Here is a 117,326-nt window from a genome sequence, read left to right on the forward strand (position 1 = left end):
TAATTTGTTAACTAATGCTCATGCAGGAACCATCTTGTAGCTATTTTTAATGCTTTAGAGGAACATCAACATTATGTTGATGATATTCCAAAGTATATTCTCAAGTGTTATTTTGAAGATTCGTTTGGTTCCAAACTTTCCTAACCCACTGAGGGGGTGGGCAAGGTGGTGTAAGTATCTCATGATAACCTTATTCTCAAGGAGTGTACCATCTGACTTATGAGACAGAAAATCATTGACAAATAAAATAAGAATATGGAAGAGTATGCTAATTACATGGTTCTTTGAAAGCTACCTGAACTTGCCTCATAAATGCAGGAAGAATTCTCATAGGAAGCTCACCATGTGTCAAGTGAGACTAGGATGGCTTTGTAGAGAAAGAAGAGAGGGTAAAATATGCTTTAGAGCAAAGGGCTTTTTTTTGGAGAGGGGAGCATTTCATGCTTTGATTGACTTTAGTATAAAATGAATTGGGATAATTAATTAATTCTGAGGGGATTATGCAGTGTTCCTTTAAGATCACTGAAACCAAACAAGGATCTCACAAAAACAATGCTAAAAATGTTCACTGTTTACTGTAATCCTAGTTCTCCTGAGAAATGTTGCCAAGCAGCTATCTGCACATCTCATCAAATATGAATTTTCTTAGATTAGAAAAAACCACAAAATCACAAGTGCGCAAAGACCTGCAACTTCTGATTGGAAGAGTTGCCAAGGAGAATTCCTACATCAATGGCATCTACAAACCCATACCTGTCACAAGTGACGGAATTCACTTTCACCTTCATTCTTCATTGTCACTAGATATGTTTTAGTTATTCTGGTAGGGGTCATGTATTTCAGTCATATACTTATTTTTATAGAGAACAATTTGTATACTTTGTTCCCATGCATGTCTCTGTGGTTTCAATTTTTTAAATATATTATACACAGGATTCCATATAGTGTAGTTATTTTATAAGCCCAGTTTGTGATCACAGTATAATTTTCTTTAGTATAATAGTAAGATGCCCATGTATGGATGTGAGAGTTGGACTGTGAAGAAGGCTGAGCACCGAAGAATTGATGCTTTTGAACTGTGGTGCTGGAGAAGACTCTTGAGAGTCCCTTGGACTGCAAGGAGATCCAACCAGTCCATTCTGAAGGAGATCAGCCCTGGGATTTCTTTGGAAGGAATGATGCTAAAGCTGAAACTCCAGTACTTTGGCCACCTCATGGAAAGAGTTGACTCATTGGAAAAGACTCTGATGCTGGGAGGGATTGGGGGCAGGAGGAGAAGGGGACGACAGAGGATGAGATGGCTGGATGCCATCACTGACTCGATGGACATGAGTCTGAGTGAACTCGGGGAGTTGGTAATGGACAGGGAAGCCTGGCGTGCTGCAATTCATGGGGTCGCAAAGAGTCGGACACAACTGAGCGACTGAACTGAACTGAACTGAACTGAAGATGTCCATAATGAAATAAAAGTGAAAACTTCTTTCCAGCATGGTTGTTAACATAATTTTTTTCAAGTTTTTAAAAATTTTAAAGCAATTTTATTTTATTTTTGTGAGAACACTAAACATGAGATTTACCTTCCTAGAAAATGTTTAAATGTGTAATATGTTACTGTCGACTACAGGTGCAATCTTATTCAACAGGTCTCTAGAACTTATAGGCCTTGTTTAACCGAAACTTTATGCCAATTGATTAGTAATTTCCCATGTCCTCCTCCTCTAAACCCCTGGGAGCCATCATTCCACGGTTTGATTGTATGAACTTGACTTTTTTAGATACTTCATATAAGTGGAATCATGCAGCATTTGTCTTTCTGTGACTAGCTTATTTCACTTAGTAAAATGTCTTCATTATGGGAATACCAGACCACCTTACCTGCCTCCTGAGAAACCTGTATGCAGGTTGAGAAGCAACAGTTAGAACCAGACATGGAATACAGACTGGTTCAAAATTAGGAAAGGAGTACATCAAAGCTGTATATTGTCACCCTGCTTATTTAACTTCTATGCAGTGTACATCATGTGAAATGCTGGGCTGGATGAAACACAAGCTGGAATCAAGATTGCCAGGAGAAATATCAATAACCTCAGACATGTAGATGACACCACGCTTATGACAGAAAGCAAAGAGGAACTACAGAGCCTCTTGATGAAAGTGAAAGAGGAGAGTGAAAAAGCTGGCTGAAAACTGAACATTCAAAAAACGAAGATCATGGCATCTCGTCCCATCACTTCATGGCAAATAGATGGGGAAACAATGGAAACATTGACAAAGACTTTATTTTCTTGGGCTTCAAAATCACTGTAGATGGTGACTGCAGTCATGAAATTAAAAGATGCTTACTCCTTGGAAGAAAAGCTATAACCTACCTAGACAGCATATTAAAAAGCACAGACCTTTGAAGGTCTGTATAGTCAAAGCTATGGTTTTTCTAGTAGTCATGTATGGATGTGAGAGTTGAACCTTAAAGAAGGCTGAGCACTGAAGAATTGCTGCTTTTAAACTGTGGTGTTGGAGAAGACTCTTGAGAGTCCCTTGGACTGCAAAGAGATCAAACCAGTCAACCTAAAGGAAATCAATCCTGATTATTCATTGGAAAGACTGATGCCAAAGCTTAAGCTCCAATACTTTGGCTACCCCATGCAAACAGTTGACTCATTGGAAAAGACCCTGATGCTGGGAAAGATTGAGATCAGGAGGAGAAGGGGACAACAGAGGACAAGATGGTTGAATGGCATCACTGAGTCAAGTGATGAGACATGAGTTTAAACAAACTCGGGGAGATAGTGAAGGACACAGGAGCCTCGTGTGCGGCAGTCCATGGGGTCGCAAAGAGTGGGACACAACTTAGTGACTGAACAACAACATCTTCAAGGTTCATCAGTGTTATCATATATTGCAGAAACTCCTTTATTTTTTACAACTTTCCTTATTTATTCTTTTTTTTTTTTTACTTTTTATTTTTATTGGAGTATAGTGGCTTTACACTTCTGTGTCAGTTTCTAATGTACAACAAAGTGAATCAGCCATACATATACATATATTCCCTCTTTTTAGGATTTTCTTCCCATTTAGGTCACCACAGAGCACCAAGCAGAGTTCCCTGTAGGTTCTCATTAGTTATCTATTTTATATACAGTAGTGTATTTTCTATGATGAGTATCAGTTCAGTTCAGTCGCTCAGTCATGTCCGACTCTTTGTGACCCCATGAAGTGCAACACGCCAGGCCTCCCTGTCCGTCACCAACTCCCAGAGTTTACCCAAACTCATGTCCATTGAGTCGGTGATGCCATCCAGCCATCTCATCCTCTGTCGTCTCCTTCTCCTCCTGCCCCCAATCCCTCCCAGCATCAGGGTCTTTTCCAATGAGTCAACTCTTCTCATGAGGTGGCCAAAGTATTGGAGTTTCAGCTTCAGCATCAAGGAGAGATAAGAAAGCCTTCCTCAGAGATCAATGCCATCAATGATGAGTATACGCTACCTTTAAAATCATAAAAATATTAAGGTAAACCCATAGAAAAAGAATATCACACAGTAAAAACTAAAGTTTATTGAGTCTAAAATACAAAATATTTTGCATATTTTATAGATTTTAATTTCATTTGTTATAAAATAAGTGTTAATTTATCTTTTCTGGATGATGACTCTATGGCTTTTTAAGTAATTTAAATTAATTTTAGTGTGATTTATTTCAGTGTAAACTAGTAAAGTTTTGGGTTGATTTTCAGTTTTTTAATATTGTCCCATTTGTTTTTTCCTTGTGTTTAGCATAGTCACTTTTCAACAGTGTCACCAGTATCAAAATAATATATAGACCAGAAAATCAAAAGTGCATACAGAATAATTGTTTAGTGGCAAGGTGTTCCTGCATAGAAATATTTTAGTTTTATTTTATGTGCCTACTCTACATTGAAAAAATATGCTTACATTGTCAAATTTTTTTCTTTAATCTAACTATTACAAAAATCTCTGGAAGAAATAGCTAAATTTTTACTTAATCTTTTTACAGATAATAATCTCATTATGTTAAGTGACATAAGTTGGACAGAGAAAGACAATACTCTATGTTATCACTTATATATGGAATCTAAAAAATAAAAAACATGACTATAACTGTCAGTGGAAAAAATTTATCAATAGTCTATCTAATAAAGAAATGGAAAATTTTGTCCAAGCCAACCCTAGGATTATAACCCAGGAGACAGTCTTTCAGAAAGCTCTAAGGTCAAAGCACAGTTATGTAACTTTGGGAGACAAAGGGTTATGCATCAAAAGGTTTTACCTCAAAGTAGCATCTTGACAGTGTAAACTGTCCAGTGGGTGGGTAGTGGGTCATCATGACCCCTTACAGGAAATGTTATCTCCCAAGGAATTAGTTTGCCTTTTTCTTTCCTGGTGAGCAGGTCTTCCAGTGTCTTCAGTGAGGATCTAATTAACGTATAATACAGATTTGCTGTTGTTTAGTCGCTAAGTCTTGTCCAACTCTTTTGTGACCCCATAGATTGTAGACCGCCAGGCTCCTCTGTCCATGGGATTTTCCGGGCAAGAATACTGGAGTGGATTGCCATTTCCTTCTCTAGGAGATCTTCCTGACCCAGGGATCTAACCCACATCACCTGCATTGCAGGCAGATTCTTTACCACTGAGCCACCTGGGAAGCCAAAGAGGAAGGAGTAGTGGCCCAAATGGACAGAGAGATAATTTTATGTTTAAAATTTTTCTTGTCTTAAAAATAATTTTATTTCCTCATAACAGAAATAGACTCAGATATACAGAGAAAAATCTAGTGGTTACCAGTGGGGAGAAGGAAGGGAGGAGGAGCAAGATAAGGGTAGGGGATTAACTACTATGTATGAAATAAATAAAAGATAAGGATACATTGTACAGCACAGGTAAATATAGCCACTATTTTATAATAACTTTAAAAAATATAAAAAATATTGACTCCTCATATTGTACACCTGAAACTAACATAGTATTAAGTTCGGTTCAGTTCAGTCACTCAGTCATGTCTGACTCTTTGCGACTCCATAGACTATAGCCCGCCAGGCTCCTCTGTCCATGGGATTCTCCAGGCAAGAATACTGGAGTGGGTTGCCATGCCCTCCTCCAGGGGATCTTCCCAACCCAGGAATCGAACCCAGGTCACTTATACCTCCTGCATTAGCAGGCAGATTCTTTACCACTAGCACCACCTGGGAAGGCCTCTGAAAGGATAACTGAGACTAAAGTCCAACTCTATAGATTACCAACTCCATCCACTAGCTCAAACTCTACTTCCAAGAAACAGTAGAATGTCTGGACAGTGTGATGGAGATTTGAATGGAAACTGAAGGAGGCATTCACTAAATAGTAAAACAGGGCCTCATAGCCTGTACATTCTAGCATGGTTTCCCTTGAGGACTTTTTGCTCATATAAGAGATTAAATGAGTTGCTTCAAGGTATTGCTTTAGGGTTTATCTGGGTGATACAGAGGGTACCTAGTGCTCAGTTGCAGAAGAGGAGGGTAGGATGTGTGTATGAAGATATTTTGTGGGGGGAAAGCCTGATAGGTACAAACAGAGAGGATAGATCCATTGCCTCAAGTGACTTTTATTAACTTGGCTTTATTCCAACAAAATTCAATGTGAGATTTATGAATAATTGGAAAAAACAAATGGAATAAATGGATGTATTCTTTGCAAATATTTCAGGATACCATTCAATCAATATTTTAATTCTTCCATTTTACCTTCCCCTTTTTTCCAACGTGTGCACATTTGCAAAGGCTCATTATAGTCATGAATATCAATGAGAGCATTCAGAAGGGAGAAGAACCTCCTAGAAATAGTTTTGTAAGTATTAATGCAGAAAATTACAGACTCAGGATACAACCAAAGAAATGTACAAATAACATCTGACATTCTGCCTTGTGGAGTATGGTCAATGAAAATATCCCCTGTAGTCTGAGTACTTTTCTTCTTGGACTAGATTAGTTAGTTTAGTAAACTAAATATTAAGAGTTTTATGGTATGATGTATAACCTTGGCTCAGTCACTTCACATTTCAAAGCTTCCACCTCTTTGTCTTATAAAGTTGGGAAAATATAAGTCCCGACCTCTTAGTGTTGTTTTGTGGATTGAATACAATGATGCACTCAAGTACTTAGCATAATTCCTGGCATGTAGGAAATGGTCAAAAAGTATTAGCTGTTATTGTCTAAGGTAAAACAAATGCCATTACAGTGGAAAGTACATGCTGTTCCAGAAAGAGTACTGAACTGGATGGCAAGAGTCCTGGATTCTAGTTCTGATTCTGCCACTAAATTGCTATAATGGCCTTGGGAAAATGACAAAAATCTCTCTGGACCTTAGTTGGTTCACTTGTGAAAAATAAAGACATTGGACTAGATAATTTCTAAGGGCCTGTCCAATTGTAAATGTCTAAGGGCCCACGATAATTCCATAACTCCCCTATAACAAAAAGTCCACTCTCTCTGTCTCCTACTAGCCCCAAAGTAAGGAGAACTAACAGGTGTAAATTACTGGATTCAAAAAAGTATTCACGAGATGATCAGAGGAGAATCTGCACAGGCTTCTCAGCTGTACTGCAGCACTTTTCTGCCCATGGCTGTAGTCTGTCATGATGGGATGACAGCGCAAGCCGTGCAGAAACCTACAGGAGAAGGTTGGCACAGGCTAGGAGTGTGTCATGAGCCTGCCAAAAGAGGCTGTGGAGCCCACGCCTGATCACTGACATTTATGTGCCTCTACTTTTTACATTTGGAACAAATGGGGGTGCTTCAGAGGCACCCATACAGTAGTTCTTTGATGACTGTGTCTGGAACAATGAAAACATCGCACTGAACATGCCTTTGGCTTTGTGTGGATGAATCATTACAGCAAATTTGTTCCTAAAAAAAAAAAAAAAAAAAGCTCTCTCCAGAGTCTGGAAGCATGTAGATTTCTCATGGTTATCATCTGGGATTGAAAGGCTATGTGGGAAATTGGTCCTAACAGATTTTTTTAGTGGGGGGGATATTAAAAGCACACCCAGTCCTGAAATTGTGTTGTAGAAAAGACTAAGCAATATTTTATAGAAGCTCACTGGTAGACTTCCCTTTCTCTGGGGGCAAAACATAAAAAGAAAACAATAAAAAGATAAAGAAATTTAGAAGGAAATATCTCGATGAATGTGCTGTTTCCAGAGAAAGAAACTAGTAAAATATTAATACTTTCAATCTGAGTGCTGGTCAGTTCCATTGGTTGAGGGTGTTGTCAGGGTACCCAAGGGACACCTATAAGGGATGTCAAGTGTCCAGAGAACCCAGGGGGCACCCAGGTGGCCAAAGGACAAGTTCTACTGACAGTGAGGAACAGCATTGTGTTTCCATATGAACTGGGCAAACCATTCCACAGCATAAATATGGGGAAATCTGGGCCACCACTCCCCTCACAGAAATCTAACAAGTGGAAGGTAGTCAATGCATAATTCACTCCTTATCATGTACAAGGAAGGCACAAAGACAAGCCCACGTGTTATTTCATGCACAGCTTTGTGGGGTATGTGCCCTTTGGTGTGGTCAACACATGCTTAGGGTCGGTCCTTCACTTTTAGGAGTGAAAAGTTAGATTGTATCCCTACCTCTTCCTCCAGGGTGATGAGGTTCTGAGGAAAGGATTCTCAGTAAGCAAGTTCATAATAGAGGAATTTCCAAAAATATTTCCCAAATAATTTGGGGGAATGACTTAATAATGACTCACACTCATTTGGTACTTATGTGTGACAGGGACTCTGAACATTTCTTTGGATGATTGATCTCATTTAAACTTCACAATCATCCTCGGGAAATTAGGCCTCAGACAGAGGAAGTCTTCATAGGTGGTAAATGACGGGTCTCTGTGACTCCAAAGCCATCATGACATTTGTGATAATGATAATAGAAGACACAGCCCCTTCCTCGGATAATGAGGGAGAATATAGGGAGGGGGTAAGGAGAAGGCTTATCATCAGAAAACACAGTCTCTCTCCTGCCTATGACTCAGCTGCAGCTGTGACTCATAGAAGACTGAAGGTCACTCAGAAACTTGGAAATGGCCCTGGACTTTAGTATTGGAGCCAACACATGAGTGCTGTGATGCTGGCTGTTATCCCAAACTGACCTGCCTTTCCACCACTCCCTTGGACTTAATTCTTCCGCTTCCCACACCGACCTTCTCTCAGACAAATGTGATCAAAGACACAAATAAGGTGCCTGGGTGTGCCGTTTGGGGGATGGGGCGGGTAGAGGTGGGTTCTGAGACACAAGAGAAGCTGACAAAGAATCAATTTCCAGGGTCCAGGAACTGAGCAGTGCCACCCACCCACCCAGATTCACCTCTCAGCATTTACGTGGTAGGTGAGGCCCCGGCCCCTCTGGTTGATCAGGTGACAGACATTCCTCCCACGGGATGCTGAGAAAATAGAATGTATCTCTCTTTCTCCTTCTTTGTCTGACCCAGACTGGAAACAAATTTCTCTAAGCTAAACCCCATTCTCATCCTCAGGTGCAAAAATAAAATAGCTGCCTTATATAAGTCTCTGCAGTTCCCCCACATTAAATGACAGTGGGTTGATCTGGTTTGCAGAGGTGTCCCTGAGATCAAAGCCACTAATGGTGGGTATTCACTGCCAGCAGTCTCTGTATTAATCATCAATTTTCTACCTGACACGAGCAAGTATAAATGGAAATTTCCAGTTGTCATAGATCATGGGATGGGGAGAATGAGGGCTGCAGGGAACATGTCTATTGGGCAGCTTAGCCCTTTTACCTTGGAAAACTCTCAGGTTCCCAAGGCTAGGTCTTTTATTGTTGTTGTTGTTTCTTGGGTTTTTTTGGTACCTACCATCCTGGTCTTCCTGTGTTTTCTTGCCCACACATCACTTTACGGGCAAGTATTGGGCTGGCCAAAAAGTTCGTTCGGGTATGTCTGCCCAAACCCCACTGAATTTTTTGGCCAACTCAATACATCTGCCTTGTAGTCATCTCTACCCCCACCCCACACCTGCCAAAAAAAAAAAAAAAGGGCGGCCTGCCCGTTCTTGCCACGGAACCAGACCAGCAGGGATTACCTAGTTTGAGTAGCACCAGGCTTTTCAGAATTAAGCTTTAGGCCTTCTGCTTTTTTTTTTTCTTTGTCTTCCCACTCTTTAAGGCACTCTCCCCAACCCCACCTCATCCTGAAGACATGTACACAATATATATACTCCTAAACTCCACTCCCCACTCGGAATTGAAGGCCTTCCTGACAATAGGGCCATATGACACAGCCTCAGACATTTGTAAATACCTACTTGTCTCCTCCTTGCTGAGTGGGCTGTAACCTTCACTTATCCAGTTATATAACCATTGGTCAGCCAATTCCCATAAGGCCCTTCTCTGACCTAGTTGCACCTCATAATTTAATGACTTCATAGGTTACAAGAGGTGCGGCTGCCAGGTTGCTATAGAAACTTTTGCTCCACTGACCTTTTCTCCCCCTAATAAAATGTTAAAACAAAGTTACATCAACTATCCAATGAGGGATTGTGTATATTTTAAGCATAGTGTGTTCTTTCACACTGGTGAATGCTCGAAAGCCTTCTACCTGAGACAAATTCAACTTGTCTCTTGGGTTTTGGGTTTTGTTTTGTATTTTTACATTTTCAATCAAATAATCCTATTGAGTTCCCCCAAGGGAGCAATAACAAGCTGAAAATTACCCCTAACTGTGCATGTTCTTGCCAAAGGACTGACTTTACTGTCATGTCCAGACTCCACAGGCTGGAGTGGAAGAGGAAAAGCCAGAGAATTGATAAGATATGGAAAAGAGAGTTGGAGGTATGGAAGCCTGGCAAGCCTGAGGTCACACTGAAAAATGATCAGCTGAAAGTATGTTCTAGGCCCAAGGCATTAGGCCATGAAACCCCTGAATCCTGTGCCTGGGAGACCAATGAGCAGAGGTAGGGGGCCAGACAACCATAAGTCACGTCCCAGGCAGGTGGCTGAGGAATAGCATAAGTCCTTAGAGCAAAAATTGAACTTGGGGCTGAATAACGGCCCTCTGACATAAGGTTGAGGGCCATAGGTGCCTCCTGTCCAGCAGTGGGGCCACCAATGAGTAGCTTGGGAGAGCTATATTGACCCCCTTAAATCCATCTGTCTTTCAAAGTTACTCTCAAACAAAAATATGAAAAGCCTTCTTTGATAAGGACAACCTGTATTTTTAAATATTAGGTAAAGTATTAAAAGGGCTTCCCTGGTGGTTCAGTGGTAAAGAATCCGCCTGCCAAATGCAGGAGACATAAGAAACAGGAGTTCGATCCCTGGGGCAAAAGGGTCCCCTGGAGGAGGGCGTGGCAACCCACTCCAGTATTCTTGACTGGAGAATTCGATGGACAGAGGAGCCTGGCAGGCTACAGTCTATGGGGTCGAACAGAGTCAGACACAACTGAAGAAACTTAGCACGTACACACAAAGTATGACTAAGACCATATTTGGAGGCTTTTGGTATTTTTCCTCCACTGCCATATACCACCTTAAGAGAAACCATGTGTTTTCTGTATAAACTTAGCAAACTTAGGGCCACACAGAGTGCCCCTCTGTCTTGGCCCACCTCACCACCTCCCACTAGTAACTATTTGTGGCCTTAATGTGTGTTAGTCATTCAGTTGTATCTGACCCCAGGGACTGTAGCCCACCAGGTTCCTCTGTTCATGGTATTTCCCAGGCAAAAATACTGGAGTGGGTTGACATTCCCTTCTCTAGGGGAATCTTCCCAACCCAGGGATCAAACCTGCATCTCCTGCATTTCAGGCAGACTCTTTACTGTCTGAGCCACCAGGGAAGCCAGATATTCTTCCTTTATACAGATTCTAGAGCTGCCATGCTGTCTCAGGCTAATGATTGGTTCCAAAGTAATAGAAAATCAAAGTTTACACAGAAATAATGTCGTATTATCCTTATTTACTAATCTTCATGGCTGAGTCCAAGCAGGGCTGAGATGGGGCGGAAGGGGATGCATTCTAAGGCAACTTTCACTCCCAAGACAGCCCAGATTGAGCAGGGCTCACAGCTTCCTTACTCCCAAGGGCCCTAGGGCTGAACAATGTCTGTGGAGTCTAGTGACCTAGCCAAAGCATTGGGCTAAGGATGAGTAGTAATACAAACAAGGACCAAAGGAAGTAGGAAAGAGAAAAGAGGAAAGTGGTCCTCTTACAAGCGTCTCTGATGGTTGGCCTCAGTCCTGGGGTACTTCCCTGGCAGTCCAGTGGCTCAGACTCTGAGCTTCCACTGTAGGGTACATGGGTTTGACTTCTGGTCAGGGAACTAGGATCCTGCATGTGAAGCAATGCAACCAAAAAAAAAAGAAATTGCCTCAATCCTGGGAACACTGAGGCCATCACCCATCCAACTTTGAATGTCCCTGACACCTAGGAACACCTGCAGTTGATTTACTCACAGGATATAGATGTAGACCTGAATCGTAGTGGTCAGTGGTCTTAATTATAAGCCACGGAAACCACCCCTGATTAAAGGGAGAAAATGTATTCAGTAATTATTTATAGGTTCTTGGTAGCTCACAGAATCCCTGGGGGTGAGCTAGCCAGCCCAGGACATTCCTACAGTCGTCTTCCATGCGTGCTAGACACAGCAGCCTGGCCCCTTAATGCTCTCAATACTGAACTCCAACTATCGCTGCTGCTAGAGAGGCTCTGCCTCCCCCAGTACTCATCAGTGAGTGAAAGTGAAAGTCACTCAGTCGAGTCTGACTCTTTGCGACCCCATGGACTGTAGCCCGCCTAGCTCTTCTGTCCATGGAATTCTCCAGGCCAGAATACTGGAGTGGGTAGCCTATCCCTTCTCCAGGGGATCTTCCCAACCCAGGAATCGAACTGGGGTCTCCTGCATTGCAGGTAGACCAGCTGAGCTACCAGGGAAGCCCTCATCAATGCGGACTTCCCCAAAATATTAGAAGGAGCTTTAGAGTCTAGAAAGTTAATAGAAAAGGGGGGAGTTGTATTCATTCGCTAGGGCTATCAGAACAAAATAACACATATGGGTGGCTGAAACAACAGAAATTTATTCTCTCACTGTTCTGGAGGCTCAGAGTCCAAGATCAAGGTGTCAGCACCTTGGCTGGCTCTCCTGAGGCTTCTCTCCTTAGCTTTTTCAGATGACTGCCTTCTCACTGTGTCCTTGTGTGTCTCTTCCTTTTCTTATAGGAACACTGGTCAGATGGGATTGGGGTCTACCCTAGTGGCCTCATTTTTACTTTATTACTTCTTTAAAGGCACTCTCCCCAAATACAGTCGCATTCTGAGGTACGGGGTGGTGGGTTAGGGCTTCTTCAGGGACAGATACTTGTTCTGTTTTTAGATCTTTTTTTTTTTTTTTAATTTGATTGGGTCATGCAACTTATGGGATCTTAGTTCCCTGACCAGAGATCGAATCTGTGACCCCAGCAGTGGAGGCATGGAGTCCTAACCACTGGACTGCCAGGGAAATCATCTGGAACAAATGCTTATTATTTAAGAAATTGCCTTTAAGTAGGTAATTAAGTGCTTCCCTGGTGGCTCAGATGGTAAAGAATCTGCTTGTAATGTGAAAAACCCGGGTTCGATCCCTGGTTGGAAAGATCCCCTGGAGGAGGGAACAGCTACCCCACTCCAGTATTCTAGCCTGGAGAATTCTAAGGACAGAGGAGCCTGGCGGGCTATAGTCCATGGAATCGCATAGAGTCAGATACAGTAAAAATGAGGCCATTAGTGTGAAACTCAATCCCCAATAAACAAATGCTTATTTCCCTGAATTTGCCACCCTGCCTTGGGCACTATTAGTTTGGAATGGCTCGTTACTCCATCCCCTTGACCCTTCTAGGGGCAAACCAGGTTGTCTTCCCCTCCCACAATCTTGTTTAATGCCAGCTACGTATCTTTCTCTACTAGTCTTCTATTGAGGTCCCCACAAGCTTTGTGGGGCACTTACTCCGAATAAAAGATCTGGAGTTCTTAAATCTCCTGATATGGTATTCTTTTAGATAAACTATTGAACCTTAAATTCCATTCCCTAATGGCAGCCAGTTCTTCTGTGAATATCAGTGCGTGTCCCAAGGACCAGAGGGGTGGAGATATCTAGGAAGACTTGCCTATCATGCTCCTCAACATAAGTTCTAAAGAACATGATTTAGAGTGTGGTCTTGCTGCCTTGAAGGGATCACAGTGTATACGCACCACGTGTGCTCACTCAGTCGTGGCCGACTCTGTGACTCCATGGACTGTAGCCCACCAGGGTCCTCTGTCTATGGGATTCACCAGGGAAGAACACTGGAGTGGGTTGCCATGTCCTACTCCAGGGGATCTTCCAGACTCAGGGATTGAACCCACATCTGCATTGGCAGGTGATTCTGGGAAGCCCCATGTATGTACCACTATGAACCTAAAAAAGCTTAGGTAAAGAGGGCATGTTTTCATTATCCAAGATAAATTAGTACACGTAATCAAAATAAAATAATTCAATGATTCGTATTGATCAAAGACTTTTTAGAGAATGCATCAGATGTAGTAGCAGATGTACAAGCAATCTATATTATCAAAGTCCATTTGCATTTCTAGCAAAATGACTAAGATCAAACATGTTAAGAATACTTGTTAGTTAGGCTACAACCATGCTTGCAAATCCTGTTTTGTAAATTGATAGTCATTAATTTCCCCATGGATGGTTATTAATATAAGTAATCTAGCTAAAATTATATTTCAAGAGAGTAAATGGGTCATTTTACTTGTGAATCCCACATATACATCTGTGGCTCAATCTTAGGGCCTCTTTTCTTTAGCCAAATAGACAGAATGGTCCAGGCTTTAACCCACAGCTAAGGGATGGAAGACAAGTGGAAAGTGTAAAGCTACTCCTGGCAAAGGCGGGTTTTAATAGGAGGTGACCATAAACATATTCTCTTGATATGTAAAACAAACGTCATCATCTTAATTTTTGCAGGATATCAGAACAGAGCCCATCTAGTCCAACCTCCTCATTTTACAGGTGAGAATACTGAGGCTGAGAGAGAGAAAGGAAGCTTCCCATGGCATTGCTAGTGCACACAGCAAAGATCCTCACTTCTAAATGAGCTCTACAGCTTATGGCCATTGTTATGAGCCTTGGATGGGATGATAATTCACTGTCTAACATCTTCATTTTCTAGATGGGGTAGTAGATGCAGATAGGAAGAGATACCTGTCAAAGTCATTTGAAACTTCTAAATTCTAATCCAGGTCTCTTTCCCTGTACAAAGTAGCCTCTCCCTGACTAACCACCTGAAAGTGCAAGTGTTAGTTGCTCAGGCAGGTCTGACTGTTTGCCGCCCTGTGAACTGTATTCCATCCTCTGTCCGTGGGATTCTCCAGGCCAGAATACTGGAGTAGGTAGCCATTCCCTTCTCCAGGGGATCTTCCCAACCCAGGGACTGAACCTGGGTCTCCCAAATTATGGGCAGATTCTTTACCGTCTGAGCCACCAGAAAAGCCCACTAACCACTCGATACCAAGACACACCTTACCCACTTCTAAATTCCTAGTGCCTAGCACACTGCCTGGCTCATAGAGGAATAAATGCACAAATGAATCTTAAGACAGTGTATAAAAGCTCACTTTGCAATGAAATCATTAAAATTCTTAGTCTTCCAGTTGATAAGAAATCTGGTAATAATTTGAAATAAGATGTTTCTTCTTTAGCCTCCTAGGACAAATAAGTACATCACTGGCTGTATTATACAGGCTCTAAAGTCAGGCTGACTTGTTTTCCAATTCTGTCCCAGTCATGAGCTATGTGATCTTGGACTCCCAACTGAATCACATTATGCCTTGCTTTCTTCATCTGTAACATGAAGATAATAGCACAATTTATCTCCTAGGACTCATATGGGGATTTAGTGAAATAGCACATGTAACTTGGCAGACAGTAGCTACTGGGTAACTATTAATTTTTTTCTTTTTATATAATGGTCTACCTAATAGATGTTGAAAACTAGCAGTGAAATATTTTCCTGTTGCTAATGGCAAACCAAGTGTGACCTAGAAAAGACAGCTAAATGCCAAAGAACCTTCAGGAAGAAATCATGTTGGGGATTGATATAAAAGTACATCCAAATATCAGCAAAATTCCTCCCTCACTTGAAGTAGAAGCATGCCAAGATTTTGCTACAGTACTTACAAAAAATGTTACTGCTTGATCTAGTCATTAGGGTTTACAAGAAAATAGAGTCTCTGAAATAAGTGTTTTGTTGTTGTTGTTCAGTTGCTAAGTCATATCCAACTCTTTGTGACCCCATGGACTGCAGCACACCAGGCTCCCCTGTTCTTCACTGTCTCCTGGAGTTTGCTCAAATTTGTGTTCATCGAGTTGGTGTTGCTGTCTAACCATCTCACCCTCTGCCACCCCTTTCTCCTTTTGCCTTCAATCTTTCCCAGCATTAGGGTCTTTTCCAATGACCCAGCTCTTTGCATCAGGTGGCCAAAGTATTACTTTCTTCTAAAACTATTAATATTCTTGTAGCATGAAACACTACTCATGTGAGCACAAAGTTGTGCTTGTAAAAGAGCAGGACTGCATGGAAATGACAAAATAGTAAATTATCCTGGAAAGCAAATGGGCTTAGATCATTCTGGCTCCTCTGCCCCTGAGATGAGGTGAACATATTTGTAGCTACAAGAATTTGTTTTCTATAGCTCTCACACAGATACATAATCTCAAGGGTCCCCAGTTAAATGTTTTCTGTCCTAATAGTGTTGATGTGTTGAGAATCAAAAGGCAGTTTCTTAATCAAAATTATACTTACCTGGAGATGGATTTCCAGAATATTCCTGCATCATTTTAAATAATTACAGAAGTAACCTGACCCAGACCAGCACCTCCTATCCATACCCTAGGGCTTGGATCCTGGAAAGTTGCAGGGTAAATGACAAATGTCAGGTTAATGACCTACTCCTAGAACATAATACAAATGAGAAACTCTCCATGACATTCAAACCATTTTGCTGTAGTTACAGAAAACATGGAAATATATTACTACCTCTTAAAAGGGAAACTTTTGTAAATGGATTTTCTTAGTCTCAAATATAACTTGCTTATGTGATTCATTCATAACTAGAGGTCCCTCATCATGTATATACCATGACAGTCTCCTGAGGTACACTACGCTCTGTGCTGTGCTTAGTTAGTCATGTCTGATGCTTTGTGACCCTATCTATGGACTATAACCTGCCAGGCTCCCTTGTCCATGAGGATTCTCCAGGCAAGAATACTAGAGTGCGTTGCCGTGCCTTCCTCCAGGGTATCTTCCCAACCCAGGAATCGAACCCAGGTCTCCCACATTGCAGGCAGATTCTTTAATGTTTGAGCCACCAGGGAGGCCTAAGAATACCGGAGTGGGTAGCCTATCCATTCTCCAGGGGAACTTCCTGACACAGGAATCGAACCAGGGTCTCCTGCATTGTAGGCAGATTCTTTACTAGCTGAGCTACCAGGGAAGTCCACACTGCACTCTATTGGAAGCTTAAAATCAGAAAGGACTAGTTCCCCATTTCCCTTGTTAGAACCATGATTTATCAAACACTTATGTCCCTTCAGGTACTGTTTGCAAAGGCTGTGCTAATATTAAACTACATGCACACCTTTATCAGAAAACCCAGGCATGCCAAGAACAGCAGAGAAGCTCATGATAAATGGTTGTAAGATAAATTAGCGCTCTTGGAATTTTTTCCCAACTTACATTCTTTTAACTCCAATTTTTTCTGCCACCTACTCCTCATAACACTTTCTTCGAAATAAGACAAAAGGAAAACATTTGGGTGACATACCAAAAAAACAATATTTATTTTACTTAAGCTTTTCTGCAAGAAATTAAAATGATCCCCAGTTGAAGGCATTACCAAAAATGTTAACATAGTTTCATGTATCCCTTCTGCGCCAGATGAGGAAAAGACTTATCTGAATGAAAGAATAAGAATGACCATTCTTACAGTGGGTTTACTTAGCTATGTGGAGAAAAAAAAAAACATATAGGTTAGACATCAAATAGTACATAAACCTTCTAGTTTCCTATAGGTAGTGGGAATTAAGCTGATGCTCTCAATTAAGCAATTGCTCTCAAGACCTGGGGATCACTTTTCAGGAATTATAAAACAGCCATAGGCATTTCCATAATTCACCACCCCATTTTTTCCCCCAACTATTTTGCTACTAAAAGAGCAAGATGGAAACAAAACATAATTTTCCCACTCTCAGGCTGCAGGACTGTCTGGGATCAGTAGTTCCTTAGATCATCAGAATATTAGAGCATCCCCCACCACTGCTATCTAAGTAGGATGACAGGAAAAATGGCTTTGGGTGAGGCATTTAGGTGTTGTGTTTTCTGGAAGTATAAGATCTGGCTAGGAAATAATAATCTCCTCCCTACACAGGAAAACCAAATATTCTTTCTAGAGAACAGTAGGGCAGAATGGAACATCCATGCCTGTCTTCCAGCCTCAACCTGACCTCAAATATAGAAGTGCAGGGAGGAAACATCTTGACATCTGCCATTGCCATGATCCCCAATTTTCTCCTCCACTGTGGTGCAAGGACATTGCCACTTTTGCCCAAACCTGTAAAGAGTAGGGATGTCTTATCTCCCTTCCCACTAAGAGCAGGAATTGGAACTAGCACTATCTTATTAATATGAATGAATGAATGTTTGAAGAACTTGTGACATGGAGTTCTCAAGTTCCTACCAGTAATCTGAGTCTATGTGAGGAGGGGAGCTTCTCATTTCCATACTCTTAATATAGAGGAAGCAGAAATAGAGGGATATTATATACATATATGAATATGTTGTGGGGATGGGTGAGGATGGAGCCCTAACATAGGCAGAAAACAAACAAACAAAAAAAACCCACAAAGGACTAACGTTGGAGCCTGGGATGGCTGGCTATCAGTATTAGAAACGAAGCCTGCTAATAACCATTTGGGCGAGTAAGGGAAAAGAGAAAGATGTAACTATTCTTTTTTTTTTCTCAAGCAAATATCAAAGTTCTAAGTGAAGAGAATACTTCTTTTCTGTGTAGAAAATGCATAAACAGTAAATGCTGAAAACCTTCAAATAAATGCAGACTCACATAGAAGTTACAAAATATGAAAGAATTAGTCATTGTTTCTCAATCTACTCATACTTTTCCTGAGATGCAAATTACTCCCTGCTCCTCTAGGTGCTGTGAGCAGATTTATATTCTAATTGCTAATGAGAGGTGAAAGAATACACAGAGGGAGATGAAGGAGAATGCAAAAGGGGAAATCGGGGTGGGGAGTGAGGAGCTGAAACGTCTGGAAAATGACTGGTGGGGAGAAAAAACTTATTGAGCCCCAACTAGACTGAATTCTTTGAGGGAGTCAGCACTTCACAGTTGGAGGCACAATACAATCTGGACGTGTGCTAAATACTTGATCTGAATAGCAGTGGTGAAGAAGAAATTCATCATTAGAGACTGGGTCCTTCAAACTCTAATATCCAATAAGTTGTTCTGCCTCCACTGCCATTAAAAGCCTGCAATGGCCTCAAAAGTTCTCAGTAAAAAAGCTGCCTCTGCTTTTTCTGTAGTCACAGCTGGCTGACATGGATGCCTGGGCCTTTCAAAGCAGAGGAAAATGCTGCTGGAGGGGATGAAGATTCCAGACTATTAAATATTAAAGAGTTTTAATAGCCGTAGCCCCAACTCAATGGGATCCCAAACAATAGATAACAGATTCTATCAATTCTGTTTTGTTAGATGTTCTCTATGACTCAAGTTTGACTTCAGCATTTGCACCCAAAATGAGTTCTCCTACAAATAATATGTGTTGGTATTATCTGAGAAAAAGAATTCAAAGCAGGCATAGATCCCTCAGGAAGTTGTCACAACTCTTGATAAGATTAACTCGACTGCCATCATCGCTTTCTAGCTTTTGCCCCCTAGTGTGAAGCCTTCGCAAAAGATGTCTGCTTTTATAATTCAGCAAGAATGACTCTGTTCTTTTCTCCAAAGGGCCTATTATTTTTAGTTTTTCGGTGCATGACTCAACAGAAAAACCTGTGGCTCTTATGAGCTGCCTGTTTTGAAATGGTCCAGTAGTTTCAGTTTCCCTTTAACAAGTTCCCAGATAATAAATGGAGAACAGTATGAATCTTCACAAGGTCACATTGAAGGTTAAAATAAATTATCTCCATCACTGAGAGGCTCTCTTCAGGCTTTCTATCAGCACTACAGAGTCAGTTTCTTCTTTGGTTTGCTTCTCATAGATGTCATACTTCTTCCAGTGCTGGAAGGGAGAGAAAAAAACACATGATGACTTTTCTAAACAGTGTTCTTTTCCTGAGTACCTGCAGTAACTGCTTATTTTTAGGTTTGTGTGCATGGAGTGTATGTTTTCCTGTTTGTTTTGTTTTTTTTTTTTTGTTTGTTTGTTTTGACCCAAGAATTGTCATCTGTTTGGACAATTAAAAGAATTGATCAAGAAAAAAAACATGGGATTGTTATATGATGTTTAATAGCTATCTCAAAAGGTAAACTTATGCAGACATACATCTCCAAAACTGGAAACAAAGTCTTTTGTAGAAGAATGAAACAGTGACATGTTTTTCTTACTTCAATTGTTTCTATCTTTATTTTTTTACTGCTCAAATTTGACCATTGCTTCAGAGCTGTCAGAGGCTCAGAAAAGCATCAGGGTTTATGGCAATGTACAAAATATCCTAGAAGACAGTGCAGCTAAAAGTTTTGAAAGACCTTGCATTAACAACTTCATGCAAGAACAGGGAATTGTGCATACAAAATAAGCACATCTTGAACTCAAGTTAAGTGTGTCTCTTATGGTGAAAGCCAATATTGTAGTCCTTGCCTTCCTTCCTTCCAGGTCAGAGGAAAGGATGAAATGTGAGCTCAGTCCCCTCATCTGTAAAACACAGCTGTTAGACTAAACCAGGGGACAGCAAACTATGTTCTAAGGGCCAAATCTAGCAGGCTGCTTGTTTTTGTAAATGAAGTTTTATTAGAACACAGTCCCATCCATTTGTTTCTGTATCACCTATGGCTGTTTTCACGCTACAACAGCAGAGCTGAGTTTCTGTAATAGACTCAATGGCTTGTGAAACCAAAAATATTTACTATCTTGTTCTTTACAGAAAAAGTTTGTCAATCCCTGCATTAGATTATTTCTAAGCTCCTTTCTGCTCTGCTGTTTTCTGGTTCTGTAAGACTAGAGAAGTAAATGGAAAGAAGAAAAACTAAAAACAAATGCAACTAGAGATGGACCCAGTAAGTCAGGAGCATCCAGTCTTAGAGCACATATAGAGGAATGAGTTGGGAAACACTGTTTAAAATTTCCAAATTATTCTAAATATTTAACCGTGATACTCCTAGTAGAAAGGCTACAATAAAAAATACTGACAATTCCGAGTGCTGATAAGGATGCAGAGTACCTGGACTTCTTATATATTGCTGGTGGCAATGTAAAATAGCACAATCACTATAGAAAACAGTCTGACAGTTTCTTATAAAACAAAATATACACTTACTGAATGACCCAGAAATCTCACTCCCAGGTACTGACCGAAGAGAAATGAAAATATGTCCACACAAAGACCTCTACATGAATGTTTATAGGAGCTTTATTCATAAAAGCCAAAAGTCAGGAATAGTCATGATGTCCTTGAACACGTAAATGGTTAAATAAAAATAAAAACAATGGCACACAACAACACAGCAACATCATGCTAAGTCAAAGAAGCCAGACTCAAAAATCTGTGGGTTGCATGATTATTTTGGGCTTCCCTAGTGGCTCAAATGGTAAAGAATCTGCCTGCCAATGCAGGAGACCTAGGTTTGATTCCTGGGTTGGGAAGATCCCCTGGAGAAGGAAATGGCAACCCTCTCCAGTTTTCTTGCCTGGAAAACCCCATGGACAGAGGAGCCTGGCAGGCTACATTCTATGCAGCCACAAACAGTAAGACACAACTGAGTGACTAACACTTTCACCATTCACTTTAATCATGATTCCATTTATATAATATTCAGGAAAAGGCAAAATCTTATGGATAGAAAACAGATCAGAGGTTGCAAGGGTACAGGATCAGGGAAGGGGGTGTACTGTAAAAGAGTATGAGGGAACTTGGAGGGATGATGGAAGTTTTCTACATCTTGATTGGAGTGGTGGCTATAAAATTGCATACATTCGCTAAAACTCTTCTAACTGTACACTTAAAAGTAAAATGTATGGTATGTAAATCTTAACATACCTAAATTTAAAAAAAATGCACAGATATCTGATAAAAAATCTAAAAACATTATACAACCTTAAAGTAATGGTTTATCCAATAAATGACACTAAGACAACTGGCTAAACATTTGAAAAATAAAGTTAAACCCTACCTCACAGCCTATATGGATAAACCCTCTATGGATTAAAGACCTGCATGTGAAAAACAAAAATCAAGTAAGTCCTGGAAAAATGTATTAAGGAGCAATTATATAAATCTGTAGTAGCAAAGAGCTTTCTACACATAAAAAATAAAGGAAGAGGAAGAATAAGATGGTGGAGGAGTAGGTGGACATGGAATACAATTCTTTCCATGGATACATCAGGAATACATCATCAGACACAGAAGTGCATGCAGAACACCAGCTGAGAGCAGACAGGAGTACCTGACCAGAGGAAAAGAATACATAGAACCATGTGAAACTCGGTAGGACGAAGGAACTTGGGGGAAAAGCAGGAGTGTTGCCAGGACTAGACCTGCCCTCAGTGGGTGCTGGAACTGAAGCAGGGGTGCAGTCCCCACATCAGGGCAATCATCTGAGTCAGAGGAGAAACATTTAAGGCTGAGAGTGAAACAGCTGATCTGTGGCAGCCTAAACGGAATGAGAATCAGACAGTCCTTGCCACAGCCATACATACCCTGGACAGGGAAGCAGGTCTCCTAGAAGGTGCAGTGGCTGGGAGCTGAAGTTTAGGAATTGTGGAGCAATCCCAGGGTGAGAGCTTCTGTTGACTGGGGCGAGACCAACTGAGGGGACTTGAGGGAGGAGATTGTGGTGGGAAATGCCTGTGGAGGAAAGCCAGGCAGCCATGGAAGCAAGGCGATACTGCTGAGTCATGCATAGGGGGTGGAGCCATCACCATAGCCTCTCTCTCCCCACATACCAGCATCCGGAGCTGAACAATAGAGAGGCTGGCCCATCAAATCCCTGACTGTACTGAACTACAGAGCGGGACCCCACCCAGGGTGATTTTAAGTGCCTGATGCGCTGATCTACAGAATAAGACCCCAGCCATGGCCCCTCTATGTACCTGACACACCGAACAACAGAAGAACCCCAGGCAAGGCAGCCCTCTAAGTGCCTGAACGGGCGGAGTTATGGAGAAAGACTGGCCAAAGAGGCCTTCTGATCACCAGCTAAAAGGGGCTTGAAAAAAGACTGTGATAGGGCCATAACTTCTGTGGCAGAGGCAGTCCGTGTCCCTGCATATTTGGTGCCACCAGGGTCCCCGCAGGCCAAGCAGCTGTACCACCTTCATGCTCAGCTCTCACTGGGGCAGAGCTGCCACAGGCAAAAAAATTCTTCCATCTATGCATGCAGGGTCACTTCAGTAGTGTCTGAGTCTTTGCAACCCTATAGACTGTGGCCTGCCAGGCTTCTCTGTCAGGGAGGGGGGTTCTCCAGGCAAGAATGCTGGAGCGGATTGGCCAATAGTGGTTGCCATACCTTTCTAGAGCACTATATTTCCTGCTGCCCAAGCTGCCAACTTCCCTGAGTACCTGGTACTGCCAGAACCCCTGCAACCCAAGCAGGTGCACCACCTCCACACCTGGCCCTCACAGGACCAAACCCAAATCCTCCAGGGCAGCCTCAGGAGCAAATCCCAATGGAAGACTCACATGCAGAGGTGGAAATAAAACCACAACTGAAACCCAGGGGCAGTGTGGCTAAGGAAGAAGACCCAAAACCTTTCCACCAGCTGTATAAGCTGCAGATTAAATCCACACAGTCAACTAGGCAGACTCTGTCTATAGAATATATAAAAGGTCATGAGAGCTCCCACAAAAAAAATGCACTAGTTCTGATAGCTGAGGACATTGAAGGCAAGAACATATAGGAGTTGGATCAGATTGGAATATGAGCTGCCCCAAAGCAGGTCCAGATATCAGCACAGTGTTGGATGGCATCCTAGGGAGGTGAGGTGGACTTTGGCTCCCAGAGAGGGAAAGGACTCTGACAGCAGTGACCCAAGAAAAACATTTATTATTCTTAGGTTTCGACTTGTTCTGTAGATTCTTTTGGACTTTTTCTTTCTTTTTTTCCCCTTTTTTCCACCCTCGGTTGTAGCTGCAGATTTTATTGGCACTATGAAATCTAATTAAGCTTTTGAGTTTTTTCTTTTTTCCCTCAGTCACATTTTTTATTGTTGTTATAAACCTCTGCCTGTACGTTGGGCTTTTGCAATTCTGTGGAGTTTTCCCTTTTCTCTTTTTTAATTTTAATTTTTTAAAACTATTATTATTTTTCTACATTTACTCTTTTGTTTGCCTTTCCTACTGTTCTTTTCCCCTTGCAATTAATCTTTAATGTATATGAATCTTCTTCATCTACCTCTATTTAACTTTGCATGTTTATTCTTTCTTTCTTTTCTTTCTTTCCTTTCCTCTCAACATATTTGTTAGCTTTGTTTTCATTGCTTTATTCCCCACTTGGCACCTTGAATTAGTTTTGTTTTCCAGTTTGTGCTTTAGTTAGTTTTTTTCTTAACTGGTAAATATAACTTTTGATTTCCATTGTTCTCTGGGTCAATCTACTGTATTTTATTTTTGTTGGACTTATTTTGATTTTGCTCATGGGTGTATATGTATATGTGTATATTCCATTATTTTAATTATTATTTGCCTGATTTTGTAACTGCCATTTGTCTGGGGTTCATTTTTGGTTTCTTGTTTTTGGATATTTGTTTTAATCTCACTTAATGCTATAACAAACCACTTGTGGAATCTTCACTCCTGACCAGAGATCAAGCCCTGAGCCTTTGGGAGCACTGACTCCAAGACCCTAGACTACCAGAGAACTAACCCTAGGCAGTATCAGATAGTGAGAACTCACACAAAGGAAACCACTTGAATTCAAGACCTGGCATTACCCAACCACCAGTAGCACCCTGTGAAAGACGCCTCATCTAAATAACAAACAAAACAAAAATACAAACCCAATCATCAGCAGACAGGATCACCACTTCACTCAGCCTTGCCCATCAGAGGAAAAAAACAAACAAAAACTCAGCACAAAACTCACTTTATACGAAGCTCACACAAACCACTGGACCAAACTTAGGAGGGCAGAAACCAAAAGGAAGAAAGAATTCAATGTCACAGCCTGGGAAAAGGAAACTTTAAACACAATAACTTACAAAAAACATAATGAAAAGGCAGAGAAATACCACACAAATGAAGGAACAAACAAGAAACACAGAAGTCCAAATAAATTAAGAGGAAATAGGCAAACCACCTAAAGAATTCAGAATAATTATAGTAAAGATGATCAAAAACCTTGAAAACAAAATGGAGAAAATGCAAGAATCAATTAACAAAGACCTAGAAGAATTAAACAATAAATGTACAGAGACAAACAACACAATTACTGAAATTAAAAATACTCCAGAAGGAATCAATAGCAGAATATCTGAAACAGAAAAATGAATCAGTGATCTGGAAGATAAAGTGGTGGAAGTAACTACTGAAGAGCAGAATAAAGTAACAAGAATTGAGGATAGTCTCAGAGTCCTCTGGGACAATATCAAATGCACCAACATTCAAATTATAGGGGTCCCAGAAGAAGAGAAAAAGAAAGGGTATGAGAACAGTTTTGAAGAGATTATAGTTGAAAATTTCCTCAACATGAAAAAGGAAATAGTCAATCAAGTCCAAGAGGCATAAAGAGACCCATACAAGACAAACCCAAGGAGAAACATGCCAAGACATATACTAATCAAACTAATAAAGATTGAACACAAAGAAAGAATATTAAAGGCAGCAAGGGAGAAGCAACAAGTAACACACAAGGGAAACCCCATACATTTAATAGCTGATCTTTCAGCAGAAACTCTGCAGGCCAGAAGGGAATGACAGGATATATTTAAAGTACTGAAATGGAAAAATCTACAACCAAGATTACTGTACCTGGCAAGGGTCTCTTCCAAAACTGATGGAGAAATCAAAAACTTTTCAAACAAGCAAAAGTTAAGAGAATTCAGTACCACCAAATCAGCTTTACAAGAAATGTTAAAGGGACTTACATAGTTAGGAAATACAAGAGAAGAAAAAGATCTACAAAAACAAACCCCAAACAATTAAGGCAATGGCATTAGGGAACATACATATCAATAATTACTTTAAGTGGGAACAGATTAAATGCTCCAACCAAAAGACACAGAATGGCTGAATGGATACAAAAACAAGATCCATGTATATACTGTCTACAAGAAACCCACTTCAGACCTAAAGACACATATAGACTGAAAGTGAGAGGATGGAAAAATATATTCCATGCAAATGGAAAGCAAAAGAAAGCTGGGGTAGCAATCCTCATATCAGACAAAGTAGACTTACAAATAAAGAAGGACACTACATAATGATCAAGGGATCAATCCAAGAGGAAGACATAACAATTGTAAATATCTATGCACCCAACATAGGAGCACCTCAATACATAAGACAAGCGCTAACAGATATAAAAGGAGAAATTGACAGTAACACAATAAGTAGGAGACTTTAACACCCCATTCACACCAATGGACAGATCATCAAAACAGAAAATTAATAAAGAAACACAAGTCTTAAATGATTCATTAGATGAGATGGATCTCATTGATATCTTCAGGACATTCCAGCCAAATACAGAAGAGTACAGCTTCTTCTCAAGTGCACATAGAACATTCTCCAGTATAGACCACGTCTTGGGTCACAAATGAAACCTCAGTAAATTTAAGAAAATTGAAATTGTATCAAGCTTCTTTTCTGACCACAACGCTATGAGATGAGATGAGATGAAGTTTTTTTACAAGAAAGAAACTGTAAGAAACACAAACACATGAAGATTAAACAACACGTTTCTAAATAACCAACAGGTTACTGAAGAAATCAAAAGGGAAATCAAAAAATTTCTAGAAACAAATGACAATGAAAACACAACTCAAAACCTATGGGATGCGGCAAAAGCAGTTCTAAGAGGGAAGTTTATAGCAATATAATGCTACCTCAAGAAACAGAAGAAACATCGAATAGACAACCTAACTTTACACCTAAAACAACTAGAAAAAGAAGAACAAAAACAACCAAAATTAGTAGAAGGAAAGAAATCATAAAGATATGAGCAGAAATAAATGAAAAAGAAATGAAAGAAACAATAGTAAAGATTAATAAAATGAAAAGCTGGTTCTTTAAGAAGATAAAATTAACAAGCCTTTAGCCAGACTCATCAAGAAAAAAAGAGAAAAAAAGAAAAAAAAAGAAAAAAAAGAGAAAAGCATCAAATCAACAAAATCAGAAACGAAAAAGGAGAGGTTACAACAAACAATGCAGAAATACAAAGAATTATGAGACTATTATGAACAACTATATGGCAATAAAATGGATAGCCTGGCAGAAATGAACTGATTCTTAGAAAAGTTCAATCTTCCAATACTAAACCAGGAAGAAATAGAAATTATGAACAACCCAATTATGAGCACTGAAATAGAAAGTGTGATAAAAAAAATCTCCCCAAAAACAAAAGCCCAAGACCTGATGGCTTCACAGGAGAACTCTATCAAACATTTAGAGAAGAGCTAATGCCTATCCTTTTAAAACTCTTTCAAAAATTCGCAGAGGAAGTAACACTTCCAAACTCATTCTATGAGGCCACCATCACCCTGATACCAAAACCAGACAAAGACAACACCAAAAACCGAAACTACAGGCCAATAACACTGATAAACATAGATGCAAAAATTCTCAACAAAATTTTAGCAAACAGAATTCAGCAACACATCAAAAAGCTCATACACCATGATCAAGTTGGGTTTATTCCAGGAACTCAAGGATTCTTCAATATTTGCAAATCAATGTGATACACCATATTAATAAACTGAAAGATAAAAACCATATGATCATCTCAATAGACGCAGAAAAAGCCTTTGACAAAATTCAGCACCCATTTGTGATTAAAACTCTTCAAAAAATGGGCATAGAGGGAACCTACCTCAACAGATTAAAGGCCATATATGATAAGCCTACAGCAAACATTATTCTCAATGGTGGAAAACTGAAAGCATTCCCCCTATGATCAGGAACAAGACAAGAGTGTCCACTTTCACCATTATTATTCAACATAGTTCTGGAAGTCCTAGCTATAGCAATTAGAGAAGAAAAAGAAATAAAAGGAATCCAGATCATGAAAGCAGTAAAGTTCTCATTGTTTGCAGTTGACATGATACTGTACATAGAACCCTAAAGATAGTACCAGGAAATTACAAGAGCTAATCAGTGAATTTTGCAAAGTTTCAGGATACAAAATCAATACACAGAAATCACTTGCATTTCTATATACTAACAATGAATAATCCGAAAGAGAAATTAAGGAATCAATCCCATTCACCATTGCAACAAAAAGAATTAAATATTTAGGAATAAACTTACCTAAGGAGACAAAAGAATTGTATACAAAAATATATATATGACAATAATGAAAGATATCAAAGATGAAAAAAACAGATGGAGATGACAAAAACAGATAGAGACGACAAAAACATAATCCATGTTCCTGGGTAGGAAGAATCAATATTGTGAAAATGACTATACTACCAAGTGCAATCTACAAATTCAATGCAATCCCTATCAAGTTACCAATGACATTTTTCACAGAACTAGAACAAAAAATTTCACAATTCTTATGGAAACACAAAAGACCCCGAATAGCCAAAGCAGTCTTGAGAAAGAGGAATGGAGCTGGATTCCAACTTCAGATTATACTACAAAGCTACAGTCATCAAGACAGTATGGTACTGGCACAAATACAGAAATATAGACCAATGGAACAAGATAGAAAGCCCAAAAATAAACCCATGCAACTATGGCTACCTTATTTTTGACAAAGGAGGCAAGAATATACAATAGGGCAAAGAGAGCCTCTTAAATAAATGGTCCTGGGAAATCTGGACAGCTACATGTAAAAGAATGAAATTAGAACACTTCCTAACACCACACACAAAGATAAACTCAAAATGGATTAAAGAGCTAAATGTAAGACCAGAAACTATAAAACTCTTAGAGGAAAATATAGGCAGAACACTCAATGACATAAATCAAAGCAAGATCCTCTATGACCCACCTCCTAGAGTAACGGAAATAAAAACGAAAGTAAACAACAGAATTCTGATTAAACGTAAAAGCTTTTGCACAGCAAAGGAAACTATAAGCAACTATAAGCAAGGTAAAAAGACAACATTCAGAATGGGAGAAAATAATAGCAAATGAAACAACTGACAAAGGATTAATTTCTAAAATATACAAGTAGCTCATACAACTCAATGTCAGAAAAACAAACAACCCAATTAAACAGCAGGGAAAAGACCTAAACAGACATTTCTCCAAAGAAGACATACAGAGGTTAACAAACACATGAAAAGACGCTCAACATTGCTCATTATTAGAGAAATGCAAATCAAAACTACAACGAGATATCACCTCACACTAGTCAGAATGGCCACCATCAAAAAGTCTACAAATAATAAATGCTGGAGAGTGTGTGGAGAAAAGGGAACGCTCTTGCACTGTTGGTAGGAATGTAAATTGATATAGCCACTATGCAAGACAGTATGGCAATTCCTTTAAAAAGTAGGAATAAAACCACCATATGACCCAGTAGTCCCACTCCTAGGCATATACCCTGAGGAAAACAAAATTGAAAAAGACACATGTATCCCATTGTTCATTGCAGCACTATTTACAACATGGAAGCAACCTAGATGTCCATCGACAGATGAATGGAAAAAGAAGTTGTGGTGCATAAAGTTAGTCAGCCATAAAAAGGAACACATTTGAGTCAGTTCCAATGTGGTGGATGAACCTAGTACCTATTATACAGAGTGAAGTGAGTCAGAAAGAGAAAAATAAGTATCATATTCTAAGGCATATATACGGAATCTAGAAAAATGGTACTGAAGAATTTATTTATAGGACAGCAATGGAGAAACAGAGAATAGACTTACAGACATGGGGAGAGGAGAGGAGGGGGTGAGATGTATGGAAAGAGTAACATGGAAACTTACATATGTAAAATAGATAACCAATGGGAATTTTCTGTATGGCTCAGGAAATTCAAACAGGGGCTGTGTATCAATCTAGAGGGATGGGATGGGGCAGGAGATGTGAGGGAGTTTCAAAAGGGAGAGGATATATGTATACCTATGGCTCATTCATGTTGAGCTTTGACAGAAAACAACAAAGTTTTGTAAATTATCCTTCAACTAAACAAATAAATTTAAAAAATAATAAAGGAAGATTTGACTGCAAAAAGAAAAACCTTTTGTACATCGTTAATCACCCTAAATACAATACAAAGGCAAACAGTGATGACAAACCAAAGGATTACTAATTGATATATTAACAGCTTTACAAACCATCAGGGAAAAGAATATTGCCAGGCAAAAACAAGCAATGAACAAGAATCTCACAGAAGAATTAATTCAAGTCAATGAACACGTGAAAAATATAAAATTTGATTTGTAAATTTAAAACAGGATGCCCTTTCCTCATCTATCACATTGAGAAGAATTTTTAATTACATACATTCCTGTGGGCAAAAGCATGGCCAAACAACCAGTGAGTCAAACTACTGGTTGCTATGTAAGTCAGTACAACCTAGCTGTAATCAATGCCTCTTGTGAAAAATTTAAGTATGTGTATTCTAATGCCACCATTTCCTTAATATGGAGGAATCATACCCTAGATATTGAACCAGAGTGTTTAATGAGACAGCGTATATTATATATTTTTATATATCAGTAAAATAGACCTACCTTTCTTGAACCTCTGTATAATATTTCATTGTATGACTACACTATAATTTATTTAACCAGTATCCTTAATATTAATAGATATTTAACTTGTATATCCTTTCTGGATGACAATTTGTCAATGGCAATTCAAGAGTTTAAAATGAATATAATCTCCTTTCATCTGGCAATCTTAACTGTAACAATTTATCCCAAGAAAGTAATGAAATATATATGCTAATATTAGCTGTGAAATGATACCTATAATAATAAAATTTAGATTAATCTAAATGGCTAATAATAGGGAACTGATCAAGTGCATCATGATACTGACACTTTGCTGCTGTAGCATGAAAGCAGCCATAGACAATATACAGATGAATAGGCATGGCTGTGTTCCAACTGACCTTTATGGACACTCAAATTTGAATTTCATATAATTTTCTTCTTTAGATTTTTTCAACTACTTAAAAGTATACACAACATTTGCAGCTTGCAGCCTGTATGCAAACTGGCAGACAGGAGTTGGCCCATGGTTTGTAGTTTACAGAGAAATCCTATGAGGAAGGTCATGGATGGCAGCATAATATTTTTTCTAATGAAGGATAATTGCTTTACAATATTGTGCTGGTTTTTGCCATTATGACAGCATGAATCAGCTATAAGTATACAGATATCCCCTCTCTCTTGAGTCTCTCTCCTCCCACCCCACCCTTCCATTCTGTCCACCCTTCTACCCTCTAGGTCCTCACAGAGCACCAGGCTGAGCTTCCTGTGTTATCTAGCAACTTTCCACTAGCTATCTGTTTTACACATGGTAATGTATATATTTCAAGGCAGCATAGTTCTTCTATTTTCCCAAATGCCACAATAAAAAGCACAAGCAGGAAACGTGAGTCTGCAGGCTAAGTAGGAAGGCAAAGCTAAAATCCACAGACATAGTCTGCAACAAGACCAGATCAAAGTGATGCTCCAATGAACCCTGAAATATGACTGGGTGGCCAAATTAGAGATGCTAGAAGAGCAGGATGGTATTAGTTACAGGAGAGTCTAGAGACAGAATCAGCAGGGCCTCTGGTAGATGTGAGGACTCTAAGACAACTCACTGAAATGTCAGCAAGCTGATGTATGAAGTGAGTGAGTCTGGTAGGAGTCTGCATTGTCCAAGAGTGACCAAATGCAAGGAGACCATGGGACAGCCTGGGAGCCACCTGGGCCCTTTGAGCTCTCAAAACCACCCAAAGCTCTCTTCCCGGGCCAAGTCTACCCTGAAGAGAAACTGATGGAAACAGACTCCACACTGGCTAAGATAGAGCCACGAGACATAAACTAGAGAGTCCAGATAAAAGTAGAGGAGGTGAACAGGCAGAATCATATTTCAGAAAGGAATTTACTATAATTAAATTGGCAAAAATAATAGAAGATGGAACTCTATAGCTGTGAAATTAGAAAAAAAAGAAAACTATCCTAAATCAAGCCTCCTTCTAAAACTTCAGGGAAACTACTTTCATGTAAATATAAGCAACAGAATTAATAGTTACAGAATTAAAGCAGGCCAGAAAGATGTCTACCAAAAAATAGATGAAAATTATAATCTAATGTTTTAATACTAGTGAAAAGATATTAAGAAAAAGTTATATGATATGGAAAAATGTACATGATATAGAAGAATATAAGAATTCAAAATAAGAGCAACTCAGAAAGTATATGGTAAAACCCAAGAAACAGTTAGAAGTAAAAGAAAATAATCATTTCAGAAATGAAGACTAGCTAGAGGAAACATGGGCAAATAAACACAAGAGATAATACTTTAAGAGCAACAGAAGATGAAAAGGAGGATTATTTTTAAATCAAAAAGAAATGAGATTAAAATAATAAAAAAGAAAGTTATCAAAGGATGTGACAAACAGAAGACAGGCAAAGAAAATAAGGGGACAGAATAACAAAGTCTATAAGCAAATAAATTTTTACTGAAATTTAAAAAAAATGATTTGAAACTACATACTGAAAAGGCACACTATATACCTTGGAAAATCAACCCAGAATGACTAACACCAAGACATATGCTAATAAAATTATTAGACTTGAAGGAAAAAAGTCTTTTGACAACCAGGCAAAAAAGACCAAGTGTTTCAATACAGAGAAAATTGTCAGTAGACTTTGACAACATTTATGCCAGAAGAAAATGGATGACATATTTAAGACACCCAAGGCAAGAACATGTAAGCCAAGGATTTTATATCTAGCTAAAATGACTTTAAATTATTAATGAAGGAAACTCCATCAATGTGTAAATAATTCAGGAAATGTTGGTCTCATGAATCCTGAGAAAACTTTTGGTGCTTCATAAAACCAAAATTAATGGAACGACATCAACAGAAAGACTGGAAGTTAGCATCCAATACATACCATACAGAATTAAGACTAAAAAGGGCTACAAGGGAGAAAATATAGTACATAATGACCTTGCATTGGACATGTAGATACTGGACAACTTCAAGAATGGGGAGAGAATGGGAAGAACATATGGAAAATTTGCTATATTTGATAATCATTAAAAATTATTTTATAGCTTTGTCAAAAGTTTAGAAATTCCTTCAGTTCCACCTGTTTCTTTCTCCTCTGTTAAACTCAAATAAAGATGTGAGCATTTTATTAAAACATGTTATATAATATGATTGGTTAAAAGCGTGGACTGGGTGGTCCTAAGATGGCGGGGGAATAGGACAGGGAGACCACTTTCTCCCCAACAAATTCATCAAAAGAACATTTGAACACTGAGAAAATTCCACAAAACAACTTCTGAATGCCAGCAGAGGACATCAGGCACCCAGAAAAGCAGCCCATTGTCTTCGAAAGGAGGTAGGAAAAAATATAAAAGATAAAAAGAGAGACAAAAGAGGTAGGGATGGAGCTCCATCCCAGGAAAGAAGTCATAAAAAAGAGAGAAGTTTCCAAACACCAGGAAACACTCTCACTGCCGAGTCTGTGGCGAGCCTTGGAACCACAGGGGGCAACATAATTGGGAGGAAAAATAAATAAATAATTAAAACCCAAAGATTAGGTGCCCAACAGTAACTGCCCCAGCGGAGAAGCAGCGCAGACACCTGCATTCACCACGAGCAAGCGGGGGCTGGGCAGGGAGGCTCGGGCTACATTGCTTAGAGTAAAGACTGGGCCTGAATGCCCCAAGGACAATCTGAGGGAACTACCTTGGGATAGCAAACCAGACTGTGGGATAACTACCACGTGAAAAGCCCTAACCTGAGACACTGCCAGGCCTGCTCACAGAACAAAGGACTGAGCGGAGCTAGCCGGCTGCAGACCAGCCTACCCCCTCTGGTGACAGGCAGACGAAGGTACCCAGAGCCGGAAGGGGGCAAATGTGGCCCCAGAGAGGCATTATCTACCAAATTGCAAGCAGGCTTCATTGCTAACCAAGACTTCTTGGAATACTGGATGATCAATATCCACCTGAGAAGGTGTGCCAGTTGTACACCCAGAAAACCAAGAGGCAGGGACGGGGAAGGCAATAAGTCACAGCTACTGCGCTCACCAAACACCTGGTCACCTGAGCTGCTCAGACCTGGGAAGGGCACAAAACGCAGGCCCGACCGAGTCTGCGCCTCTGAGGACTACCCAAGTACCTGAACCTGTGCAGCTTAGACCTGGGAAGTACATACAACCCAGGGCTGGCCTCAGACAGTTCCTGGCAGAGCAACCTAGAGCCTAAGCAGTGTAGACAGGGAAAGCACACATCGTGAGTGGGGGCAAACCCAGTGTGGCTGAGACACTGCAAGCACACGCCAGTGTTATTTGTTTGCAGCGTCCTTCCCTCCCCACAGCATGACTGAAAAAGTGAGCCTAAAAAAGTGTCCACCACCGCCCCTTTGTGCCAGGGTGGAAATTAGACACTGAAGAGACCAGCAAACAGAAGAAGCTAAAACAGAGGGAACCTCCTTGGAAGTGACAGGTGCAATAGATTAAAACCTTGTAGTTAGTACCGACTACATAGGAAGGGGCCTATAGATCTTGAGAAATACATGCCAGATCAAGGAACTATCCAAAAATGAACTGACCCCACACTGCCCACAACAACACCAGAGAAAGTCCTAGATATATTTTTACTATTTTTACTATCATTCTTTAAAAAAAATTTATATTTTTAAGTCCTCTATTACCCCTTTAATTTTCATTTGTATAGGCTACTATTACTTTGCAAAACAAAAGAGAGACCCTATTTTTTAAAGCAAACTTCTTATGTATATATTTTATAATTTTGTGACTTTTTTCTTTTTCTTCAATACTGTATTTTTGAAAATCCAACCTCTACTCTAGATTTTTAATCTTTGCTTTTTGGTATTTATTATCAATTTTGTACCTTTAAGAACCCAATCTTCAGTACCCATTTTTACTTGGGAGAGAAATTACTGGCTTGACTGTTCTCTCCCCTGCTTTGGACTCTTCTTTTTCTCCACCAGATTGCCTCTATATCCTCCCTCCCCCTCCTCTTCTCTACCCAACTCTGTGAATCTCTTTGTGTGTTCCAGGCTGTGGAGAACACTTAGGGAACTGCTTACTGGCTGGATCTGTCTCTCTCCTTTTGATTCCCCCCTTTATCCTCCTGGCCACCTCTGTCTCCTTCCTCCCTCTTCTCTTCTCTGTAACTCCGTGAACATCTCTGAGTGGTCCAGACTGTGGAGCGCACATAAGAAAGTGATTACTGGCTAGCTTGCTCTCTCCTCTTTTGATTCCACCTCATCTCATCCTGGTCACCTCTATCTCCCTCCTCCCTCTTCTCTTCTCCATGTAACTATGCGAACCTCTCTGGGTATCCCTCACTGTGGAGAAACTTTTCATCATTAACCTAGATGTTTTATCAATGGTGCTGTATAGAAAGAGAAGTCTTGAGACTACTGTAAAAATAAGACTGAAAACCAGAAGCAGGAGGCTTAAGTCCAAATCCTGAGAACACCAGAGAACTCCTGACTCCAGGGAACATTAATTGATAGGAGCTCATCAAACGTCTCCATACCTACACTGAAACCAAGCACCACCCAAGGGCCAACAAGCTCCAGAGCAAGACATACCACGAAATTCTCCAGCAAGACAGGAACATAGCCCTGAGCTTCAATATACAGGCTGCCCAAAGTCACTCCAAACCCACTGACATCTCAAAACTCATTACTAGAAACTTCAGTACACTCCAGAGAGAAGAAATCCAGCTCTACCCACTAGAACACCAACACAAGCTTCCCTAACCAGGAAACCTTGATAAGCCACCTGTATAACTCCACCCACAGTGAAGAAACTCCACAATAAAGCAAACTCCACAAACTGCCAGAAAACAGAAAGGCGGCTCTAAACACAGAAATATCAACAAGATGAAGAGACAGAGGAATACCCAGCAGGTAAAGGAACAGGATAAATGCCCACCAAACCAAACAAAAGAGGAAGAGATAGGAAATCTACCTGATAAAGAATTCCGAAAAATGATAGTGAAAATGATCCAAAATATTGAAAACAAAATGGAATCACAGATAAATAGCCTGGAGACAAGGATTGAGAAGATGCAAGAAAGGTTTAACAAGGACCAGAAGAAATAAAAAAAGAGTCAGTATATAATGAATAATGCAATAAATGATATCAAAAACACTCTGGAGGGAACAAATAGTAGAATAACAGAGGCAGAAGATAGGATTACTGAGGTAGAAGATAGAATGGTAGAAATAAATGAGTCAGAGGAAAAAAGAAAAACGAATTAAAAGAAATAAGGACAATCTCAGAGACCTCTGGGACAACGTTAAATGCCCCAACATTCGAATCATAGGAGTCCCTGAAGAAGAAGACAAAAAGAAAGACCATAAGAAAATACTTGAGAAGATAATAGTTGAAAACGTCCCTAAAATGGGGAAGGAACTAATCACCGAAGTCCAAGAAACCCAGGGAGTTCCAAACAGGACAAACCCAAGGAAAGCACCCCAAGACACATGTTAATCAAATTAACAAAGATCAAACACAAAGAACAAATATTAAAAGCAGCAAGGGAAAAACAACAAATAACACACAAGGGGATTCTCATAAGGATAACAGCTGGTCTTTCAATAGAAACTCTTCAGGCCAGGAGGGAATGGCAGGACATACTTAAAGTGATGAAAGAAAATAACCTACAGCCCAGATTACTGTACCCAGCAAGGATCTCAGTCAAACACGAAGGAGAAATCAAAAGCTTTACAGACAAGCAAAAGCCGAGAGAATTCAGCACCACCAAACCAGCTCTCCAATAAATGCTAAAGGATCTTCTCTAGACAGGAAACACAAAAAGGGTATATAAACTCGAACCCAAAACAATAAAGTAAATGGCAATGGGATCATACTTATCAGCAATTACCTTAAACGTAAATGGGTTGAATGCCCCAACCAAAAGACAAAGACTGGCTGAATGGATACAAAAACAAGACCCCTGTATATATTGTCTACAAGAGACTCACCTCAAAACAAGGGACACATACAGACTGAAAGTGAAGGGCTGGGAAAAGATATTCCATGCAAACAGAGACCAAAAGAAAGCAGGAGTAGCAATACTCATATCAGATAAAAGAGACTTTAAAACAAAGGCTGTGAAAAGAGACAAAGAAGGACACTACATAATGATCAAAGGATCAATCCAAGAAGAAGATATAACAATTATAAATATATATGCACCCAACATAGGAGCACTACAATATGTAAGACAAATGCTAACAAGTATGAAAGGGGAAATTAACAATAACACAATAATAGTGGGAGACTTTAATACCCCATTCACACCTATGGATAGATCGACTAAATAGAAAATTAACAAGGAAACACAAACTTTAAATGATACACTAGACCAGTTAGACCTAATTGATATCTATAGGACATTTCACCACAAAACAATGAATTTCACCTTTTTTCTCAAGTGCACACGGAACCTTCTCCAGGATAGATCACATCCTGGGCCATAAATATAGGCTTGGTAAATTTAAAAAAAACTGAAATCATTCCAAGCATCTTTTCTGACCACAATGCAGTAAGATTAGATGTCAATTACAGTAGAACTATTAAAATTCCAACATATGGAGGCTGAACAACATGCTGCTGAATAACCAACAAATCACATAAGAAATCAAAAAAGAAATCAAAATATGCATAGAAATGAATGAAAATGAAAACACAACAACCCAAAACCTGTGGGACACTGTAAAAGCAGTGCTAAGGGGAAGGTTCATAGCAATACAGGCATACCTCAAGAAACAAGAAAAAAGTCAAATAAATAACCTAACTCTACACCTAAAGCAACTAGAAAAGGAAGAAATGAAGAACCCCAGAGTTAGTACAAGGAAAGAAATCTTAAAAATTAGGGCAGAAATAAATGCAAAAGAAACAAAAGAGACCATAGCAAAAATCAACAAAGCCAAAAGTTGGTTCTTTGAGAAGATAAATAAAATTGACAAACCATTAGCCAGACTCATCAAGAAACAAAGGGAGAAAAATCAAATCAGTAAAATTAGAAATGCAAATGGAGCGATCACAAGAGACAACACAGAAATACAAAGGATCATAAGAGACTACTATCAGCAATTATATGCCAATAAAATGGACAACATGGAAGAAATGGACAAATTCTTAGAAAAGTAGAACTTTCCAAAAGTGAACCAGGAAGAAATGGAAAATCTTAACAGACCCATCACAAGCATGGAAATTGAAACTGTAATCAGAAATCTTCCAGCAGAAAAAAGCCCAGGACCAGACGGCTTCACAGCTGAATTCTACCAAAAATTTAGAGAAGAGCTAACACCTATCCTACTCAAACTCTTCCAGAAAATTGCAGAGGAAGGTAAACTTCCAAACTCATTCCATGAGGCCACCATCACCCTAATACCAAAACCTGAAAAAGATGCCACAAAAAAAGAAAACTACAGGCCAATATCACTGATGAACATAGACGCAAAAATCCTCAACAAAATTCTAGCAATCAGAATCCAACAACACATTAAAGAGATCATACATCATGACCAGTGGCTTTATCTCAGGGATGCAAGGATTCTTCAATATCTGCAAATCAATCAATGTAATATACCATATTAACAAATTGAAAAATAAAAGTCATGATTATCTCAATAGATGCAGAGAAAGCCTTTGACAATATTCAATATCCATTTATGATAAAAACTCTCCAGAAAGCAGGAACAGAAGGAACATACTTCAACATAATAAAAGCTATATATGACAAACCCACAGCAAACATTATCCTCAATGGTGAAAAACTGAAAGCATTTCCCTTAAAGTCAGGAACAAGACTAGGGTGCCCACTTTCATCACTATTATTCAACATAATTTTGGAAGTTTTGGCCACAGCAATAAGAGCAGAAAAAGAAATAAAAGGAATCCAAGTTGGAAAAGAAGAAGTAAAACTCTCACTGTTTGCAGATGACATGATCCTCTGCATAGAAAACCCTAAAGACTCTACCAGAAACTTACTAGAGCTAATCAATGAATATAGTAAAGTTGCAGGATGTAAAATCAACACACAGAAATCCCTTGCATTCCTATACACTAGTAATGAGAAAACAGAAAGAGAAATTAAGGAAATAATTCCATTCACCATTGCAATGAAAAGAATAAAATACTTAGGAATATATCTACCTAAAGAAACAAAAGACCTATATATAGAAAACTATAAAACACTAGTGAAAGAAATCAAAGAGGACACAAATAGATGGAGAAATATACCATGTTCATGGATCAGAAGAATCAATATAGTGAAAATGAGTATACTACCCAAAGCAATCTATAGATTCAATGCAATCCCTATCAAGCTACCAACGGTATTTTTCACAGAGCTAGAACAAATAATTTCACAATTTGTATGGAAATACAAAAAACCCAGAATAGCCAAAGCAATCTTGAGAAAGAAGAATGGAACTGGAGGAATCAACCTGCCTGACTTCAGGCTCCACTACAAAGCCACAGTCATCAAGACAGTATGGTACCAGCTCAAAGACAGAAATATAGATCAATGGAACAAAATAGAAAGCCCAGAGATAAATCCACGCACCTATGGACACCTTTTCTTTGACAAAGGAGGCAAGAATATACAATGAAGAAAAGACAATCTCTTTAACAAGTGGTGCTAGGGAAACTGGTCAACCACTTGTAAAAGAATGAAACTAGAACACTTTCTAACACCATACACAAAAATGAAATGGATTAAAGATCTAAATGTAAGACCAGAAACTATAAAACTCCTAGAGGTGAACATAGGCAAGACACTCTCTGAAATAAATCACAGCAGGATCCTCTATGGCCCACCTCCCAGAATATTGGAAATAAAAGCAAAAATAAACAAATGGGACATAATTAAAATTAAAAGCTTCTGCACAACCAAGGAAACTATAAGCAAGGTGAAAAGACAGCCTTCAGAATGGGAGAAAATAATAGCAAATGAAGCGACTGACAAAGAATTAATCTCAAAAATATACAGGCAACTGCTGCAGCTCAATTCCAGAAAAATAAACGACTCAATCAAAAAATGGGCCAAAGAACTAAACAGACATTTTTCCAAAGACAGATAGATGGCTAACAAACACATGAAAAGATGCTCAACATCACTCATTATCAGGACTTCCCTGGTGGCTCAGACGGTAAAAGCATCTGCCTACAATGCGGGAGACCCGAGAAGTGCAAATCAAAACCACAGTGAGGTACCATTTCACGCCAGTCAGAATGGCTGCTATCCAAAAGTCTACAAGCAAAAAATGCTGGAAAGGGTGTGGAGAAAAGGGAACCCTCTTACACAATTGGTGGGAATGCAAACTAGTACAGCCACTATGGAGAACAGTGTGGAGATTCCTTTAAAAACTGGAAATAGAACTGCTATACAACCCAGCAATCCCACTGCTGGGCATACACACCGAGGAAACCAGAACTGAAAGAGACACGTGTACCCCAATGTTCATCACAACACTGTTTATAATAGCCAGGACATGGAAGCAACCTAGATGTCCATCAGCAGATGAATGGATAAGAAAAGCTGTGGTACATATACACAATGGAGTATTACTCAGCCATTAAAAAGAATACATTTGAGTCAGTTGTAATGAGGTGGGTGAAACTGGAGCCTATTATACAGAGTGAAATAAGTCATAAAGAAAAACACCAATACATTATACTAATGCATATATATGGAATTTAGAAAGATGGTAACGATAACCCTGTATATGAGACAACAAAAGAGACACAGATGTAAAGAACAGTCTTTTGGACTCTGTGAGAGAGGGCGAGGGTGGGATGATTTGGGAAAATGGCATTGAAACATATGTAATATCATATGTGAAACGAATCACCAGTCCAGGTTCGATGAATGATACAGGATGCTTGGGGCTGGTGCACTGGGATGACCCAGAGGGATGGTATGGGGAGGGAGGTGGGAGGGGGGTTCAGGATGGGGAACACGTGTACACCTGTGGTGGATTCATGTTGATGTATGGCAAAACCAATACAATATTGTAAAGTAATTAGCCTCCAATTAAAATAAATAAATTTATATTAAAAAAATTAAAGCGTGGACTGGAGGGGACTTCCTTGGTGGTCCATTGGCTAAGACTCCCCCGTCTCAATGCCGGGGGCCTGGGTTTGATCCCTGATCATGGAACTAGATCCCACATGCCACAACTAAGAGTTCACATGCTGCAACTAATATCAAAGATCCCACATGCTGCAACTAAGACCCAGTACAGTTAAAAAATAAAGAAATATATTTTTTGAAAACTGTGGACCAGAGGATAAGAATGCCTGAGTTCAGATCCCAGCTCTAACACTTGTTAGTTGAGATCCTAGCTCTGCTAGGTAGCAGCTGTGTAACCTCAAATGAGTTACACATAATCCCTCTGGTGCTTCATTTTCTTCATCTGTAGAGTGGAGATAAAACCTACTGCAGAAGGGAGAAAAATTAATGAAGGAAAGACTTGGACAAGTGTCTGACACATAGCAAAAGTTCAATAAATATGAACTGTTATTACTATTTTTGTTACTATTTTTCCATTTACTGGAAAAGTGCAGTCAGTCCTCCAGAGGATATTCATAGGTTATGTGCAAATACTATACCATTTTATACGAGGGACTTGAACATCCATGAATTTTTGGTATTTGAGGGGGTCCTGAAGCCAATCTCTACAGATACCAAGGGATGACTGTAAAAATGATTTTAATTTTTAAAAAGTAACCTGAATATTACATTTTCATTGGTTTCTGCTCATTAGACTCAATGCTTAAACTGTGTTGGACAGGAAAAAGGCAATCTGCACACTGCAGCAGAAATGGCTTCTAAAAATACATTAATTTTTTAATTGCCTTTTTTTTATTCCTGAAACTTTGATTACTCTCATTTTTACCCACCATCAGCATCAGGGCCTTTGAGCACTATGTCTGTGAATATGTTCACATAAGGTTAAAGGGACAAAAGCAAAAGCTCTGACCTATTACCCAATTATATGTCAGTCTAATTTTGAAATTACTTGTAGAAAAAACCTAAATTCATAAAATTACAGTCCACAACTCAATTCTTACCCGATTGATTTTTTAAATAAGATCATCGACAACAGAATAATGGCCAAAGATGAAAAACATCCTAGATGAAAAAATAACAGGTGTTTGAGTGGTGAGCACTAGTTTTTAGTTCTTAGTCATCCTAGAAAAATACATGTATGTAACAATATTTTTTTTAAAGAAAGAAACAAAAGTCGTAGAATAATGGAACATCAAGTCTCAATTGAAGAGTACTTTCAAGATTTAGTTATTTCCTGCAGTGAACTACCCACAGGGGTGAAGTGGGCTTCATGTACCTTAGCATCACACAAAACACTGGACTTGTATGTGCAAGTCGACAGATTACCTGCCTCTGTCTTCTTCAGAGCAACATTCACAATAGAAAATTGTACAATATGAATCATAAATCCCCATGCCTTCAAATCACTGTAGCTTAAAAAGAAATAGCTGAATGTGGTGTGGAGGGGACTAATTTGATATCAGTTGAGGTGGTTATCAATTCAAACCCTCACTTTAAAAATTGATAATTAAAGGGAAAGAATTAAATACGTTTCCTGCCTTTCTAGCAGAAACTGAATTCCAGAACAATTAAAAGGAGCCTAGCTGATAATTGAGAGCAGTGCTTATAGGAAAGTGTCAGCTTAGAAATGTAGATTAAATGATAGATGAGAAAAATCATCATCATTTCACAACCACCAATGAGATTATTGAATCAAGCAAGGATACTAACTGGCCAATAAAAAGTATCAGCTGAAGAGTTGACAGGGTACTAACACAACACCACGCAGATTATCTTCCAGTGGCAAGGGGAGGCAACGTGTAGATGGCAAGAGGGGACGTGTTATTATCATCTTAAATACAGTGGTCGATCTTAGCCTCACTATGGGTGGACAACTGGATATTATGTGTCTCCTGACACCTGGGACAGCTGGAAAGATTGAAATATGGGCTGAGCATTAGATGATGTGCATGCATGCTAAGTCGCTTCAGTTGTGTCCGACTCTTTGCAACACTATGGACTGTAGCCCACTCCTCTGTCCATGGGATTCTCTAGGCAAGAATACTGGCTAAGTTGCTTCAGTCATGTATGACTCTGTGCAACCCCACAGACGGCAGCCCACCAGGCTCCCCCGTCCCTGGGACTCTCCAGGCAAGAACACTGGAGTGGGTTGCCATTTCCTTCTCCAATGCTGAATACTGGACTGAGTGAAAGTGAAAGTGAAGTTGCTCAGTCGTGTCCGACTCTTTGCGACCCCGTGGACTGTAGCCTACCAGGCTCCTCCATCCATGGGATTCTCCAGGCAAGAGTACTGGAGTGGGTTGCCATTTCCTTCTCCAGGGGATCTTCCCTACCCAGGGATTGAACCCAGGTCTCCCGCATTGTGGGCAGACGCTTTAACCTCTGAGCCACCAGGGAAGCAGCTATTTCCTTCTTCAAGGGATCTTCTCAACCCAGGGATCGAACCTGCATCTCTTATGTCTCCTGCATTGACAGGCGGATTCTTTACCACTAGTGCTACCTGGTAAGTCCGTATTAGATGATATTAAGGAAATAATCATTTTTAAAGTGAGGCCATGCTATTTTGGCTATGTAAGAAGTGATCTTAGCTTTGAAAGATACACACTGAAGTTTAAAAAAATTCAGCAGTATTTGGAAGTCAACTTCAAGTTAAAAAGGCTATTTTCTAATCAGGAATTCAAAACTGGCACAGGACTGAAAATAAAATTGGTTTCCAAGAAGCAGGGGAAGAAAAGATAATATTTTAGGGATGAAAAAGAAATGCAGATGCAGAAGAAAAGCAATTCCCTCTGCAAAGTCCCCACCCCCAAATATGGCCAGCAGCCCAATTAGTCACAAAGAAGGGAAAACAGCAAAGCAACCGGAAAAATGCTGTTGGCCAAAATGTTACTACAGTGATAAACAAAACATTGTCAAAACACTAGAAACCGTAAGGAAAACTATACAGAAGATTTAATTTATTGGTATCCACACCGAAATACATTTTAAGTACCACTACTGATGGTACAGCATGGAAGAAGAAAGTGTTTAGAAAGGGCATGGATTATTTCTTGGGATTAGAAGCTGGTCACTTTGGGCTAGAGTGACTTTTAGTGCAGGTTCTGGAATTATCTGTCTATGTGATAGTCCTTGAGAAATTTCTCCACAGCCCCCAGTGTCTCCATCTTAAAAGTGAGGGGCTGGACTAGAATCTAGAGTTTTGAAAATTTATAATTAAAGGCAACTAAACATGTACACATATACCTCATTAGATGACCTCTCGGGCAATGTTCATGCTGTAATTATTCATTTCATAATTCAATGGTTCTAGAAGTAAAATGACAGTCTTTCTGCTAGTATATGCAGTTTAGTTTGTGAGGATTGTTGTCATGTACAGAAAGTAGATTAGTCATCTGGTTAAAAAGCAAACATGGAGATTTGTTCTATTACCCTTTCCCCTGTCTGGCATTTTTATTATACTTTTAGTTTTAAACACTGACTTTATTTAATGGTCTGCAGCCACCACAAACAAAAACATCTTATGCTTTTAGTGGTCCATTTTGTCAGTGTATCCGCCTCACTAAATTATAGAATTATCTGACTCATCGGAACAACATATTATCCTCTAGACAGCAAATTGAAAAAAAGCAATTTTCCCATCTCTGAGAAAGATAATTGATTTGATTTTGCTGTCAATGTTATCATCATTCACTCTATTACCCAGACTTGAAACCCTGAAATTATTTTTTACTCTCCCACCTTTTATCACCCACACAGAGTCACTGAGTCATAATGAGTTTCCTTTCATTTAATAATGCATCAGTCGCCTCTGCTACCACCTAAGTTCAAATCCCTATTATCTCACAGGCTTGGATGACCATATATTCTCTTTTCCCTTAATGACTTGTATGGAGTTTCTTTTTATTATAAAAGTGATACATGCTCATTATAGGCAATTTGGAAATTTCAGAAACATAGAGGGAGAGACAAAATAATATCAATTATCCACAATCTTTCTGCCCAGAGATGATTATTTTGACCTATTTCCTTCCACTCATTGTTCTATGTATATAGATGAATTTTTATAAAAATTAGGATTGTAATACACTACCCATTTATGATATGTTCTTTATACTTATGTCCTAAGTATTTTGTTAGGACACTAAATGCTTTGAAAACCTAACTTGTTAAAAAACTTATTCTTGACTGTTGATGTTTCCTTGGCTTCTAATTTTTTGTGTTAGAAACGAATTCTGCATTGGCCATCCTTATGTCATTGTTGGATTATTTTCCTAAAATAAATTCCTAAAGAAATAATTATAAGATCAAAAATGATTCTGGTTACATTTTATTGGGTTGCCCTCTGGAAAGAAGGGCATTTTACAGGCCCACCAGTGGTGTGTGAAGAGTACCAGTCTCCCACCCATTTGTTAACACTGGATATTATCAAATAAGCTAGAAATTCATATATCTTTTGTTGTATGTCTCGTATATATCAGTGAGTCCAAACACGTTTTCACAGACATTGGGCATTTGTGTCATGGCACTTTGACTATCTTCATTCTGCTAAGAGTGGTAGCAAACTCAAATGCCTTTCAGGGGTCTAGCATGCTAGGTCAATGTGTGAAACCACAGTGGGAATTGGGAATGATAGGGCCTGAGATGAATTGGTAGTCCATGCCCTGCTTAAGATCCCAAATTGAAAAATTTCAAATACACTACACTGGCCAAACAAAACATCTGTGGGACAAATTCAGGACTAGATTATCAGTGTGCAACTGTGCTAGCACTTCCTCTCTCTCATTCATTCCCTTCAGGTTGTTGTCAGAATGATAGGTGTGGAGACAAGGGAACCCTCCTACACCATTGGTGGGAATGTAAACTGGTACTGCCACTATGGAGAACAGTACGGATATTACTTAAGAAGTTAAAAATAGAGCTACCATGTGATCCAGCAATTCCACTGCTGGGCATATATCTGGAGAAAACCATGGTCCAAAAGGATATATGCACTCCAGTGTTCACTGAAGCACTGTTTACAGTAGCCAAGACATGGAAGCAACCTAAATGTCCATTGACAAGGGAATGGATAAAAAAGATGTGGTATATTTATACAACAGAGTACTGCTGCTGCTGCTAAGTCGCTTCAGTCGTGTCTGACTCTGTGCAACTCCAGAGACAGCAGCCCACCAGGCTCCCCCATCCCTGGGATTCTCCAGGCAAGAACACTGGAGTGGGTTGCCATTTCCTTCTCCAATGCATGAAAGTGAAAAGTGAAAGTGAAGTTGCTCAGTTGTGTCCGACTCCTAGCGATCCCATGAACTGCAGCCCACCAGGCCCCTCCGTCCATGGGATTTTCCAGGCAAGAGTACTGGAGTGGGTTGCCATTGCCTTCTCTGCAATGGAATACTACTTGGCCATTAAAAAGAATGCCATTTGCAACTTAGACAGACCTAGAGATTGTCTGAGAGTAAGTCAGACAAATATTGCATGATATTGCTTATATGCAGAATCTAAAAAAATGATACATATAAGCTTATTTATAGAACAGAAATAGACCACCAACTTATAGAATAGATTTATGGCTACCAGGGGCAGGGGGGGTGGGGGAGAGGGATAGATTGGGGAGTTTGGGATTGACATGTACACACTGCTATTGATATATTTAAAATGGATAACCAACAAGGACCTACCATATAGCACAGGTAATTCTGCTCAATATTACCTAACAACCTAAATGGGAAAAGAATTTGAAAAAGAACAGATACATGCATATGTATAACTGAATCACTGTGCTGTACACCTGAAACTAACACAACATTGTAATCAACTCTACTCCAATTTTAACTATTAGGTTGGCCAAAAAGTTCATTAGGGTTTTCCATCCCATCTTACAGAAAAACCTGCACAAACTTTTTGGCCAGGCCAATCAGTCAGTTCAGTCACTCAGTCGTGTCTGACTCTTTGTGACCCCATGGACTGCAGCATGTCAGGTTTCCCTGTCCATCACCAACTCCCAGAGCTTGCTCAAACTCATGTCCATCAAGTCAGTGATGCCATCCAACCATCTCATCCTCTGTCATCCCCTTCTCCTGCCTTCAATCTTTCCCAGCATCAGCATCATTGGCCATGCCAATGAAAAGTTAAAAAAACAAAGAATGATATTCCTACTACCTTTTCATAGAGACCAATCAAAATGTGCCTCCAAATCTATTTCTGGGAACTCCTCTATCCCAACCCAGTATTTCTACCATGCAGAACTCTAAGGAGACTGTGAGGCTCTTGAGGACAAACATCCTGTCTTACAAAAGGCCCTGCAGAATGGTGGAAAGAGAGAACTCTAGAATCAGACACTTCTTGGTCAAATCCCACCTTATTATTTCCTTGCTGTGTGACTACAGTAAAGTTATCTAACCTCACTGAGGGTCCAATTCCTCATCTGCAAAATGCTACTAAGAGCACTGACACCACAGGGTGGGTGTGAAGATGGAGCACTGAACACACTGTGTACACATGGGAGACTGCCAGTCACTGGATACAGGTGTTGTTAGAATACTTGCACAATTCTTAGCCTCCAGCATCTATCACAGTAGCTGGCAAAATGAAGATACAGGGGTAATCCTAAGGAAAATATTGGTAACAGTGATATTCAAAGTGTGGTCGGTGAATGATCTTGCCAGGAGAGGCATCATTTTTGGATTCCTGTTAAGTATGCAGATTCCTGGGAACCATCCCAGACCCAGTGAGTTCGAAATTCTTGAGACAGGGCCCAGGATTCTATATTCTTACAAGCATTCCAGTCAACTGTGACTCAAAGGTGAAGAACCACTGGTTGCCACAGCCACCTCGGTCACAATATATGAGCCCTTCATCAGGCACCTGATTTCTGGATCTCCCTGCCTGGTGGTGCCCTATATAGCAGAGTTACCCACTGTCTATGACCCTGATTTGGTGAAAAAGATCTAGATGACTTCTCCTCTGACAGCATGTGAGCCTCTGTGCCTTCCTTCCCTAGCCACGTAGCATCACTGCCACTGTGAACCACCCGTTATTACAAGAACTGTTTGGGCATTAAAGAGAAACAGAAAGTATTATCAATAGTAATACTAAGCACTAACATTTGTTGTGGTTGTTTAGTTGTTAACTAAAAAGTTAATAAGAGAGTCATGTCTGACTCTTGGCGACCCCATGAACTGTAGCCTACCAGGCTCCTCTGTCCATGGGATTTTCCTGGCAAGAATTATGGAGAGGGTTGCCATGCCCTCCTCTAGGGGATCTTCCCAACCCAGGGATCGAAGCCAGGTCTCCTGCATTGCAGGCAGATTCTTTTACCACTGAGCCACCTGGGAAGCCCCAAGCACTAATATTTACTAAGCACCTATAAAGTAACTGCCAGGCACACTAAGGAGTTTCTATGTATTAATTTAATCCACATAACAACATTATGCATGATAAATTGCTTCAGTCATGTCCAATTCTTTGCAACTCCATGGACTGTAACCTGACAGGCTCCTCTGTCCATGGACTTCTCCATGCAAGAATACTGGAGTGGATAGCCATGCCCTCCTCCAGGGGATCTTCCTGACCCAGGGATGGAACCCACATCTCTTATGTCTCCTGCACCGGCAGGCAGGTTCTTTACTGCTAGTGCCACCTAGTATTACCTTCACTTTACAAGTGGGAAAACTGAGACACAGGGAAGTTAAGGAAATGACCTAAGGTCAAATAGACAGTGCATGACACAGCAGAGATCCGAATCCAGACAATCTGACTCCAGAGCACAGGCTATTATCTACTGTGCTCTACTATTTCCCTGAATTAAGTGTCTTATGCCTGAAATGATTACTTTAAGATACATACAATAATATTGATATTTATTTTATTTAGTGTCTTTATTATCTCATTTGGGTGAATGTATTCATCAGAGAAACCACAAACTCTTGTTCCCACAAGGTCTTAGCTCTCCCAGCCATAAATTCCAGCAGGAATATCTGCAGCCACCTAACTAACAGTTTGGGGGTGAGAGGTTGCTCTAGTTCCATGTCTTCCGAGGTCAGCTTTCCAGGCAATAGCATGAATAAAATCTATTTCAACTGTTTGCATGCATGTGTACTCAGTAGCTCAGTCATGTGTGACTCTTTGCAACCCCAAGTACTATAGCTCACCAGGCTCCTCTGTCCATGGGATTCTCCAGGCAAGAATAATGGAGTGGGGTGCCATTTCCTCCTCCAGGGGATTGTCCTGACCTAGGGAGCAAACTCGCATCTCCTGTGTCTCCTTCATTGCAGGGAGATTCTTTATCATGGAGCCATGAGGGAAGCCCTTTGACTGTTTATCTTATGTTTATATTTCCCCAAATCAAATTTGAAAGATTATCCAAGAGTCAGAAGACCTACCTATCAGTTTAGTTTCGTTAAGGAGGCTCTTCCCCCTGCATGTTTAGATCAAATACATTTTCTTTCCCAGAGAGAGAATGAAGCCCAGCAATACAAGCTGGGTGAAGTATTCTGAGGATTTCTTAAATGTTATGTTTGGCCTGAGATACAACATTTTAAATCAGCTCTTTAATCTTTTAGACAAAATGTACTTTAAAATAACCAATTTTGAAATGAAATTCTGACCCATGCTACAACATGGATGAACCTTGAAAACGTTATGCTAAGTGAAATAAGTCAGACACAAAAGGCCAAATATTGTAGGATTCCATTTATATGAGGTACCTAGACTGCTGCTGCTGCTAAGTCGCTTCAGTCATGTCCGACTCTGTGTGACCCCATAGACGGCAGTCCACCAGGCTCCCCCGTCCCTGGGATTCTCCAGGCAAGAACACTGGAGTGGGTTGCCATTTCCTTCTCCAATGCATGAAAGTGAAAAGTGAAAGGGAAGTCGCTCAGTCGTGTCTGACTCTTTGCGACCCCATGGACCGCACCCTACCAGGCTTCTCTGTCCATGGGATTTTCCAGGCAAGAGTACTGGAGTGGGGTGCCATCGCCTTCTCCAGGTACCTAGACTAGGCAACTTCATAGAGACAGAAAGCAGAATAGAGGTTACCAGGTGTTGAGGGGAATGGAGAATTATTGTTTAATGGGTACAGTTTCTGTTTAGGATGATGATAACATTTTGGAAATAGTGAGGATGGTTGAGGATGGTCCAACAACATTGTAAATGTACTTAATGTCATTGACCTGTATATTTAAAACTGGTTAAAATGGTAAATTTTATGTTATGTATATTTTACCAAAAAATTTTTTTTAATCCTATGAAGTGAATTGAAGTCGCTCAGTCGTGTCCGACTCTTTGCGACCCCATGGGCTGTAGACTACCAGGCTTCTCTGTCCATGGGATTTTCCAGGCAACAGTCCCAGAGAGGATCGCCATTTCCTTCTCCAGGGGATCTTCCCAACCCAGGATCGAACCTGGATCTCCCGCATTGTAGACAGACGCTTTACTATAGCCTCCCCTCAAAAAATCAGTTTCATACCCCACAGAGTCAGTACTTACCAGGGTATCATCATTCTGGTCTCCAAACATTTCTTTAAAAATCTTGCCAGGATCAGGAATTGGAGGGAATATAATGATCTTGAGCCTTTAAGAAAAAAGGGACATTTCTGATCAAATCTTCCAGTCCATAGAAATGTTCCTCTTAAATACAGCCATATTAAAAGAGAGCTTAGACAAAAGACACGGTACACAAGTCATCTTTAGTGATAATGCAATTGTGAAGAAATTTCTAAAGCAGGCTGAGAAATCAATATCTCAAGAGTATCAAGTGTGGGTAAAGCAAAGGACCCATCAGTAGCAGACCACTTATAATCTATCATTTAAATTTTTTTCCAGCTTTATTGAGGTATACTTGACAAACAAAAATTGTATAAATCTGAGGTGTACAAAGTGAGTTTTATGTAGGTGTACATTATAAAAAGATCATCACAATCAAGGTAATTAACATATCCATCACCTCACATAGTTATAATTGTGTGTGGGGGCCTGTGTGTGTTATACCCTATCATTTAAGTAATAATGGTGTTTTACTTATCACAGATCACATAGGAGCCTGCTGTTTATAATTTTTTTAAAAAATTCTGAGAACAGGGGACATTCCTCTTTAATTTTTCTTTTCTTTTTCTAATTTGTCTATTTTCAATTTTTCAATTTTTCTAATTGAAGTATAGTTGATTTACAATGTTGTGTTAATTAGTTCTGTACAGCAAAGTGACTTAGTTATACATATAAACGTATATTCTTTTCCACTATGGTTTACCACAGGATATTGAATATAGTTCCCTATGCTATACAGTAGGACCTTATTATTTGTCCATTCTATACATAATTGTTTGCATCTGCTAATTCCAAATTCCCAATCCATCCCTCCCCCACACCCCTCCCCCTTGCAACCATCAGCCTATTCTCTATATCTGTGATTCTGTTTCTGTTATACAAATACATTCATTTGTGTCACAGTTTAGAGTCCACATATAAGTGATATCATATGACATTTGTCTTTCTCTTTCTGACTTACTTAGTATGATAATCTCCCACTGCATCAATGCTGCTGCAAATGGCATTATTTCATTGTTTAATAGCTGAGTAATATTCCACTGTATAAATATACTACATCTTCTTTATCCACTTCTCTGTCAGTGGACATTTAGGTTGTCTCCATGTCTTGGCTACTGTAAATAGTGCTGTTATGAACATGGCAGTGCATGTATCTTTTTGAATTACCGTTTTGTCTGAATTCTGTTTTTGCATCCCAAAAGTTCATTCAGGTTTCTCTGTAAGATGGTGTGGAAAAACCCGAACGACCTTTTTGGCCAATCCAATAGTACTCTCTGGTGGACCTACCTCATCTCCTAGGTCTATAAATATTGATGTGTCCTAGGGTTCAGTGTTTTGTCCTCTTTATCTCCCTCACTTTATGGGCACTCTCTTCCAGTCTTAGAGCTTTAAATCTATTTATATGCTGAGGACTCCCAAATTTCTAATTCTGGCCCAAACCTCTTTAAATTCCAGATTCATGTATACAGGTATGTATTCAGCATCTCTACCTGAATATTTAATAGGCATCTCAAACTTATCATGTTCAAAACTGAAGTCCTCACCTTTTCCCTAAAGCCAGATCTCCCAATCTTCCCCATCTCAGTAAAAGGCTGCAATATTCACTCAGTTGCTGAAGCCAAAAATCTAAGAGTTATCCCTTGAATCCTCAATTACTCCTACAACGTCCAAAAACTAGCAGCCATCAGCAAGTGCTATTATTAATTTCATCTTCAAAATACATCCTACATCAGAATATTTCTTACTACCTTCACTGCAAACCTCCTGGCCTACACTATTCTCATCTTTCCACCCAAACACTACAATGTTTCTTAACTGGTCTACCTGCTTTTACTCTTGTCCAAGTCAAGTCTTCCCTCAACAATACAACGATGCTTTATGACACTCAATCCAATCACATTCCTCTCCTGCTTAAAATTCTCTAATATTTTCCCATCATGCTTAGGATAACATCTCAATTCCATGCCACAGCCTACATGATCTGGTTTTGCCAGCCTCTTCTGCCTCATATCCTCTTGTTCTTTCCCCTTGTATGCTCTCCTCTAACAAGACACACTAAGCTCATTCCAGCCTTAGGACCTTTGCACTTGCTGTTCTTTTGGCCTAGAATGTTCTTTCTTTGATTATCTGACTGGCTTACTCCTTTAAGTCTATCTTCAAATGTCACTTTCTCAGAGAGGCCTTCCCTGGCATTCCATGTAAGATTAGCCTCATATCACTTCCTAGCCTTTCTCCCCAGCCCAACTCCATAACTTTACTACTCACTATGTGAACCCATAGGTAGGGATTTTGTCCTGTTCAGCACCACAACTCTAGCAATTAGAACAGTGCCTGTCACATAATGCCGACAAAGGTCCATCTAGTCAAAGTTATGGTATTTCCAGTAGTTGTGTGAGAATTGGACTGTAAAGAAAGCTGAGCACCGAAGAATTGATGCTTTTGAACTGTGCTGCTGGAGAAGACTCTTGAGTCCCTTGAACTGTAAGGAGATCCAACCAGTCAATCCTAAAGGAAATCAGTCCTGAATATTTATTGGAAGGACTGATGCTGAACCTGAAACTCTAATAATTTGGCCACCTGATGTGAAGAACTGACTCATTGGAAAAGACCCTGATGCTGGGAAATATTGAAGGCAGGAGGAGAAGGGGATGACAGAGGATGAGATGGTTGGATGGCATCACCAACTCAATGGACATGAGTTTGAGCAAGCTCTGGGAGTTGGTGATGGATAGGGAAGCCTGGCATGCTGCAGTCCATGGGGTTGCAAAGAGTCAGACATGACTGAGTGACTGAACTGATCTGAGCTGGCACATAAATAGGCACTCAACACAAGCATGTTTAAAGAATACTGAAATAATGATAAAATACTGATTCTAGAACCAGCTTAGTAAACTTATTCCAACTTTAGGTATTTTCCTGAAAGAGCAAATAATAGCACCAGACTAGTCCCTATGATGAAATCAAGAAAGTAAAAAATTCTCCAAGAATGAGTATCATGTCTTAGAACTTGAAGTACTTTATCCTATAGCAGCATTAAGTAGCAACTCATTTTTCTTCCCAATCCAGGGATCAAACTCACATCTCCCGCACTGGCAGGTGGATTCTTTACTGCTGAGCCACTAGGGAAGTTTTACAGATAGATAATATTATTTCCCATTTATACAGATGAGAAATATAAGGCTGAGAAAGGTTTAATGGCTTGTCCAGAGGGTTTAATAAGTCATTTAATTGGTAATGATCTCCACTTCTAAAACTTAGGAGCTAGCAACTAACGGTTGACAAATTAGGTGTTTTGGGGAGCTGAGTGAATGTAAGTCTTATCAACATTCTAAAAATGTACAAAACAGAGCACTGCCTGAGCAGCACCTTGGAAGACTAACACTTTCCTCACTAGAAAATGGGCACAGTAATACTTGCCACGCCATCCTACCAAAAGCCAGGTATAGCCAAAATGCTGCCAATACACTGGGCAGACATCAAACACACCCACAAAGAATAGCAGCCAGGCTAGCACAAAGTGTCAGGCCTGCCTGATCAGCTGCCTTACCTTTTCAGATACAGCAGAAGGACAATGACTGCGGCTGCAACGATGACCGGAATGATGAGTAATGTGGTTATGTAAAATGTCGGATTGGCCTTCTGACCTGGAAAATGGAAAGCAAACAGAAAGACATGAGAAATAAAACCCTTTGAGAAATAAACTAAGCAATCTTGTTATATTAGACTAACAAGATTACAGCTATTTCTGCCCTCTACACCAACATATTCCCCTAAATTCTTCAATTATCTTATCTATTGTTATGTTACTAGTGCAGGGGGAGGGGAGTCCTGCTCTGGTGCCTAAAATTCCATGGATGAATAAGCACCTTAGGGATTATCTGAAACCAGGATATCTTAATTGGTTTTAGACATTATTTTTTTCTCCTTTATTTTATTTACTATTTATTTTTTTTTAATTTTTATTTTAAGAAGTTATATTTTTAAAATATGTCATCTCATTAATACCAACTACCTTGTTTTATTGGTTACTTAGCATTATTGTTGTCCTTGTTTTAGTTGCTAAGTCATATCCAACAATTCTGCGACCCCATGGACTGCAGCCCACCAGGCTCCTCTGTCCCAAGGAATTCTCCAGGCAAGAATACTGGACTGGGTTGCCATTTCTTCCTCCAGGGGATCTTCCCAATCCAGGGATCAAACTCACATCTCCTGCACTGGCAGGTGGATTCTTTACTGCTGAGCCACTAGGGAAGTTCTAGAGATAGATAATATTATTTCCCATTTATACAGATGAGAAATATAAGGCTGAGAAAGGTTTAATGGCTTGTCCAGAGGGTTTAATAAGCAATGGAGTCAAGCCTAAAACCCAGCACTGTCCAATTCCAAATCCTTTCATTAACTGCCTTGCTAAACCTAACACTTAGAATGGCATATGTCTATTTACATGCTTATCTTTTCCATGAGGGCATGAACATCTAGAAAGGATCATCAGGGCCTAGCATTGTGTTAGGCAGCCTCTAAGATGACTCTAAATGATCCTTGCCTCCTGATATTCACACCCTTGTGTAATTCTCTCCCCTTTAGGGTGGGCTAGACTAAATGTGTCAGAGAAGGCAATGGCACCCCACTCCAGTACTCTTGCCTGGAAAATCCCATGGACGGAGGAGCCTCATAGGCTGCAGTCCATGGGGTCGCTAAGAGTCGAACATGACTGAGCGACTCACTTTCACTTTTCACTTTCATGCACTGGAAAAGGAAATGGCAACCCACTCCAGTGTTCTTGCCTGGAGAATCCCAGGGACGGGGGAGCCTGGCGGGCTGCCATCTATGGGGTCGCACAGAGTCAGACATGACTGAAGCAACTTAGCAGCAGCAGCAGCAGGAGACTAAATGTGTGAACCACAACAGTGATGGAATGTCCCTTCTGAGATGAGGTTATAAAGGGCTGCGGTTCTCATATTTGGTGTTCTCTCATATGCTCTTTCTTGCTTGGACCACTCACTTGGGGAAGCCAGCTGCCATGTCATAAGGTAGCCCTGTGGGGAGGTTCAAATGGCAAGGGACTGAGAGAGACCTCCGTATTGGTTTCCTAGAGCTGCTGTAAAGAAGCACCATACACTGGTAACTCAAAACAATACAAATATATTCTCTCATAGCTCTGGTGGCCAGAAGGCCAAAACCCTAGTTTCTGGTGGCTCTCAAGAAGCTTTGACACTCCTTGGCTTATAGCTGCACCACTCCAATCTCTGCTTTCATCTGCACATGGCCTTCTCTGTTTCTGTGTGTTCTCTCTTCTTCTGTCATTGGATTTAGGACCTGCTCTCAGCCCTTAAGGGCTTCCCTGATGGCTCAGATAGTGAAGAATCTGCTTGCAAGGCAGGAGACCTGGGTTTGATCCCTGGGTCAGGCAGATCCTCTGAAGAAGGGAATGGCAATTCAATCCAGTATTCTTGCCTGGAGAATTCCATGGACTGAGAAGCCTGGCGGGCTACAGTCCATGGGGTCACAAAGAGTCAGACACAACTGAGCAACTAACACTTTCACTTTTCACTCTTCACTTAGCCCTTATGGCCTCCTCTTAACTTGATTACATCTGTAAAAATTCTATTTCCAAATAAGGTCATATTCATAGGTACAAGGAATTGCAACTTGAACATATCTTTTTGGAGCCACAAAATGAAACCTTCTAAAGCCTCCATCCAGCAGCCAGTGTGAAAATGAGGATTTCCAATGACCATATAAGTGATCTTGAAAGTGGATTCTCCAGCCCCAGTCAAGCCTTCAGATGGAACCACATCTGAAGTCAACAGCTTGACTGGAACCTTATGAGAGAACTTGAGTCAGAGGTACCTAGCTAAGTTGTGCCCAGATTCCTGAGCCATGGAAATTGTGAGATAGTGAATATCTGTTTTTTAAGACACTAATTTCTTATGCAATAATATAATGTAGCCTGGCATATAGCTTGTTCAATCTCTCAATTAATAGGGCTTGATTACTTCAATAGCCTGTTTCTCTTATTGTTAGGTAGCTGTTAGGAAGTTCTTAAGTTGGTCCTGTTTTGCCCCATAGAGCCACACACACACACAAAAAGACAGCCTATTCTCTCTTCTACTTGACACTACCTCAAATATTAGAATTCAGCAAACATGACTCCCTAGGCTTACTTCATTAACTGTGCCTCCTTGAATTTTAACATTCTTCAACATCCTGATTACACTTTCAGGGGAAAATTCCAGTCTCCTAATGTACCTCTTACAATGTGGTGCCCAGGATGGGATACTGCACACTTCTGATGTGGCCAGGACATTGCGCCACATGCTGCAGCATTCCCTTATTCTGGATGCTGTACTATCACTGATGCCTATGATTATACATGCCTTTGGGAGACATTTAAGGGTCTGATGTTGAGTCACTTTGAGTTTACCATCTAATAAAACCCTAGCCCCCACCCCACAATACAAGTATCCATAAGGCACATGTCTTTCCAATCCTATACTTGATTCTAGCAATTAATAAGTGAAACTGTTTTTTTTTTCAAACCTGAAATTGTGAAAGTCACTCAGTCATGTCCAATTCTTTGCAACCCCAAGGACTATACAGTCCATGGAATTCTGTAGGCCAGAATACTGGAGTGGGTAGCCTTTCCTTTTTCCAGGGGATCTTCCCAACCCAGGGATCGAACCCAGGTGTCCCACATTGCAGGCAGATTCTTTACCAGCTGAGCCACAAGGGAAGCCCAAGAATACTGGAGTGGGTAACCTATCCCTTTTCCAGTGGATCTTCCCAACCCAGGAATCAAATTAGGGTCTCCTGCATTGTAGGTGGATTCTTTACCAACTGAGCTATCAGGGAATCCCAGATACAGGTTTATTTTGATAAAATGTCATCAAGGTCATTGTCATACTCTTGATTCTGTTACAAGCACATAGGATAGTCCTCTAGCACTGCACAATCTGTAGATTTAATCATGCCTGCCTTCTATAGTTTTGTTCAGGTTGTTTGCAAAGATGGAAACAGGACAGAAGAGAGAATAACATCATTTGGATGGCAAATTTTCAAAGAGCTGCATAATGTAAATTAACTCTGAGTGATTTGATAATAATTAAACAGAAAGTACATTTCAATTGTGAGTGTTCTCTGGCTGATGTCAAGAATGAAGAACAGTCCTTTCCCATAATGTTTTCTGCCTCAATTTAGTTTCCATGCATCAATGGTTTAAATTTTAATGAAATCCCATTCTCTTACCTATACTCATCGCTTGACTCCAATTGCTCCAGAGTTTGTCATCCTCATAGCATAACTTATTGGTTTTGACTCTTATTCTGACTGTGTTCAAAGTATCAGGAAGAACACCGGGAACCATGAAACAAATTGTACCCTTAGATACAAGATAAAAACACAAGGAATATTACTAGTTTATTCTCTTTCTCTGCTTCTGAATCCTAAATATAATTATCTGCCAAGTTCTGTATATGACAAAGACTTTGTATTGCAATGTAAATTGACTGACTTTAACTCCCGAAAAAGAAAATTGGCAATAATCCACAGAACAAAGTAGTTTGTTTTCCTCAAAGCAGTTCAAATTTAGGATATGCCTCATCACCAATTACCATATGAGTTTAAGTCCAAATAGCTCAAGTTGAATTTACTGACCTCTAGGTTTCCTTCAAATTCTGTATTCTGACATTTGGCCTCTTCAACCTCAAAAATATAAAAAAATACATAAATTCAAAAGAAATTAAAGACCACATTTTATATCATTTAACCATTTTAACAAGTTTTCTTTTATACCATTAACAGAAGACCAGGTATAGTGGGAAAAAGGGAGGTTTTTTAAAAAATAAATGGTGCTAGGATTGTCATACTGAGTGAAGTAAGTCAGACAGAGGAAGGAAATATCATAGGATACCCCTTTTGTGTGGAATCCAAAAAGAAATGAGGGGATATACATACACTTATAGCCGATTCACTTTTTGTATGGCAGAAACCAACACAACATTGTAAAGTAATAATACCTCAATCAAAAATAAAATTAAAAAAAGAAATGATACAAATGAATTTATTTATGAAACAGAAACAGACTCACAGACTTAGAGGATGAACTTATGGTTAGCAGGGGGAAGGGTTGGGGGAAGGGATAGTTAGGAAGTTTGGGATGTATGAGTATACAGTGTTATATTTAAGAAGGATAACCAACAAGGACCTACTGCACAGCACAGGGAACTGTGCTTAATGTTATGTGCCAGCCTGGATGGGAGGGGAGTTTGGCTGAGTCATTCTGCTGTGCACCTAAAACTATCACAACATTGTTAATCGGCTATATCCCAATACAGGGCTTCTCAGGTGGCACTAGTGGGATTAGAAGTCCAGATAATAATTGCTCTTTGGGAAAGTAGTGACCAAAAGAGGTCACGATTGAGCTTATGGGGAGCTGGTTTTGTAAGTGACAAATCATTTGTGAAGAATCACTGAGCTGTCCATGACTTCTGCAATTTTTCTATAGTATACTACATAGCAATACATAGTTAAAAAATATTATGCTCCCTTGTTGAGAATATGTGCTCAGACACTCAGTCATGTCTGACTCTTTGCGACCCCATGGGCTGTAGCCAACCAGGCTCCTCTGTCCATGGGATTCTCCAGAAAAGAATACTGGAGTGTGTTGTCATTTCTTTCTCCAGGGGATCTTCCTGACCCAGGGATCGAAACTGTCTCTCCTGCATTGGGAGGCAGATTCTTTACCACTAGCACTACCTGGGAAGCCCAATAATATATCAAAAAGTGACTGAGTTAGGACTTGCCTGGTGGTTCAGTGGTAAAGAATCCGCCTGTCATGCAGGAGACACAGGTTCGATCCCTGGTGCAAGAAGATCCCACATGCTAGGGTACAACTAAGCCCATGAGCCACAACTATTGGGCCTGTGCTCTAGAGCCCGGGGACTGCAACTACTGAGCCTATGTGCCACAGCTATTGAAGCCCGTGTGCCCTAAAGCCCATGCTCTGCAACAAGAGAAGCCACAATAATGAGAAGCCTGCACACCACAAGAAAGAGTAGCCTCTGTTTGCTGCAACTAGAGGAAAGCCCATGCAGCAACAAAGACCCAGCGCAGCCAAAAATAAAAAGTTAAACAAAATTATTGTGAGTTAGAGAAAAGAAAAGAAAATGCAAATTTCTCCTCTACACAATTTAAGTCACTTGCTGTATGATGTAAAGAGAATAACCAGTGCCTAAAATGCAGATATTTCAAAATCAACACATGAAAGTCTCTTGCTTCATTTCAATAGTCTACTTTTGGCAACAGGTCCATGAAAGACATTCAACATCACTAATATACACTATTATATACTAATATCACTAATATACACTACTGTATAAAATATACACTAATCATTAGCAAAATATACATCAAAACCACAATCATCTTACACTGTCGATGACAGAATGGCTGTTGTCAAAAAGATAAGAGATAACAAGTGTTGGAGAGGGTGTAGAGAAAAGGAAACCCTCATGCACTGTTGGTAGGACTATAAACCGTTGCAGTCACTTTGGAACAGTATGGAGGTTTCTCAAAAAATTAAAAATAGAACTATCATATGATTCAGCAATCCCAAGGAAATCAATCCTATCATTTGTGACAACATGGAAGAAACGTCAGGGCACTATGCTAAGTGAAATAAGTTAGACAGAGAAAGACAAATACTATATGATCTCACTTGTATGTGCAATTCAAATAAGTCAAATTTACTGAGGCGCAGTGCAGCATGGTAATTGCCAGAGGCTGGGGAGTGGGGAAAATGGAAAGATGTTTGTCAGGGATACAAATTTTCAGTTATGAATTCTGAGGATTTAATGGGGCTTCTCTGATAGTTCAGTTGGTAAAGAATCTGCCTGCAATGCAGGAGATCCTGGTTCGATTCCTGGGTCAGGAAGATGCCCTGGAGGAGGGATAGGCTACCCACTCCAGTATTCTTTGGCTTTCCTTCTGGCTCAGCTGGTGAAGAGTCCACCTGCAATGCAGGAGACCTGGGTTCAATCCCTGGGTTGGGAAGTTCCCCTGGAAAAGGGAAAGGCTACCAGTCCAGTATTCTGACCTGGAGAATTCCATGGACTATACAGTCCATGGGGTCTCAAAGAGTTGGACATGAATGAGCAACATTCACATGATGATTACAGTTAATAATACTGTACTGTATACCTCAAATTTGCTGAGAGATCTTGTTTTCTCACCACAGAAAAAGCTAAGTCTGTGAGGTGATAAATGTGTTAATTTGATTGTGATAATCATCTCACAATGTATATGATTATTATAACCTTGTATACCTTAAAATAATACTGTACAACCTAAATACATATAATTTTTACTTGCCAATCATACCTCAGTACAGATGGAAAAAATAGTCAACTTCTATCAGAGATATTTAAACATGGGACAAAGACCAGAACACATGCTATGATTTGGGGCATTCAATGTCATTCACTGAATGGTTCCTACCAGCATTTGTGAAGAGTGAAAGGCCAACTGAATGATGATGAGTCATCCTGTCAATACTTCATATAAGGTCAGAGAAAAAGCTACTAGGGTGTTACTGTACCCCATTGCTGGCCATATGGAGTCAGAGGCCTGCTGTGTAAAGTGATGGCTCTGGGCTCTTGTTCAAATGTAAATCTCCTTGTGTAGTTTATCAGCTGCTCAGATACTTCCGTGAGAAAAGGGAAACAAGGACACAGATGACCAAGTGGATAGCTGGCGGGAATGGGCATGCCCAAAGACAAGTCACTCCATGCTTTATGATCCTGTCATAAGCGACCCCTGACTCAGAGCCATGGATGGCACCAGCTCATGCTCCAGCCTACTTCCCCCTCTTAACTAGAACACCAGGCCAAATAGCTCCTCAAAAAGTCTTGCAAGAACCAAGAAAGGGTCTAACCAGCTGAGCTCAAAATCAGTGAGCACACAAAAAGCTGATGACAGGATGGAGCAGCTGGTGAACATCTGCTAAGATAGAGAACATTAAACCCAAGTGTATAAACAGAGTTAATTCCAAATTGACTACAGTTTTGGTTTTGATGGATAAATTCCACAGTATATGTGCTCTCTTCAGTTCAGAAGTTCTTTTTTTTTAAAGGTAACAATCCAATAAGAATTTATTAAGTGACAACTGTACACATGATCTTATACCCAGTGTTCTTGGTTAAAATGTAATACATGGAGACCAACCTCTGAAGTCATACTTACTAGCTGTGTGGCCTGTAGCAAGTTACTTAACCTCTTTGAGCCTTAGTTTCTCACTAAAACATAGGTTAAAAAGGAACCAATTTCATGGATTGCTATGAGCAACTCTATAAGAAGTACATAGAAGACTGTATTTATAATACATCATGAGCAGTAAATGATGGCTATTACTAGCAAGAGGAAGTTTTGAGGTGGTCCCCAGGGGGTTAAGAATTAAAGCTTTGGAGTTAGACTTTTGCTGAAATCTTGGATTCTAACCCTTACTAGGAATAACCTTTGAGACTGAAGTTTTCTCATCTGTAACAGGCCTAGATCCTTGGGGTTATTGTGAGGACTAAATGAGACAACTCAGATAAAGTACTTATTAAAATAGCTGCTGTTGCTGCTGCTGCTGCTGCTAAGCCGCTTCAGTCGTGTCCGACTCTGTGCATCCCCACAGACGGCAGCCCACCAGGCTCCTCCATCCCTGGGATTCTCCAGGCAAGAATACTGGAGTGGATTGCCATTTCCTTCTCCAATTAAAATAGCTAATACACAGCAATTGCTTAATACATATTAGCTGGTTTTAGTAGCCAGAACAGTACAAAGTAAACACCACCTAACTCCTCCCCCTTACAGGAGCTTATATTTTTAGTCAAGATCACGGGTAACTAGCAGGACATCATTTAGTGCCAAGTGAGTAATGCAAGCGGCATGTGTCTCTGGATTTCAGACAGAAGAGAGCAGTCAAGGCTGGAATAGTAATTCACTTAGTTGTAAATTCAAGCCTCACCCCCTCCCCGCTTGGAAGCCCTTTGCTTTTTCCTTTTGTGGCATTATTTGGGGACCCTGGTTTCTGGGATGAAGAATGATTATTCTTCAGCAAACGCTTTCATTTGCAAATGCCCAGAAGAGCTCTGCTCAGCTGTGGACCTGGTCGCTCTCTCCAGAGTTACAGCCTATCAACAGAGGCTTATTTTAGTAAATAAAATACTTCAGTTTTCGAAATTCCCATGATGAGCTAAAACAAGTGAACCAAGGGATCTTCCCACATGTGAGATGCAGGACTCCTGTAAAAGCCCATGGTTTCTAACCTCTCAAACTCAAATGGACACAGGGCCCAGGCAGGTAACACAAGTGAGTGGCACAGTTCCTGTGGTCCTAAGGCGCCACCTTATGGCAACTATACCTTCAGGTACCGCAGTTTTTAATCTGGGCAGAAAATTCAAATGTAATATACAAGCAAACAAAACCCCACTTTGTTTTGTGGTCCAAACAAAAATGTTTGAGGCCTGAGTTTGAGATCTCTGTTCTAAAGCATAACAATGCAACTGGGCCCTGAGGTTATGCCACACCCTGTTAGGCCCAGTGCTCCAATGCGTGCGTATATGCTCAGTTGCTCAGTGGGGTCCAGCTCCTTGCGACCCCATGGACTGTAGCCCGCCAGGCTCCTCTGTCCATGGAATTCCCCAGGCAAGATTATTGGAGTGGGTTGCCATTTCCTACTCCACAGGGACCTCTAATCTGCGTGTTTTATATTAGATTCCAAAGAGCATATATGTACATGATGCAAAAAATACTAACTACTCAGTATTGACGACTCTAGTTGCTACAAACGCCAAAAAAACTGAACGGCCATACCGGAGCCTCTAAGTAGCTACATAATCTGATCTCGGCTCTAGGCTCAGACACCTCTTCCTACTATGTTTCGGTCATGCCAGTCTCCTGCCAAGCTCATTCCTGCCTAAGTCTTTGATCATGCTGTCCCCTCCACCTCCAGATCATCAAATGGCTAGCTCCCGCTCACTGTTCTGGTCTCATCTCAAATCTCATCACTGTGGATCCCTACCCTACCTAATATTCCCTCAGGCCTTGCCATCACCCCACTTAAATTTCTGGATAGCATTCATTCTCTAAAATTAGTTTGCTCATTTATGCACTTATTTTCTAGTAGGTAAGCTTCATCGGCAAAAATTTTTTTTTAATCAGGTGTTACATACACATAAAATAGTGCCTGGTAGTACATGATAGACATGTAATAAAAAAACTCTTCAGCAAATGAATTAATGAATGCCTGAACTCTTGGAGGCAATACTACCATAAACTGTCAAACCTTTGACCACACGCTGCTTCAGAGAAACCATCATCAGGTGACAAATCTATGAGCTACTTTTCATTGATATTTCAACTTATTACACTGTAAGAAATGCAAGAAAAATTTCTAAATAACAACTACTATCTAAAAAAAAACTTACATAGAAAATATCATGTGTCTCAGCGTGGCTGTTATTGACTTCTACTTCATAAGACAAGCATTTGCTTTGAAAATTCTGTGGATTTGTCCACTGCACATATAAGTCACCATTTTGGAAGGAGAGATTTTTAATATGTGGAGGATCAGGTTTCACTGAAAGACAGAAACAGAAGAATACAAATTAATTTCCAGAGTTAATTTTGATGAGATACACATATGGGCTTTCCGAATAGCTCAGCTAGTCAAGAATCCGCCTGCAATGCAGGACAGCCCGGTTCGATTTCTGGGTCAGGAAGTTCCCCTGGAGAAGGGATAGGCTACCCACTCCAGTATTCTTAGGCTTCCCTGTGGTGCAGATGGTAAAGAATCCACCTGCAATGTGGGTGACCTGGGTTCAATCTCTGGGTTGGGAAAATCCCCTGGAGGAGGGCATGGCAACCCACTCCAGTATTCTTGCCTGAAGAATACCATGCACAGAGGAGCCTGGCAGGCTACAGACCATGGGGTCACACAGAACTGGACAGGACTGAGTGACTAAACACAGCACAGCACTTATGCGTAGAGACAATGAAGGTCATAAAGGTAAATCAAAATAGGTCTGATGCTTTTAATGGCCTTACATGATCAGACATACAGTTCTAGAATTTCTGATTAATCACAATTAATGTAGGAAGCTTATGTTTTTTTCTTTTTCTTTTTTTTTTTCTTGTTTTTGGCCACACCACACAGTATGCAGGATCTTATTTCCCCGATCAGGGATTGAACCTGGGTCCTCTGCAATGGAAGCTCAGAGTCCTGATCATTGGACCAGAAGGGAAGTCCCCTGTAGGAAGCTTAAACTGACTAGTAAAATAGATCTAAGGAACATCTTTCGGGCTGGCAGATGATGTGGATTCTGACCTGCATCTGGTTAGGGCATGGCTGGGGTATAATCCAGACATCTAGCTACAACAAGGGGGTGGGGTAAAGAAGTGCTTGGGTCCAGATGTGACTCTTCCTGATGGTACTGAGGGGCATCAGGTACAAGGGGTTCCCCCAGCCAGCACTCATTTATGCCAATCAAAGACCACAATGAAAACATCAGCATAGTTTTATCATAGATTACAACAGGGATGAAGGGCTTCTCATGTGGTGCAGTGGTAAAGAACCCACCTGCCAATGCAGGAGATGTAGGAGATGTGGGTTCAATCCCTGGGCTGGGAAGATCCCCTGGAGGAGGGCATGGCAACCCACTCAAGTATTCTTGCCTAGAAAATCCCATGGACAGAGGAGCTTGGCAGGCTATAGTCCATAGGGTCACAAAGAGTCGGACACAACTGAGCTACTAAACAACAGGGATGAACTTTGAGGACATGATACTAATGAAATAAGTCCATTACAGAAGGACCAATACTGTATGATTCCACTTATAAGAGGTATCTAAAGGAGTCCAAGTCATAGAAACAGAAAGTAGGAAGATGGTTACCAGGGGCCGGGGGAGGGGGTAGGGGTAGGGGAGGGAGAATTAGTATTTCATGGGCATGAAGTCTCAGTTTTATAAAATGAGAGAGTTCTAGAGATCTACTGCACAATACTGTGAATATATTTAACACTACTGAACTGTACACTTGAAAATGGTTAAGATGGCATATTTAATGTTATATAATCATAATTTAAAAGAAAGTAAAAAAAGAAATTAGCCTGGTCAATTTAGTTTTTGAGGAGTCAACTATGCTTAAGACCAAGCAACAAAAGAGAGTGGACAATTAATAGAAAACAACTTCACAACATCCTCTTCTGGCTAACAAGAATCTCCCACTCATCTCTTATATCACCACTCATCTCTAGGTAGAAGAGCAGCAAAATGAGCTTTAAAAGGTCCATCGAGGACAAGCTTCCAAGCAAGGGGGAGGAGAGAGAAGGGCTTTGCTTCAAATGATTCCATTTGGCAAGTTGCCTCAACCTCACTCCCCTGGCCTACAAACTAAGCTGCCTTGGGTGCACTATTAGAGTTGACTTCCACGACTGTCTGAAAGGGCAGTAAATAGTGTTCTGCTCACAGACTTGGGAACCTTTGTCAATTCATGATTATTTGCTTGTAAATTTTCTGTGTACCACTTTAGCTAGAATCAGAGCTCCCTGTTGTGATGCTATAGCAAATAAGTAAATATAATGTGGCTTCCCTGGTGACTCAGGAGGTAAAGAATCTGCCTGCAATGCAGGAGATCTGGGTTCGATTCCTGGGTTGGGAAGATCCCCTGGTGGAGGGCATGGCAACCCACTCCAGTATTCTTGCCTGCAGAATCCCCATGGACAGAGGAGCCTGGCGGGCTATGGTCCTTGGGGTTGAAAAGAGTCAGACACGACTGAGTGACTAAGCACATATGACTCTGCTTTAGAGATATACAAAATGCTTTTACACATGTCACATCATTTGGACCTTACAACAATCCTCTGAGTTCAAGAGGGACTATGTACCCCCTTTTATAGATGAAGAGGAAATTAGAGTGTATATGCCATATCCAAAGTGACCTTAAGCAGGTATTTTGTTTTCAAGTTGAGGGCTCTTTGTAATGGGCTGAAACTCAGCTGCACTGTTTGTTCTCATTGATCCGTGCCTGGGTTACTCAAAATGTTAGACAGTTTGAATATCACTCCTGATCACTCCATCTCCAGTCTAAGCTTTTTGTTGTTGTTGTTAGACAAAGAGACAGATTATTCAGGAACTATATTAAATCACATTTATTCTGCAGCATCATCCTCTGGAGTGTAAGTAAAAGAAAATAGATCTTAAGAGTCAGAGAGGGACATCCCTGGTGCTCCAGTGGTTAAGACTCTGTGCTCCCAATGCAGGGGGCCTGGGTTTGATCCCTGGTCAGGGAACTAGATCCCACATGCTGTAACTAAAGATCCTGTCTGCCACAATGAACATCAAAGATTCCGAATGCCTCAACAAAGACCCAGTGAAGTCAAATAAATAACTAAACATTTAAAACTGCTAAAAAAAGTCAGAGAGCCTGAGTTCCAATCTCAATTCTACAACTAACTGCTTGCTCTAAGGCTCAGCATATGCATAAGTAAACATGGATAAAGCATGTGGCGTATGTGCACAATAAATATGAGAATTTGAAAGCTTGCTACTTTAACAAGGAACAAAGAAAAATATATATAAATATAGTCCCTTTTTTCTGGGAAGATCTTCAAACCAAAATCATAATTTTTTTTTTTATCATTCATATTGATGACATAACACTTTCATCCACACTGTCATGGAGTACTTCTAAAACTTACCATGAGAAGTTAAAGGCACTATATTGAAGGATGGTCTGATTTTTCCTGCATTATCCTTAACCATTACTTGGACGCTGTGCTGTTCAAAACTGGAATCCTTCACCTTAGTCAGATTAAAGGAACAAGCAATGTGCTGGCCTTCTCTGTAGATGTTTTCACACTGAAGAATTTTTCCCAGGCTGTTGTGCCTGCAAATGAGATAACCTTCTGCATTATTTTTAAACCACATATGCAAGAAACAAATACAGATGTCTGTTTGTTTTTAAATGATTAAAGATATCCATGAAAAGCCATATTTGCAATCTGGCAGGGTAGCTTTTTTTTTAAGCCCTATTTTATAACATGGCTCCATTTCACACTTGAGGAAGAAATGAATGTTCCTTTTTCATGAATATGGTATTTTCAATAGCTATGGAAACCATAGGAGTCTTGACTCTTTTTCCTCTTCTGTATGGGAAATGGTACGAGGCCAGGATGAGAAATTTTATGCTTCCTGAAAATGCCATATCTGCTCAATTCCAAATTTCCCTAGTCCCTCTGTCTGCTCCTTCCTTGTTCTCTTGGCTTGTTCCTTTCCTTTCTTCTATTCTCACAGAATTCACATCCAGTCTTCATCCCTCTGTGAATTCCTCTCTATTTCTTACTCCCTCATCCACTCACCCATTTATCACTTCCACTCCTCAACTAGAATTTCTGCACTGAGGATTCCTAATCCTGACCTACTGCCTTGGAGCCAGTCCCAGATTTCTAACTGCTCTACTTTAGAGTTCCACTCTTGCCTCAAATTCAACAGCCAAGACAGATGCCCCCTCTTCCTGGACAAACTGCCTTTTCTTCTAACTATCCCAATTGCCATCAGCCAGAGCTCATTTTCTCTGGGCTCCTTGATTAGATCAGAGCCTCTGAAATCATCTCTCCCCCCATTTTTATATCCTATCACCAAATCCTATCACCTTCTTTCTTTGCAAACCCTCTGGGATTCTCTATGATATTCCTCTCACCCTATTTCATGCCCTAATCACTTGAGGCTTCATGTCTTCTCCAGATTGACCTCTCTGACGTTATTAGTGTCCTTTAACCACAATCCTTACTTATCAGGGGGCAGACAGAATGAAAACCACAATCACAGAAAACTAACCAAACTGATCACATGGATCACAGCCTTGTCTAACTCAGTGAAACTATGAGCCATGCCGTGTAGGGCCACCCAAGACGGACAGATCATGGTGGAGAGTTCTGACAAAATGTGGTCCACTGGCGAAGGGAATGGCAAACCACTTCAGTATTCTTGCCTTGAGAACCCCATGAAAAGTATGAAAAGGCAAAAAGATATGATACTGAAAGATGAATTTCCCAGGTCGGTAGATGCCCAATATGGCAAAGAGTGGAGAAATAGCTTCAGAAATAATGAAGACATGGAGCCAAAGCGAAAACAAAGCCCAGTTGTGGATGTGACAGGTGAAAGAAGTAAAGTTCAATGCTGTAAAGAACAACATTGCATAGGAACCTGGAATGTTAGATCCATGAATCAAGGTAAATTGGAAGTAGTCAAACAACAAGAGTAAACATCAACATACTAGGAATCAGTGAACTAAAATGGACCCAAATAGGCAAATTTAATTCAGATGACCATTATATCTACTATTGTGGGCAAGAATCCTTTAGAAGAAATGGAGTAGCCCTCATAGTCAACTAAAGATTCTGAAAGGCAGTACTTAGATGCAATCCCCAAAAAGCAAAATGATTTCTGTTCATTTCCAAGGCAAACCACTCAATATCACAGTAATCCAAGTCTATACCCCAACCACTAATGACAAAGAAGCTGATGTTGAATGGTTCTATGATGACCTACAAGACCTTCTAGAACTAACACCCAAAAAAGATGTCCTTTTCATCATAGCAGACTGGAATACAAAAGTAGGAAGATAAGAGATACCTGGAGTAACAGGCAAGTTTGGCCTTGGACTACAAAATGAAGCAAGGCAAAGGTTAACAGAGTTTTGTCAACAGAATCCACTGGTCATAGCAAACACTGTCTTCCAACAACACAAGAGACGATTCTGCACATGGACATCACCTTATGGTCCCTACCAAAATCAGACATTATATTCTTTGCAGCCAAAGATGGAGAAGCTCTATACAGTCAGTAGAAACAAGACCGGGAGCTGACTGTGGCTCAGATCATGACTCCTTATTGCAAAATTAAGACTTAAATTGAAGAAAGTAGGGAAAAACCACTAGACCATTCAGGTATGAGCTAAATCAAATCACTTACAATTATACAGCAGAAGTGACAAATAGATTCAAGGGATTAGATCTGATAGACAGAGGGCCAGAAGAACTATGGGCAGAGGTTCATGACATTGTACAGGAGGCAGTGATCAAGAATATCCTGAAGAAAATAAAAGGCAAAATGGCTGTCTGAGGAAGCCGTACAAATAGCTGAGAAAAGAAGAGAAGCTAAAGGCAAAGGAGAAGAGGAAAGATATACCCATTTGAATGAAGAGTTCCAAAGAATAGCAAGGAGAGATAAGAAAGCCTTCTTCAGTGATCAATGCCAAGAAATAGAGGAAAACAATAGAATGGGGAAGACTAGAGATCTCTTCAAGAAAATGAGAGATACCAAGGGAACATTTCATGCAAAGATGGTCACAATAAAGGGCAAAAATGATATGGACCTAACAGAAGCAGAAGATATTAAGAAGAGGTGGCAAGAATACACAGAAGAACTGTACAAAAATGATCTTCATGACCCAGATAACCACAATGGTGTGATCATTCACCTAGAGCCAGACATCCTAGAATGTGAAGTCAAGTGGGCCTTAGAAAACATCACTATGAACAGAGCTAGTGGAGGTGATGGAATTCCAGTTGAGCTATTTCAAATCCTAAATGATAATGCTGTGAAAGTGCTGCACTCAATATGCCAGCAAATTTGGAAAACACAGCAGTGGTCACAGGACTGTAAAAGGTCCATTTTCATTCCAATCTCCAAAAAAGGCAATGCCCAAGAATGTTCAAACTACTGCACAATTGCACTCATTTCACACGCTAGCAAAGTAATGTTCAAAATTACTCAAGCCAGGCTTCAACAGAACATGAATCAAGAACTTCCAGATGTTCAAGCTGGATTTAGAAAAGGCAGAGGAACCAGAGATCAAATTGCAAACATCCCTTGGATCACTGAAAAAGCAAGAGAGTTCCAGAAAAATCTACTTCTGGAACTATGCCAAAGCCTTTGACTGTGTGGATCAAAACAAACCCTGAAAAATTCTTAAAGAGATGGGAATACCAGACCACCTGACTTGCCTCCTAAGAAATCTGTATGCAGGTCAAGAAGCAATGTTAGAACCAGACATGGAACAATGGACTGGTTCCAAATTGGAAAAGAAACACCTCAAGGCTGTATATTGTCAGCCTGTTTATTTAACTTATATGCAGAGTACATCATGTGAAATGGTGGGCTAGATGAAGCATAAGCTGGAGTCAAGATTGCTGGGAGAAATATCAATAACCTCAGATATGCAAATGACACCATCCTTATGGCAGAAAGTGAAGAGGAACTAAAGAGCCTCTTGATGAAAGTGAAAGAGGAGACTGAAAAAGCTAGCTTAAAACTCAACATTCAAAATACAAAGATCATGCCATCTGGTCCCATCACTTCATGGCAAACAGATGGGGAAACAGTGGAAACAGTGAGAGACTTCTTGGGCTCCAAAATCACTGCAGATGGTGACTGCAGCCATGCAATTAAAATACGCTTGCTCCTTGGAAGAAAAGCTATGACCAACCTATACAGCATATTAAAAAGCAGACACATTACTTTGCCAACAAAGGTCCATCTAGTTAAAGCTATGGTTTTTCCAGTAGTCACGTATGGATGTGAGAGTTGGACCCTAAGGAAAGCTGAACACCAAAGAATTGAAGCTTTTGAACTGTGGTGTTGGAGAAGACTCTTGAAAGTCCATTGGACTGCAAGGAGATCAAACCAGTCTATCCTAAAGGAAATCAATCATGAATATTCATTGAAAGGACTGATGCTGATGCTGAAGCTGAAGCTCCAATACTTTGGCCGCCTGAAGTGAAGAACTGATTCACTGGAAAAGACCCTGATGCTGGGAAAGATTGAAGGCAGGAGGAAAAGAAGATGATAGAGGATGAGATGGTTGGATGGCATCACCAACTTGATGGACATGAGTTTGAGCAAACTCTGGGAGATGGTGAAGGACAGGGAAGCCTGATGTGCTAGATTCCATGGGGTTGCATAGAGCTGGACACAACTGAGTGGCTGAACTGAACTGAACCACTGCCAGATCAATGTTCCATAGCATGAGGTCTTTCTAAGTGTCTTACTCTACTGTGTGGCTCTAAATGCTGATATCTTCTTTCTCATTTCCAAAAACCTCTACATAGACCTTTCCCCAGTGATCATCTAGCACAGTACAGGCAGACAGAATGTGCTCATTACACTTTTTGTCTAGGTTATCAAAGGATTCTCTTTTATAGTAACTAGGAGAATACACAGAGTCAAGCCTTACATCATCAGTCACAAGGGAGATGTGCAAACGTTCCGCAGAAAAGGAAGACAATTTAGAAAATGAACTAAGAGGAAAGAGTCCCAAACCCTTGATTTGTTTACTTTAGAATCATCTGTGGTCATTTGAAAAATGCAGGTCACTCAACCCCTCTCCCAGAGAATCCTACTTAGAAGGTTTTGCCCAGGGACTAAGATAAGCATTTTGACAGCAATTCTCCAGGGGACTGTGCTACAAATCCAGTCTTATAAAAAGCAGATCTTTCCCATAAATACAGTCAATTGATCTTTGACAAAGGAGCAAAGGCAATACATTGGAGCCCAAATAGTCTCTTCAACAAATGGTGCTGGAACAACTGTATATCCACATGTAAAAAAAAAAAATCTAGTCACAGACCTTATATTCTTCACAAAGCTAAACTCACAATGGATCACAGACCTAAATGTAAAGTGCAAAACTATAAACCTCCTAGGAGATAACATAGGAGAAAACCTAGACAATCTTGGGTATGGTGATGACTTTTTAGATATAACATCCAAGGCATGATCTTTAAAAGAAATAATTGATAAGCTGAATTTCATTAAAATTAAATACTTCTGCAAAAGATAATATCAAGAGAATAAGAAAAGAAGCCAAACACTGGAGGGGCGGGAGAGCAAATGTATGCAAAAGACACATGTGATAAAGGGCTGTTAGTCAAAAATACAAAGAACTCATAAAACTGAACAATAAAGCAAAATACTCAACTAAAAACTGAGCCAAAGATCTTCACAGACACTCCACCAAAGACATACAGATGACAAATAAGCACATATCATCAGAGAAATGCAAATGAAAGCAATAAGATACCACTACACACCGGTCAGAATGCCCATAATCCAGATATCGGCAGTATCAAATGCTGATGAGGATGTGGAGCAACAGGAACTCTTGCTCATTGCTGGTGGGAATACAGAATGGTACAGCCACTTTGGAAGACAGTTTCTTACAAAACCAAACATGTTCCTACCATATGATTAGCAATTGTGCTCTCTGGTATTTATCAAAAGAAATTGAGACCTTATATCTACACAAAAACCAGCATACAAAAGTTTAAAGCAGCTTTATTCATCACTGCCAAAGCTTGGAAGCAATCAAGATGTCCTTTAGTCACTAAATGGATACATAAGCTGTGATACATCCAGACAGTGAAATGTTATTCAGCACCAAAAAGAAATGAACTATCAAGCCATGAAAAGATATGGAGGACTGTTACATGTGTATTATTAAGTGAAAGAAGTCCATCTGAAAATGCTACATACTGTCTGATTCCAACCAGATGAAATCCTGGAAAAGACAAAACTAGGAGAATAAACAAATCAATGGTTGCCAGGGGTTGGGGTAGGGGAGAGATGAATTAGTGGAACACAGAGAATTTTTAGGGCAATGAAAGTACTCTGTATGATAATTCTAACAATGGATATATGTCATACATTTGTCCAAACCCATAAAATGTAGAAGACCAAGAGTGTGCCCTAATATAGACTATACAGAATTCCGGTGGTGATGATATATATCAATGTAGCTTCATCAGTTGTAACAAATGTACTGTTGGTGAGGGGTGTTGATAATGGTGGAAGCTATTAATTGTAGGGGCAGTGGGTATACGGAAAATCTCTGTACCTTCCTCTCAATTTTGTTGTAAACCTAGAACTGCTTTAAATAATGTCTTTTTTAAAAAACAAAAACAAAAAAAAATTTTTAATTCAGATCTAATGTATTTACTTCTTCAAAGGCTGTTCAAAGAAATGCTTCAATATAGAAAGTGACCTTGTCCTTTAAGAGATAGTATATAAATTTTTTCTCCTAGTTGTTGGCCCCTGTGGTTCATGAATGAAGACAGTTTTTTTAAAACTAAGTTACAGCCATGACTAGTTTTTAGATCAGACAGGCCTGAAATGTTTTGCACCCATACAGAAATAGAAACTGAAGAAACTTACAACATTATTGTTACATAACTAAAGAGAACTATGTAGAAAGTTAATTTTTTTCAATAATGAAAGGAACTCCTCTAATGAGTAACCTTTGAGATTCCTTTTTCATTGTACCCTGAGTATTTCACATATTCTCATGGAATCCAGATAAAAAATTTGTAAAAAAATCTTTTGTTGTACTTTAGAAAAAATAACAAAAGGGAAAATACTGATTTTGAAGAGAAAATTTTTGAAATCTTGTGAAAGATTAGATGATAACCTAAGATAGGAGGCATTTGAGTGCTTCCTGTTAAAAACCACGCACTGAAATCCACAAAATCACGCTGCGGGACAGAAGGAGGAAATGGACAAATTAAAGACTACTTCCTGCACTCTAAAGATGATTAGTTTGTTAAGAAATTCCCTAAAATTCATTGGCTTGGCTAGTCTGTAGCTATTAAGGTCAGGCTCCCTTCAATGCCAGACTATCCCTGAAGGACTGGAAGTCATCACCCTGGGGCTTCAAAATGACTCCACGTTTTTCTGACTGGAGATTAGGGAAACAGTCTCTGGCAGTTTGTTTGACGTGATTTTAAACTGGTGCTTAAACCAATTCTGACTGTTTGATAATGAATGAGCCATTATCTTTCTTCTGTGGTTTTGATTGGAAAGGATCTCTCTAGGGGACAGCGGGGAGGAAGAGGTGTGGGCTAGGTGCCAATTCTGTGAGGTGGTGGAAGAGGTCAGCTCTGTGTACTGGCTGCATCCTCAAGGGAGTGGGGATGAATAATTTAAAAACCATATAGCTAGCACGTATTACATGCTATATGGGCTTCCCTGGTGGCTCAGATGGTAAAGCGTCTGCCTGCAGTGCGGGAGACCGGGGTTGGATCCCTGGGTTCGGAAGATCCCCTGGAGAAGGAAATGGTAACCCACTCCAGTATTCTTGCCTGGAAAATTCCATGGACTGAGGAGCCTGGTGGGCTACAGTTCATGGGGTTGCAAAGAGTCGGACACGACTGAGTGACTTCACTTTCACTTTCATTGCATGCTTACTCTACAGATGTTAGCAATTAGGCCAACTCCAAATACTCTTCATATAACAGCCCTCAAAACATCCTTAAGAGGCAGCACTATTGTTACTACCCCCATTTTACAGATTACAAAACGGAGGCTGAGAGATTTGCCCCAAATCACACTGCTAGTAAGAAAGAGAGTCAGGATTTGAACCCAAGCAGTATGGCTCCAGAAAAGAGAATAAGGTGGTAAGGGCAAAAGATACAGAATTTATACCAGCCTGCCCAATAAAATTTTCTGGGATTATGGAAATTTGTGCTGTCTGGTACAGGAGCCACTAGCCATATGTGAAATTGGCTAGTAAAGCTGAGCAACTTAAGTTTTAATTTGATTTAATTTTAATTAATTTAAATTAAAATGTAAACACAGTCATGTGTGACTAATGGCTCTTGTATCGGACAGTACAGGTCTATGTTATAGGAAGAGTCCATGCTGATGACCAACTCTGGGAATGTGTATGACAAGAAGTGGTGTCCCTGCTGCATTCCCCCCACCACTGGGTGTCAGCGAACCCCCACTACCTTGGGATGGATGCCATCCCATGGCTGTAGCTTATCCCTGCACCACAGCATGAACTAAGGGCTGAAAGCCAGCCAACCAGCCCAAGCACCGTCTGCGGTCAGCTTTGGTAAGATGCTGCATCAGCCCTGAAGTTGAACACTTCAGTCCAGAGGAAGAAGAATGCCTTCTTATTTGGTTGGGCCAGTTTTTGATAATTTATTCATCCAGAGGGGATGCTGGTTTTGTAATCTGCACTAAGATTCATTTTGTGCTGGTATATGCCCCAAGGTGGGGCTTTCCAGGTGGCTCAATGGTAAAGAATCCACCTACCAATGGAGGAAATGCAGGTTTGATCCTTGGCTCAGGAAGATCCCCTGGAGGAGGAAATGGCAACCTACTCCAGTATTCTTGCCTGGAAAATTCCATGTACAGAGGAGCCTGGCAGGCTACAGTCAGTGGGGCCACAGGGAGTCAAACACAACTGATTGAGCACGACACACTACTATATATAAAACAGATAACTAATGAGGACTCGCAGGAGATGTGGGTTTGATTTCTGGGTCTGGAAGTTCTCCTGGAGGAGGAAATAGCAACCCATTCCAGTATTCTTGCCTAGGATAACCCCATGGGCAGAGAAGCCTGGTGGGCTACAGTCCATGGGGTTGCAAAAGAGTCAGACACAACTGAGCGACTAAATAACAACACATGCTCCAAGGCACTTCCCTAAATTTGTCTAATAAGAACTCCAAGGGCTAGGCTATCTTCTCTCTCAGAGCTACCCTAATTTCTATATTTGGGTTACTTTCCTACACAGTCTGCCATGGACTGAGATAAAGTTTTAAGACTTCTTCCCTTCCTTTCCCTGCCCCAGCTAAAGACAGACTCTTTGAAGGTTTTCCGTGTGATTTTACCAATAATAACTCTAGGAAAATCAAGAGGAATTAATAGCATAATAAACTCAGGGATCCTAAGCCTATAGTAACGGCTCTCTCCAGACTTCACCAAAACATCACCAGGGCCAGGCTGCTTCTTTTAAGGCTTAGTTCTTGGGGAGGCAGATCTACTCCATCCTTCTCTCTTTTTATTCCTGAATTATAATGCTCCTGTGGAGAAGGCAATGGCACTCCACTCCAGTACTCTTGCCTGGAAAATCCCACGGGCAGAGGAGCCTGGAAGGCTGCAGTCCATGGGGTCGCTGAGGGTCGGACACAACTGAGCGACTTCACTTTCACTTTTCACTTGCATGCACTGGAGAAGGAAATGGCAACCCACTCCAGTGTTCTTGCCTGGAGAATCCCAGGGACGGGGAGCCTGGTGGGCTGCCGTCTATGGGGTCACACAGAGTCAGACACGACTGAAGTGATATGACTTATGATAATGCTCCTGAGTTGCTTATCCTTGCCCCCTAAGTCCTCACCCCAATCCTGAATGTTGTCATCCAAACGTTCAAAAAACCTATTCAGAGCACCTCCCGTGTGTCAGGCATGGGGTGTGGGGGAATAAGACACAGCCCCTGCTCTCAAGGGAGACGGTAGCCTGGAGAGGATGACCACTAAGTAAACAGGAAATGACAACGCAATGTGCTGAGTATTATGACACAGGAAAGTACAAGGTACTATGGTACATGACAACCGGGCACGTACCTAGGCTAGAGAGGTCAAGGAAGGCTTTCCGGAAGGGAAGAGATGCCTGAGCTGAGATAAGGACAAGTTAGAAACGTCCAGGTGAACAGGCAAGGCCTGGGCCACAAGGGCATGCAGAGTGCTTCCACTATTCTGCCTGAATGTTGGGTCTGTATGCCACTCTTCTGTTTGAGTGTCTGAAGAGTGAGTTTGAGGAACTGAAAGAAGTTCAGTGTGGGTTGGGTGGTGGGTGCAGGATGACACTGAGGCGACAGAGCCAGTTAGGAGGGCGAGCATAAAAGGCTTTGTTGCTCCTGCTGATGAGTTTGGACTTTAGCCCATAGGTGCCAGGAACCACTGAAGGGCTTAAAGTAAAGGAGAAGCAACAGGTACCACCAGCAGGCAAGTGAAACTGCAAACCTCACATGAAAATGATCTGTACTAGGGAGTCAGGGGGACTCCAGACTAAACCACGTGAATTCAATGCTGTCTGCCTTCACCTGCAGTGCCCCTCAACTTGCCTGGGAGCACCTCTGGGGACAGGGGAAGAGAGGGAATGACAACCTCCAGGCCACCTGGGAGGTTTCCATTAAAAAATTCATGTGATTTTTTGGTGTCCTATTCCATCATATAGCCACGAGGGTTGTCACGTACCAAAAGTATTCCTACTTTTCATCCAGTCATTGGGCAAAATGGACATTCCAGGATAAAGGCCCTGTTCATCCTATAACTTCGGAAGTTCTGGATGTGGCCCTCCATACCCCACTCTCTCAGAAACAGTGTGAATGAATGACAGATGGGGGGACAAAGCCACGTGCAGGGCACTCTGCCAACATCAGACTTCCTGCTTCCCTACCTGGAATCACATAAACTAAATACTCCCGGTCCTGAGACCATTCTGCCTCAGCGCCAGCCTCCAGCCTCAGAGACACTTCCCTATCTGGCAGTCCACCCCTTCAGCAATGCCTCTCACCTCGCTCCACCACCATGCCAAGCTCCACCCTCACTTCTCACAGAGCCTGTCTACACTTCTGCAAGCCTCCAGCATGTACTCTTCTTTCTACATGAACTACTGTGTCCAGCGCTGTCACCTCTACAATGAAGCTTCAGGAGTAAAGAGACAGGTTTCTTATCTCTGCTCACCATTCAGAGCTTTACCCACTATGTATGCTCAGGTTTTACTAAATTCAGTTGATTAACCTGGTTCTTTCTTACCTATTCTGTTGTTAATAAGCAATTCTAGGCTCCAAAGGAAAGGAAATAATGAAAGATTAATTTAGAAATTTAACAAATTTTGTAGATACAGTCACACATAGGAAATATAAGTCATTCTCTGGGGCACTAAACTACTTTTTAACTCTGGGAATGATATAATTTTCCTTTTGAAAGATAAAAACCAATCATTCATATATTGCTTGTGAGAATGTAAAACAATACAGTTACTCTAGAAAATAATTTGGCGGTTTTTTAATAAAACTAAATATGCAATTACCATATGATCCAGCAATTATACCCTAAGGCATTTGTTCCAGAGAACTGAAAAGTGATATTCACAAAAAAACCTGAACATGAATATTTATAACCGCTTTCTTCATACTTGCAAAAAAACTGAAAATAACCAAGATATCCTTTAGTGAATAAAAGGTTAAACAAACTGATACATCCATATCATAGAACACCACTCAGCAAGAAAAATAAATGGACTATTGATATATACAACAGCTTGGATGGATCTCCAGAGTATTAGGCAGAGACTGAAAAATACAGTCAGCCTCTGACAGTTATTAATATATTTTGTATGATTCTGTTCCTGTTACATTCTTAAAATGACAAAATTATAGATGGAGAACAGATGAGTGGTTGCCAGACAGAGGTTAGAGACTTGGGGGAGAGGAGTGTGGGGAGAGGGGGTACAGGAAGGAGGTGGGTGTAGCTATAAAAGGGCAACTTGGGACTTCCCTGGTGGTCCAGTGGCTAAGATTTCTCACTCTCAATGCAGGGGGCCTGGGTTTGATCCCTGGTCAGGGAACTAGATCCCACATAACACAACTAAAGATCTCTCATGTAGCCACTAACATCAGGTGCAGCCAAACAGATTAACTGATTTTTAAAAATAAATAAAAGGGCAACTAGAGGGCTCCCTGTGGTAATGGAACTGTTCTGCATCTTTGCATATGATAAAACTGCATAGAACTACATACACATCCAAATGCCTGGACGGAACACTGGTTAAATTGGAATAAAGTCAGTGGACTACACCAATGTCAATTTTCTGGTTTTAATACTGCACCCTATATATGAGATGTTACCATTGAAAGCAACTGAGTGAAGGGTAAATGGGATCTCTTTGGATATTTTTTGCAACATACCAGTGGATCTATAATTATTTTTTAAGGTTGTTTTTTTTTTTAATGAGACACCAAAAGCAGATGCATTTTTCATTAGAGCAAACTATAGAAAGGAATAGGGTATTCTGTTTACGTTTTAACTAGGTTAGTTTCAAAGGTTCCCAATGCAATCACAGTCAGTCCCTCTGCAGTAAGTAAGTGTACTGTCCATACTCACCAGTAGTATAGAGTGTAGTTAGTGTCAGGACTTGTATTCCTTCCAGGGAGCCAAGTGCACTTCATGTACCTCAGGTTGTGCCAAATGCATTGGAGCTCAGTAACAGCAGACTCAGGATCACCTAGAACATCCAGCCGAGAGTTTACGACTGTCCTCTCCTTGTAGTGCCAGCTAGCCAATCACTCTGAGGGCTCGGGGTGATGAGGGTGCTTCAGGCTGCTTCTCCAGAAAGCTGACCCCTAACCTCTCAGTCCCATTTGACCCAGAAGGCACCCAGGAGGGAGAAAACTCAAATCTAATTTGCTCACAACTTTCTCTCTCATCTCCTCAGATTAAGAAGACATCTTTACTATCGAGGGACCTTAACTCTTGTACTCCTAACTGGAGAGAGAGTTTAAAGGGCAAACAACATTTCAATCGTAGGAAATGACTATGAAGTTTCCTAAATGAATGTGAAAACATAAAAAACCGTTATATCTACTCGTTGTTTAAAAAAATACATTTACTGAGTTATAATTTACCTTCCTGTCATTTGAGCAATACTGACATATCTTGTTTTAAAAATTAAACAAACATTCCTCTTGAAGCATTCTGGGGAAAGGTAAACAAAATATAACACTTAGTCACTGCCTATTGCGTGTTATGGTCTCAGGAGCCAGAAAATCTTACTGACCTGAAATCTCTACCTTTAGAAAGCCTTTTAAGTTATGATATAATATCTCTAAATTAAATGCCTTTGTTTAAAATTCAAACCTGCTATCTCTCGTGATCCTTAAAAGGCTACTTTTTGTCATAATATAATTTTTTGTATCACCAACCACCTTTTGGTCATAATACAGTTTAGGCTTTATTCAGATTATTAAACTCCTTGGGAAATGAGAATAGGGGAGGTTAAGTTGTTATAAACCATGCTCCCAGCCTCTTATCCATACTGAATAATATTTTTGTTATTTTTTTAAGGCACTGGATCTAGGATCTGAAGATCTACAGCAACTCACTCAGTTTCCTTCTTCCTCATAAAATGAATCAGGATAATAACACACACCTTTGTCATTTCACAGAATAAACTTAAGAAGCTCGATTCGGGGGAAAGGCATGTGTGCACGTGCGTGTGTGCATGTGAGGGTGTGCCAGTGTGTATTACTTTCCAAATTATTCAGTACTCTATAACTACCAGGCATGGTCATTCAAGTTGTCTGTGAGCATCTCACAGTTATCAGTGTGTTGTCAGCATCTAGTACAAGTGCCTGACACTTATTAGACTCAAGTGTTTGAAAATGGAATGAATTAATGAACATAAGCAGGTAGATAATTTGGATGTATTCTCTAAATGCCAAGAGATAGTGCTTTCGGTTGTTACCTTCAGGGGGCGAGATGCACTTTTCCACCAAAATGCTGGGCTTTTCACTTTCATTGGTGCTGCACTGGGACCCCACCTGCAGACAGATCCTCTCATTCAGGGGCACTTCTTTTGAACGATGAGTTTCTGGAGCAATTTTCTAAGGTAAAGAAATTTAAAAGGTATTGCTGTAGCCAATACACAGAAATACATTTATGTAATAAAACATTTGCATGCTGAAGTGTGTAAAGAAAATGAAAAGTTAGCAAATGCTATGCAGTTCAGTGATTCTCAACTGGGGGTGGTTCTGTTCTCCCACCCGTTGATGACATTTGTTGATGTCTAGAAACATGTTTAGTTGTCATAACTGGCGGGGGGAGGGCAGGGGGCAGAGTGAACTGCTACTGGCATCTAGTGGGCGGAGGCCAAGGATGCTGCTAAACCCTCTACAAGGCATAGGACAGCCTTCCCTCCCCCCACAACAAAGAATTATCCTACATTAAATGGCAGTAGTGCCACCATTGAGAAACCCTGATAGAAATAAGAGACAGTTCCACACATTTTCATGTATAAACATCATGACATTTTCTATAAACCTACCATGCTAACATGTCAACTATCTAAGAGCAATCTCAAAGGAAACACAGTGAGATTATCAAAATTCACTTCCAAGTAGACATAGTATAACATCAAGATTAAGGTCAAATGAACTGGTCTAAGAATCTGGCAACTCTGGTCACCTCTGAGGAGAGGAAGTAAAGAAGGGGAGCCTGAGGGCTGAGGAACGACTTTTCACCAAACATCTTTCTGCACTGACCGTTTTGATGATCTCACATAAACATAGGAGTGATAAGGGCAGACATGCACTGAGTGCAGCACACTCTTATTCTGAAAGGTAGATAAGCTTTGTGGAACCACAGAAAGCCAATTTATAGACAGCCTACAGATAAAAATCACAAATGTTGTTATTATGATTTAGAATAACGAGATTAAAGGACTCTTCAGGAAATTCACATTTTCCAAGGTGGCAGAGTTGGAATTATTAAGAATGGAGCTGCTTTTAATCAGAGTTTCAAGGCGCTTCCTGTTTTGTAATATTTTCTGACTCAAGTTGGAGACAGCATTTCCTTTTATATACGTGCTGAGAGCCATGAAGGGGAAATTTTGTCAGCATTACCCCTATTTACCACTCTAAAGGGGCTACTCTGCCATTTCAGATGCCTGCCAGCAGCTGAGCATGAAGGTGACTGTGAGAGACTCTCAAAATGAGGACCCAAGGATGTCCTCTGAGAGGTAGCCAGCCAAGCATCAAGCAACAAACCATAGCAAAAACACAGGGGAAAAAACAACACTTTTTGAGACACTGAATAGCTCTAAGGACTAGGCAAGACAGCACTCTAAAAGAGGAGTTCGTTGGTCAGCCCTGGAAGAAAAGAAAAAGAAATGTCTGCAAACAAAATTGTGATGGGGAGAAAAGGTGATTCGGTCCATGAACATTGAGTAGGTTTGTCCCAGCAGCAAAGCCATGCCTACCCTCAGTGGTGCCTCCAGCTATTCTGAGCCAAGTACATTTTCACAACAAATTCCTGACTCCTTGCCAAGGAACCTACTTATCATTTTGCTTTCCATACAGTTGCTGCCTACAGGGATGGAACATACCAGCTGTGCCAACAGAAGCCTCTTGAGACTGTTTCACCATTATTGTTCTAATGGTGAAGTAAGGAACTGGTCCTGGATTGATGAATGCATGCTGAGGAAATGAGGTTTCTCGAAAGACTCTTGAGAGTGTTTTGACATTCTTGTTCCCATGATGAAGTAAGGAACTGGCCCTGGATTGATGAATGTGTGCTGAGGAAATGAGGTTTCTCAACCTGTGAAACTGACGACCAGTCCCAGGATTTTTGCTGATGATGGCAGGGAAGCTCTAAATGCACATTTCACCAACCACATTATTTTACTGAGCAAAAGTCCTATATACCCCTGAAGGAGCCGCCCTGACCAAGAATCCTTGATAATTCTTGTGTGGAAGCTGTGTTTGCCATTTGAGGACACCCAGGGGAAAATGCATGGTCAAATGCCATCAGTGAGAATCATCAATGAAAAATCTCAGTTATCTTATTATACTAGATATTGTTCCAGTGAGTGGGCTGAATTTTATTACACAAATATTTTTAATAAATAGAATTTCATAAATTAAAAACATACTTTAGTACCTAAATCTGAACCTTTTGTTTTGAGCAAATGAATAATAAAATAACTTAGAAAAGACATGGTTGGAGAAAAGATGAAATACTTAAAATAAATTCTCTTCTGAAGCTCAAGGCAAATAATATTAAACTGGCATGAATAAAGTAGGAATCCCAGTTGTCAATAACTGCCAAGTCAAGTGTGCCTCTCTCTATCAGACCAGGAACCAGATCCCTCCCAGCAGATCTTGATGAAGTATGTCTGATGGCTTCCACGTGACTTTCGGCTGTGGTGACTCATTCAACTGGTAGCTGCTGTATGACATTATGCTCCACCCCGCAGAGAGTCTGGGCTCCTTTGAAAATTTATCAAAAATCAAGGCCAGAGTCCTGAGGTGATCCCTCCCTCTCAAGACCAACGTTCATTTGGCTAGGCTGCAGCTTTCCCAATTCCTAATCCTTTCTCAGAAGGAAAGGGGTGTCAGCTTGACCTTTAGCTTCTTTGGATGCCTAGACAGAACAAGAGCCTTTTAATTTATTCACCAAGTGAGACTCACCTGTCTCTTGATGATGAAAGAAATCTAAAATCTGAGGCCAGATCCTTCTAATTGCCAGATTAGATATCGCTAAAACACTGGTGGAGGGCAGCCACTTGAACTAGTCTTCTGTTTTTTTTTTTTTAATTATCTACGATTCTCTATGTCTCATCTTAATGTTTCTCCAACCTGAAGACTGAAAATGACCTCAATGATTTACCTCATTTAGCAATTTGGGACCATTAGATGGTCACAAAAACACCATAACACATACAAACTATTATAATGCCACTGCATCAATATGCTTCAAAGCCTGGGCCTTCCCTGGTGTCTCAGTGGAAAAGAATCCACCTGCCAAGCAGGAGATGTGGGTTCAGTCCCTGAGTCAGGAAGATCCCCTGGAGAAGAAAATGGCAATCCACACCAGTGTCCTTGCCTGAGAAATCCCATGGAGAGAGGAGCCTGGCAGGCTACAGTCCATGGGGTTGCAAAGAGTCAGACACGACTTAGTGACTAAACAATAACAATATATACATCCCAGTGTGGTCTCAAGACATTAATGCTATATTCAAAGGACAGAGTGAGGGGAAGAAAATCTCTCCTGCCACTGATTCTCAGACTCAGGATTGTAAACTTCAAAAGGACCAGACAGAAAATCCCCCATCACTGATTGGAAGGGATAATCTGTGTTTATCACAGTCCTGACATTGGCAGCCTTCAATGATGCAAATGCCTGCAATAAATGAGTAGGCCTTAGGCAGAGGCCATGCTTTATAGGTCTCTTTGGGAGCAAAAGGGAGGGACCAAGATTAAACAATAATACTAGTCGAACCATACATATGACCTATAAAAGAAACAATTTTACATGATTCGATCTAACAGTAATCATAATAAAAGCTAACAGTTACTGAACACAAACTCTGTACCAGGTATATCACAAACATTATCTCCTTTCATAAATGTACATCGTTTATATGAAGTAAGTATTTTTACTAGCCTTCCCCCACCCCACCCCAGCATTTTACAAACAAGAAAATGGAGGCTCAGGCTCAGAGAAGTTAAATGATTTGCCTGCCTAAGGCCACAAGACTTGAAAGCGGAAGAGACAAAATTTCCAACCCAATTCTGATTCGACTGCCTCCTAAAGTTACTTTTATGTCTAAGTTTCTGTAACTATACTGAGGAGTCAGCCCCATTTCTAGGCTGGCACGTCAGCATATCTAGTTGACTGATCCTTGAGTATGGCTGACAGGCTAATGAACAAGGCCCTGTTAGAAAGATGGTGACCTCTCCTGGGGGTTTCAGTTAGATTATTTAGGTGACACACTAACAAGGGTCTTTCCTGTAATTTCTCAAGGCTGAACTACCAGAAGCTGTCACTAAGACTCCAACTGTCTAAGGCCCATCCTTAGGAACAAGAGGAAGCCAACAATGTGAAAAGGGGAACTGGTCTACCAGAGTTTCACTGGCTTCCGCATTTGGAGGACCTCTCTTAAAAGGCAAATACTTGGAACTGACCAGCCTCTTATCAATCAACATCTAAACTACAATTAGTACCTCTGTGGGAAGGCAGATTAGCAAGTTCCCCTCAGGAGGGAGAGCCCATTTCATCCTTTCTTCATTAAGCTTTCCCATACATTAGTTTTGGTGTCCCAGCAAGCCAGAGAAGTGTAAAGCCACAGTTTACACACAAGGAAATGAAGGCTCAGAGAGGTTAAGGACTTTACCCCAGGCCACTGAGCTAGCAGCATGGTGCACTAACTAGTTCTCCGGACTCTTCCTGCCACCAAACTGCCTGGACATGATGATTCCACAGTTCACTGAGCCGAAGTACTGTCATTAATAACAACTTCTCCTTGGCCTCCTCAAAATCCTGGGCAAATTCAATCCCAAACATCCTCCATCTTCCCCACCCACACACTGAAAGAAGAATCACCCCTCTTACATGGGAGGGGCATTGGTTCCAGGGCCTCCTGTAGACACCAAAATGTGTGGATGCTCAAGTCCTTTATTTAAAATGGCCTAGTGTTTGGATCTTCCCTGGTGGCTCAGACGGTAAAGCGTCTGCCTACAATGCGGGAGACCTGGGTTCAATCCCTGGGTCGGGAAGATCTCCTGGAGAAAGAAATGGCAACCCACTCCAGTATTCTTGCCTGGAAAATCCCATGGATGGAGGAACCTGGTAGGCTACAGTCCATGGGGTCCCAAAGAGTTGGACACGACTGAGCGACTTTCTTACTCACTTCACTCAGTGTTTGCATATGACCTCTGCCCATCCTCTCCTATACTTAAATCATCTCTGGATGACTTATAATACCTAGTACAATGCAAATGATATGGAAATAGTTGACAGTTTGAAAAATTCAAGTTTTGCTTTGGAACTTTCTGGGATTTTTTTTTTCCTGAATATTTTCCACCTGCAGTTGGTTGAGTCTGCAGATGCAGAAACCAGAGTGTATACAGGTATAAAACAGTTCTGAACAGACAATATGGTGCTTTGAGGAACCTGTCAATTATAAGGGGCTACAAACCAATAAGGCTCTTAAGAGAAATTTAAGTTAAATACGATTATCATAAAGAATCCGAAATCTTGTTAACAAAAATTCACTGAAATTGGTTGTACATCTGACTGGGAAAAGCTGAAAGTTTCTCTCATTTTTCCTCAAATATCAGGGAATCTTCTAGTCAATCCCACCTATCACGGACATCTTATTTTTTTCACTTTCCATATGGCCATTTTCTTTGGCATCACATAGATCTTGCATATCTACCTGTGCATGTGATTAATGAGATGGTAAATGAGAAAATTCCCTGAGAAACTGAGAGTCTTATATAAATACAATGCTTCAGGCAACAATACAGAAACCAATTTTAACATAATTAATTATTCATGGAGTGCCTATAGGAACCAATTTTAACATAATTAATTATTTATGGAGTGCCTACTAGACAATGATACCTAATATTTCCTAAGAGAGTAATAACCTCAATTATATTTGATTAGCAAATATTTTCTGATGTTCAGTTTTGGACATAGTTGTTTCCATAATTTTCCCAGTTAAAAAATTTGGACACGACTCAAACTAAAAACCTCACTTTGAAGTGAGATTAGAATGTAGCTCATTCTTAGCTCCAACTCACAGTTGTTCACAGTGTGATCTGTTCCAGAAAACTTACCTTATCCTGTTTGTTGCCAAAATGACTGAAATACTTTAGACTACAATTCGGACTGGCTCCCTCAGGAGGATTCCATGTCCATATGATGGTGCAGAGGTTTTCAACAGAAACACTCAAATTCGTCACAGGTGGCTGAGATTCTGTTCAAATCAAGCACAGGAAACACATTTATCAACAGCAGCCAGTGTTTTCAGTGGTTCATTTCATTTTTCCTCCAAGTCCTAGAGGCCAGGAATCATTAAACTGAGTTAATGAGAGTTAACATTTACTGACCCAGGTAGTATCCTAAGTACTCTCCACAAATGAATCTGCTCAGTCCTCACAACCTTAGAACACAGGGACTATCAGCTTGTAAAGATGAGGCGACCAAGACAAGGGCTTTGAGTCACTTGCCCAATATCCCATGGCTGGTAAATGACAGAGGTGAGATGCAAACCCAGGAAGTGTGGCTCCCATGCCGCATCACCTGCTATAGGGTGAACCCAGAGGACAGTACATTCTTAAACATCCAACTTTTCCTCCTGTGGGTATTTGGGGTCCCCTACACTTGCTCACCAAAGGGCACTCAATATAGACACTTCCCTCTCAGCAGTTCTGTGAATGTGTTGAAGTGGCTCATCTTTAACTGTGCTTGCTAACATGACCTGGTAATTGTTTTTTTTATGCCTATTCCAAAGAAGTACTGAGAGAGACATTTAACAGCCCTGGTTGCTCCCTTGAGGTCTGACACTGAACAGCTGGAACTGTAGCTCTGGCAAATCTGAAGAGGGAAGAGAAGAGGAGAAACAGTGAACCAATGTCTTGAAAAATGTGTTTCATTTAGAGAAAACCCACCACTGTCTCCACCAAGTATTTACTGACTCTATTATTTTGGATTCAGCTTTAGGACCAGGGAAAGGAGTTTTCATGCTTCTGCCAAACGCAGGGAAGGAAACAGAGAGGGAAAGGAAATATCATTTCAAACTTTCCTGAGAACTTCTCCTGAGGCCAAGACTACCACAATCACCACTGCCCCCCCCCACCACAGAGACTGGATAAGGGCTTCTCTGTACTATCTTTGCAATTTTTCTATAAGTCGAAAATTACTGCAAAACTCAGTTATTTAATGGAAACTTAAATCATTATTAATTACTTAAGAACTACAGCTATATTAACTTATCAATAGGTAGTTATATTTTATACTCTATGCCAACACTTTGGAGTGCTCTGGTCCTCTTACATGATATGCAATATTTATAGCATTACCTTCCTTTTTAACTGAACAAAAAAATGCCATTTGTCCCAAAACATCAATCTGACAGGCACTATGTAGTTGTGATTCCCCCCAAAATCAGTTTTCTACACGGCAGCCTGCACCGGCCATGAATTCTCAATATTCAGCCCACCATTTCTGACTTAACTACCATTAGCATTTCTGAAAGGTAGACCAAAGGCCCACCTGTGGGGAGGAGCAGCCCACAGCAAGCCAAGTCCTTGTAGAAGCAGGGAGTTCCTATTGCACTGCATTTAAACCCAGCTTGTGCCAGGGGGCACCAATGGCTCAGGGGACAATGATTTTAAGTTAAGATTTTAAGTGATTAAAAGTTAGGATTTAAGTTAGGACTTAATATACAGTTATTCCATTTTGGCCTTTCTGACATCTCGTCAATGACATTTTTGAAGACAAATCGTTTATCACATATACAGCCTTTAATGAAAACATTGTTCCTATTAGAGACCACACTGTACTTTAGGATTAACTCCCTTACTGTTTGGTTTCCAGAAACGCACTGCACCAAAAGTCCAGGATAGCTGGTTTAGTCCTTCATGACATACTGCCTTCTCACCCACCTCCCACTCCCACACAGAAATTAAAGCCTTCACAATAAAAATATTAAGAGCACGGACTATGGAGCCAGGCTGCCTGAACTCAGATGCCAGAACCTATTTATGGTTCGCTTTAAATCATAGCCCAATTTTCAAGGTAGTTTAAGACTTTTTAAAATCTTTTAACCTTGTTATTTTAATGGAGCATTAGCCTCCCCTATTTCCCATCTCTCAAATGGACTTCTTTTTTGCCCATTTGTTCCGAAGTAGATCCCTGGCTCAGGAAGATCCCCTGGGGAAGGAAATAGCAACTGACTCCAATATTCTTGTCTGAAGAATTCCATGGACAGAGAGCTTGGCGGGCTACAGTCCATGGGGTCGCAAAGAGTAGGACACGACTGAGCGACTAACACACACACACAAACGCACACACACACACAAATCCTTTGGTCAGATCTAACTTGCTTGCATTTCAGGGTACTTGTGGCTCTCTGCCATCCTTTTTTTCCCTAATAGTTTCCTTCCATTTCTCTTGAGATTCTTCAATTTCCTATACTTTAAAACACACACACTCACAGAAAGTTTAAATACAATCTGCAAATGTTTAAATGTATCTGAATACATGTATGTGGGTATAATACATCTAGACATACTCATAAACAAGTGGAGACTGTGTTTCTTGTAAAGCTCTCTAACAGCTCTTCATCTGTAAGACATTTCCTTTCAGCGTAGTATAGTGATTAAGAGCACGGACTATGGAGCCAGGCGGCCTGAACTCAGATGCCAGCTCTGTTACTTACTAGCCGGCAAATTACTTCACCTCTCTGCCTCTCTCTGCATCTATAACATGAAGATGATAATTATAACCAAAGAAAACGGTTATTACGAGGATTAAGTGAGTTACGACAGATGAAAAGCCCCAAACAGTGCCTGGCACAGAACAAGGGCTATGTAAATACGTGCTATGTGCTTTCTTTCTTTTTGAAGAGACCAACAGTTCTGAATGGTTGCTTTGGTTTTCTATGGAATTGATATCTGCCCATGGCCTTAGAGACAGAACAAGCTTATCGGCCTGATAAACTTTTCTTAGGCACCTAATTCCAACCAGTTCGTAGGGGTTGATCACTGACTGGAAACGGGAGTGGGAAGGCCAGGGGGACTCAAGTTAACTACCCTTGACTAAACTTCAAACCTCAAGTGAGTCTGTATGGTCATCTAGCGCAAGATCCCATTCTAACTTCTAATGCTGTCCCTAAAATAAGACTTAACTCAAAGCTTGTGCTCTCTCTCACTCAGTCACAGGAGCTGGCAGAAGCAAGCATATGTCGGGAAAAGTCAAGGACATCACGAGTCATACCTGAGTCATCCATCTCCTTCCTTTACATCTTAATCATCAACCTCTTTCAGTGCTTTCCTTGCAACACCTCTCTTGATTATCCTGATCATGCTCAGGTGCTCTGCTGGGTCTCGTGAGGCAGGCAGACATACAGCAGTTAGGCCCGAGCCTGGACAGAAGGCGTGCATGACCCATCTTTCTAGGGGCCACCTCCAATCCTAGATTCCTGTGGAGATTTGCACTCTGGTGAGTCCCCCCTCCCTCCAGCCCCACACTCAGTCAGGTCTCCCTGTTGACTTCTCCTCCAGTGTCATTTCCCTCCCTCTGCACCCCAACTCAGCTTCAAGGGCAAATGAAGCCGTTCTGCCTTGACTGCTTTGGCCAATGCACCCTCCTGCCAAGCCGGACTCCTCCTTGAGCCCACAGGGGCACCACCACCGTTACTTCTGGGCCTCTGCTCCTGCTCGCCTCCCAAACTGGGAATAACTTCCCCTCCACCAACTCAAATGTCACCCACCCTAAGAGTCTAGCTCAAATTTCAGTTCTTCCTCAGAATTCCCAGCCCTCAGTTTCCCCTCTTCTGAATGCCTATGGTACTTATTGTTTGGACTACACAGTCTGGCAGTCATAAAGCAAGTCTCCAATACATGATCATTCGCTTTTTATGAATGGCCTGTAGATACTTGGGTGAATGCCCACCAGTCCTGCCCTGTTGCTCTGGGAGAGGCCCAGCTCCCCTCTCAGCCAAGGACTCCCCTCCTTTCTGCAGAGAGAGGCAATGAATGCAGTGGTTAGGGGCATGGTCTCTGGAAGCGACTGCTGGGGCCAGCAGCCTAGTTCCCTCCTGCAGTCTACCACCTACGAGACTCTGGGCCTTGCCGTGCCTCAGTTTCCTCCTGTACAAAACAAGAATGGTAACAGCACCAACAGGAGAGGTTCTGTGGAAGGATGAAATAGGTCAATGGAAAACTTAGAACACTGCCCGGCATAGAGTAAACACTATAGAAGTGCTAGTTGTTATTAAGAATGCCACAATGTGGGCTTGCCAATCTAAACAGACTAAACCTAAGCTGCTAACCTAATCATTTTTCTCAACACTCAAAACATTAGAGCTGGAGGAGCCCTTAAAACTCATGGAGTTCAGTCTCCTTTCACAGAGAACACTGTTGCACAGGGGAGGGCAATGACCAGTCCTGAAGTCCCACAGCTGGGTAAGCTCAGACCATTATAATAGTCAGGTCCCCTGTTTTGTTTTGCTTTTTTGCCCCCCACCATATCTTAATACAATTGTATCAATATTTCCAATGGGAAAAAGTTTCTGTATTTCTTAGTAACCAAGCCACCAATGAACCTCTGTGACAAAACTGGTTAGTTGGGGATTGCCAGTATTAGCTAGGGTCAGCTGTTTGTTGTTCCAGGGGTGAGGTGTGTGGGAGAGGGAGTCTGGAGGAGGGAGGGGGCTGGAGTGGCACTGTGAAAATCAGGGGACTAAGGAGATGGGTGGCTTCCCTGCTGGCTCAGCGGTAAAGAACCCACCTGCAATACAATGCAATGCAGGAGATGTGGGTTTGATCCCTGGGTCGGGAAGATCCCCTGGAGAAGGATATGGCAACCCACCCCAATATTCTTGCCTGGGAAATCCCATGGTCAGAGGGGCCTGGAGGGCTACAGTCCATGGGGTTGGAGAAGAGTCGGACACGACTGAGTCACTAAATGACAACAACCAAGGGGATGGGTGACCCCCCCTCCCTTCTCTGGACTGTAGCTGCCCCATCATTATGGAAATCAGATCCCCCCAAGTAGACTAGGAGCATGGGGGGCACAACGATTACACAATATACTCTAAGGCTCTAAGCCAATGCACAAGACCTGGCTCAGTACTGAAAAGGCAGGCACCTGAATGAATGACTGACAAACTACAACCTTCCCTCAAGTCTCCACTCAAACGCTGCCTTTTCAGTGGCAGTCTATGTAGTCCACCCTATTTACAATGGCAACCCCCTGGACTGCTTTGTTTTTCTCCATGGTACTTACTGCCCTCTAACATACCTCATATTGTACTACCCCGCCCCCCCTTACTCTGGCTCTAGCAATAGCATGCCAGCTCCAAAGGGCAAGCACTTGATCTGTTTTGCTCACCACTGTATTCTCTGCCCCTAGAACACTGCCTGGCACAGGGCACGCAGAGTGGGCATAGGTTTTGTTGACTGAATCAACAGAGGGCATCCAAGTTTCCTAATCAACCTTTCAACTTGGCTTTCAAAGCCCAACGCACTGGCTGAAAAAGCAATAAACAAATTGTGGGTGTTTGTGTCAACGTGACACTAAAACCTATCAACTTTGGAGCTACTATCATCACCAAAAAAAGGTCCAGAAGGTCGCTCAGGCCAAAATCTGTCCCTCAGGAATTCATTAGTGCCCCTCCCCCCAAGTTTTCACAGTAACTCTGGTTGATTAATTTAAATGGCCACACCAGGTGAGGAGTAAATGAGAGCTCGCCTCTTTGCAACTTTTCTGTAAATCGAAAGTTATTCCAAACTATAAAGGTTACTAGAGAAAAAGGCATCCACGTGGATGGTGCTCCGGATTTGCCATGGATTTCTTGTACGCCAGAGGAGACCCGTCCTTTGCTACAGGGAGGGACTAGGTGCTTCAGAGGTTCCCTTCAACTGCCACCACCTCGCTGGACCCGCCGCGCAAGGAGCCTCGGCGCGTCACCCGCACTCCCGGACCTTGGTCGCCGTCCCCGCGGGCTCCCGGCCCCTCATCCCCTCTCCGGGCCACGGGCGACACTCCCGCCCCCGACCCCGCGAACTCCTTTCGGGCCCCAGGCCGTGGCGCCAGGCTCCTCGGCGCTGCCCGACGGCCAAGGGAAGTGCGGCGACAAGTCGTCGTCCGCCGCCGCCTCCGCCCGGGATCCGGGAAAGCCCGGTCGCCCCGGGTCCCCCAAGCTCGAGCCGGGCGCGGGAGGCGCCTGCCGCCGCGGCCGCGGGATGGCCCGAAGAGGGCCCTCGACCCCGACTCCCGCCGCGGCCCTCGGCCCAGGCGCCCCGGCGGGCCTCTCGGCCGCGATTCCCGCTGCCCCGGCCGGGCGACCGTACTCACCCGCGGGCGCAGCCACGCCGCCGCGGCCGGCGTAGAGCAGCAGCGCCCACAGCCCGCAGAGCCGCGCCGGCCGCTCCATGTAGCCCTCGCTCGGAGCCCGGCCGGGCTGCAGCCGCCGCAGTCTCCGCCTCTTTCGCTCCCTCTCCCACTTCCCGGCTCCGCCGCCCTGGAGGCTGGGGGGGCCGGCGCAGACGGGAAGGGCCGTCCCGCCCACCGGCCGCAGGTAACCCCGGGGCCAGCGCCGGCGGAGGTTCCGGGCGCCCGCGGCTCCAGCAGGGGCTTCCCAGGGGCGACACCTGGCCCCGCGGCAGCCGAGCCTCCGTCGCGCCCCGGGAGTTTGATCGCCGCCCAGGCAGAGCGGCCTCGTCGCGGCCCGGCCCCGGCGCCGCCGGGCTCGGTGCGAACGGTGTGCAGCTTCGGAGGAACGGAGGAACCTCGGAAGTGCCCAGCCAAGCACCCAGGCAGGGCAGGGCGGCCTCCAGGAAGGAGCCTTGAGCTGGCCTTCTGGAGTCTCAGCTTGCAGTCGCTGGCCTCTGAGCCCTTGTTTCCTAAAACTCTGACTCCAGGGTTAGAAGTCCCAGGCCTGACTTCACAAGGTGCACTTGGAAGACCAAAGAGGGCACTTAGTGGGAGTGAGCTTTGTGAACGCGATAGAAGGTATATTTGAAAGCTGGTGATACATAATGCTAAGTTGAACATAGAAAGAAAGAAAAAAGCCACATTTTAAATACGAGAGACAACGCCATTTTGGGCTTCCCTGGTGGCTCAGTTGGTAAGAATCCCTCTGGAATGCAGGAGGCCCAGGTTCCATCCCTGGGTGGGAAGATCCTCTGGAGGAGGGCATGCAACCCACTCCAGTATGCTTGCCTGGACACTCCCATGGACAGAGAAGCCTGGCGGGCTACAATTCATGGGGTCGCAAAGATTCAGGCAGGACCGAGCCTCCGAGCACAACAGAGTACCATACTATGTCCTTGGATTTTTCAAAACTCACAGCCAACTTTCTACACACTTCTTTTCCATAGATATCTATTGGGAGATGGAAGGTGAGCTGGAAATGTAGGCACTGAATACGTTGAAAGTGGGTGATTGTGAGGATTAAGGATGATGAGGATGGAGGAAGAACGCTTTAGTTTTCCTGTGGCTGCTGTAACAAATTATCACAAATTTAGTGGCTTTAAACCACCCATTTTATTTTATTCATATTAGAATTCTGTAGGTCAGAAGTCTCACTGGACTAAAATCAAGCTGTAGGCAGACCTGTGTTCCCTTCTGGAGGTTTTGAGGGTGAGTCCATTTCCCTGCCTTTCCCCGCGTCTAGAGACCGCTACATGCCCTGACTGGCTCCTGTACCACTCAGACCTCTGCTTCCCTTGTCACATCTCTTTCTCTGACTCTGACCCTCCTGCCTGCCTTTTTCATTTATAGAAATGCTTGTGATTTGATTGGACCCACCAGCTATAGAGAAGCTAGTGGTTGGGGTAGGGGAATGGCAGGTACAAACTACTGGGTGTTAGGTAGGTGGCAAGGAGGTATTCTACAACACAAGGAATATAGCCAATATTTTGTAAGAACTGTAAATGGAGTGTAATCTTTTAAAATTTGTGTACAAAATGTTTTTAGTGTAAAAGCGAAAAATTATATAGGACCTACCAGATAATCCATGATCATCTTCCTATCTCAAAATCATTGATTTCTATTAATATAAAGCTACTGTATAGCACAGGAAACTCTACTCAATACTCTGTAGTGACCTATATGGGAATAGAATCTTAAAAAGAGTGGATATATGTATATGTATAACTGACTCACTTTGCTGTACAGTAGAAACTAAACATTTTATATCACCTATATGTCAATAAAAATTAGTTTTTGAAAATCATTGATATAATCACACCTGCAATGTCACTTTTGCCATATAGGGTAACAAACATAAGCACAGTTGTCTGGGATAAGGTCATGGACACCATTGGGAGGGGATTATTTTGTCATTGTGTGCTAGGTGCTTAGTTGTGTTCAACTCTGTGACCTCATGGACTGTAGCCAGCCAGGCTCCTCTGTCTATGGAATTTTCCAGGCAAGAATACTAGAGTGGGTTGCCATTTTCTTCTCCAGGGGATCTTCCTGACCCAGGGATCGAACCCACGTCTCCTGCATTGGCAGACAGATTGTTTATCACTGAGCCACCTGGGAAGCTCCCCCAACCCCGCCAAAAAAAAAAAAAGAGAAAAGATTATTGTCTGGATGGATGATGAGACCCACTAACTGGGATGTATTTTGGTTGAATTAAGCCAATTCACACACCTAAAATCTCTTGCAAAAAGTATAGCAATAAAAATACTGATAGTACACCTAGTCTAGAGTCTACACAGGTGCTTCCCAGGTGGCGCTAGTGGTAAAGAACTTGCCTGCCAATGCAGGAGACATGAGACACGGGTTTGATCCCTGGATTGAGAAGATGCCCTGGAGGAGGGCATGGCAACCCACTCCAGCATTCTTACCTGGAGAATCCCATGGACATAGGAGCCTGGCGGGCTGCAGTCTATGGGGTTGCAGAGATTCAGACAGGACTGAAGCGACTTAGCACACATGCAGAGTCTACTCAAAGGGCATGGGAATGTTTAACGTATCCAAAACAATGACCTCAGTCTTGGTATTAGACCCTCAAGTTCAGTAAACTGAGGTAGACTGTCATTAAAATCAGGCCCTGCCAACCAAAAGTTGCAGCCATTGTGAGGGGAGATCATAAGGGCAAGAACAGGAAACTGTGGGACACAAAGAAGGGACAAGTTATGGAAGAGCAGAGGCAAGAGAGGCTTCCAGTAGGCAGCCTGCCTGCTCTGAATCTTGAGATATTGAGTCTTGTGGTTCAATTTTCAGAATAAATTCTTGACTGTATATTTTTGCTGTTGTTTAGTAGCTAAGTTGTGTCTGACTTTTGTGACCCCCCTAGACTGTAGCCCGCCAGGCTCCTCTGTCCATAGGATTTCCCAGGCAAGAATACTGGAGTGGGTTGCCATGCCCTTCTCCAGGGGATCTTCATAACCCAGGGATTGAACCCATGTCTCCCGCATTGACAGGTGGATTTTATACCACTCAGCCATCTGGGAAGCCTTTGCATGTGTACATTACTATACAAAATAATGCTTATGAAAATACTATGTAAACTATCAAAACCAGCAGAACTGAGACATTACTATTATTTCTAAATCCCCCCACAAATAGGCCAGTCACCCTCAAATGTAAGAACCTTCTCCCCCATCACCACACACATACACTTGTTGACATTTGCTATAAACATTATATGTTTATAACATAACATAAATAAGTTTATAATAATGTTTCCAAAATGATTATATTATCTGCCTTTAAAGAAGTCTCCAGTTGGAACAGGAGTCCCTGGCGAATGGCTGAGTGCCACCATGGGCACTGTCTCGCATAGACTGAGCGAGTACTTAATGAAATGAACAGTAATGGCAGCAAATGATTGGAAAATAGGATCATGACTTGTCATTAGCCTCCAGAAAAGGCCCTGAAAATGTGAGCACTGTGAGGGAAAAAAAAAAAAAAAAAAAAACCCAGGCAGTGGCATGGCCAAGGTTGCTGTCCTGAGTAAGAGGCTTATATATGTCAGTTTCATTTCTTTTAGATGCTAAATATCAAGCAACATTTGAAAAAAGAATTTTTTGGTAGGGCTAGGCAAGGGTTAGGAAGGCTGTTTCTTCAGCATCAAACTCTTATTTGTAATCTCTGTGTACATTTATTCAAAGACCGTCTTGGATTGAATTAGGCCACTGCCCAGGTCTGCAAGAAGATGAAGACAAAAGGAAGACTTTCCAGGGACTGCAATAAACACAGAGTTCTCATTTTGTTTTTGTGTAATCAAAGTCCTGATGAGTCAGCATCAGGTTGAGCTTTAACCTTTAATCTATTGTGCCCTAATGACTTGAGTGTGAGACTCCCAATCACAGCTCTTTTTGCTTTGACTGGGTGGGGCTGGAGTTCTGGGCTGACTGGTGCATCCAGTTGGCTTTCTTGATCTTTACCCTTCTCCCTAGGGCTTTCTTCTTTTCTGTAAGTGGAGTTAGAAAAGGACTTGTTGTTGTTCAGTCACTAACTCATGCCCAACTCTTTGTGACCCCTTGGACTGTAACCCTCCAGGTTCCTCTGTCTATGGGATTTCCCAGGCAAGAATACTGGAGTGGGCTGCCATCTCCTTCTTCAGAGGATCTTCCCAACCCAGGGATCGAACCTGCATCTCCTGCATTGGCAGGTGGATTCTCTACTGCTACGACCAGGGAAGCCCTAGAAAAGGGCACAAGAAAATATCTGGGAGGAGAGAATGATATCCTTCTTTCCAATGTCAAATCTCCTTCCAGCCAGTTAGATGCCGCCTCCAAAGTTCATAAAGGACAAGACCCCAGCACAGACTAAGGGCTAAGAATTCTGGCTCCTTGGGCAAAGATCTCACAAAAGGTCTTCTATGTTTTATTAAGCAAAACCAGAACAGACCGTCATCACCACTGCGATGCAAAGCAAAAAGGGAAATAGCAAAGAGGGAATTTCCCTCCTGTCACTAGAGCAGTGGTTCCCAAACAGGCAATTTTGCCTCTGCAGGGGATGTTTGGCAGCATGATCTGGAGATATTTTGGGGGGACATGACTTGAAGTGTGGGGGCATGTGCTGCTAGCATCCAGTGGGCACAGGACCCACAGTAGACTTTCCCAGTGCAAAAAGACAACAGTTGAGAAATTCTGAGCTAGGATACTCTGTTATCTTTTGAACTTCATCCCTAGCCAGCTACCGTCCCCTTGCCCACCAAAAATCAGTGAGACATGAATGCTAAAACTTATCCTTGACACCTCCCTTCCCTGAATCTAGTGTACATAGTTTGTCCACTCCACCTATTAGCCCTGCACTCAGTTAAATGCAATCAATACTAAAGGAAGTGAATCCTGAATATTCACTGAAGGACTGATGCTGAAGCTGAAGCTCCAATACTTAGGCCACCTGGTGCAAAGAGCTGACTCAATGGAAAAGACCCTGATGCTGGGAAAGATTGAAGGTGGGAGGAGACGGGGATGACAGAGGATGAGATGGTTGGATGGCATCACTGACTCGATGGACATGAGTTTGAGCAAGCTCCAGGAGATGGTGAAAGACAGGGAAGCCTGGCATGCTCCAGTCCATGGGTTTGCAGAGTCAGACACGACTGAATGACTCAAAAACACTTAGATGGGAAACCACCTCTCAGATCTACTCTCCTCCCATCCTCACCTCTGCTGTTCTGTTCAGGTCCTTATCGCCTCACCCTTATAGGTCACGTGTGTGTGTGCTGTGTGCTAACTCACTTCAGTCGTGTCTGACTCTTTGCAACCCACTGGATTGCAGCCCACCAGGCTCTTCTGTCCATGTGGATTCTCCAGGCAGGAATACTGGAGTGGGTTGCCACGCACTCCTCCAGGGGGTCTTCTCAACCCAGGGATCAAACCTTCTCCTGCTTCTCTCGCTTTGGCAGGCAGGTTCTTTACCACTAGCACCACCTGGGAAGCCCCTGAGTACCCATGGTACTTGACAAATTCCTCTACTGTAGCATATAATACAGAGGTTTGTAGGCATGTCCATTTTTTCCACTGAATTCAGGTTTCTGGAAGCCAGAGACTGTTCAGGATGATTCCAGGATTTCTACTTAGAAGGAGCTTAGGGCCAGCAATCTGATTGGAAGAGATAACAACCAGGGGCTTCTCTGGAATCCATGTATATAGCATGCAAACACAATAATCTTACTCAAGTTCTGAGTTTATTTGTGATGGCTAGAGGGAGGACATAGTGTGGCACCATGGAGACTATAAAGACAGATGTAACCTGATCAGTCTGGGTTTAATTGACTCATAGGTTCTTTGCTCTTCAGCAAGTGCTTTTTGTCTAGAAATGTTGCGGGGGTACACTCAAGGCAATGTTGTTGACACAAGAGGCCTGTGATGGGATCCTCTGAATTTAACCTAAGGCAGAGTAGCCAGGTGCTGAGCAGAGTCTTCATCAATGTCCTGAAACCTATTGATCTCTACATCTTTACACTTGACAGCAGTGATTAAATTGACTCTTTAAAAAATTTGTATTGGGTTATAATTTACAATGCTGTATTAGTTTCAGGTGTATAGCAAGTGAATCAGTTATACACGTACATATATCTAATCTTTTTTAGCTTCGTTTCCCATATAGGCCATTACAGAGTATTGAGTAGAGTTCCATGTACTATACAGTAGGTCCTTATTAGTTGTCTATTTTATATATAGTAGTGTATATTTGTTAATTTCAATTTTCAATTTTATCCCTCCCCTTACCTCCCAGTAACCATGTCTGTAACTCTTTTTGTTTTGTAGATAAGTTCATTTGTAGCCTTTTATTTTTTCGATTCCATATATAAGCAATATCATACGATATTTTATTTTCTCTTTGTGACATCCTTCACTCTGTATGACAGTCTTCAGGTCCATCCAGGTCTCTGCAAATGGCACAATTTCGTTCCTTTTTATGGTCGAGTAATAGTCCATTGTGTACATGCGTCACATCTTCTTTATCCATTCCTCTGTTGATGGACATTTAGCTTGCTTCCATATCTTGGCTATTGTGAGTAGTGCTGCAATAAATACTGGGATGTATGTATCTTTTTGAATTATGGTTTTCTCCAGATATTTGCCCAGGAGTGGGATTGCTGGATCCTATGATAGTTCTATTTTTAGTTTTTTAGGGAACCTCCACTCTTGAAATCAATGAGGCACTCCTCTCCTCAGAACTCTCCAATGGCCTCCAAGGCCCTACCCCATCCTCCCTTGCTAACCTCTTTCCCACTACTGTCCCCCAGTATGCCCTCCTCTAGCCCCAGAGACCTCCAGTCCCCTCCTCATGCAGGCCTATTGCACTTCTGCCTCAGGGCCTTTGCCCTGCCTATGTCCTCTGCTTCTTGCCCCACTCCTTCCCCTCATTCACATCATTGTTCATTGAGGCCTGCCCTGACCACCTCCTCAAAAATTGAAAACCGCATCAATGCTCCCTATCTCCCATCATGGGTCACTCTCTCTCTCTACAGTCAAAAGTAAGCTTCAGGAGGGCAGGGAATTTGCTCTGATTTGTTCCCAGCTGTATCCATAACACTCATAACTATACCTGACATAGTACATACTCAATAAATATATTTGAATGAACAAATAAATTACACTTTGCTAGGTACTGTCAGGGATACCAACCAACCAACAAAAGGCAATAGTTCTGGCTGTTGCCCTTGGGGAACTACTAAGTTGTGGAAAGACATAGAAAACAACTAGAGAAAATGAAGTAAATGAAACGCTCTTTTGTGTTACAGGTTTCAGAGAAAGGCAAGACAAACCAATATGGTTGAAATTGCTTGTGAGAGCTTCTTGGAATAGATGGGAGTTAAACTAGACCTTCAAGGATGACCAGAACTTAGAGAAAGAAGTGCGGAGGGAGCTGGAGAAGTGAAGGGAGGGAGAGAGCACATGAGTGAATAGTAGTCAGCTTATGGCTGGATCTCAGAAGCAATAAGGAGACTTTCATGAACCAGGTAGTGATATACATAATATATGTGGTGTTTAGGAGATTTGGTGGTCTAAGATGAGTCATCAAGACTTCTTCATTCTTGTCTAAAGGGAAGAAGGTAGTGGAAGGACAGTTTGAGGTTTGGGCAATCAGGAACAGGGTCAGCCTCTAGGCAAAGTACAGGCTCCACCATCAGATCACAGGGGCCTGGAGGCTGATTCTTCCATGGGCCAAACAACTTGGGGCACTCTGCTACAAAGAGTACATGGGGATGGGGGGTTGGGGCCTGGTATCCCTACTCTCTCTCTCTTTCCCCTTGAGAGCATTCAATATCACCTGCAGGGGCTCCACGGCCTCACTCCCTTCAGGCCGCAAACCCTTCCTCTATGGAACTGACCCTTTTCTGCTTTCTGACTCTTTGGAGGAAGGGCCTCTGTCAGTCAGTTCACTTGCTCAGTCATGTCCAACTCTTTGCAACTACATGGACTGCAGCGTGCCAGGCTTCCCTGTCTATCACCAACTCCTGGAGCTTGCTCACACTCATGTCCATCAAGTCAGTGATACCATCCAACCATCTAATCCTCTGTTGTCCCCTTCTCCTACCTTCAATCTTTCACAATATCAGGGTCTTTTCAAATGAGTCAGTTCTTCACATCAGGTGGCCAAAATATTGACGTTTCAGCTTCAGCATCAGTTCTTCCAGTGAATATTCAGGACTGATTTCCTTTAGGATTGACTGGTTTGATCTCCTTGCAGTCCAAGGGACTCTCAAAAATCTTCCCCAACACCACAGTTCAAAAGGATCAATTCTTTAGCACTCAGCTTTCTTTATTGTCCAACATTCGCATCCATACATGACTACTGGAAAAAGCATAGCTTTGACTAGGCAGACCTTTGTTGGCAAAGTAATGTTTCTGCTTTTTAATGTGCTGTCTGTGTTGGTCACAGTGTAACAGGAGGGAAAGGGGCAAGGCACAACTTTTGAAAAAAATGACATAGCCCAAAGACACAGGATAAACTGATTAGAATCAAATGGGACCAAATGGCAGACAAGACTAGAACTTAATCCTCAATCAACAAGTGAAATGACACATCAGAGGTGCCATGACAGTTCCACAGCACTGTTAAAAGACCAAGGAGTGAGGCAGTGGCCCAAATCCAGGAAATCTCTGCCCTTTCCCCAAAATAGTTTGAACAGTCCTCCCACTCATTAGCGTATGAAATTACCCAGCCTATAAAAACTAACCATGCCACATTTCTTTTTTTTTAATTAATGAATTTATTTTAATTGGAAGATAATTACTTTATAATATTGTAGTGGTTTTTGCCATACATTGGCATGAATCAGCCATGGGTATACATGTGTTCCTCATCCTGAAACTCCCTCCCACCTCCCTCCCCATCCCATCCCTCTGGGTCATCCCAGTGCACTAGCCCTGAGCACCCTGTCTCATGCATCAAACCTGGACTGGTGATCTATTTCACATATGAAAATATACATGATTCAATGCTATTCTTTCAAATCATCCCATCCTTGCCTTTCCCCACAGAGTCCAAAATTCTGTTCTTTACATATGATTCTTTTTTGCTGTCTCACATATACGGTTATTGTTACCATCTTTCTAAATTCCTTATATATGTGTTAATATACTGTATTGGTGTTTTTCTTTCTGACTTACTTCACTCTGTATAATAGGCTCCAGTTTTATCCACCTCATTAGAACTGATTCAAATGCATTCATTTTAATAGCCAAGTAATATTCCATTGTGTATATGTACCACAGCTTTCTTATCCATTCGTCTGCTGCTGGACATCTAGGTTGCTACCATGTCCTGGCTATTGTAAACAGTGCTGTGAAGAACATTAGGGTACACATGTCTCTTTCAATTCTGGTTTCCTTGGTGTGTATGCCCAGCACTGTGTATGCCCAGCAGTGGGATTACTGTGTCGCATGGCAGTTCTACTTCCAGTTTTTTAAGGAATCTCCACACTGTTCTCCCTAGTGACCATGCCAGATTTCATGGAGGCTGCATTCACCCTCTGCGATGGCCCGCACTTGTCTGTGGAGTGTGCTTCTCTCTGAATCTGAATAAATCCACTTCTTGCCTGTCACTTTGTCTCTTTCTGTGATGAGACATCAAGTAGCTAAGTTTCATTAGGTCCTGAAACCAGGTACTGTGAGTTTTGGCTGGGTTTGAGCCCCAGCCACATGGGTTTAAGTCCCAAGCAGGGTTTTCTCTGGATTTGAGCCCCGGCCACATGGGTTCAAGTCCCAAGCACAATTTTGGCTGGGTTCAAGTCTCAGCCATGTGCATTCTAGTCCCAGTCATGTGGGTTTGAGTCCCAGCCATGTGGGTTCGAGTCCCAATCTAAGGTAAAAGATTTCAAAAGCTTTTCATCCAAGGAGCAAGCTTCTTTTAATTTCATGGCGGTGGTCAACATCAGAAGTTATTTCGGACCCCCCAAAAATAAAGTTTCTCACTGTTTCCATTGTTTTGTCATCTATATGCCATCAAGTGATTGGACTGGATGCCATGATCTTCGTTTTTTGAATGTTGAGTTTTAATCCAGCTTTTTCACCCTCTTCTTTCATTTTCATCAAGAGGCTGTTTAGTTCTTCATTTTCTGCCATAAGGGTGGTGTCATCTGCATATCTGAGGTTATTGATATTTTGGCCGCCAGTCTTGATTCCAGCTTGTGCTTCCTCCAGCCCAGCTTTTCTCATGATGTACTCTGCATGTAAGTTAAATAAGCAGGGTGATACAGCCTTGATGTACTATTTCTCCAATTTGGAACCAATCTGTTGTTCCATGTCTGGTTCTAACTGTTGCTTCTTGACCTGAATACACATTTCTCAAGAGGCATGTCAGGTGGTCTGGTATTCCCATCTCTTGAATAATTTTCCAGTTTGTTGTGATATATACAGCCAAAGATTTTGGCATAATCAATAAAGCAGAAGTAGACATTCTTCTGGAATTCTCTTGAATTTTCAAAGATACAATAGATGTTGGTAACTTGATCTCTAGTTCCTCTGCCTTTTCTAAATCCAGCTTGAACATCTGGAAGTTCATGGTTCATGTACTGTGAAAGCCTGGCTTGGAAAATTTTAACCATTAATTTGCTAGCATGTAAGATGACTGAAATTGTGTGGTAGTTTGAGTGTTCTTTGGCATTGCCTTTCTTTGGGACTGAAATGAAAGTGGACCTTTTCCAGTCCTGTGGCCACTGCTGAGTTTTCTAAATTTGCTGGCATGTTGAGTGCAGCATTTTCACAACATCATCTTTTAGGATTTGAAATAGCTCAACTGGAATTTCATCACCACCACTAGCTTTGTTCATTGTGATGCTTCCTAAGGCCCACTTCACTTCCCACTCCAGGATGTCTGGCTCCAGGTGAGTGATCAACCATCGTGGTTATCTGGGTCATGAAGATCTTTTGTGTGTAGTTCTTCTGTGTATTGTTGCCACCTCTTCTCAATATTTTCTGCTTCTGTTAGGTCCATGGCATTTCTGGCTTTTATTGTGCCCATGTTTGAATGAAATGTTCCCTTAGTATCTCTAATTTTCTTTTTTTTTTTTGGCCTTTATTTTTTATTATTATATTTTTTTTACTTTACAATACTGTATTGGTTTTGCACAGACCTCTAGTCTTTCTCATTCTATTGTTTTCCTCTATTTCTTTGCATTGATCCCTGAGGAAGGCTTTCTTATCTCTCCTTGCTATTCTTTGGAACTCTGCATTCAAATGGGTAAATCTTTCCTTTTCTCCTTTGCCTTTAGCATCTCTTCTTTTCTTAGCTATTTTTCTCTTAGCTTTTCTCTTCTTTTCTCAGGGATTCTGTGCCTCATTGTTCGGAGAAGGCAGTGGCAACCCACTCCAGTACTCTTGCCTGGAAAATCCCATGGACGGAGGAGCCTGGTAGGCTGCAGTCCAGGGGTTGCTAGGAGTTGGACACGACTGAGCGACTTCACTTTCACTTTTCATGTTCACGCATTGGAGAAGGAAATGGCAACCCACTCCAGTGTTCTTGCCTGGAGAATCCCAGGGACGGGGGAGCGTGGTGGGCTGCCATCTATGGGGTTGAACAGAGTCGGACATGACTGAAGTGACTTAGCAGCAGCAGCAGCTGTGCCTCATTGTTAGTCCAGGGCTTCTCCTTTGGCCTCAGATTGGGGTGCTGTCACTGGGGCCCTAGCCCAGGTCTCAGCCAGGACCCCTGCCACCTTCTCACTACACTCTTCACCCTGGAGGGAAACCCTATTCAGGTCCTGCCCCCTTCCCTGACCCAGGCAGGGCCAGTCTGTACACACCATCAGGTCTTCAACAGCCCCATCTGTGCTGGTGCCTCAGGACTCAGGACTCTTCACTTTAAAGATGCAAATACATCATTTGCATGTTAGTTTCCTGCAGCTTCTGGCCCTGAAAAGCCTCCATTGTTTGTCTAGAATGTGTAGGGCAGTTACAATTTACATCTGAACACCAAATCTCCAGTCCCTCCTGCCTCTTCTCCATCCCCTCTATCCAAGGCGTTTCTCTGAGGAGGGGGCTCTTTGCATAGCTGTGACACTGCTCTGGGCATCAGTGTGCTAATTTGCACTTCCAAAGAACAGAAGGAAAAGGCAAAGGAGAAAAGGAAGGATATACCCATTTGAATGTAGAGTTCCAAAGAATAGCAAGAAGAGATAAGGAAGCCTTCCTCAGGGATCAATGCAAAGAAAGAGAGGAAAACAATAGAATGGGAAAGACTAAAGATCACCCCACTCCAGTACTCTTGCCTGGAAAACCCCATGGATGGAGGAGCCTGGTAGGCTGCAGTCCATGGGATCGCACAGAGTCGGACATGACTGAAGCAACTTAGCAGTAGCAGCAGTAGAGATCTCTTCAAGAAAATTAGAGATAGCAAGGGAACATCTCATGCAAAGATGAGCACAATAAAGGACAGAAATGATATGGACCTAACAGAAGCAAAAGATATTAAGAGGTGGCAAGAATACATAGGAAAACTATACAAAAAAGATCTTCCTGACTCAAATAATAGAGATGGTGTGATCAATCACCTAGAGCCACATCCTAGAATGCGAAGTCAAGTGGGCCTTGGGAAGCATCACAATGAGCAACGCTAGTGGAGGTGATGAAATTCCAGTTGAGCTATTTCAAATCCTAAAAGAGGATGCTGTGAAAGTGCTGCACTCAATATGCCAGCAAAATTTGGAAAACTTGGCAGTGGCCACAGGACTGGAAAAGGTCCACTTTCATTTCAGTCCCAAAGAAAGGCAATGCCAAAGAACGCTCAAACTACCACATTATTGCATTCATCTCACATGCTAGCAAAGTAATGGCCAAAATTCTCCAATCCAGGCTTTCAAAGTACGTGAACCATGAACTTCCAGATGATCAAGCTGGATTTAGACAAGGCAGAGGAACCAGAGATCAAATTGCAAACATCCCTTGGATCAACAAAAAAGGGACAGAGTGCCAGAAAAACATCGACTTATTTTTTATTGACTATGCCAAAGTCTTGGTTGTGTGGATCACAACAAACTGTGGAAAATTCTTCAAGAGATGGGAATACCAGACCACCTGACCTGCCTCCTGAGAAATCTGTATACAGGTCAAGAAGCAACAGAACTGGACATGGAACAACAGACTGGTTCCAAATCGGGGAAGGAACACTTCAAGGCTGTATATTTTCACCCTGCTTATTTAACTTATATGCAGAGTACATCATGAGAAATGCTGGACTGGATGAAACACAAGCTGGAATCAAAATTGCCAGGAGAAATATCAATAACCTCAGATATGCAGATGACACCACCCTTTTGTCAGAAAACGAACTAAACAACCTATTGATGAAAGTGAAACAGGAAAGTGAAAAAGCTGGCCTAAAAGTCAGCACTCAGAAAATGAAGATCATGGCATCTGGTCTCATCAGTTCATGGCAAATAGATGAGGAAACAATGGAAACAGTGACAGACTTTCTTATCTTGGGCTCCAAAATAACTGCAGATGGTGATTGCAGCCATGAAATTAAAAGAAGAAAAGCTCCTTGGAAGAAGAGTTATGACCAACCTAGACAACATATTAAAAGGAGAGACACTGCTTTGCCAACAAAGGTCCTTCTTGTCAAAGCTTCGGTTTTTCCAGTAGTCATGTATGAGTGTGAGAATTGGATTATAAAGAAAGCTGGTGCCAAAGGATTGAGGCCTTTGACCTGTGGTGTTGGAGAAGTCTCTAGAGAGTCCCTTGAAATGCAAGAAGATCCAACCAGTCCAACCTAAAGGAAATCAGTCCTGAATATTCATTGTAAATACTGATGTTGCATCTGAAATTCCGATACTTTGGCCACCTGATGCAAAGAACTGACTCTTTTGAAAAGACCCTGATGCTGGGAATGATTGAAGGTAGGAGGAGAAGGGGACGAGAGAGGATGAGATGGTTGGATGGCATCACCAATTCAATGGACATGAGTTTAAGTAGGCTCCAGGAGTTGGTGATGGACAAGGGAACCCTGGCATGCTGCAGTCCATGCAGTCACAAAGAGTCAGAGCGACTGAAGTGAACTGAACTTAGAGGTCACTTTGCTTATCAGGCTGTTGGACATTTGCTTCAGCAAGCAAGGAATGGAAGTCTCACTATTCACTTGGAAAGCACCAGGCTTGGGGGAGAGCAGGGGAGGAGCAACACCTATCTTGATTTAGTTCCCATATAAAATGACACCATATCACCCACAGCTCCTTACCTGGATTGCTCTTTCTGACTCTCTGCTACTTAAAGCAGCATGACTGCAGCTGGACCACGTTGTGCATTGCATTCCTGGTGCTGGGCTGTGGCCTTGGGCTCTCTAGACCAGCCTCCCCACTTCTAAGTCACAGAAGCCAAGGCCAGCACTTAACTCCTCTGCATCCTCACTTTCCAGGATGGTACCAAGCCTTGCAGATTTGATTCGGTTTGCTTTATGACACAATGCATAGCTGATATTTGTAAATGTTCCATGAGTGTTTGAGGAACAATTCTCCAATTATGGAGCCCAGTGTTCTCTGTGTTTACATTATATCAAGTCTGTGGGTTGTGTTGGTCAAAACCATGCATTTGCTGAGTTTTTTCTTTTCTTACTAAATCTGTCAATCACTGAGACATGTTACAATCTCGCACTATGATACTCTGATGGTGGATCTATCAAGCTCTCCTTACAATTGTGTTCCTTTTTGCTTTACAAAGATGTATTTCTGAAGCTATTTCATCAGAGGCATGCAAATCTAGAACTGTTGTAGCTTCATAGTGAACCATCGAGGGCTTCCCCAATAGCTTAGCGATAAAGAATCTGCCTGCCAATGCAGCAGACACGGGTTCGACCCCGGGTTGGGAAGATCCCCTGGAGGAGGGCATGGCAACTCACTCCAGTATTCTTGTCTGGAGAATCCCATGGACAGAGGAGCCTGGTGAGCTACAGTCCAAAGGGTCACAAACAACTGGATATGACTGATGGATTGAGCACATAGAGAACCCAGTTATTAATCACGAAGAAGTAGGTTTCAGGAATCTGTGAATGTTATTGGCCTCAGGTTCTGTTTTGGCTAATATTAGTGTAACTTCATAAGCTTTCTTTTGGTTAGTAGGGTGTACCTTGTACCTTTCCACACATCCTTACGCGCCTGTCTCTGCTATGTTTGAGATGTGCTCTTGGAAACAGCATAGAGTGCAAATCACTTTGTTTTCTCTCCTATAGGCAATCATTGTCTTTTAACTGTAGAGTTTAGCTCTAGTATGTTTCAACTTATTTCTTCCATCTGGTTTTGTGCTTTTTGTTTGTCCCATTTTTTCTGTTTCTTTTTATCACCTCCTCTTTCAATTTCTTTAAATGTTGTGTGTGTGGCTGGGGGCTCTTCATTGCAAGAGCATGTTTTATTTTCTGTAAAATATGCATACCACAGGGTTTGTTGTCAGTATTGAATGCGATGAACAAAGTGGCATGAAATGCCTATCCAGTGCCTAACACAGAGTAAGCCCGCCTAAATGGGAACTATTATTAGAAGTCCGAGTACTCTTTCATCTTTAGTGTTCCCTTGTATCTTGTGGTTCCGCTTCTGTTGTTCTCCTTTCTGCTGACAATATCCCATTTGTTGTCAGTCCCTTTTCTTTCATTTCTCCTTTACGGCCATTTGATTTCCTGTTTCCACTCAGCCCTCCATCCCCAAGGCAGCTCGGTGGTGAAGCCCTTCGGGGAGGAGTCTGTGTGCTGCGGCTCTGTGGCACAGTAGGTGCGGGAGAAGACAGTGGCACCTTGACTGAATCCCATTCCACAAGGTGATGGAGGTCCCCCTGAACACGGGGCTGCATTTGCGTGTCATTCTAGGCTGGCCACGGTGAAATGGAATCAGCTGCGATCATCAGTTTCTGTGAAATGGGTATAAGGCCGCAGAACCCACCAGCTAGGAAACAGTTTAATTCCTTGTGTCTCTTCCTAGAGAGGATGGTGGGATCCTGGCTGTCTGCTCTCAAGAAGTTGTCCCGCTGTGAGAGTGTGGGTGTCACCATACTAGGAATTTGTGTATGTACTAAGCAGAGCCTGGAAAGAGGAACCATTTGTACTCAAACACATTGTGGTCAGAAGAAAACTTTGTTATCATTGTTGTGACAGAACTGCAGCTAAATTTAGTAAGCTACGTACTTTGTGTGTGTGCCTGTGCACATGTGTGATGCCTGGAGAAAGTAACACATTGTTTCCAAAAAGCAAAATGTCCCCAGACCAAAAAGAAAAGCTTCTTCTTACCTGGTATTTGATCGCCATGACCATTCCTCACCCCACTTACTTCACATCTTCGCTTTTTCTCTGTCCTGTGTAGCATGACATTCTTTCGAAAGAGATTATATCACTAGAGGAACACTGGAACTTAGTGGAGTTTTGGGGCTTTTTCTGTTCTCTGGTGGTTTCTGTGCTTGGATTGAAATAAACTGGGGTGTTGAGCATCTGTATTTTGAATGGGCTTCACACAAATATGAGAGTCTAATCTCTTTTTAAATTAATTAGTTGATTTTAATTGGAGGATAATTACAACAGTGTGATGGGTTTTGCCACACATCAACATGAATCAGAAGCCCCTTACCACCTCCCTCCCCACCCTCTCCCTCTGGGTTGTCCCAGAGCCCTGGCTTTGGGTGCCCTGCTTCATGCATGGAACTTGCACTGGCCATCTATTTTACATATGGTAATGTACATGTTTCAATACTATTCTCTCAAATCATCCCATAATCTTTTGATAGCAATTTTATATATACTTTTATTCTTCACAGTAAGCGGTAAATAGATGCTCTCAGTATTTTTTGAAATGTGTTCCACAATTGCAATATCAGCTTACAATGTGAATGAGATGCTATACCTCCCTGTTAGCATGTACAGTAACAAAAGGCCTCTCTGGGATTCACATGTTCTAAAAATACAAACTATATATAATGTATCATAGCTGTCTTCACCAAAGTGAGTGTTTCTGCCAGTGTGGAAAACAGGAGCAGTTTAATTTCTTGAAATCCACAGAACAGATGTGGAGAAGAAGGTGAGATAAACATATGCTGGAGGGGCTTCCCTGGTGGTCCAGTGGTTATGAATCTTCTGTCCAGTGCAGAGAACATGGTTTCCATCCCTGGTCGGGGAACCAAGATCCTATGTGCCCCAAGGCAACTAAACCCGCATGTTGAAATGAAGACCAGTGCAGCCAAACACAATAAAACCCCAAAATATATGCCGAAGGCCTGGTGCAGAGTGAAACCCACCTAGAGTCGTGAGACAGTTTTAGGAAAAGTAGGAAAAGGAATAGAGGAGAGAGAGGGAGGAAATGGGAGAGTGGGTATTAGAATTTTTTATATTTTTAGGTGCATCAAGATTTAGTTGCACACTGGGATCTTTGACCTTCATTGTGGCATGCAGTATTTTTTTTTTTTTAATTTTAGTTGCAGCATGAAGGATCTAGTTCCCTGACCCAGGACTGAACCCAGAGCCCCTATATTGGGAGCATGGAATCTTAACCACTGAACCACCAGAAAAGTCCTGGGTCTTCCAGCTGTAGTAGTCAGGTAAGAATTTGATTTGAAGTGACTCTGAGGGGGTGTTACTTCCCCTAATACGTTCTAGGCCTGAGGCTCTCAAATTTTTTTGATCTCAGGACAACTTTAAACTCTTAAAAATTTTGGGATCCGCAGTTCAATTTTGTTTCCCCGTCTCCCACAGGTGTTCATCCCAAGGGCACTCCTTCCTTAACAGCCTGCACTCTGAACTACCTCAGAATTCACTTCCTGGGAAGATTAACCTATGACAAGTGTCTAGCCCAGGAACTTCCATATTTATGCAATTTACTTTTCCCAGTAAGGGATATACTTGACTTCAAATAAGGAAATTTAATAATATGTGTGGGGATTATTTGTTTTGTAAACAATTATTTGTAGTCAATTTTATTGACTATGGCAAAGCCTTTGACTGTGTGGATCACAATCAACTGTGGAAAATTCTGAAAGAGATGGGAATACCAGACCTCCTAACCTGCCTCTTGAGAAATCTTTGTGCAGGTCAGGAAGCAACAGTTAAAACTGGACATGGAACAACAGACTGGTTCCAAATAGGAAAAGGAGTACGTCAAGGCTGTATATTGTCACCCTGCTTATTTAACTTCTATGCAGAGTACATCATGAGAAATGCTGGCTTGGAAGAAACAGAAGCTGGAATCAAGATTGCTGGGAGACATATCAATAACCTCAGATATGCTGATGTCACCACCCTTATGGCAGAAAGTGAAGAGGAGCTACAAAGGCTCTTGATGAAAGTGAAAGAGGAGAGTGAACAAGTTGGCTTAAAGCTCAACATTCAGAAAATGAAGATCATGTCATCTGGTCCCATCACTTCATGGGAAATAGATGGGGAAACAGTAGAAACAGTGTCAGACTTTATTTTTTTGGGCTCCAAAATCACTGCACATGGTGACTGCAGCCATGAAATTAAGACGCTTACTCCTTGGAAGAAAAGTTATGACCACCCTAGATAGTATATTCAAAAGCAGAGACATTACTTTGCCGACTAAGTTCCGTCTAGTCAAGGCTATGGTTTTTCCTGTGGTCATGTATGGATGTGAGAGCTGGACTGTGAAGAAAGCTGAGCGCTGAAGAATTGATGTTTTGAACTGTGGTGTTGGAGAAGACTCTTGAGAGTCTCTTGGACTGCAAGGGGATCCAACCAGTCCATTCTGAAGGAGATCAGCCCTGGGATTTCTTTGGAAGGAATGATGCTAAAGCTGAAGCTTCAGTACTTTGGCCACCTCATGCGAAGAGTTGACTCATTGAAAAAGACTCTGATGCTGGGAGGGATTGGAGGCCGGAGGAGAAGGGGATGACCGAGGATGAGATGGCTGGATGGCATCACGGACTCGATGGACGTGAGTCTGAGTGAACTCCGGGAGCTGGTGATGGACAGGGAGGCCTGGCGTGCTGTGATTCATGGGTCACAAAGGGTTGGACACGACTGAGCGACTGAACTGAACTGAAACAATTTTTTAAAATCTCATAAGGTAGTTCTTGGATAATATAGCTTAGGAAAATATGGCATAATCATTACGGAAATGCATATCAGAACCACAGTGAGGTACCTCTTCCCACTCATCAGAATGACTTTTTTTTTTTTTTTAAAAAGGAAAAGAACAAGTTTTGACGAGGATCTAGAGAAGCTGGAATGCTGGGTCACGGCTGGTAGGAATATAAAATGATGAAGCTCCTGTGGATAACTGGCTACTGTGAAAAGTCTGGCAGTTCCTCAAAAAGTTAAACAAGGTTGTCATATGATCCACGCATTCTACTCCTAGATATATATCTAAAAGAATTGAAAGCAGTGACTTTAACAGGCATTTGTACATCCATGTTCATACCACCATTTTTCACAACAGCTGAAACGTGGAAGCAGCCTAAACATTCCTTGATGTGTGGATGGATGATCAAAATGTAGTGGAATATTATTCAGTCTTAAAAAGGAAGGAAATTCTGACAATGCGAAAACAATGATGAAGACTGAAGACTTAATGCTACATGAACTAAGCCAGTACGAATGGACAAATACTGTCTTATTCCTCTTCTCTGAGTTATCTAGAAGACTCAGATTCATAGAAACCAAAGAACAGTGGTGGTTGCCAGAGGCTGGAGGGGAGGGAAGCGTAGGGAGCTATTACTTAATTCACACAGCATTTCAGATTGGGAAGATGAAAAAGTTCTGGAGATGCATATTAGTGATGGTTGTACAGCAATGTGAATATTCTTAATGTCACTGAATTGTACACTTAAAATGGAAAAATTTGTGTTACGAATATTTTACAACAAATACTTTTTTAAAACTAAGTATAAATATGTCTAGAATCTTGCAATCCATTAGTAAGCTGGTTGCATAAAATTGTTAATGAGTCATTCCTTTTTATTGCCAAATAATAGTTCATTGTAGGGATATTCATTGGAAGGACTGATGCTGAAACTGAAGCTCCAATACTTTGACCACCTCACGTGAAGAGCCAACTAATTGGAAAAGACCCTGCTCCTGGGAAACACTGAGGGCAGAAGGAGAAGGGGATGAGAGAGGATGAGATGGTTGGATGGCATCACCAACTCAATGGACATGAGTTTGAGCAAACTCCTAGAGACTGTGAAGTACAGGGAAGCCTGGCATGCTGCAATCCATGGGGTCGCAAAGAGTCGGACACAACTGAGCGACTGAACAACAACCACCTTAAAAATATTAAGCTAAGTGAGAGAAGTTAGTCAGACAAAAACCACATATTGCAACATGTCTGGAAGATGCAAGTCCTTAGAGACGGAAACTAGTTTAGTGCTTGCCTAGGGCTGGGAGGAGATGTGGGAAGAAAAGAGGAAAGGCTGCAAAGTGGTGTTAATGGACACAGGGTTTTTTGAGGCAGAGTGATGGTAAGGTTTTAAGTTGATTGTGGTGATGATCATACAACTCAATGGCAATACTGAAAATCATTAAATTGACTTTATATCTCAATAAAGCTTTTGTTAACAAAAAGATTCATGAAAACCAAAATCATAGAAAAGTCTCGAGGAATATCTTTCCTGATTGACCTAAGAAATTAACCTTCTATGCCTCTGTGTGGAAAGGTTCATGAATTTTCTTGTATTTCCTGTCGGGAGCTGCGTTAGGCATTACTGACAAAATGGAGGCACGGCCCTATACCCCCTCCCTTTGTTCCGGAATGAAGGAGTTAGGCTTTGTGATTCTGACTTGTTTTTTCCTTTCCTCAGCTGAGCTGACTGAAGAGAATATTAAGGTGCTTACTGTTTTTGAGAGGAGCATGAGAAGGCATAAAGCCTCCTGCAGCTCTGCTCAAAGAATAATTCATAAAGTTAATCACTGACATTTGTTCAAGGACTTTTACAAGAGTGTTCCAGGGTGAGCACAGAGGCCGCAGCTTGAGACCAAGGGAGGGATTGCTATCTGAAGCCTATTTGTGGGGAAAGTGTTTATGGCAAAGGACTTTGCTGAATTTAGGGCTTAGGAATAATTAAAATAGTTAGAAGCTAAAGATTTAAGGGATGCTGTAATGTTAGCATATTCTACTATAGCTTATAGAGATTAGGGACTTTAGAGCTATTTATAGCTAGAAGCCCTTTCTTAGAAATAGTGAGCTTAGGATACTAGGGGCAAACAGGACTTAGAAAGATAAGAATTAAACTGAGGAATGTGGTATGCAGCCCAGACATTAGCATGAGTTACAGCGTATTCACAAGCACACATGAGAAAAAGTAGACAAGAGAATCACTGAGGAAGGAACTCCTTTTGAGGGGCAACAATGATTTTTGGAGAAAAATAAATCTGGGTCAATGTGAACTAAAAATATCAAACCTCTGACCTAATGCTTTTGTAAAAGTATAAAAGAGAATCATAAGCTTGAAATAAACAGGCAGTCCAAGAAAACTGAGAGGCTGCCTCAGTTTCTCGCCAAAACCACTCACCCCTTCAGGTTGAATCCCTGGCTGCTGCAGCTGGACTCCAGCAATTTCCCTTCAATCATTCAGTAAATATTTATTGCCAGTTTTCTGTGGGCAAAAAATACTATTGAATGACTTAGTGATCTGCAAAAAAAATTGTCTTTAAACATGTTGTCTGCCTTTCAGAAGCTTTCTCTCTGAGACAAGCCATACACACATGAAATGAAATTAATTAAGGCAGTGCCACATTGGAGTTCAATTATTGACTCATGTCCATTTGCAACACACAACAAACTGAAATCATTATTATTGTAAAATTAGCGATACTGAAAATAAGATTTCACAGTGGTTAAGAGCAAGGGCTCTGGACCAAGACTGTCTGGTCTGAATCTTGGCTCCATCATTTACGAACTGTGTGACCTTGTGCAGGTTACTTAACTTGTCTGTGCCTCAGCATCCTCCTGTTGAAGATAGGGATGATTATGATAATAATGGTACCTACTTCAGAGAGTTGTTGTGAGGATTAGATGTGTTAATACAGATAAAGTGCTCAGCATATACGTGGTCATGAGATGAGGGGAGATCAGGAGGAAAGGCAGCATAGAGTTTGGGGGCGTTGGCAGCAGGGAAGATGGGGACATCCTCTTCTGATTCCTATTTTTTCTGTGCAATCAGAAGAAAGATCGTTTGCTGAGAGTGACATGGTAGAGAAGAAACTGGAGGTTTGAGGAGAGGGGAGACAGTGTGAAATATCTATGTGTGATGTTGTATTTTATACAACATTTCTAGGTGTTTGTTTTGGAACAGAGTTTTGTGTCATTCAAGGAGCAGTTTGCTGTGGTAGTTCACTTTTACAGAAAGGAAAAGGTCATTTTAAAAGACATGTAGTTACTTCTAATCATCCTATCCTTGGCAGCATAGAAAAAAGAAACAATCAGAAATAAAAAATGTTTCTTACAGATTTCCAGTTGCCTTGAGGAAGTGGGGTCGGAGAGGGAAGTATTGGGAGTTTGGGATTAGCAAATGCAAACTATTATATATACCATGAATACACAACAAGGTCCTACTGCATAGCACAAAAAGCCATTTTCAGCATCCCATGATAAACTGTGTGGAAAAGAATATGAAAAAATATATGTGTGTGTGTGTATACTGAATCACTTTACTATACAGCAGAAATTAACATAACATTGGAAATCTTCACACTTCAATAATATTTTAAAAAATCTAAAATGCTTATTAAATTCCAGCAAATGAATAAAATCGAAAGGGAATTGGCTTTCCCCTTCTTTACATGGGAGGCATGACATCAAAGAGTGATTTGCCTAATGTCTCTTGCTCCCACCAGGACTAGGTGACTGTCATCCTACAGACAGGGTGAACTCCAGGGATGTTTGGCCACTCGTTCCCTTTCCAGGGAAGAATGCTGCTGCTCTACAATGCTGCGCTGAAAGTATAGACAGGACAGGGGACTAGCAACTGAGAAGCAATACCTCAGCTGTCTTGGGCAGATTAGCTGAGTTCTAGCCACCTGAAGTGGAGAAGGCAATGGCACCCCACTGCAGTACTCTTGCCTGGAAAATCCCATGGACGGAGGAGCCTGGTAGGCTGCAGTCCATGGGGTCGCCAAGAGTCGGACACAACCGAGCGACTTGACTTTCACTTTTCACTTTCATACATTGGAGAAGGAAATGGCAGCCCACTCCAGTGTTCTTGCTTGGAGAATCCCAGGGACGGGGGAACCTGGTGGGCTGCCATCTATGGGGTCGCACAGAGTCAGACACAACTGAAGTGACTTAGCAGTAGTAGTAGCAGCCACCTGAAGATGTCATGGCCCCTAACCGAAGCAGATCTGAGTGTCTCAGTCTGGAGATCCCTGGAGATAAGGGCCCGACCTTGGCCAGGCAGTCCCTCAGGTTAGGCAGAGCCAGCGTGTACTCAGGAGCTCTCTCCCATTCTCTGCTTCATAGTCCCTTTCACATGCACTAGGTTACAGAGCATCGTTTCCCCTCTCCTCCCAGGCCACCTCATGAAACCCTGGCAGTCATTAACAGATTTTTCCTGCAGTGCCAGCTGTAGGAAGAAGCAAACGCTTCTTTAGCATATCCTTCACACTGTGAGGAACGTAACCTGGGAGGGACATGTACTTCTGCTTACCATAGTCATAGAGGATCTTTCTTTGCAGTCTTCAATTTTGTTAAACTGTCCATGTCAGGACAAACCATGTGGACAAGTGGTATAGATATGGACAAAGATCTCACATGGTGTACGTATGGATGAAGAAGTGGGACAGATCCAAGATGCATTCAGGAAGTGAGTTCTGTAGGACTTGACCAATTAGCTGTGAGAAGGAAGGACCGTGAGGATTCTAGACCAACCAAATCCAGCCCATTTATTTCTGTATGACCCACGACCTAAGAATGGATTTTACATTTTTCAATAGCTGGGAAGAAAATCAAAAGGAACCTATCATTGTGGAACTATGAAAATTATGTGAAAACATTTTAGTGCACCTGATTGAATATTGATTGGAACACAGCCCCACCCACTTGCTACATGCTGTCTAATGACTGCTTTCATTCTGCAATGGCAGGGCTGACTAGTTGCGACAGAGACCGTATGGCTGGCCAAGCCCCAAATAGTTCCCATTTGGCTTTTTACAGAAAATGTACGCTGACCTAGGTGACTCGTGTGTTCCTGGCCTGGGTAACTGGATGGGAGATATTGTCATCACTGAGACGGGAAACACAGGAAGAAGAGCAGGTGTTCAGGGAAGAGCAGGAGGTCAGGTGGGGGCATGGTGATCCTGAAGTACCCATGGGTCTCCAAGGGGAGAAGCCCAGCAAGCAGCTGGATATAGATTCTAGAACTTAGGAGAGAGGCTGCAGCTGGACGCCAAGCCACGGAATCTTGACACCCTTCCGGTTCTACCTACTGAAGTAAACACGCCAAAACCCATAGTCTTCTTCCCACTCTGGGTAAGGAGCTGAGAGTTCCAGGTTTGTTCTCAGGGCCAGTGTTTGCTTTAGCCATAAAGCTGACATTTCCTTTAGAACCCTAAAGGTGTGGCAAGGTGCAGGTGAAGGTGAGACGGCTTTTGAGAATTTATTTGAGA

General features: G+C 41.5%; 1 protein-coding gene across 1 annotated transcript; it reads right to left on the minus strand.

The window, feature by feature from the left end:
* Positions 1–16,839: 16,839 nt before the first annotated feature.
* Positions 16,840–92,864, minus strand: IL13RA1 (interleukin 13 receptor subunit alpha 1). The gene is made up of 11 exons (XM_018044222.1): positions 92,685–92,864; positions 86,438–86,577; positions 80,560–80,698; positions 79,200–79,320; positions 66,948–67,135; positions 63,679–63,830; positions 57,863–57,910; positions 57,455–57,587; positions 53,757–53,853; positions 50,153–50,237; positions 16,840–19,326 (listed from the first exon to the last, which is right to left on the minus strand). The coding sequence occupies exons 1-11, from the start codon at positions 92,761–92,763 to the stop codon at positions 19,234–19,236; spliced, it is 1,275 nt and encodes a 424-aa protein (XP_017899711.1). The 5' UTR covers positions 92,764–92,864; the 3' UTR covers positions 16,840–19,233.
* Positions 92,865–117,326: the final 24,462 nt, after the last annotated feature.

The sequence above is a fragment of the Capra hircus genome, assembly GCF_001704415.2.
Source record: "Capra hircus breed San Clemente chromosome X unlocalized genomic scaffold, ASM170441v1, whole genome shotgun sequence".
Taxonomy (NCBI): Eukaryota; Metazoa; Chordata; class Mammalia; order Artiodactyla; family Bovidae; genus Capra; species Capra hircus.

Bases quoted from the DNA above. Each gene is read 5' to 3' on its own strand.
- IL13RA1 (XM_018044222.1), bottom strand. From the start codon at position 92,763: ATGGAGCGGCCGGCGCGGCTCTGCGGGCTGTGGGCGCTGCTGCTCTAC. The intron at 80,699-86,437 runs GTAAGTTTTCTG...TCTTTACCTTAG, and splicing joins TTGGCAACAAACAGGATAAG to AAAATTGCTCCAGAAACTCA. The intron at 57,911-63,678 runs GTAAGTTTTTTT...TATATTTTTGAG, and splicing joins AGACACATGATATTTTCTAT to GTTGAAGAGGCCAAATGTCA.